The sequence below is a fragment of the Musca domestica genome, unplaced genomic scaffold (genome assembly GCF_030504385.1).
Source record: "Musca domestica strain aabys unplaced genomic scaffold, Musca_domestica.polishedcontigs.V.1.1 18, whole genome shotgun sequence".
NCBI classification, from domain to species: Eukaryota; Metazoa; Arthropoda; class Insecta; order Diptera; family Muscidae; genus Musca; species Musca domestica.
The window spans coordinates 4701101-4845279 of NW_026712238.1; the positions used below are offsets into that span (position 1 = coordinate 4701101).

General features: G+C 36.3%; 9 protein-coding genes across 9 annotated transcripts; 7 read left to right on the forward strand and 2 right to left on the reverse strand.

The window, feature by feature from the left end:
• Positions 1-25833: 25833 nt before the first annotated feature.
• Positions 25834-26420, reverse strand: LOC101893766 (histone H1.C6/H1.C9-like). The gene is made up of 2 exons (XM_005186746.2): positions 26411-26420; positions 25834-26282 (listed from the first exon to the last, which is right to left on the reverse strand). Exons 1-2 carry the CDS (start codon positions 26418-26420, stop codon positions 25834-25836), a joined length of 459 nt encoding a protein of 152 aa, XP_005186803.2.
• Positions 26421-26534: 114 nt separating this feature from the next.
• On the forward strand, positions 26535-31434 carry LOC131801836 (uncharacterized). Its single transcript, XM_059120819.1, has 2 exons — positions 26535-26544; positions 30920-31434. Exons 1-2 carry the CDS (start codon positions 26535-26537, stop codon positions 31432-31434), a joined length of 525 nt encoding a protein of 174 aa, XP_058976802.1.
• A 3108-nt stretch (positions 31435-34542) lies between these two features.
• On the forward strand, positions 34543-35280 carry LOC131801876 (uncharacterized). The gene has a single exon (XM_059120985.1). It carries the CDS (start codon positions 34579-34581, stop codon positions 35203-35205), a length of 627 nt encoding a protein of 208 aa, XP_058976968.1. The 5' UTR covers positions 34543-34578; the 3' UTR covers positions 35206-35280.
• A 4041-nt stretch (positions 35281-39321) lies between these two features.
• LOC101893597 (uncharacterized) lies at positions 39322-39996 on the forward strand. Its single transcript, XM_020037930.2, has one exon. It carries the CDS (start codon positions 39350-39352, stop codon positions 39959-39961), a length of 612 nt encoding a protein of 203 aa, XP_019893489.2. The 5' UTR covers positions 39322-39349; the 3' UTR covers positions 39962-39996.
• An 8985-nt stretch (positions 39997-48981) lies between these two features.
• LOC131801837 (uncharacterized) lies at positions 48982-73008 on the forward strand. The gene is made up of 3 exons (XM_059120821.1): positions 48982-49516; positions 65520-66061; positions 72949-73008. The coding sequence occupies exons 1-3, from the start codon at positions 48982-48984 to the stop codon at positions 73006-73008; spliced, it is 1137 nt and encodes a 378-aa protein (XP_058976804.1).
• LOC131801838 (basic proline-rich protein-like) lies at positions 73005-73558 on the forward strand. The gene is made up of 2 exons (XM_059120822.1): positions 73005-73403; positions 73436-73558. The coding sequence occupies exons 1-2, from the start codon at positions 73005-73007 to the stop codon at positions 73556-73558; spliced, it is 522 nt and encodes a 173-aa protein (XP_058976805.1).
• Positions 73559-76867: 3309 nt separating this feature from the next.
• LOC105262029 (salivary glue protein Sgs-3-like) lies at positions 76868-79146 on the reverse strand. Its single transcript, XM_011295554.1, has 2 exons — positions 78709-79146; positions 76868-76936 (listed from the first exon to the last, which is right to left on the reverse strand). The coding sequence occupies exons 1-2, from the start codon at positions 79144-79146 to the stop codon at positions 76868-76870; spliced, it is 507 nt and encodes a 168-aa protein (XP_011293856.1).
• An 8439-nt stretch (positions 79147-87585) lies between these two features.
• Positions 87586-101572, forward strand: LOC101893264 (serine protease gd). The gene is made up of 5 exons (XM_005186743.4): positions 87586-87940; positions 93819-93969; positions 94537-94825; positions 97322-98032; positions 100574-101572. Exons 1-5 carry the CDS (start codon positions 87728-87730, stop codon positions 101103-101105), a joined length of 1896 nt encoding a protein of 631 aa, XP_005186800.1. The 5' UTR covers positions 87586-87727; the 3' UTR covers positions 101106-101572.
• Positions 101573-116489: 14917 nt separating this feature from the next.
• On the forward strand, positions 116490-117418 carry LOC131801884 (proteoglycan 4-like). The gene has a single exon (XM_059120990.1). It carries the CDS (start codon positions 116528-116530, stop codon positions 117353-117355), a length of 828 nt encoding a protein of 275 aa, XP_058976973.1. The 5' UTR covers positions 116490-116527; the 3' UTR covers positions 117356-117418.
• The last annotated feature ends 26761 nt before the right edge of the window (positions 117419-144179 follow it).

Below are 144179 nucleotides of genomic sequence, written 5' to 3' on the forward strand. Positions count from 1 at the left end.
CGCACTTCTGACTATTTCATTGAAGAATATAGTCAAATGTCTGTATCTCATATAGATGCGTTTCAAAAACCAATAATAAATGTTAATCTTTTGCCACTTCTGAGAGATTATAGGTCTTTGGGAAATATTGGTTCCAGATCTAGAGCAAATTAGTTTAAGTTGCTATTATTCAAAAATTAGAGAACGAAACCTGATGGTTTTCCTTTATTATTATTTACAATATCTTGTGGAATTCTTTCGAGTATCTCGCCTATATAATCTGTATCGTTTATTATAGTGTTGTAGGGTATTCAACGGTCGGCCCCGCTCGACTGTAGCCTTTGCTTACTTGTTTTTTTCTAAGTTTCGCATTTGAATTTTGTAATGGATTATGACAAATGTTACCTATGCAGGTCCATGTCATCGCATTGACCCTAATATAACAGCAACATTCGGCCTTTCTAAGATTTTAACAGAATTTTTAACGGATTTTATTGTTTTTGAGAATTGCCAAATTCGATCCAAATGGCGGAGGGTGTTCAAAGTTCGGCCCGGTCGAACTTACAGCTTTTTTACTTGTTTTAATTTATTTTTTTAAATTAATTTCCAAAAGGTATAAATCGACTTAAGCTATTCTAATTGAAATCCACAGACCATTGTGCCTTCATATATAGTAAGGACATAACTAATGCTATTTGGTCTAATAACAATGTAATTAGTAACATTTCCATAAACACGTACAACCCATGTTGAGTGTGTACGATGATAATGCAGATAGTTAGACACCACCCCCCACAGGGAGGGGCAGACTGTCAGACAAATAAATATATGTATGTACATAAAATGTATCACACACACACACCATGAGACATACCAAACATTCATGCAGACAATCATGTTAAGTACACATCATCATACATCATTGCGTCGGCATAAAATCGATTTCATATCATAAATACCCCGGCCTCTCCTACCTCAAATACATATAACAATTGAATACCCATCCATCGATCCATCTATCCACACAATGCTACATGTTGCATTTATAGAAATACACACTTCAATGTAAAATGTATTCATGCAAACGCATCACTCGCCTGAAAAACATTCAATTAGAATACCCGCAATTAATTAAAATCATATAATTTTAGAAAATGCACAGCATCAGCAAAGCTCTCCCGGTGGTTTATAGGTAACGACGGCTTCTGTGGGCTGATGGCAATTATGGTTGGGGGAGAGGAGGGTCAGAGTCGGACGCATGAACTCACTATTGACAGGGTCAAACAGAAGAACCGACCACATAACAGAGCTGAGAAATATCAGACATCATAAAATTCTAGTCATAGCAACAGAAGAAGAATGCCAAGTGTTGCAACGAAAGCTTAGTTGGCGACACAACGCCAGCTAGAAGAGCGAATAAGAAACTTATTAAAGAGGTTCTCACACAGACTCCAAGTTTCTGATGGAAAACAAATGAAATAATAAAGAAATACAAAAAAATGTTGGTAAAAAAATCGAGCACAGTGTGTAGAGGTGGAAAAGGATAGAAAGAAAAGAAGAAAGTGTCCGCTACTTTGACAGCGGAAAGATCAGTCTTTAAATTGACGAAAATTTGGGATGCATTTCCTTTGGCTTATGTTTAGAATTTGTTTTTATATCCTACAACACTATGTAATGGGGGTTCTATATGTTTGATTAAGCCAAAAATCATGTAACCTTTATATGAATGTTCCTATCTCGCCGAGCTGAATCGATCAAGCTATGTCCATGTTAATTTGTAATAAAGCTACAGGTCGCAATTATGGTCCGATACTCACGAAATTGAAAATGGCGGTGGTGTTGCAAAATATTTAGGGGTTGAAGTGGACCAGAAAATTCAACTGATTTTGCAGTTGCTCTATACATTAAGAACTCAAGCGCCGGCCATGGTGATGGTATGGACCGGTTGCTCTCCGCTCGTATTAGTCAACCGTGGTATCAGAATAAATGCATTGGGCATGCAAACATTTAGCACCTTCGTACTTCGCACAGCACGCCCCAATCAAGAATGGTAACAAAATAAGGTTTCTCGCATCATTTCCAGCACACAATGGCCACCAAAATCTTCGGACACCAATCCGTTGGACTATTGTGTCAAGCAAGCGCTTCGCCGAAAATACGCCAAAATACCGCAGGGCAACATTCGGGCATCGTGTGACGGTTTCATTGGCCGTTCGAAGGGCATAATTCGTGCCAAAGTTGACCAATTCGAGCAAATCTAAACTTATTTCCGTCATTTTTGCTTTCATTCAATAGAATTAAAAAAAAAATTAAAAATTATGGCGTTTGACATTTTTGCTGTTTTTTTATCTCACCCTGTATATAACCTCAACTTGAGCTGTGTCAATCTAGTTTGATCGGACGTTCGTCCGTATCTCCGTATCTGTATCCGTATCTGTATCTAGTTCCGTGGACTCCGGTCGTTTGTATGAAAACTCTGCGTATGAGTGATGTGAAAATTTTGTAATCACTCATACGTTAAGAACCTGGTGTACTAAATTATGAACTAGATCGAAACAACTCTGGGTGTCGCTATTCGGTTTATTTTTTATATTAATTAAAACGGATTGATATTCTAAGTTAAGTTCTACTCTTTTCATTATTTCATTTTACTTTGATAAGCACGGTGGTTGGGGAATTAAAATGATCAGCCCGAACTTAAAGTATTTTTATACCCTACACCACACTACCACTAGTAAGGGGATTATGTCTTTGTGCATTTATTTGTAACAGGGAGAAGAAAACGAGATAGACCTGTAGTTAGTTTTGATGATCTTCATAGAACCACTTTCTGAGTCGGTTTATGCATGTCAGTCCGTCTTTCCTTCCATTTGTCCATGTATTCTTGTGAACAAAATACAGATTTAGATATAGCTGCCATATATCTTCAACCGATTTCGGGTTTATTGTGCACCAAATGGCCAATAAAAGTCCTAATGACCTGAATTTTGCGACATCAGTCTATAAGCAAATACATCAAATTTGGTGAAACTCGGTTCAGATATAGCTATAGCCCCAATATGTATGTTTCATCAGATTTGGTGGTTAAGTCCCTCACATGCGTAATATGCGCTCCACAAGAATGATATTTGTTACTGGACATCAGATACTGCTCGAGCATACTTCTGTCAAATTTTATGGATATCGGTTCAAATTAGGATATAGCTCCCATATATATCTTTATACGATATCAAGTTTATTGTGTACCAAATGACTTATATCAACCCAAATGGATTGAATTTTGCCAATTACGACTGAATTCATCCTAGAAATCAGTACTTAAAATTTGGTGTAATTCGGTTTAGATATAGCTATAGGTCCCATGTAAATGTTTTATCCCATTTGGGATTCAAAGTGTCTCACACGCGTAATATACATTCCAAAACAATGATCTTTGGTACCAGATACAGCACTCAAATAAGTGAATCAAAATTTTGTCAAGATCTGTTTAAAAGCATTTTTTTGTCATTTGGTGGAACTCGGATCCGAAATATTTTTTAATACAACCCTTTCCAAAATGATATTATGCACCCTATATTAATTTTATTTGGTGAAACCCGATTCAGAATTGGAAATACCTCCCATATGTTAGTTCCCTCTGAAACCAAATTATAACTGCTCTAAAGCCGTGATACGCATTCAAAGAAGTTTCATAGTTGGTATTTTCTACTTCACAAAAATTCTCAATATATTTTTTTTTGTTGGGAGCTCTATTACATATGCAAAGCGTTTTTTTTTTTTTTCTTTTGAGAAATGTATTCATTTCAGAACTTGTTCATTATTTCTGAGTTCTAAAAAAACAAATTCCTTTCACTGTGCAGTTAATAAAATTCTAAAAGTGTGACATTTCTTCGTTTTATTGCAGCTGCAACTTCACAAAACACCTTTCTCTCTAAACGAGCAAAACTAAAATGCGGATGTTGGATAAAAAAAAATTGCATAAATTTCTTATTTTCCATGTCGTTTGCCGCCAAGCAATTACTGTCAACCGTAGGTTTGTTTACTTAATTATTAAATAAGTTCTGTGATAGCGTCTAAGTTAAATGGTTTAATTTGTAGACAAATTAAAATAGTACTGCATACGAAGGCATTCCGTTCATCTCAACGAAGATGTTTCGTCTCACAAGCAGTTTGTACAACTATTGAAAAGAATATTTCCAAAGAAAGAAAAAAATGCGATAGAAGAGAAAATTATAATGAACAAAGAAAAATAAAAAAAAGAATATTTCTCACGGACATCCTGATCAAACCCCTTGCATTTTTTAAGTAATGTTTTCAAGGCTTCTTAAGAAAAGTTGAGGAGATTTAAAACAAATTGTCAATTGACCAAAAGTCGTGGAATTCTTATGAATTTATTTCAATAAATTTTTGAATAAAAATCTGGAATTATTTAGAATTTTTTTCAGGGATCTGCTGATCAAAAATCGTGGACTTTTAAAGAAAATGTTGTAAAAGCCTCTTGAGAAAAGTCGAGGATATTTTAAGGACGATAAAAATTATGAGCGATATCTTAACTTAAACATGTTGATTTCTCAAGACATTTTTTGGCCATATTTTCAAGGACCTCCCACCCGAAAATCGTGAATTTTTATTAAATTTTTTTTCAAGGACCACAAACACAAAAATCGTGGAATTAAAAAAATATATCAAGACCTTTTGATAAAAGTTGAGAACATTTAAAAAACATTTCTTCAAGAACCTGAAGAAATTTTCGATTTTTAAGAAAATTCGTCAAAGGACTTTTTTTCTTTCTGGCCAAAAATTAAAGGCTTACTAAATATATTTTTTTGTAGGACCTTATGACAAAAAATTGTGTGTTATTTAGAAAATTGGAAGGATGGGCATGGACAAATCAATTTAGAAGTTAACACTGATCAAGAATGTATACTACATACTGGGCCTAAAATTATTCTTCAATGAGTTACAAAGGAAATTACAAAATTAATCATCCCTCCACAATATACATGGTGGAGGGTGAAAGAGCCCAAAAACATCGCTTGGGTGACTTGTTTGAGGGTTAAATTTGTCGATCAAAATAATCATTGTATTGTTATCAATAATATTGCCGAAGACGTTAAATGTCCGAATCGCAAGGTATCTTTATTCGAATAGGGCAAACAATTTGGAAGATGGTTTAATAACATTCCGATATACAGGGTGAGATAAAAAACTGCAACAAAGTCAAACGCCATAATTTTTACATTTTTTTAAATTTTATTCAATGAAAGCAAAAAATGTCGGAAATAGCATCAAATTTGAGAATAAGTTTACATTTGTTCGAATTGTTCACCTCTGGCATGAATTATGGCCTTCAACCGGCCAATGAAACCGTCACACACTGTCAGAATGTTGCTCTGCGGTATTTTCGCTCATTCCCGGCGAAGCGCTTGCTTGAGGTGATCGACTATTTGGTATTTTTTTTAGTACCAACCTTGCTTTCCAAAATACTCCAGACACAATAGTCCAACGGATTGGTATGCGGAGATTTAGGTGGCCATTGTGCGCTGGAAATGAATCGAGGTACCTCATTTTGTAACAATTCTTGGGTGCAGCGTGCTGAGTGCGATAGTGCTAAGTCCTGCTGAAATGTCCAACGTCTACGTCCACAATGTTTGCGTGGCCAAGGCTTTAATACACCCTCCAAATTATTTTCGCTTTTATTTCAAACTGCTGGACAACGAATTTTTTCTCATCGGAGAAAACCAAATTCGGCAGTTTACAACTTTCGGCCAAGCGAAGCAACTCTTTAGCTCTTTTGGGTCTAGTATTTTATTTATGTTGGGGTGTAAGTTTTTGCATTTTTTAGAATTTCAATGGCTTTAACCTGAGACCATTTTTCAATACTTGCCAAATTTAATATTCCAATACGCTCAGCTCACGAGCCATTTTTCGGCCTCTGCGACGCGGATTTCGATCACGTCGCTGCTTTATTGCTGTTTTCTTCCGCCCACTTCCTTGACGTCGAGCTAGGTCACCAGTATCACGGTAACGAGCGATAGTACGAGACACAAACGATTTATTCACATTTAAATGCTGGAGTGCTCTAACGATTGCAACTTGTGGTTTTCCAGCCAAATATAAAGAAATCACACTATCACGCTTGAATTTCATCACGAATAACTTCTTTTTCTGGAAAACTCTCACCAAAATGCTTTGTACGGTTGGAAAGAATATAATAAGCTGTCACTGGAATAATTTTAACAGCTGTTGGACGAGTGGCTTAGAAATGACAGCAGTCTGAAGTTGGTTGCAGTTTTTTCATCTCAACCTGTATTGTTCCTCGATATCGTGAAGCTCCCATATTACCTCACTATATTTAGTATTTCCACCATTTAATGACACATTTTCCAACCAATTTGTTCCATATTCGGTATTTAAAGTTCATTATCGGGTCTACTTATGGTACCTGAACATTGTCTATATATTTCCACTATTCCTTACAGTCCCTCGGCATATTTGGCATTTTAACAAATGAAGCCACATTTTCTAACAGATTAGTTTCACATTCTGAGTGTATAATTTTGTAATATAATTTACCGCTGGTGATGGAAAATTACCTGCATTAGTCCAAATTTTCTATAGACCTAATAAAGAGGTCCTTCCCGATTTTCGGTATTCTTATGTTTTTGCCCACATTTTTCATGAAACTCTTTAATTTTGATATTTTAGATTCGCAAAGATAACGATAATAGTGGTAAAAAATGTACATGTTTTAGGTTTTGCGCCCATATATCCCGTATGCACCCACTTTATCGTATTTTGAAAACTTAACCTGCAGTCTCCAACCAATCTCACTGCTATTTACAGTTTATAAAGGAGAACAAGTTGGAATATAGGATCTAGATATTTTTATTTATAATTATTTTCTTTACCCACGGTGGAGGGTATTGAAAGTTCTATAAAAGTTTCCACCGACTAAAACCACCAGCACTTCATCAACAATTAATGGCGTATACATCATTGTGGCAATCTAACTTCATACCTTCGAACGAAAATATTTTAAAATGCAAAACGAAGAGACACACTTAAACCCACAGATTATATGTTAAAGACCCATATGCTGGATTGAGTTTATAACAACAATTTCCAAACAACAACAACAACCGTATGATGATGGTGGCTAAATAATACAAATTCACAAAAAGTTATGCAAAATACACACAACAACAACAACGACAGCGACGTGAAATAACTCTTATGTTTTTTAGGAAGAATAACTTGTCCTTGAAACTGGGTTATCTATCCACATTACCCGCATACAAGCGCAGTTTAGTTGTCTCGTTTAGTAGTGTCACTTGGTTTACACCTACCTCTGCTAACGTCTCCAATTCCCATTAAAATGCAAATGATTTAAGTCTGTTGTCATCTGTGTAAATGTGTCTACAGTTTATTTTCCATTCATTTTTTCTAAAATGTTTTTGTCGGATCTACTAAAAAGGCTAAAATAAAATGAAAATAAAATGCAAACATCCAACAACACCAAGGGCAACTGTATTTCAATCCCTTAAACCTGAGTGACAGTTGATTTTATTTTTGCACAAGGCAATATAGACGTCTGTAAATAAGCGAGTGAGTGTGTGTGTGAGCGCCTATAGACGACCTCTTCGCAGCGAGTGATATGTGTTGTTCTTATGACAATGGCTTTGTTCTTTGGTTTCCGCTTCCTGTGAGAATGTACCATGACATTCACAGGAATTTTGCCTTCACATACTGATAGGCTATGTCTGTCGACATTCCAACACAAATATCTTGGTATTTATATGTAAATTGTCAGACGTTTCCTAGGGAGAAATACAGTTCTCAATAAAATCTCAAACGACAAAATAATATAATTGAAAAAAATGTAATAAAGCGTTTTTTGTTGGTAGACCAATGAATTAACGCAGCATACGTTTCAAATTTAGAAATAATTTATTTCTAGATAAAAAAAGTATTCATCTCCTTTAAGATTTTTTATACCCTACGCCACATAGTGGTAAGGCTGCAACATGGAGAAGGAAGAGAGATAGAATCATAGTTGCTTTTGAGTATCTTCATAGAATCACTTTCTGAGTCGATTTATGTATGTCAGTCAGTCTGTCCATCCATCCATCCATATTCTTTTGTGAACAAAATGCAGGTCGCATATATTATCCGATTTCCGAACAATATTTGTTTGGTCCAAGGACCAATCCTATTGAAATTGGGGAGAATCGGTTAAAATTAATATATACAGGGTGAGATAAAAAAAACTGCAACAAAGTCAAACGCCATAATTTTTAAATTTTATTGAATGAAAGTAAAACATTTCGGAAATAGCATCATATTTAAGAACAAGTTTAGATTTGTTGGAATTGGCCACCTTTGGCACGAATTATAGTCTTCAAACGGCAAATGCTTTTCAAAATACTCCAGGCACAATAGTCCAACAGATTAGTATCCGGAGATTTTGGTGGCCATTGTGGGCTGGAAATCAAGCGAGGAACCTCAGTTTGTAACCATTCTTGGGTGGCGCGTGCTAAGTGCGAGCCCTGTTGGAATGTCCAAGGTCTGCGGCCAAAATATTTGCGTGCCCAATGGTTTAATACACCCTCCAGAATATTTTCGCTATAATATTCGGCATTTATTCTGATGCCACGGTCGATAAATACGAGAGGAGAGCGACCATCGGCAGTACACAACTTTCGGCCAAGCGAAGCAACTCTTTAGCTCTTTTTAGTCTAATTTCTTTCTGTTGCGGTGTAAGTTCTTGCACTTTTTGGAGTTTCAATGGCTTTAGCCCGAGCTCACTTTTTAATATTTGCTGCATGGAATATTGCGATATGGCAGGTCAAGTTCGAATATTGGCTATATTGGTCCACGATATCGTACGGTCCCCATGTCTCGGTACCTTCCAGTATTCGGTATTCGGATTTTAGCACATATTTCAATGGAATTGTCAGAAATTCTACACAAAGAGGCCCTTCCGAGTACTTTACCCCCTGGAAAAGGATTGACTGTATCATATCGTATATCCCCCATATACCATGCACCTCCCGATATTCGTTATTTTGATGATTGTAGCTACAACCCTATGTGTTGGGGGTATTGTAAGCTTGGGGGCCAAAAATTATGTATCACCTCGGCAGTTAGCATGGAGCTAGAGCTTAGGGCTGGACAAAAACCTTCCAATTTTGATGGTGATCGGGCAATATTTAGTGGGTGAAATATACCATAACATTTGTGTTAAATAAAAGTAAAATTTTCCATTAAACCGCTAATATTTTTAATCCCGACGGAATCACAAATAGACGAAGAGGTCAATTCTGACCGTTAAATAATTGCCGATAGTAAATATATCGGATATATATAGCGAAATATATACAATTTATATATACAAAGGAAGGGGATGTTAGCTAGAATGGTTATATCTCAAGAATGGCTGGACCGATTTTGACAAATTTTGTCAATTCAGAATGCCCTCTTGGCATAGAAGAATAAAATCTAAAAAAAAAATAAAACCTTAAAACACAGGTTGCTGTTATTACATAAAGGTTGCAATTATCGTCCGATCCTCACGAAAATTTTGCATAAGTGTAGGGTTAGAACTATTGTTTCCGAAGATGTTCGCAATATATTTAGGGGTTGAAATGGACCAACAACTAACAATGTTCTAGCCGTTATAAAGGTCACAAATAGAAATCAAAGGACACGTAAAATCTCGCATGAAGTTAGAGTTTAGGACTCTGGGTAGAATGGACCAGTACTTTGGCATGAAAAAAGAAATACCAACAGTTCCCTTCTACTGATACGCTGAAAATCACTTACAGGCGAAATTCAAATGCAGATTTCGTTGACGAATATAGCCAAATATCGTAGACAAGCAACTCATATAGATGAGTCAAAATTGAGAGATATAGAGGGGCCTCTTGCTTTTGGAGATGATCGGTTCAAATGAATTAAGGGTTCAAATGAACCAAAAACGGAAAAACAAATTCCTGAAACTAATTGTAATGAATGACATAATTTAGAAAACTGAATCTTGCAAAATGGATTTGGACATAAGAAGGCTTCTAACATATTGTAGTGTTGTAGGGTATCACATGGTCGGCCCCGCACGACTATAGCCTTTGCGTACTTGTTTTTTATATAATCCTTATCGAAGTCATATCATGCACTATACAGCAAGGTTATTTGTTTCATATTTGGTATGATCTACTTAACATAAATTCCCAATTTATTTTTATGCCCTCCACCTTTGAAAGGAGGGTATAATACATTTTTTGTAACATCCATCATTTTGTTTGTAACATCCCTAAATGTTCCATCCATCTGTCTGTCCATCTGTTTAAATCACGATACAGACCACATTATTTGACCTGGGCGCCAAAATTTAAGAGAACAATTTGTATTGTGTCTAGGATGAGATATATTGAAATTGAGATATGTCGGTCACTGATTTTTATAAAAATTGGAATTTGTTGTTCATAGTGGGTTCTAGCTCCTGTGGTGAAACATAGAATATTTATGTCTACGTTTTCCTATAGCGCTAGCGCAGATAAAACGATACCCACCGATATTCGCTATTTTGATAATCCTAGTCTCATTTATCCACGAAATTTTAAAATATATGATAGATGACAATCCTATAACTATAAAATTGTCTATATAGGTTCCGTTTTATTATGCTCCTCATACAACGACCTCACCTACTTTACTACTTTTTGAAAAGTTTGGATATTTGAATGATGTTCGCCACATTTTTTCGCAGATTTGTCTAAAAATTGGGTCATAATGGGTTCTTGTTCATATGGCGAAACATTGTATGTATATGTTCACGTTTTGGTACAGCCCCCTGGAAATAGTGTCCCCCGATATTCGGTGTCTTGATTTTTGCCACATTATTTAAGGGATATGTCCAGAAACAGGTAATTGTAGTTCGTAATTGGTAATGAATTTTAGCTCGTGTGACGAAACATTGTAAGTATAGGTCCACGTCTTGGTAAAGCTCCTACATTTTTGCCAAATTTTTTCACGGATTTGTCTAAAATCCACCGATATTCGGTATTTTGATAGTCCCAGTCACATTTACCCACGAAATTGTTTCAACACGTTTAAATTCAGATACTTTTATATAAAAGTGCTTTGGAAATAATGATTGCTTAATTCAAGGGTGGAAGGGTAAAAAAGTTAGGCTCGTCAGAAAATTGTGTATTTTTTACTTTTAAATTATAAATATACTACGGGTAATATAAATGTCTGAGTAGAATTTCAAAGCGATATAATGCTTCCCTGAATTAATCTCCATTTTTGACCTATGCGATGAGAGTAGCATTTTAATGTCTCTATAAAATTTCGATGGCGATTTTGTTTCTTTCTAAAGGTTAGATGTGGCAATGTTTGAGGAGAATCAAAAATATGTGCAACAAATTTATCCTTAATTGTCTTCATATCATATAGGACCTACACACAAACAAAGACATATTCCATAATTCCGATTCATAATTTAATATTTTCAAATTGTGCGTTTATTTGACATCATATAAATAATTCATAAATATTTTATACGAAAATCCCATATGGATCGCAAAGTCTAAACGATAATTATGTGCTGCAACATTTACATTGGGTTTCAATGCGTGGCAGGTGTTTCAAAAATCAATTGGAAACTTGGCAATGGTTTGAATTCTCGCAAAAATTAAATGGTGCTCATTTTTATGGCTTTCATAATTTGTATGATTTTGTTTAAAAAAAATGAATATTAAATTTAGTACCATTTCACAAATATTGAAACTAGTTTATTAGAACATAGGTCATAAAATATTATTTCTAGTTTATTTTGGTAAATAAACGTCCAAATTAAATGCCTTTTTTAGTAATTTATTTATTTTTTTTTTTCAAATTCATTTCAACCCAGTTCACTGTGAGTCATTCAATAATTTGTTCATTCAGTCCACATCAGTGTAATGCACGTTTGCATTCAGTCAACCATGACATAAATTGCTTGTGTATTGAAGGTACACAGGCCCGGGTAAACATACACACGCACACCCAAACACACAGCTTTTTTGCTGCCTAAACAACTCCCACATGAGCCTGTTGTGTACAAAATAGGCTTATTTACTGCGGAATGCCAACAACGAATGCTAACACCAAAACAACAATAAGCTAAAAATCGAAAGTGGCTGGAATAAGCATCTGCCATTTTCCACATACGCTCACATACACACACACTCACACCATAGCAACGCTCTGGCATTTGTTAAACATTACCAATGCACCTTTGAGGTGGGCCGACTCGATATTTTTTCGAAAATTCAAAACAGGACACATTGAGGCTTTAAGAACATTAGAGAATGTGAGTGAGTGTGTAGGAACACACCAACATAAATATGTATGTATATTTGTATAGCTATGTATGTATGTACCTATAGACTGCATAAAGCAGCATCAAGTTTTAAATTCCTCTACCAACCAACCATCCGCACACACACACTAACACAAATACAAATGCACACACATTGTTGGTTGTTGTTTACCTCAACTTTCAGTCTAATTTACATTTCATTTCTGGATCCTGTGACACATCATGTCTTAAATCTGCACATATTCAAATTGGCCGTTGTGAATTCGAAATGTAGTAAAGCAAAATTGCTTTTGTTTTCGGAAACGGTGAAGTTGGCTTTAATTGCGAGTTAATTCAGGCACCGATACTTTGGGTAATTTAAGAGAAGTGGATCTTGTTTTGAATGAAAATAAAAACTTAAATCGCAAAAAATGCAAAATAGGAAAATCGGGAAAAGAAGATAATCTCAATATAATAAAGACTGGTATAAAGAAATCGCCTTAAGGCTATGAGGAATGGGTTAAATTCTTATTATGTGGGTTGAACTTGGCTACCACAATAGTTAAGGAATAGAAAATCTATAAAGGGTGAGATGAAAAAACTGCAATCAACTTCAGACTGCTGCTATTTCTAAGCCACTGGTCCGACAGCTGTTAAAATTATTCCAGTGACAGCTCATTATATTGTTTATAAGCGTACAAAAGCATTTTGGTGAGAATTTTCCAGAAAAGAAGTTATTCGTGATTGAATTCGTTTTATTTAACTGGAAAACCACAAGTAGCAATAGTTAGAGCACTCCAGCATTAAAATGTGAATTAATTTTTGGTGTCTCGGTAGCGTAGCCCGACGTTAAAGAAGTGGGCGGAAGAAAACAACAACATCAGCAGAAAGCATGGTTCGAAAAGTAAAGAAGCGACTCGATCGAAACCCATGTCGCAGTGCCCGAAAAATGGCTCGTGAGCTGAACATATCGCAATATTCCATTCGGCAAATATTGAAAAATGAGCTCGGGGTAAAGCCATTGAAATTCAAAAACCAGTAAGGAAAGCTCAAAAGTCGGGCGGGGCCGACTATGCCACTATGCATATTAAGTACAGCTCTCGTAAAATAACGGTTTATATTGGGCATTTCTAAGCTCTATGAGATATATTTTACAAAATATGATTATGGTAGAGTGCATATTCCGAAAGATGGAGACTTAAACGCCAAATCGGATGAAACATATATATGGGAGCAAATATGCTAAATTCGGTTGAAGTTCGAAAATCTATTTGGACTCATATTAGCCATTTGGTGCACAAAAACCTAAAATCGGACGAAGATATGTAGGGAAGCTATATCCAAATCTGATCCGATCTTGATAAAATTTGAATCATGTATTGCTAGGCTGAATCTAATATCTGGTACCAAATATAATTTTTATGTGGTGAATATTGCGAATGTGAGGGACTTAAACACTAAAATCGGATGAAATATATATATGGGAGCTATAGCTATATCTGAAGCGATTTTCACCAATTTTTAAGTATTAACTACTTGAATGAAAGGGCTGAAATTAGCCATTTGGTGCACAAGAAACCTAAAATCAGATGAAGATATATATGGGAGCTATATCCAAATCTAAACCGGTCTTGACACAATTCGATCTATGAATTGCTAGCTGTATCTGATATCTGGTGCTCAATATCAGTCTTGTGGAGTGAATATAACGAATGTAAGGGACTTAAACACCAAAATCGGATGAAACATATATATAGGAGTTATAGCTAACCAAATTTGGAGCACATGCTTGTAGGCTGAATTCGGTCGGATGCAGTAAAATTAACACCATTAGCCATTTGGTGCACAAGAAACCTAAAATCGGATGAAAATATGTGTGGGAGCTATATCTAAATTTAGACGGATTTTCACCAATTTCAATAGGGTTCGTCCTTGAGCCAAACAAATGTTATTTAGAAAATTTCATCTCAATGGAATAATAAATGCGACCTGTTTACAAAAAAAAAAAAAAAAAAAAAAAAAAAAAAAAAAAAAAAAAAAACATGGAAATCGACTCAAAATGTGATTCTATGCTGATCATCAAAAGAAACTATGGGTCTATCTCGTTTCCTTCTTACCACTATGTTTTGTAGGGTCTAAAGAGCAAGAGAACAGAAAGATAATAGATTCAGAAGAGGTAAAGAATTGTTTCGCTTGGTCGAAAGTGGTGAACTGCCAAATTTGGTTCTCTCCGATGAGAAAACATTCATTGTCCAGCAGTTTGTAAACAAACAAAATGATCGTCTTTTCTTGCCAAAGAGGTCAGCTGAAAATGTTCACCTTCGATTGGCCACCAGAACTCAAGCGCTTGCCATGGTGATGGTGTGGGCCGCCATAACAGCCGATGGTTGCCCTCCGCTAGTATTAATCGACCGTGGCATCAGAATAAATACCGAATATTATCGCTAAAATATTCTGTCGGGTGTATTAAAGCCTTAGGCACGCAAACTTCTTGCCCGCTGACTTTGAACATTCCAGCAGGAAAAAGCACCATTGCACTCACCACGCGCCACCCAATTATGGTTACAAAATGAGGTTCCTCGCTTCATTTCCTGCGCACAATGGCCACTAAAATCACCGGATACCAATCCGTTGGACTATTGTTTCTGGAGTATTTTGGAAAGAAAGGTTGGCACTAAAAATATACCAAAATATACCAAAGTAAAATATACCAAAGTATAAGCAAGCGCTTCGCCGGGAATGGACCAAAATGCCGCAGAGCAACATTCGGGCAGCGTGTGACGGTTTCATTGGCCGTTTGAAGAACATAATTCGTGCCAAAGGTGACCAATTCGAACAAATCTAACCGTATTCTAAAATTTGATGCTATTTCCGAAGTTTTTTGTTTTAATTCAGAAAAAGCAGACTATGTTCCAGTTTTTTAATCTCACCCTGTATTAAGTATTAAGTATGGAACAACCTGAATAGGTTGCCAATCGGCTGGTTCCGGCTGTATCATATTTGGCTGCCATATCAAATTAGGATTTTTTTCTATTTTAAGTTTTGAAGGAGTTTCTAGTTTACATTAAATTTAAATTTCATGAAATTGCCATTAAATAATCCATTTTTTATTAATCCGAAACATAAATTTTTTTGTAAGATTATTTTATTAAAACTTCTCATAAATCTAAGCCTATGCGAAAATGGGAATTAAATGTCACTTTATATTAATTCACCTGTATATATACGTCAAAAAAAGCTTCCCCACCTTGGCCACCTGATTAAATATTCCGTGTGCGTTGTAATCATTTAAATCCCTGCACTGCGATATTTAAATATGTCAGTAATGTTGTGTTTATCAACAATAATCAACAGTAAAATACTTTCACTTCCGGTAAACACCAATACATACACACATTGCTACAACGCCACACAGTACATATCCGCTTAATACTCTGACACACACACACATACACACTTTGAACATCGAGCAAAATCACAGGCCGTAACAATCATTGACGCCTTGCGGGGCGGTACTGTCAACGTTGAAACGACGCCGCAGAAAAGTGAAAAAATAAGCGTTTGCATCGGCTAAATTGCTCACGTAAGGAGGCGTTCCGTGACTGCCAAGTATGCATCAGTCACACACAAACATAGGCACAAGGTTTAATGCTCGCCTCAACAATGAATTCAGTTCATCAAATGTGTTGAGCTTTGTTATCCGCCACACAAGATGTGTTAGTTGAACAAACAGACAGTTGTGAGGATATTTTTGTCCCGATACCGAGTAGCTAAAACAGTATCAAAAGATGTTTGAGGGTGTGTGTGCCTTTGTATTCGACGCATTCCACGAATGAGAATTAATTACTTGAATTCATCATCAATTTCATGCTCGACATATGCGTGCGATGAATTGTCAATGCTGTTGTGATGAGTTTGTTTCGAACTTCAATTGTGTTACAAATCTAGGAAATGTTACCATTTGTTGTCTCTGTTTTATGATGAAGTGGCAAAAGTTTGTTCTGAAAAATGTGAAAGAATTTCCATCTATTTTCTCCTTTTTAATGTTGAAAATGTGCTGCTGTTGTTGCTCAAAAGTCAAGTATTAATTTTCTATTCATTCTCTGGAAATATATTGACACATTTATCTTCGTTGCTCCCGTTTTTAATATGGCTATTTAAATGGCATAATTTGTAACTGTGGCAACAGGTGAAGAAAAAATTCAGAGGCACGAAAAAATCAAGATAAAGATTACGAATGTATCATTCAAAGTCTTACAAAATCCAGAGGGTTTTCTCCAAGAAGAATTATAATGCAGTATCAAGAAAATATACGAGTTTTCGGGAAATGTAACATTTATATCTACAGGGTGAGATAAAAAAACTGCAACAAAGTCACACTCCATAATTTTTACATTTTTTTTATACCCCCACCATACTATAGAGGGTATATTAACTTTGTCATTCCGTTTGTAACTCCTCGAAATACTCATGTCAGACCCTACAAAGTATAAATATTCTTGTTCAGCGTAAAATTCTAAGTCGATTTAGCTGTGTCCGCCTCTCTGTTGTAATCACGCTATCTTTCGAACGAATTGAGATAGAAGGCTAAAATTTTGCACACATGTTTATTTTTCCAGTAGGTAGGTAAGGTTCGTAAATGGGCCATGTAGGTCCACATTTGCATATAGCCCTCATAAAACGATATCTCCCGATATTCGGTATTTTAATGATTTTAGCGACATTATTCACCGGGATTGTTTCAAATTTGGTATTTAAGGTTCGAAATTGATGCTACAGCCTAAGACAGAAATTTGTCTGTGCAGGTCCACGTCTTCGTTTAGCCCCTCTATATTCAGTACTTTGTTGATTTTAGCGACATTATAAACCGGAATTGTTTCAAGTTTGGTATTAGAAGACTTTAATAGATACTACAACCTACAGCACGAAATTTCGTATACAAGTCCACGTCTTCGTATAGCCCCCATATAACGACACCCCCAATATTCTGTATTTTGATGATTTTAATGTCATTATTCACCGAGATTATTTCAAATTACGTATTTTTAACTTGTTAATTTTATTAAATGAAAACTTTGCGGTATTTTGGTCCATTCCCGGCGAAGCGTTTGCTTGAGGTGATCGACACAGTGGTATTTTTTTGTGCCAACCTTGCTTTCCAAAATACTCCAGACACAGCAGTACAACGCATTTGTATCCGAAGATTTTGGTGGTCATTATGCGCTGGAAATTAAGCGGGGAACCTCATTTTGTAACCATTCTTGGGTGGCGCGTGCTGAGTGCGATGGTGCTAAGTCCTGTTGGAATGTCCAAGATCTGCTGCCAAAATGTTTGCGTGTCCAAGACTTTAATACCCCCTCCAGAATATTTACGCGATAATATTCGGTATTAATTCTGATGCCACGGTCGATGATTACGAGCGGAAAGCGATCACCGGCTGTTATTACGGTCCACACGATCACCATGGCCGGTGCTTGAGTTCTGGTGGCCAACCGAAGGTGCACATTTTCAGCTGGCCTCTATGGCAAGTAAACACGATCATTTTGTTTGATTACAAACTGCTGGACAACGAATGTTTTCTCATCGGAGAAAGCCATATTCGGCAGTTCACCACTTTTGGGCCAAGCAAAGCAGCTCTTTTGAGTCTATTTTTTTCCGTTACCGTGTAAGTTCTTACACTTTTTGGAATTTCAATGGCTTTACCCCGAGCTCATTTTTCAATATTTGCCGAATGGAATAGTGCGATATATTTAGCTCACGAGCCATTTTTCGGCCACTGCGACGCGGGTTTCGATAAAGTCGCTTCTTTACTTTTCCTTTCCATTTCTGCTGATGTTGCTGTTTTCTTCTTTCTAAAGAAATCACACTATAACGCTTGAATTCCATCACGAATAACTTTTTTCTGGAAAATTCTCACCAAAATGCTTTTGTACGCTTGTAAACAATCTAATAAGCTGTCACTGGAATAATTGTAACAGCTGTCGGACGAGTGCCTTAGAAATGAGAGCTCTTTGAAGTTGGTTGCGACGAACTTCAGACGAAGCGGCTGAAGCAGAGTCTTGAAATTTTGCACGGGGCTCGATCTTAGTGCGTAGGCTAGTTTTTGGGAGTTCTATATAGTACCAAAAAATTTAACACTTTGTAATGGGCGAACGGAATGAGTTTTTTAAATTTGGAGACTGACTGATGGAGTGCAGGAAAGGTTTACCAAAGAGCTTTTGGTAGTTCGAACTTTAAGGTTACGAAAGGTTCTGAATTGGTAGTAAACTTATAAAACGGTACTATTTGGTATTAAGTGAATGGATAGAGCCAAGAACTTGAAATTTGATATGAGAATCAAGGTTAAAAAGCAAGTTTGATATATAAAAGTGGTTTGGGAAATGTGTACTAAATGTTCGAACTGTACTAAATAGTACTATGTTGGAACCAATTTGATTGAGAGTGAATGGATGAAGCTGAAATTTTGAAACTTTGTATTGGAGTCTCCGTTGTTGGTTGGTTTGTGCAATTTGGTATTGGTTGCTTGAAATCTGAAATATGATATTGGGTCGCTGTTTATGTGTCGCCTGAACATATGCAGGTGGTTTCGGGTATGTGCACTATAATTGTCCGAAAAGTACTGAATCGTACACGAATAAAACTGAAATGTCGAAAGATAATGCTTAATGGAATCTGAGGTTGAGATTTGGCGTAGATGTGGAAATGGCAATGGTTGTACTAAATGGTACTTAATTTGGTATTGGGTAAGGGAATGCAGCTGAAATACTGAATTTTAATATAGATGTCACTGTTGGTTTAAGATTTGGCGGTGGTTCGGAAATCGTCTTTTATTTATACGAAACGCACTAAGTGGTACTAAATTGGGAATTAGGTGAAGGGATAAAGCGGAGATCCCGTAATTTGATAGTCAGACCGCTGTTGAAATCTGAAATTGAGATAAGGAGGTGGTTTTGGAAATGTGTTCTACAATTGTACGAAAAGTGCTAAATAGTACTAAATATAATTGTTCGAAATGTACTAAATGGTACTCATTTTGCATCACTATTGGTGTCTGGAGAGATGTATATTGTTTTGGATATTCGCACTAAATGGTACTAAAATTGCCGTTGAGTGAATGAATAGAGCTGGAATTTGATATTGAGATCACTCTTGGTTTTTATGATGTTTATATAGAGACGGTGACATGGCTTACGAATATTCTTAAAAAAATAAAAGATTTTGAAAAAGAAAAAAAACTTGAATAATATATAAAACCTTGAAATTCAGAAATTTTATTAGGACAAAAATGAAGGTTTGATTAAAAAATATTACCAAACTGAACAAATTTTACAGTTTGAGTACTAAAAAGTCCCAACAAGAACTGTTGTAGTGAATCTCACATTTTAAGGTGGACTTTTCGCTGATGAAAAGCGGACACTTGCTAGCGATTTATGTTTCATTTACCAAGCTTATATTTGGTAACTACAATACAATCGTATTAATGTTCAAAACTATATTTGAAAAAAATGTCTGTAGCACATTGAAATCACGCCTTTATACCTATTTCAATTCAATGGTGTTTATCTTCACTTTCACAGTAACAATTTTCTAAACAAATATTCTCTCAATCGCACAACCTATTGACAAACATCAGTCAAACAAATACATATACATATTTTATTTTCCAGCAATTTTAAATATTTATTTTATTTTTGCACCGGATTTTTTACTACGGAATTGTATTTAGCCAACGGAAATCCTTTTTCCTACCACATCGACATCGGTAGCAGTAGCATCAGTCATCCAGTGTAATAGTTCCCGTTGAACAGGCATACCAACCAATATTTTTTGTCAGACCAATCTCGACAGTAATGGTCAGGTTGAATTGTTAGTGGTGTTAGCGTTGGTGTTGATACCGGATGCATGGTTGTACAACTATGCAGGCAGAACGAACACGATGATTGCATGGCATCTATTTGTTTGTAAATTTACCATTCAAAAAGGGGAAATGACAACAAGATTTTGTTTATAGATTTTATAGTTTTACATACATATATATTTAGATTCATAAAATTGTGCAGTATTGAATTTTGAGATAAATTTCATGCAAAAGCAATTTTTGATTTTGAAAGTAGTTTTGAAAGTAAACCGAAAGTGAATCTTCAATCACTTCTAGAATTATTAGTTTGAGTTATGTAAAACAAATGTGACCATACATGGATTACATATCCTGGAATTATTTTACAAAAGACTAAACTGTTTTCCTCAATGTGTATAAAACATAAAAAGTTTTTATACCCTACAACACCAGGTGTTGGGGGTATTATAAGTTTTGATTGGGCCAAAAATAGTGGTTTCCCACATAGGAAAGCGTATATTGATCTTCCTATCTCACCGAGCTGAGTCAATCTAGCTATGTATGTCCGTCCGTCCGTATGTCCATGTTAATTTGAAATCACTCTACATGTAGCAATTATGGCCCGATCCTCACAAAATTGAAAATGGAGGTGGGGTTAGGGTCAGAAAAGAACCCTATTGTTTTTGGAGATGAAAGAAATGGACCAAAAAACAGAAAAATTTCCTGATTTTGCAGTTGCTCTTTAAGCCACAATTATGAACCAATCGACGCGGAAATTTACATGGAGTTTGAGTTTTCGACCGGGCAGAAGCTTACCAATTTGAGCGGCCATCGGAAAAATTTAGCGGGTAGAATAGACCCTAACTTTTATGTAAAGAATTAAGAAAATTTCCACTACACCGCGAATATTTTTAATCCCAGCCAAATCACAAATAGACGAAAAGGTCAATTCTGAGCAGTGAAGTGATGCTGATACCCAAGAAATCGGAAATAGGAAAACGTGAAATAGGTACAATATATATAAAAAAAAAAACAAGTAAAAAAGCTGTAAGTTCGGCCGGGTCGAACTTTGGTACAAATTTGGCAATTTTCAAAAAAATAAAATCCGTTAAAAATTCTGTTGAAATCTTAAAAATACCGAATGTAGCCGTATACTAGGGTCTGTACGACGACGTGGACCTGCATAGGCAACTTTTGTCGCAAGCTATTACAATATTCAAATGCGAAACTTGAAAAAAAAATCTGTTTATAATGTAGCTAAAATCATCAAAATTCCGGATATAGGGAGGAACCATGGGAGTTGTAAAACGTGAACTTGCACAGACAATTTTTGTCGTAGGATGTAGTATCCATTACGAACTTCAAATACCAAATTTGAAACAATTCCGTTAAATAATGTCGCTAAAATCATCAGAATACCGAATATCGGGGGGTGCCGTTATATGGGGGCTATTCGAATAAGTGGACCTACATGGCCCATTTTCAAAGTCTTGCAGACATAGTACACATTTGAGTAAAATTTTATCAACCTACTTCATTTCGTTCGGAAGCTAGAGTGATTTCCACAAACGGACAGACGGACGGACATTGATAAATCGACATAAAATTTTATGCTGATCAAGAATATATATACTTTGTAGGGTCTAAAAAGTATATTTCGAGGTGTTACAAACGGAATGACAAACTTAATATACCCTCCATACTATGGTGGAGGGTATAATAAAAGAATAGATCTTATTTATTCTGCTTATGAGTCAAGAACCAATAGGCCGATTTTCGCAATTCCCATCAATTCTAAATGGTATGTTGTCAGAAACGGATAAAATATAAGAAATTCGCGGAAAAATATTGCAATAAAAAAGAAAATATCTTATGTTCCATTTTTTTCAATTTTTTTCATATTTTTTATCGCATGCGATTATTTCAATTTGACTTATAATGTTGAATTGTACTTTTTTTTAAATTTTTATCTGCCGCAACACTACGTTTTGAGGATATTATATGCATGTCGCAATTATCGTCCGAAATTTTTCATAGGAGTAGGGTTAGGGTCAGTATTAAAGCCTATCAGTATTAAAGCCTATCTTAAGATGTACATTTAGAAGTTCAAATGGACCAAAAAATTTGTTTTTTTTTTATTTTGTAGTCGTTCTAAAGACCACAATTGAAAACTAATCGACATGGAATTTCACATCAGAAAAGAGTTAAGGACAGAAGCATTATTTTTGACATTATTTCAAAAACGGAATCTTCCAAAATGGATTTGGCCATAAGGGAACTTCGATCCAATTGTAGTGTTGTGGGGTATCACTTGGTCGGCCTTTAATGACTATTGCCTTTGCTTACTTATTTCTTGTATAAAATTACCAGCTGGGCAGACTGATGCGGTCCTCATAAAAATTGAAAAAAAAAACAAAAATTATCATTTAATTTCAACCTTTATCAGCGCCATTTATTATCTGCAAAATGTAAATGTACAATCAATTGTCTCATGAATTGGCAACACCTTTTAGCCATATTTTCATAACATCCCCAAAATATGCTTTATGTACATACATGTGTATGTATACCATGCCTAAAATACTGTATATCTTGTACATTTTGTCTCATTCCTTCACGGAAGAGAAGAAGTTCAAAAGTTCTTTCATTGTTTAAAAAAGATTAATTGATTTTCCATGACTGATGGGAACGGAGGATATTATCACTTTTGGGTGTGCAAAGAAAAACGTTTGTCTAAGTGAATAAATGGTTTTTCGAAGACATCAAACCGTTTTAAATTTATGTAAAATTGAATTTTTGATACTTCACCCCATATTTAAAATAGCTGCAATCTCTTTTTAGAAGTTTTAAGTTAGAGCGGTATAAAAAAATAAAAATAAAAAACATATAAATACAATTTGATGAAAGAATATCCGGGAATCATTTCGCATTCTATAGGAGTTATGATTATTAAAAATTTATATAAAGTGGTCCACATACAGGGTGAGATAAAATACTAAAACAAATCAAACGCCATTATTTTTACATTTTTTTCTAAATGTCGTAAATAGCATAAAATTCTACAATAAGTATAGATTTGTTCGAATTGGTCACCTGTGGCACGAATTATGGCCTACAAACGGCCAATGAAACCGTCACACGCTGTCGGAATGTTGCTCTGCCCATTCTCGGCAAAACGCGAGGAACCTCATTTTGTAAGCATTATTGGGTGGCGCGTGCTGAATGCAATGGAGCTTAGTCTTGTTGACATATCCAAGGTCTGCGGCCAAAATGTTTTCATGCCTAAGGCTATATAATATATATAATACACCCTCCAGAATATTCTCGCGATAATATTGGGAATTTATTCTGATGCCACAGTCGACTAATACGTGCGGAGAGCGACCTTCGGCTATTATGTCGACCCACACCATCACCAACATCGGCGCCTGAGTTCTGGTGGCCAACCGAAGGTGCACATTTTCAGCTGACCTCTTTGGCAAGTAAACACGATCATTTTGTTTGTTTCCAAACTGATGGACAACGAATGTTTTCTCATCAGAGCGGAGAAAACCAAATTCGGCAGTCCACCAAGTTCGGCCAAGCGAAACAACTCTTTAGGTCTTTTGAGTCTATTTTCTTTTCTGTAGCGTGGTAAGTTCTTGCACTTTATGGAATTTCAATGGTCATTCGCGATTCATTTTTCTATATTCGGAATATTGCGATATGTTCAGCTCAAAATCCATTTTTCGGCCACTGAGACGCGGGTTTCGATCAAGTCATTTTTCGAACCATTTCTGCTGATGTTGTTGTTTTTCCAGGCAAAGATAACGGAATCACACTATCACGAATAACTTTTTTTCTGGAAAATTCTTATCAAAATGATTGTAAACAATATAATGAGCTATCACTGGAAAAATTTTAAACAGCTGTAGGACGAATGACTTGAAATGATAGCAGTCTGAAGTTGGTTGCAGTTTTTTCATCTCACCCTGTACAAGAGGAGGTGTGTGTTTTTATCATATTTTTTCAATCGATTCGAATGAAAATTAACATTCGTGTTAAAAATTTTCGACATTGAACATGGTTTTGATATTTCTCCCATAGTACTTTATTCCCGATTTGAGCGATTGGCAAATTTTTTTTGGGAATTGAATTCTGAATACAAATAATACCTCCCATATAAAGGTACGTCCACATTTGCTCTATTTTAAATATTAAATTAACATTTTGATACACGAGTAGGGTCCACCGGCACAGAGCCTAACATCCTTTAACATAATCCAATAACTAGTAAAGAAAGTCTAAAAGACAGGCGGGCCGACTTTGTGATACCCTACACCCCTTTTCATATTTAGTAGAGCTTTATGTAACAAAAAAAAGTATAACAAAACGAATGAAAAATATTTATGGGAGCTATAGCTATATCTGAACCGATTTTCCAAATTTGGCATACTTGTTTCTAGGCTCAATTTGGTCGTGCTAAAATCTATCCCATTTGGGCCAATAATACCCGTTTGGTGCACAATAAAAGGCGAATCGGACGAAGGTATATTTGGGAGCTATATCCAAATCTGAATCGATCTCGATTATATCTGGCAAAGGTATTCCTGAGTTGTATTTGATATATTACCCCAAGTATTGTTGTTACAGAGAACATATTACGGCTACGGAGGATAAAAATATGAAATTGAATGAATAACATACATGGCAGCTATAGCTATATCTGAACTGAGTTCGATCAAATATGGCTTACTTATTTCCAGGCTTAATTTGGCTTGTGTGTGTAAAATTCCACATTATTTGGGCTGATATAAGTTTTGACCGATCATCTCCAATTTCAATAGAGTTCGTCCTTGCGTCAAACAAATGACCTGTGGAAAATATCATCAAATTTGGTACTTGAAACTCGTAATGGATACTACAGCCTATGATAGAAAATTGTCTGTGCTGGTATGTGCCCCTTATAATGGTACCTCCCCCTTATAATGGTACCTCCCGATATTCGGTATTTTGATGATTTTAGCGTCATTATTATTTGAAGTCCGAAATAGATACTACAGCCTAAGATAGAAGATTGTCTGTGCAGGTCCACGTCTTCGTGTAGCCCTCATATAACGGTACCACCCGATATTCGGTATTTTACTGATTTTAGCGACATTATTTGCCGGAATTGTTTCAAATTTGGTATTTGAAGTTCGTAATGGATACTACAGCCTAGGACAGCAAATTGTTAGTGCAGGTCCACGTCTTCGTATAGCCCTCATATAACTGTACCTCCCGATATTCGGAATTTTTGATGATTTTAGCTAAATTATTACGGATTTTTTTAAGTTTCGCATTTGCATATTTTAATGGCTTATGATAAAATTTACCTATGCAGGTCCATGTCATCGTATAGACCCTAATATAACAGCTACATTCGGTATTTTTAAGATTTTAACATAATTTTCGACGGATTTTATTGTTTTTGAGAATTGCCAAATTCGTTCCAAATGGTGGAGGGTATTCAAAGATCGGCCCGTCCGAACTTACAGCCATTTTACTGCTTATTATGGCTTATAGAACTCATCACCAATGTAAAAAAATCATTTTCAGTTTATTTTTTAATCAGAATAACAATATAATATATAACAAAACAAAAATAAATCCCTTACAACTAATCCTACTTCTACCAACTAACTAATATCTTAACTTACTTAGTTCTAATAACCAGATGTACAATATTCGATTGTTTGACCGGAGCACCGTTTGTATGAGCCACTTGCTTACTTATTGCTCTAATTACATTCGATTTCTTTGCCGGAGCTTTCTTATTTGCCGCAGGTTTTCTGTTAGCTTGCTTCCTATTTGGTTGCCTCTTAATCGCTGGTTTTTTATAAACAAATTTTTTGTTCGCCGGTTTCTTTTTCACCAACTGTTTTCTAGCCGGCTTCTTTGTTGTAGATCTAGCTGGTGCAGCAGTTGTGGTCGAAACTGATAGTTGCGGTGGAGAAGTTTGATCCGGGAGTTGTGGTGCAGCAGATTCATCGGGATTTGCAACGTCTGATTGAGTATCGGTAGGAGGTGTGTCTCCTGGAATTGCATCTGTTGGAGGTTTGTCTTCGGCTGGTTTTTGAGCAGTGGCCGTATCCTCTGCTAAAACTCCAACAAAGAAAAATACAAGTATTAAATATTTTGCAAACTTCATTTTGAAATGAAACCTATTAATTGTTCTCCATATTTATATAAATATTTTAAAATGAGAAAATATTTTTGAACTGTTTACTAACCAAAAATCATTTTGTTTATTCGCAATTTCTGACCTTATATTTTGTTTTATTAAAACGTTTATGTTTTTATGAGTTGAAGGTCGTTTTTAGATGGGTTATTTTCCGTTGATAAGTGAAAGCGGAAATGTTTCCAGGTATAATTTTGAGAAGCTAAAAGCAAAATATCAATGGGTTAGCAAGCATTCTTCACAGATGGCCTTGTCAATTACTTGCTTGATGTATTGATAAAATAAATATCAAATCATCCAAAATCAAGGTTGAATTTTGTAAAATCTACAGGCAGAAGCAAAAAAAAGAGAAGGATCTATAATTGAAAATATGGGTAATATTTTAGCTATTATCTTTTTGGAAACGCTGGTTTAAACAGCTAACGCACGATCCTAGTTTTGTTTCACATTAGTTTGTGGTCTCCGCCCAATGCCGTTGAAACAAATGTGACTAATACTTCAAATGGGGCTGTACTTCTTTACGGGGATGGATGTGTTGATTATGGCCTGCAACTCACGAAATTTAGCATGGATATGAGGCTAGGGGCAGAATAGAAGCCAATTGTTTTTGAAGATGATCGCATAATATTTAGGGGTTGAAATGAACAAAAAATTTAAGCATTTGCTGACTTTGCAGATGCTCTATAGGTCGCAATTATAAACCGATGGACGTGGAATTTAGCACGAGGCCAGAATTTAGAGCTGGTTAGGAGCCTAATATATATATATATTTTTTTTTTTTTTTTGGTCATTAGGCTATATCTATGGGGTAAAATTGACCATAACTTTTATATAAACAAGTAAAAACCAGTAAAGAAAGTCTTAAAGTCGGGCGGGGCCGACTTTATGATACCCTACACCACTTTGCTAATTTAGTAGAGCTCTGCATAACAATTAAAAGTTTTTATGGGGGAATTCAATCATACATGCTATGATTATAGTTATAATTTAAAGTTCAAAGGACTAAATATGCATATTACTGCTGTGGGTAACAAATATAACAAGTCGGATGAACAATATATATGGGAGATATAGCCATATCTGAACCGATCTTCACTAAATTTGACATACTAGCTTCTAGGTTTAATTCTGCCGTAAGTGCCAAATTCCATCCCATTTGGACAAATATTAGATATTTGGTGCTCAATAAAAGGTAAATCGGACGAAGTTATATATGGGAGCTGTATTCAAATCTGAACCGATCTCGATAAAATTTAGCAAACGTATTTCTGAGCTGTATTTGCTACATTTCCGCAAATATTGTTGTTACAAAGTGCATATTACGGCTGCGGGGGAGTAAAATAACAAATCGGATGAACAATATATATGGGAGCTATAGCTATATCTGAACCGATTTCGATCAAATTTGGCACACTTATTTTCAGGACTAATTTGGTTGTATGTGCAAAGTTCCATACTATTCGGGCTGATATTACACGTTTGGTGCACAATAAAAGGCAAATCGGATAAGAGATATATCTAAATTTTGACCGATTGTCTCCATTTTCAATAGGGTTCGTCCTTGGGCCAAACAAATGATCTGTGCAAAATTTAATCTAGATAGGATAAATGCGAACTATACTTTGTTTACAAAAATACATGGACAGACGTACGGACGGACAGACAGACGGACAGACAGACGGACGGACATGCATAAATCGACTCAGAATGTGATTCTATGCAGATCATCAAAAGGAACTATGGGTCTATCTCGTTTCCTTTTGCCTGTTACAAACAAATCCACAAAGACATAATACCCTGACCACCTTGTGGTGTAGGGTATAAAAATTAAGTTCGACCAGGCCAAACTTTTAATACCCTCCACATTGGGGTAAAGCAAACATTAGAACCCATTATGACTCACAAATACCAAAATCATCAAAATACAGAATATCGGGAAGTACGGCTATATGGGGCTATAAAAATCGTGGACCTATACCTGCAGTGTTTCGCCAAAGGAGCAAGAACCCATTATGACCTACAAATACCAATTTTCAGACAAATTCGTGAAAAAAAATATGGAAAAAATCATCAAAATACCGAATATCGGCAGGTAGCGTTATATGGGGACTATACCAAAACGTAGACCGATATATCTTATTTTCAATACCAATCATCCTAGACACAATGCAAATTGTTTTGGTTAATTTTGGCGCTCAAAGTCAAATAAAGTAAGCTGTGTCGAAATTTCAACAGACAGACAGACGGACATCGTTAAATCGAAATAGAATTTTATGCTGATTATTAATATATATACTTTATGTGGTCTACGACGAATATTTAAGGATGTTACAAACGGAATGACAAAGTTAATATGCCCTCCTTTCCAAGGTGGAGGGTATAAAAATATGAAAATTTCCACTTAATCGTGAATATTTTTAATCCTGGCGAAATCACAAATATCACGAAAATATCATTGTTACAGACCGTTACATTGATGCTCATATCCGAGATGTCGCATATATAGCAAAATATATACATTCTCATACATCAACGACGGGGATGTTAGTCAGACCGCTTATAACTCAAGAACGGCTGGACGGATTTTGACAATTCCCTCAAATTCGAAATAGCCTTTTGCAAGAAAAGGATAAAATCAAAGAAAATCGCGTGAAAATATTCCAATAAAGAAGCGAATATATATTTTTTTATTTTATGTTATATTTATTATCGCAAGAGATTTTTTCATATTTGACCTACAATAATGAATTTTAGGTTTGGTAATATCTTTTCATCTTGCAACACTTGGTTATGGGAGTATTATATTTAAGTCGCAATTATCATCCGATTTTCAAGAAATTTGGCATGGGGATAGAGTTAGGGTCGGAATTAAAGCCTATTGTTTTTCAAGCTGTATAGTTAGGGGTTCAAATGGACGAACAAATTAATCTTTCCTAATTTTGCAGAGGTTGGACAGGTAACAATTAAAAACTAATCGACACAGAATTTTGCCTGTGGTCAAGGTTTGGGACAGCGCAGAAGTGTTGTATTTTGGACGACCCTTGAATTATATTTAGCGGTTAAAATGGACCACAACTTTTGTGTGATTTTTATAGCCTCCACCATAGTATGGAGGGTATATTAAGTTTGTCATTCTGTTTTGTAACTCCTCGAAAAATACATTTTAGACCCCACAATATATATATATTTTATATATATATATATATATATATATATATATATATATATATATATGATCAGCATAAAATTCTATGTCGACTATATGTGTATTATATCTTCAGGACTTTTGGTATTACAAATGGGTCATGTAGGTCCACGTCTTCGTATAGCCCCCATATAACCTCCCGATATTCGGTATTTTGATGATTTTAGAGACAATATTCACCGGAATAGTTTCAAATTTGAAGCTCGTAATGGATACTACAGCCTAAGACAGAAAATGGGCCAAGTAGGTCCACGTCTTCGTATATCCCCCATGTAACGATACCTCCCAATATTCGGTATTTTGATGATTTTAGCGAAAATATTCATCGGAATTCTTTCAGATTTGGTATTTGAAGTTCGTAGTGGATACTGCAGCCTAAGACACAAAATGGGCCATGTAGGTCGACGTCTTCGTATAGCCGCCGTATAAGGGTACATCCCGATATTCGGTATTTTGATTACGTTAGCTACATTATTCACCGATTTTTTTTCTAAGTTTCACATTTGAATAATGTAATGGATTATGACAAAAATTACCTATGCAGGTCCATGTCGTCGTCGTTTCTAAGATTTTAGCAGAATTTTTAACGGATTTTATTGTTTTTGAGAATTGCCAAATTCGTTCCAAATGTATAATAGATATAGTGAGTAGTGAAAATTTTCAAGTTGACTTGATAGTACTCAAAATCCCAAAAGAGTTTGGAGTTCTTAGGCTAAACGGCGTAAATGTTATTATATAGTCTTTACCATAGACAAGGGGACCTCTATATTTTGAGATATATTTCGCAACATTTAGGATAGAGCTTTGAAATTTTGTGAAGAATGTACCAAAATTATTGGACCGATATTATCCATCTACAAACTCGACCTAAATTTGATAATAATATTACGAGCCAGACCGAGAAATAGACGGAAGGACACCGTTAGATCGACTGCAAATGTGCTGACAAGTACTTTGTCCAAAGAGACTTGGGTTCTTAAACCGCTACTTTTTTGAGCATGCTAATGGTAATATAAAATTTAAAACTAGTAATGATAATAACGGTAATCATCATCACATATTTTTTTTTGCAATTGTGTCATTGTAAACTTCTTTGCTGGCCTAACTTACTAACGTCAATGTTATTTTTTATATTGCCAGCTGTATTAGCATAAGGCTTAAATCTTGTTTTCTATTGTATTTCTATTGTATTGTACGAGAAATGACCTTATAACATGAATGTCGTTGACACGCAAAAATCATATAAATACCGAATCAAGCTGTATTCAACTATTCAGAAAATCGAAAAGATTTCATTCATTCACAACAAAATGAAATTATTTAAATTTTTATTGTTTGCCATTCTGTTGGTTGTAGTCCTGGCTGCTGATACACCACCAGCAGATACACCTCCTGCTGATACGCCTCCTGCAGATACACCTCCTGCTGATACTCCTCCCGCTGATACACCTCCTGCCGATACTCCTCCAGCTGATACACCTCCAGCTGATACTCCCCCAGCTGATACTCCTCCAGCTGATACTTCCCCAGCTGATAATCCTCCTGCAGACACACCACCCGCTGACACTCCTCCAGCCGATACTCCTCCAGCAGAGACTACAACAACCGCCCCAGTCAGAGCAACAACTAAAAAACCCACAACTGCAACCCGGAGGCCTGCAACTAAGAAACCAGTTGCCAAAAAGCCTGCAGCTAAAAAACCTGTCAATAGAAAGCCAGCAAATAAAAGGCCAGCCCAGAAGAAACCCGCCAATAAGAGAAGACCACAGGCCAAGAATGTTAATAGGATTCGAAACAGAAATGTACAAGTTGCCAAAACCAATGGCCCTGTTAAACAAACTAGCATCTTAAGATTAGTTATCCATACTTAAAATGATAATTTTTAATAAATAAAATATAAATTTCGTAAAAATATTCAAAATTTATTCATTGGAAGTACCCTACACCAGTAGGCATATTTAGTAGAGCTCCCGTAAGAAAATAATTTCTATTGGGACCAACCAACCATTAACTCTATTTGAATGAGTATCATGGCATAATTTGGTTTCAAGGGGAACTAATATATGGGAGGCATGTCCATTTCCTAATCGATTTTCACAAAATTTGACGGAGGAATTTTTACCTTTCACACCAAATTGCATTGCTATAGAGTGCATGATACCGATAAGGAAATTCGGCAAAATGCTTCATTCGTGCGGGAAATACCCGATTGTTCGGCCCGAAAATTCGGATACAAAATTCTGGTTTCATTTGGCTATACAAAACTTATATGTAATGCGTATCATTAGAAAGCTTGCGGATATACCTACCTACAAATGATCGTACGATGGGTTTTTATAACCTACACCACATAGTGGCAAGTCTATTACATCTTTGTGCATTTGTTTGTAACATGTAAGATGGAGAAGGAAGCGAGATAGACCCATAGTTACTTTTGAGGATCTCCATAGAATCACTTTCTGAGTTGATTTATGCATGTCAGTCCGTCTGTCCATGTGTTCTTGTGAACAAAATGCAGGTCGCATTTATTATCCGATTGAGATGACATTTTGCACAAATCATTTGTTTGGCTCAAGGACCAACCCTATTGAAATTGGAGATAATCGGTAAAAATTTAGATATAGCTTACATATATATGATATTTGGTTCCAAAAATCACATACAGCCCAGAAATCTCTCTGCCAAATTTCATTAAGATCGGATCAGATTTGGTTATAGCTCCCAAATATCTTCAACCAATATCGGGTTTATTGTGCAAATTTCATCCCATTTGGGCAAATAATAGACGTTTGGTGCACAATTAAAGGCAAATCGGACGAAGATATATATGTAAGCTATATCTAAATTTGTTTTTGAGGTGTGTATATTGCGCATGTGAGGGACTTTAACACCAACTCGGATGAAGCAAATATATGGGAGCTATAGCTATATCTGAACCGATTTTCACCAAAATCTTATACGCTTAATTCGGTCGGATGTGCCAAAATTCAGGTCACTTGTATTGATATTGGCCATTTGGTGCGCAATAAACCCGAAATCGGTTGAAAATATATATGAGAGCTATATCCAAATCTGAACCGATCTCGATAAAATTTAGCAAAGGTATTAATGAGCTCTATAAGATATCTGGTACCAAATCTCAATGTTGTCCAATGCATATTACGAATGTAAGGCACTTAAAGACCAAATCGAATGAAACATATGTAAGGTAGCTATAGTTATATCTGAACCGATTTTTTACAAATTTGATGTACTTTCTTCTAGATTGAATTCGGTCGGATGTACCAAAATTCAGGCCATTTAAAATTATATTAGCTATTTGGTGCACAATTAACCTGCAATCGGTTGAAAGTATATATGGGAGCTATATCTAAATTTGAACCGATTCTCACCAATTTCAATAGGGTTCGGCCTTGGACCAAACAAATATTGTTTGGAAAATGTCACATCAGTCGGACGGACGGACACACGGACTGACATGCATAAATCGACTCAGAACGTGATTTTATGAAGATCCTCAAAAACCGTATAAAAACCGGAGTTTTTTCGGGTCAAATAACCGGGTATTACCTTCTTATTTTTCCGTCATCAGATTTAAAAAGGTAAGCAATGGCTATAGCCGGAGCCGACCATGTGATACCCTACAACACTACAATATGTTCAAAGTCCCCTTTTGTCCAAATCCATTTTGGAAGATTTTGTTTTTAAAATAATGTCAAAGAGCCCAGTCCAGATGTTACCCTTAGGTTTTTGACCCGGGGAATTTGGCCAATATTCGGTTGGCCACCAGAACTCAAGCGCCGGCCATGGTGATGGTGTGTTCCGCCATAACAGCCGATGGTCGCTCTCCGCTCGTATTAATCGACCGGGCATCAGAATAAATGCCGAATAGTATCGCGAAAATATTCTGGAGGGTATATTAAAGCCTTGGGCAGGCAAACATTTTGGCCGCAGACCTTGGATCTTCCAGCAGGACTCAGCACCATCGCACTCAACACGCGCCACCCCAAAATGATTGCAAAATTAGGTTCCTCGCTTCATTTCCTGCTCACAATGGCCACCAAGATATCCGGATACCAATTTGGACTATTGTTTCTGGAGCATTTTGAAAAGCCAGGTTGGCACTAAAAAATACCAAAAAGTCAATCACCTCAAGCAAGCGCTTCGCCGGGAATGGGCCAAAATACCGCAGAGCAACATTCGGCCAGCGTGTGACGGTTTCATTGGCCGTTTGAATGCCATAATTCGTGTCAAAGGTGACCTATTCGAACAAATCTAAATTTATTCTAAAATTTGATGCTATTTCCGACATTTTTGCTTTCATTCAATAAAATTTAAAAAAAGTAAAAATTATGGTGTTTGACTTTGTTGCAGTTTTTTTATCTCACCCTATATATGTGGAAACCACTCAAAATATCTCTAATACAATAGTACAGAATAGAGATACAAATCATCAAAATGGAACATTGTTGGCGATTTGTTTGGGACACTATAATTATTTTGTTGTTGCAAAATAGTTAGGCTTAACCCCATGATAATTTTGTTATAAAAACAACATTTGTTTATAAGCAAAGAAATATGGTATTGTTTAACCGAGGGTAAAGCAGGTAATATCATGTTTTCAGACAGAGCCACCAATCCTCACCAAGTTTTCCCCTGGTTTTAGTCTGTCCAAAGTTTAAAAATTTAAAAATAATGTTTTATATTTAATCTTAGCACCTTCTGAAAATACGAGTTTGCAATAATAGCTTGAATATTTATATCTACACAAGGTCTTCTTTAGTAGTTCATCTGCACCTGTATTGATATAACAGATATATGTTGTTTTCAAACATTCTTATTTATTTATATTCATTTTTTCTATACGACGAAGACAATAATGAAAGTATAAAAACTTACTATTTTCTTGAAATTCTATTCAGAGATGACCTTATAATATTTTTGCCGCTGATACTCTAAAATCATATAAATATCGAAGAAACCGAAAAGAATTCAAGCATTCACTCACAAACAAGATGAAATTGTTTAAATTTCTGTTGCTTGCCATTCTGCTGGTTGCAGTTCTGGCTACGACTCCAGAGGAGACTCAACCAGAAGATACTCCACCAGAAGAGACCCCACCGGAAGATACTCCACCAGAAGAGACCCCACCAGAAGAAACTCCACCAGAAGAGACTCCTCCGGCTGATACACCACCCGCTGATACTCCTCCGGCTGATACTCCACCGGCTGATACTCCTCCGGCTGATACTCCCCCGGCAGATACTCCTACCGACGATACCCCACCAGCTGACACTCCTCCCGCTGATACCCCACCAGCAGAGAGTACAACTGCCGCCCCAGCCGGTGGAGCAACCACTAAGAAACCTGCAACTGCCAACAAAAAACCTGCAGCTAAGAAACCCGCTGGTAAAAAGAAAGCCGCAAAAAAGAATAAGAAGAAGAAGAATAAGAATAAGAATAAGAATAAGAATAAGAAGAAGAAGCCAAAAAAGAATAAGAAGGGAAAAAAGAAGGGTGCCAATAAAAAGAGACCTAAGGCCAAGAATTCGAATAGATTTAGAAACAGTAATATGCAAGTGGCCAGGTCCAGAGGACCTGTAAATCAAAGTAACAACGTAAGGCTTGTTATTCAAAATTAAATGATTTAAAATCATTTCCAATAAATCGACAAAAAAAAACGATTATTTGAAAAATCGTTTCAGAGTTAAATTTTATTAATTGGTCTTTTTTACTATGGGGCGATATTCAATCGATCTTGAAATTTTGCATAAGGTTCAAGGTTGGTGGGTTGGGATAAGATAAGCCAGGATTTGTGGAAACTCGGACCTTTACCTTTAGTTATTTTGTGAATAAAAATTAAATTTGGGAAGTAGTGTTTATATAAGTAGTTGTTTTTGGAAATTTGTACTAAGTGTGACAACTGTACTAAATGGTACGTAATTTTTATACCCTCCACCTTGGAAAGGAAGGTATATTAACTTTGTCATTTCGTTTGTAAAATCCTTACATATTCGTTAATAGTCAATTGAACGTCTGTCCGTCTGCCTGTATGTTGAAATCACGATACAGCCCACATTATTTGACGAAGAGTGCCAAAATTTAGCAGAGCAATTTGTATTGTGTCTAGGATGGTTGGTATTGAAAATGAGATATATCGGTCCACGTTTTGGTATAGCCCCATATAACGGTACCTCCTGATATTCGGTATTTTGATTATTTATGCCACATTTTTTCACGGATTAGGTCATAATAGGTCCTAGTTCGTGTGGCGAAACATTGTATGTATAGGTCCACGTTTTGGTATGGTCCCCATATAACGGTACCTCCCGATATTCGGTATTTTGATGATTTTTGACACATTTTTTCACGAATTTACCTGAAAATTGGTAGTTGTAGGTCAAAATGGGTCCCAGTTCGTGTGGCGAGACATTGTATGTATAGGTCCACGCTTTGGTATAGCCCCCATATAAAGGTACCTCCCGATATTCGGCATTTTGATGTTTTTTGCCACATTTCTTCGCGGATTTGTCTAGAAATTGGTATTTGTTGGTCTTAATGGGTTCTAGCTCTTTTGGCGAAACACTGTATGTATAGGTCCGCGTTTTTGTATAGCCTCATATAGCCGTATTGCCCGATATTCGGAATTTTGATGATTTTTGGCACATTTTCCCATGAATATGTCTAAAAATTGGTATATGTGGGTCAAAATGGGCTCTAATGTTTCCTTTTCCGGGCCTAAGTTTGTTTTTTACTTGTTTATTTTAGTTGTGCTTAAACGTGTTTTATCTCGAATTTTAAAATATTGGTATTGGAGTTTCTGCTGGTGGGCAGGGTTAAGATAGGGTTTTGGAATGCGTTCAGCAAGCATAAGAAATGTACTAAATGGTACTAAATTGGGTTTGCTTGAAAATATACTGTTTGAAATCTGAAATTTTGGCATTAGGATCACTGTTAGTGTGTAGGATTGAGATTTCGGGGTGGTTTTGGAAATACATACTAAATGGTACTAAATTTGGGATTTGGAAAAGGGATTGAGTTGGAAGTGTAAAATTTGACGTTAGGATCATCTTTTGTGGGTTTGGTGATACATAACGGGGAATTTGAAAGTACGTACTAAATCGAAATAATAGTTTGGTACTAACTTTAATATTTGTAGAAGGAATAGATTTTGAAATCTTGAGTTTGGAATGAGAAATTTCGATATTGTGTAGGATAAAAAAAAAACTAAAACAAGTAAGCAAAGGCTATAGTCGTGCGGGGCCGACCATGTTATACCCTACAATACTACAATATGTGAGAAGCCCCCTCATGTCCAAATCCATTTTGGAAGATTTCGCTTTTGAAATTATGTCACGGAGCACTGCCCAGATATTACCCTTAGCATTTTGACCAGGGACATTTTCCCAATATTTATGCACTCCGTCGTGCTGTTAGTTTTTGTGGTCCATTTTACGGCTAAATATAATCCAATGGTCATCCAAAATGCTAGAATTCTTCACTGTGCTTAATTATCTTTTTAGACGTGTCGATTGGCTTCAATTGTGTGATCAGGAATTTTTTTCTGTTTTTGATTCATTTGAACCCCTAAATATTTTGCTATCATCTCCAAAAGCAATTTGGCTATATTCGTCAACGAAATCAGCATAAAAAAGCCAGAAGTTCGCCTTTTATATATTTCGGATAGCGCCTGTAAGTAATGTTGGTATTTTTTACACAAAAGTAGTAGTCCATTCTACCCGCTGTCTTGAATTCTAGCTTCATGCAAGATTTCGTGTCCTTTGGTTTCTATTTGTGACCTTTATAACGGATGCAAAATCAGGAACATTTTGAGTTGCTGGTCCATTTCAACCCCTAAATATATTGCGGACATCTTTGAAAACAATAGACTTAGCCCTTCGGAGCCTAACCCTACCTTTGTCAAAAATTTCGTGAGGATCGAACGATAATTGCAATCTGTATATAAACAATAACCCCAACCTGTGTTATAAAGTGCAAAAATAAACAAAATATACACTTCAATATTATAAGTCAAATTGAAAAAATCGCATGCGATAAAAAATATGAAAAAATAAAAAAATGTCACAAAATCAATATTAACATCATTATTGGGATCTTTTTATGCGATTTTTTTTCGATTTTATACTTTTATGCCAAAAGGGGCATTCCAAATTTACAAAATTTGTCAAATTCGCTCCAGTCATTCTGGAGATATAAGCATTCTAGCTAACATCCCTTTCTTTGTATATATACATTGTATATATTTCTCTATATATATCCGATATTTTTACTATCGGCATCTACGTAACGGTCAGAATTGGCCTGTTCGTCTATTTGTTATTTCGCCGCATTAAAAATATTCGCGGTTCAATAGAAAATTTGACGTTTATTTATCACAAATGCTATGGGCTATTTCAACCACTAAATATTACCCGATGACCATCGAAATTGGTAGGCTTCTGCCCAGCCCAAAGCTCTAACCCCATGCTCTAACTTTCGCTTCGATTGGTCTATAATTGTGACCTGTAGAGCAACTGCAAAATCAGGAAATTTTTCAGTTTTTGGTCCATTTCAACCCCTAAGTATTATGCGATCATCTCCAAAAGAAATAGGGTTCAATTCTGACCGATTCGCGATGATCGGTTCATAATTGCGACCTGTAGATTGATTACAAATTAACATGGACAGACGGACAGACGGACGGACATACATAGCTAGATCGACTCAGCTCGGCGAGATAGGAAGATTCATATATACTTTCCTATGTGGGAAATCAATATTTCGTGGTGTTACATAATTTTTGGCTCAATCAAACTTATAATATCCCCCACACAAAGTGTTGTAGGGTATAAAAATTTTTGGGCGGATCGAAAATGGTAATATGCTGGTAATTTGAAATGTTGATAAAGACTTGAGGTTGGAAAATGGTACTGATATTGCACTACACTTGTGGTGTGGCCCCGATACCAACATTCCAAATTTCCAGCTACCTCCGTTCACCTGCACCTACATCTAATATATACTATGGAAGGTATATTAAGTTTGTCGCTCCATGTGTAATTACCTGAAATACGCATTCTAGAGCCCACAAATTATTTACAGGGTGAGATAAAAAAATTGCAACAAAGTCAAACGGCATAATTATGATTTCTTTTTTTAATTTTATTGAATGAAATCTGAAAATGTCGGAAATAGCATCAAATTTTAGAATAAGTTTAAATTTCTTCGAATTGGTAACCTTTGGCACGAATTATTAGCGAGGACCCTCATTTTCTAACCGTGCTGAGTGCAATGGTGATGAGTCCTGTTGGAATATCCAAGGTCTGCGGCCAAAATGTTTGCATGCCCAATGCTTTAATACGCATTTTTTCGAATATTTTCACAATAACGCGATAAAAAGTTTTTCTAAATAAATATTAATTTTTAAATAATTCTAGAATTTACCTCAATGCCAGCAAAAGCATGATATAAATGTTCTATAAGAAACATAATAGCATGTGAGGTGGAAAAACACCGGAAATCTAAACTCATAGCGATATCTTCCAACTGCTAATTGCACTAACAAACTGTCATTGATATATTGTCGATTCCCATCTGTATTGATTCACCAGTTGGTTATTGTTTCCGTTCTTATTTTTCCATAGAAATAAACAATAGAAAAACCGAGCCAAATATTTGTTCTTTCACTTTTAAAAGGGAAATGGCCTTAACATTTTTCTATCGCCGACAGTTTAAAATCATATAAATACCGTGAAAATCGAATAGAAATCATTCACTCGCAACAAAATGAAATTATTTCAATTAATTTTGTTCGCTATTCTGCTGGTTGCAGTTCTAGCTGCTGATACTCCACCGGCTGATACGCCTCCGGCTGATACTCCCCCGGCTGATACTCCTCCAGCTGATACCCCTCCTGCTGATACTCCTCCGGCCGATACCCCACCAGCTGATACACCTCCTGCTGATACACCTCCTGCTGATACACCTCCTGCCGACACCCCTCCAGCTGATACTCCCCCAGCTGACACTCCACCCGCTGATACTCCTCCCGCTGATACCCCACCAGCTGACACTCCCCCCGCTGGTACACCACCAGCAGAGACCACAACTGCCGCCCCAGCCCCAGGAGGAGCTACCACTAAGAAACCTGCTACTACTACCAAAAAGCCTGTAGCTAAGAAACCAGCTGGCAAAAAACCAGCTGGCAAAAAACCAGCCGCCAAGAGACCTGCCAAGAAGAAGCCAGCTAAGAAAAGGCCTGCCAATAAGAAACCTGCAAATAAAAGGAGACCTAAGGCCAAGAATTCGAATAGACTCAGAAACCGAAATATGCAAGTCGCCATGTCCAAGGGACCCGTCAAACAAAATAACAATGTGAAATTTGTTATCCAAAATTAAAATAAATAAATATTGAATAAATTGCAGAACATTAATTGTGCAAAAATGTTCGACGTTTATTATTAATATTAGATTTTCAAGTAAACAAGTAAAATTGTAACCTTTAGTTTTGCCGACAGATTTATACCCTTAGCCATTGTTCGATCATTTAAACATATTTTGACGTCTGTTATGATTATTTGAACTGTTGACCCTCTGTGGAGTGGGTTCTGAAGAAATTGCACCTAAGTAAATACGATATAAATATGGGGTAACTTGGAAAGAGGTTGGTAACTTCCTTCACTTTACATGACATATGTGATCATTTTTTAGGAAATGTGAACATGTGCCTGAGGTACCGGGTACAGTCGACCGAAGCATTCCATTTTCATACTTCATCTGTTTGATGCTTATTTCGCTTTTTGAGCGTTTTGTTTTTCAGAATTTTGAACCCTATGTGGAGTATGTAGCAAAAGAAATAGTCCGATTGCTATCATCGTTTTAACAGATCTGTTATTGATATAAATATTGAGATCTATCAAGTCTGGAATGGAATTGGATGCTAATTTCACTTTGTGGGGAGGTAGCAGAAGGAGTGGACGGATATATCCCATCTTCACAACAGATCTTGTGTCAGTCGAAATAATGGGATGTGTGAAATATAAAGAGAACCTGATGCTTATTTCGCGTTTTATAATCTTCATAGATATTCAAAATTTTGACCCTTTGTAGGGCAGGTACAGATCCTGTGTTGATGGAAACATTCCGATTTGGCAAGTGTAAATGCAATCGAATGTTAATTTCCCGTTTTATGAGCTTAATGTATACTCAACATTTCGGCTTTTTGTGGGGGAGGTACCAGAAGGAATGTACCAATATATTCCATCTTAATACCAGATCTTGAGATTATAAAAACATTGGGATGTGTGAAATTTAAAGACAATCGGATTCTTACTTCACATTTTATAAGAGTTATAACTATTAACAAGTAAAAAAGCAGTACGTTTAGCCGGGCCGAACTTTGAATACCCTCCACCACTTGGAACAAATAAAAAAATTTCCAAAAATATAAATCCATTAAAAATTCTGTTAAAATATCTAATATCGGAAGGTGCCGATATATGGGGGGGATATACGATATTGTGGACCTATATAGACAATTACCTTTCAGGGGGTAAAGTGCTCACAAATAACCTCTTGTGTACAATTTCAGACAATTCCGTTGAAAAATGTAACTAAAATCATCAAAATACCAAATATCGGGGGTACCGTTATATGGGGGGCTAACGATATCGTAGACCTATACAGATAATTCTCTTCCAAGGGATAAAGTACTCACAATGAACTCTTCATGTGGAATTTCAGACAATTTCATTGAAAAATGTGGCTGAAATCATCAAAATACCGAATATCGGGAATACTGTTATATGGGGGCTATAGGATATGGTGGATCTATAAAGACAACTCTCTTTCAGGGGATAAAGTACTCACAAAGAACTCCTTGTGCAGAATTTCAGACAATTCCGTTGAAAAATGTGTCTAAAATCATCAAAATACCGAATATCGGAGGGTACCGCTCTATCGAGGCTATACGATATCGTGGACCTATATAGACAATTCTCTTTCAAGGGATAAAATACTCATGAGGAACTTCTTGTGTGGATTTTCAGACCATTCCATTAGAAAATGTGGCTAAAATCATCAAAATACCGAATATCGCAGAGTACCCTTATATGGGGGCTTTACGATATCGTGGACCAATATAGACAATTCTCTTCGAGGTATAAAGTACCCTCTAGGGCCTTCTTGTGTGGAATTTCAGACAATTCCATTGAAAAATGTGGCTAACATCATCAAAATACCGAATATCGAGGGGTACCGTTATATGGGAGCTTTACGATATCGTGGACCGATATAGCCCATCTTCGAACTTGACCTGCCTACAGGCAAAAGAGATTTTTGTGCAATATTTTAGCTTCCTATCTTAATTCGTTTAGACTGTAGCGCGATTACAACAGACGGACGGACAGACGGACGGACAGGGCTAACTCGTCTTAGAATTTAACGCTGATCAAGAATATATATACTTTGTTGGGTCTAAAATGATTATTTCGATGAGTTACAAACGGAATGACGAACTTAACCATACTATGTATGGTGGAAGGTATAAAAATTTTGACCCTTTGTGCGAGAGGAACTTGATGGAGAGCACTGATATTATCAATTTTTGCACCTGACTGAGAGGTAAATATTAGGATTTGCAAAGTTTGAGAAAATCGGGGGAGGTATTTGATGGAGTGGACCGACCTAGAACTCACGCAAATATTAGGATTTGCAATGTTGGAGCAAAAACTATATTTTTCGAAAATTTCAAAATTTTGTGAGGGAGGTACAGAAACACTAGACCTTGGGTTATTAAAAATATTGGGATGTGTGAAATTTGAAAACAATCGGACTCTTACATCACATTTTATAAGAGTTCTAATTTTTCAAAAATGTTGACCCTTTGACCTCGACGTAGTGAACCGATATTGTCGATTTTCGCACCTAAACTAGGACTGACGCAAATATTAGCATTTGCAAAGTTGGGGCAAAATTGGATTAAGGTTTCTCTTTCTGTGCAGCAAATATATATTTTTTGAAAATCTCGATCTTTTATGGGGGAGGCACAAGAAGAAGTAGACCAATATTGCCCATCTCCGAACTCGATCTAAATTTGACAAAAATATTACAATATACCAAGTTTGGACCAAATCGGATACTCCCTTCTAGAGTTATCGTACGCACCAGCCAGCCAGACAGACGAATGGACGGACATCGCTAGATCGCCTCCAAATTTCCCGGATTTATTTATTTATTTATCTATGCAGCAAATATATATATTTTTTGAAAATCTCGATCTTTTATGGGGGAGGCACAAGAAGAAGTAGACCAATATTGCCCATCTCCGAACTCGATCTAAATTTGACAAAAATATTACAATATACCAAGTTTGGACCAAATCGGATACTCCCTTCTAGAGTATACGCACCAGCCAGCCAGACAGACGAATGGACGGACATCGCTAGATCGCCTCCAAATGTCCCGGATTTAGTCCAAAGAGACCTAGGGTCTAAAACCGTTTTTTCGAGTAGGCACGTTTTAACCGTATCAAATGATATATACCCTCTCCAGACAGATGGCTGAGGGTATAAAAAATCAATATTGAGCATTTCTTTAAATATGCCGTTGAGCGAAAATTCAGTGCGTTCGCATAGTATTGACTAATTAAAAAAGTACTCCTATCAGGTCAACCCATTTGTTGGTATAGTCCTTATGGAAATGTAAACACCCACTCCAATTTTTTGCTAATTTTTGCCCGGAATTTTAAAATATTATTAATTATTATTTTTTATGTAAGAGACCCACTAAAAGCCAAGGGAACTTATAAGAATCGCTGGCACCTTTCGAAACCATAGTACTCCCTGCCTTAGTTCCTGGTAAACATTATCATTTTTTACCACTGATAAAAAATTAATTATTAAAAATTAAAATTAATTTGAAATACAATTTCGATTTCGATTTCGATTTTTAATTAAAACCTGTTAAACATATAAACTAGCATTGGCAAAGTATTTAGCTTGCCTCCGCATTTGCCTAGATTATTTGGTTAAAATGTGACGTAAGAAAGTTGTTAAAACATTCTGTTTTCAAACTGTGTTTCTATTGTTAAATTATTTTGTCAATATAAAATTGAAAAAGAAATTATTTAAATTCATACATATGTTGTTTTGTTAAATTGGAAATATTTATACGACCAAAAAAGCCATATCTAACATTGATATTAAGAAAAAAAGACTAATTGTTTACAAATAAGCTTAAAAACTTTTCATTTGACACACGCCATGGTCGTTTTGAACTTTGAACATATTATGATTTTCCAACCGTTTATAAACTTCACAATTTGTTTTAATTGTCGCAATGCCTCCCTTGGAAAAAGAACAGCTTGTTTTAAAATTCCAACTATAAGTATTTCTGTCCACTTGTCTAAAAGACAAGAGGATAGAGCTATCTTCAAACTTGAAAAAGGTATCATAATAACGCTAGACGACAGCGCTAGATCGGCAATTTGAAAAGTATAAGTAGGCTTGCCGACTGCATATGTTTTAACCCAAGGTCTATTTACAAGGTCACATAATAAGGCCTTCCTTTTCAGGCCAAAATATACATGTACAACATTGAAATGTAAAGAGAAGACTAAGACTTAAATTCGCCTCCAGTGTGACTTTATTAAATAAGCCTCGGTTTAAACACAGCTTTTATTTTATACCCTACACCATAAGGTGGTTAACATTCTGAGTCGATTTATGCATGTCCGTCCGTCCGTCTGTCTGTCTGTCCGTCCATCCGTCTGTCCATGTATTTTTGTAAACAAAGTACAGGTCGTATTTACTACCCGATCCAGATGAAGTTTTGCACAAATTGTTTGTTTGGCCCAAGGATGAACCCTATTGAAATTGGAGATAATCGGTCAAAATTTAGATATATCTCCTTTCTTTTCATACCCTCCACCATACATAGTATGGAGGGTATATTAAGTTTGTCATTCCGTTTGTAACTCATCGAAATAATCATTTTATCATCATTTTATCATCAACCTAACAAAGTATATATATTCTTGATCAGCCAAAAATTCTAAGACGATTTAGCCCTGTCCGTCCGTCTGTCCGTCTGTTGTAATCACGCTACAGTCTAAACGAATTAAGATAGGAAGCTAAAATTTTGCACAGATCCCTCTTTTGTCTACAGGCAGGTCAATTTCGAAGATGGGCTATATCGGTCCACGATATCGTATAGCCCCCATATAGCGGTACCCCCCGATATTCGGTATTTTGATGATTTTAGCCACATTTTCTAATGGAATGAATCTGTAAATCCACACAAGAAGTTCCTTGAGGGTACTTTATTCCTTGGAAGAGAATTATCTATATAGGTCCACGATATCGTATAGCCTCCATATGACGGTACCCCCGATATTCGGTATTTTGATGATTTTAGCCACATTTTTCAACGGAATTGTCTGATAATCCACACAAGGAGCCACTTTATCCCTTGGAAGAGAATTATCTATATATGTCCACGATATCGTACGGTCTCCATATAACTGTACCCCCCGATATTCCTTATTTTTTTACCAACATTTTTCAACGGAATTGTCTGAAAATCCACACAAAAAGGTACCTTGTGGGTATTTTATACCTCGGAAGAGAATTATCTATATAGGTCCACGATATCGTATAGCCCCCATATAACGGTACCCCCGATATTCGGTATATTGGTGATTTCAGCCACTTTTTTCATTGGAATTGACTGAAATTCCACACGAGGAGTTCTTTGTGAGCACTTTAAAGGTAATTGTCTATATACATATAATATCGTATATCCCCTCATATATCGACACCTTCCGATATTAGATATTTTAAAGATTTTAACAGAATTTTTAATGGATTTTATTTTTCGAAAATTTTCTAATTCGTTCCAAATGGTGGTATTCAAAGTTCGGCCCGGACGAACTTACTGCTTTTTTACTTGTTACTGCTTTTTTACTTGTTCAGCCCAAATAGTAAGAAAATAAGTATTCCAAATTTTAATAGAAATCGGTTCAGATATAGCTATGTCTCCCATATATATCTTTGTCCGATTTGCCTTTAATTGTACACCAAATGTGTAATATTAGCCCACATGTGATGAAATTCGGCACTTACGACCAAACTGGATCTAGAAACAAGTATGTTACATTTGGTGAGAATCGGTTCAGATATAGCCATAGCTCCCATATATATTGTTCATCCGATTTGTTGAATTTGTCCTGCCCAGACGTTTTATCCACTTGGTAGTAGCTAAACTCGGGGAAATATATACAGCTCAGAAATAACATTGGCCAAATTTTATCGAGATCGGTACATATTTGGATATATCTCACATATATATCATTATCCGATTTCTAGTTAATTGTGCACCATATGGGTAATGTAAGCCCGAATTGAGGAAGATAAATAAGTTCCTTTAAGACTTTCTTTACTGCTTTTTATTTTTATACCCTACAACACTTTGTGTTGGGGGTTTTATAAGTTTGATTGGTTTCCCACATGGGAAAGTATATATATATGGATCTTCCTATCTCGCCGAGCTGAGTCGATCTAGCTATGTATGTCCGTCCGTCCGTCTGTCCATGTTAATTTGTAATCTCTCTACAGGTCGCAGTTATGGCCCGATCCTCACGAAATTTTGAATGGAGGTGGGGCTACGGCCAGAATAGAAGTCTATTGATTTTCGATGATCGCATAATATTTAGGGGTTGAAATGGACCAAAAACTTCCTGATTTTGCAGGTCGCAATTATAGACCACTCGAAGCGGAAGCCTTCCAATTTTGATGCTCATCGGGTAATATTTAGTGGGTGAAATAGACCACAACATTTGTGTTAAATGAAAGTCAAACTTTCCATTAAACCTCGAAAATTTTGAATCCCGGCGAAATCACAAATAGACGAAGAGGTGAATTCCGACCGTTACGTAGATGCCGATAGTAAATATATCGGATATATATAGCAAAATATATACAATGTATATATACAAAAGAAGAGGATGTTAGCTAGAATGCTTATTTCTCAGGAATGGCTGCACCGATTTTGACAAATTTTGTCAATTCAGAATGCACTCCAGGCATAAAAGTATAAAATCTAAAATATCGCATAAAAAGATGCCACTAATGATGTTGGTATAGATTTGGTAGTATTTTGCGACATTGTTTTATTTTTTTTTTTATTTTTTATCGCACGCGATTTTTCCATTTGACTTATAATATTGAAGTGTATATTTTGTAATATTTTTTCCACCTTACAACACAGGTTGGGGTTACTATATACAGATTGCAAATATCGTACGATCCTCACGAAAAATTCAAAAATAGAAGCCAAAAGACACGAAATCTCACATGAAGTTAGAATTAAGGGCAACGGGTAGAATGGGCCACTGAAAATTTGTGAAAAAATACAATGATTGCCACTCTAACGGAACGCTGAAAATAATTTACAGGTGAAATCCAAAATACACCATAGGCGAACTTCTGTTTTTTTATTCTGATTTCATTGACGAATTTAGCCATATATCGTAGTCAAGCAACTCATATAATTGAGTCTAAATTTAGAGATACAGCGGGGCCTCTTGCTTTCGAGAATGGTCGCAAAACACAGAAAAACTCTCCTGATCACACAATTCAAACCAATCGACACGGAATCAGAGGAGAGTTAAGGGCAGGGAAGAAGTCAAGCATTTTAGATGACCATTGGATTATATTTAGCTGTAAAACGGACCACAACAACTAACAGCACGACGGAGTGCCTAAATTTTGGGCTAATGGGCCTGTGGGGTATCGTATGGTCGGCCCCGCACGTCCATAGCCTTTGCTCACTTTTTCTTTTTTATACCCTCCACCAAACATAGAATGGAAGGTATATGAAGTTCGTTATTCCGTTTGTAACTCATCGAAATAATCATTTTAGACCCAACAAAATATATATATTCTATTAAGCCATGTCCGTCCGTCTGTTGTAATCACGCTACAGTATAAACGAATTAAGATAGGAAGCTAAAATATTGCACAGATGCTCCTTTTGTCCGCAGGCAGGTCAAGTTCAAAGATGGGCTATATCGGTCCACGATATCGTGTAGCCCCCATATAACGGTACCCCCCGATATTCGGTATTTTGATGATTTTAGCCACATTTTCTAATGGAATGAACTTGAAAATCCACACAAGAAGTTCCTTGTAGGTACTTTATTCCTTGAAAGATAATTATCTACATAGGTCCACGATATCGTATGGCCCCCATATATCTGTACCCCCCGATATTCGTTATTTTGATGATTTTACCAACATTTTTCAACGGAATTGTCTGAAAATCCACACAAGGAGTACCTTGTGGGTATTTTATACCTCGGAAGAGAATTATCTATATAGTTCAACGATATCTTATAGCCCCCATATAATGGTACCACCGATATTCCGTATATTGGTGATTTCAGCCACTTTTTTAATGGAATTGACTGAAATTCCACACGAAGAGTTCTTTGTGAGCACTTTAACCTCTGAAAGGTAATTGTCTACATACACATAATATCGTATATCCCCCATATATCGGCACCTTCCGATATTAGATATTTTAAAGATTTTAACAGAATTTTTAATGGATTTTATTTTTTCAGAATTTTCTAATTCGTTCCTCATGGTGGAGGGTATTCAAAGTTCGGCCCAGACGAACTTACTGTTTTTTACATGTTCGAATTTGATTTTTATTCTGCACCAAAAGTATAATATCAGCCCAAATAGTAAGAAAATAAGTATGCCAAATTTTAATAGAAATCGGTTCAGATATAGCTATATCTCCCATATATATCTTTGTCCGATTTGCCTTTAATTGTACACCAAATATGTAATATTAGCCCACATATTTTGGGCGCATGTTCCTGCTAAGGGTAATATCTGGGCAGTGTTCCGTGACAAAATTTCAAAAGCGAAATCTTCCAAAATGGGTTTGGACAAAAAGGGCTTCTAACGTATTGTAGTGTTGTAGGGTATCCTATGATCGGCCCCGCACGTCCATAGCCTTTGCTCACTTGTATTTTTTTGAAAAGGCACCAAAAATGTCGCTTTGGTGAGTCGCTTGAGGCTTGTCGCGTGTGCTTGAGGCTTCATATACTGTGTGCATTCTGTATAATATTTATTTAATTAAAAATATTTTACGATGCCTCTCCCGTTTCGAACTTGCCATTGAGTTCTCGGCCTAAAAAGTAATGTTTGTTGTTGTCTTTCACAGCTGTATTAACTCAAAATAAAGTTGTCATTTTTTTATGTTGTTAATTTTTTATATTTTGGGATATTGGCAAACGGAATTGAATCTATAGTTAATATAAATATTTGTTTTTTTTTTTCATTCGGCATATAGGCATTACCGAATCGTATAAATATCGTTGAAATCGAAGAGACTTTATCACAACAAATATGAAGTTACTCAAGTACTTGTTGTTTGCGATTCTGTTGGTTTCCCTTATACCGCGGGATATCCTAGCAGTTGATACGTCCCCTGACGATACGCCTCCTGACGGTACGCCACCAGCTGATACTCCCCCTGCTGATACGCCTCCTGCTGATACGCCTCCTGCTGATACGCCTCCTGCTGATACTCCTCCAGCTGATACCCCTCCTGCCGATACTCCTCCTGCCGATACTCCTCCTGCTGATACTCCTCCAGCTGATACCCCTCCTGCCGATACCCCTCCTGCCGATACTCCACCCGCTGATACTCCTCCAGCTGACACTCCACCCGCTGGTACTCCACCCGCTGAAACTACCACAGCAGCTCCCGGTGGTGCAACTACTAAGAAACCCGCTACTACTACAAGGAGGCCCGCTGCCAATAAGAAGCCTGCCAATAAGAGACCGGCTAATAAAAAACCAGCCAATAAAAAACCAGCCAATAAAAGACCAGCCAATAAGAAGCCTGCTAATAAGAAACCTGTTAGAAAACCTAAGCCGGGCAGGAATGTCAATAGGATCAGAAACAGGAATAGGCAAATTGCTAAGTCTAGGAAAGGTCCTATCCAACAAAATAACAGAATGAATGTTGTTATTAGGAACTAAGGAACGTTAGTTCTTAAAAAATATACAGAGTGGTTGTAAGGCATTTCCCAAATCCATCTTACTAAAAATATTGAATAAATATTTGAAATTTGAATAACAGCAACTTAAACTAATTTGCTCATTTCCAATTTATTGGTAGATGTTGCACGTAAATGGTCTTCCTAGATCTAGAACCAATATTTCCCAAAGACCTATAACCTCTCAGAAGTGGCAAAAGATTAACATTTATTATTGGTTTTTGACTGAAACGAATCTATATGAGATACAGACATTTGACTATATTCTTCAACGAAATCAGCGTTAACGAAATAGTCGGAAGTGCGTCTTTCCTGTATTTGTGAATTCTCCAAAAAGTCACTGGAATGGACATTTTCATATTTTGTCTATAAAAGTTGGCAAACTCCTTCACACATTGAATATTTTTGGATGGCTATCCGAAACTGCTTGGCTTTTGCAATGTGCGGTAACCCCCATTCAAATGTGCGTGAGGATCGGGCGATAATTACGACCTGCCGACAATTTTGCAGTTTCAACCCCTAAATATATGGCGATCATCTCCAAAAAGAGTAGGCTTCTATTTCGTAAGGATCGCGCCATAAATGAGATCTGTATATGATATCCTCATATCCTAACTACTTAGTTTTAATAGCTGTAGAAATATTACGAAATGTTTAATTCAAAATGAAAATATACCAAAAATATGACAAAATTGAAAAAATATGAGAAAATTTTAAAAAATCAATATTTTCATCTTTAGAGAAATATTTTTATGCGATTTTTGTAGACGTTTTTTCTTTCCTGCCAAGAGACTATTCTGAATTAATGAGAACTGTCGAAATCAGTTCAGACGTTCTCCACACATAAGAGATCTTTCAAGCATATCTTCTTTGATAGACATATATATCGCACATATTTTGCTATATATCCGATTTGTTTGATAATAACATCAATGTAAAGGTCAGAAGTAACCTTGTGATGGCTTTGTGATTTCGCCAGGATTTAAAATATTCACGGTTTAATGAAAAATTTTGATTTTTTTCAATACAAAAGATATGGTCTATTTTACCCGCTAAATATTATCCGATGACCACCCAAATTAGTAGGCTTCTTCCCCGCCCTAAACTCTATCTACACGCGAAATTTCGCGTCAAAAGCAATAGGGTTCTATTCTGGTCCAAACCCCACCTACATTCTAAATTTCGTGAAGATCGGGCCATAATTGCGACCTGTAGAGTGATTACAAATTAACATGGACAGACGGACGGACATACATAGCTAGATCGACTCAGCTCCGCAAGCTAGGAAGATCCATATATACTTTCCTATGTGGGAAACCAATATTTCGAGGTGTTACATAATTTTTGGTCCAATCAAACTTATAATACCCACAACACATAGTGTTGTAGGGTATAAATATTGGTATGGGCAATGTAACAAGAAAATCGAACATTTATATCCAATTTATGGAAAATCATAAATTCCATATTCATCTCAGGTTTCTGGCAAAGAGAGATACATATAGGTATAGCAAGTTCTAAAGAATCGCTGACTTGTTTTGCAAGTTATGACAGATACATGTATGTAAAATTGTGACCATTTATGAGTGAGGTACAAGAAGAGGTTCTCATATATATATCATCTGTACAACAGACATTGGATTAGCAAAAATGTTTACATGTGTGACATTTGAAGAGAGTTGGACCTATGTGGTGCAGGTAGCAAAATAAATGCTCCGATCTCTATCATCTGTATAACAGATCTTGTGTTGATGGAAATAGTGAGGTGTACCAAGTGTGGAATGGAATCGGATGTTAATTTCACTTTTTATGAGCTTCGTGGATATTCAAAATTTTAAGCCTTTGTGGGGGAGGTACCAGAAGTAGTGGAACGATATATCACATCCTCACAACAGATCTTTTGTTAGTGGAAATAATGAGATATGTGAAATACAAAGAGAACCGGGTGCTTATTTCGGATTTTATAAACGTTTTGGTTATTAAAACTTTGACCCTTTGTGGGGGAGGTACCAGAGGAAATGATCCGATTTCTATCGTTCTTATAACAGGTCCTGTGTTGTTAGAAATATTCAGATATGACAAGTCTAAATTGAATCGGATATTAATTTCGCGTTTTATGAGCTTAATGGATATTCAAAATTTTGACCTTTTGTGGGGGCGGGGTTACCAGATGGAGTGGACCGATATCTTCCATCTTAACACCAGACTTTGGGTTAATAAAAATATTACGATGTGTGAATTTTGAAGATAATCGGAATCTTATATCACTTTTATAAGAGTTGTAATTATTCAAAATTTTTAACCTTTGTATGGGAGGTACTTGATGAAGTGGACCAATATTGTCGATTTTCACACTTGACCCAGCACTGTCGCAAATGTTAGGTTTTGCAAAGTTGGAGCAGAATCGGAATATTGCTCCTCTTTCTGTGCAGAAAAAATATGTTTTTGTTTTTTGAAAATTTAGAGCTTTTTTGGGGGAGGTACTAGAAGTAGTGAACCGATGTATTCCATCTTGGCACCAGACCTTAGGTTACCATTAAATTGTAACAATTAAATTAACATAAATGTTGGGATGTGTGAAACTTGAAGACAATCGGACTCTTACCTCACATTTTATAAGAGTTGTAATTATTCAAATTTTTGACCCTTTGTGCTGGAGGTACTTGATTGAGTGGACCAATATTGTCGATTATCACACCTGACCTAGCACTGTCGCAAATGTTAGGATTTGCAAAGTTGGAGCAACATTGGATTATCGTTTCTCTTTCTGTGCAGAAAATATATTTTTTGAAAATGTCAACCTTTTGTGGGGGAGGTACCAGAAGTAGTGGGCCGATATTGTCCATCTCCGAACTCGGTCTAAGCTTGACAATAATATTACGATGTACCAACTTTGGACCAAATCGGATACTCCTTTCAAGAGCTATCGTGCGCACCTTTTTTGACTTTGTATATATCATGGTGAGAGATATCAAAAATTTGGCCCGTTCGAACCTACTACTTTTTTAATTGTTTTAATTTAAATATATTATTTATAAATATGTATATATTCAGAAATGGATATCGCTTATATGCTAGTACGACTGCTACTCTGCAATATCCATTCTAATGTTTCCATATTTTCTCATAGGAATAAATATAGTTTATCCCTCGACCATTCCGTTCTGGAGTAATGCTATATAAACTAATCACCATATTTCCACCTTTTCAAATACACATGTTAATAGTTATACCCTACAACACTATGTGTTGGGGGTACTATAAGTTTGATTAGGCCAAAAACTATGTAACACCTCGAAATATTGGTTTCCCACATAGGAAAGTATATATGGATCTTCCTATCTTGCCGAGCTGAGTCGATCTAGCTATGTATGTGCATCCGTCCGTCTGTTCGTCCGTCCATGTTAATTTGTAATCACTCTACAGGTCGCACTTATGGTCTGATCTTCACGAAATTTAGAATGGGAGGAGATATAGCCAGAATAGAAACATTTTGAGGATGATCGCATAATATTTTGGGTGTTGAAATGGACCAAAAACTGAAAAAACCCTGATTTTGCAGTTGCTCTACAGGTCGCAATTATAGACTAATCGACGCGGAAGTTAGCATGGGGCTAGAGCTTAGGGCTGGGCAAAAATCCAGCAATTTTGAGGATCATCGGTTAATATTCAGTGGGAGAAATAGACACTAACCTTTGTGTTAAATAAAAGTCAAAGTTTCCATTAAAACGCGAATATTTTTAATACCGGCGAAATCACAAATAGACGAACAGGACAATCCTGACCGTTACATAGATGCAGATAATAAATATATCGGATATATATATAGCGAAATATATACAATGTGTACACACAAAGGCAGGGGATGTTAGCTAGAATGCTTATATCTCAAAAATGCCTAAACCGATTTTGACAAATTTTGTCAATTCAGAATGCCCTCTTATCATAAAAGAATAAAATCTAAAAAAGTCGCATAAAAAGATGCCAATAATGATGTTAATATAGATTTTGTAGTATTTTGTGACATTTCTTTATTTTCTCATATTTCTTATCGCATGCGATTTTTTCAAGTTAACTTATAATATTGAAGTGTACATTTTGTAATATTTTTTCACCCTACAACACAGATTGGGGTTATTATATACATATTGCAACTATCGTCCGATCCTCACAAAAATTTTCACAAGGGTAGGTTTAGGCTCAAAAGCGCTAGGCCGGTTGTTTCCAAAGATGTCCGCAATATATTTAGGGTTTGAAATGGACCAACAACTAAAAATGTTCCTGATTTTGCAGCCGTTAAAAAGGTCACAAATATAAATCAACGGACACGAAATCTCGCATGAAGTTACAGTTTTGGGACAGCGGGTTGAATGTACCACTATTTTGGTATGAAAAACACCACCATATTTGAAATAAACAAAAGGCGAACTTCTGGCTTTTTTATGCTGCTTTTGTTGACGAATATAGCCAAATACCGTAAACAAGCAAGACATATAGCTGAGTCTAAATCTAGAGATACAGAGGGGCCTTTTGCATTTGGAGATGATCGCAAAATATTTAGGGGTTCAAATGATCCTAAAACAGAAAAAAAATTTCCTAATCACACAATTGAAGCCAATCGACACGCCTGAGAATTGAGTTAAGGACAGGGAAGAATTCTAGCCTTTTGGATGATAATTGGATTATATTAATGGATCACAACAACTAACAGCCCGACGGAGTGCGTACATATTAAGCAAATGTCCCTAGTCAAAATGCTGAGGGTAATATTTGGGCAGTGCTCCGTGACATAATTTCAAAAGCGAAAACTTTCATCTTTGGACATAAAGGGGCTTCTAACATATTGAAGTATTGTAGGGTATCACATGGTCGACCCCGCTCGACTATAGCCTTTCCTTACTTGTTTTTTTTTTTATAAAATATATTATTTATAGTGACTTAGTGCTCAAAAATGTTCTGTGACTAATTTTGCGATTTTTTATTTTTTATTTTTTTTTTTTTTTTGATATTTTATTTAAATGACATGCTTGTTGATGTTTGCGGGCTTATATGGATTGTTTGGCTAGACACTTAGCAAACAAATTAATAATTAATTTGTGATCTGATGTTTGATTGAACATTGTTTGAATGTATAAATATTATGATATTATGAGTAAATTCCAGACAAATATTTGATATAACTGGAGGACAATATTTGTCTCCGGAAGTACACTTTGACGCACGTTCCTTAAATATGGGTTTGTACAGGAAGGAAATATGTACTTTGTCTCGACGATAAACGAACATATTTATTTATTTAAAGATTCACATAAAAAGATCTGATTTTAGTAGAAATATTGGAGTGGACCGATATTGTCTATTTTCACATCTAAAAATATTGGGATTTTCAAAGTTTGGACAAAATCGAATGATGCTTTCTCTTTTTATGAGAAGAATTAGTTTCTTTGAAAATTTTGACTTTGGCCAGAAGATGTTGCCCATCTTCGAACTCGATTTAAGTTTTACAATAACAATTCCATGTATCAAGCTTAGACCAAATTGGATGGATGGAGGGGTGTGCGTCCCCCTAGATCGATTCCAAATGTACTAATTTCGTGATGATTTCGTCCAAAGAGACCTAGGGTGTGAAATCTTTTTTTCTATGAGACACATTTTGCTCGTATCAAATGATATATGTATACCCTATCTAGCCATATGGCTGAGGGTATACAAAATGGGTTTTTGGCCGGGAAAATGGAATTTTAAGTTTTATACATTCATAAATACGGACTAACCTTTTAAACATATTTCTTGCTTTTTATGTGAATCTTTAAATAAATAAATACATTCGTTTATCGTCGAGACAAAGTAAATATTGCCTTCCTCTACAAAACCCATATTTAAAGAACGTACGTCAAAGTGTACTTCCGGAGACAAATATTGTCCTCCAATTATATCAAATATTTGTCTGTAATTTACTCATAATATCATAATATTTATACATTCAAACATGTTCATTCAAACATTATATCACAAATTAATTATGAATATGTTTGCCAAGTGTCTAGCTAAACAATTCATATAAGCCCGCAAACATCAGTCATTTAAATAAAAGATAAAAAAAAGTTAGCAAAATTAATCACAGAAAAATTTCGAGCACTAAGTCACCATAAATAATAAATTTTATAAAAAAAAATTAAGCAAAGCCTATAGTTGTGCGTGGCCGACCATGTGATACCCTACAACACTACAATATGTTAGAATCTCCTTTATGTCCAAATACATTTTGAAAGCTTTCACTTTTGAAATTATGTCACGGTGCACTACGCAGATATTACCCTTAGCATTTTTACTAGGGACATGTGCCCAATGTTGTGCTTCATAAAACTCCAAAAGTTCGCCTTTTCTTTATTTCAAATATCGCCTGTAAGTAATGATGGTTTTTTTTCACACAAAAGTTGTGGTCCATTCAACCCGCTATCCCAAAACTCTAACTTCATGACAGATTTTGTGTCCCTTGATTTCTATTTGTGACTTTTTTAACGGCTGCAATATCAGGAACATTTTTAGTTGTTGGTCCATTGCAACGCCTAAATATATATATATATATATATATATATATATATATATATATATATATATATATATATATATATATATATATATAATCAAATTGGAAATATCCCATTCGATAAAATATATGAAAAACAAGTAACCAAAGGCTATAGTCGTGCGGGGCCGACCATGTGATACCCTACCACTACAATATGTGAGAAGCCCCCTTATGTCCAAATCCATTTTGGAAGATTTCGCTTTTGAAATTATGTCACGAAACACTGCCCAGATATTACCCTTAGCATTTGGACTAGGGACATTTGCCCAATATTTACGCACTCCGTCGTGCTGTTAGTCGTTGTGCTTCATTTTACAGCTAAATATAATCTAATGGTCATCCAAAATGCTAGAACTTTTCCCTGTCATTAACTCTCTTCTCAGGCGTGTCGATTGGCTTCAATTGTGTGATCAGGATTTTTTTCTGTGTTTGGGTCATATTTTGCGATCATCTCCAAAAACAAGAGGCCCCTCTGTGTCTCTAAATTTAGACTCATCTATATGATTTGCTTGTCTACGATAATTGACTATATACGTCAACGAAATCAGCATTAAAAATCCAGAAATTCGCCTTTTATGTATTTTGGATATTACCTGTAAGTTATTTTCAATGTTTCGGTAGAATGGAAATGTTGGTATTTCTTCCCACAAAAGTAGTGGTCCATTCTACCCGCTTTCTTAAACTCTAACTTCATGCGAGAGTTCGTGTCCTTTACTTTATATTTTTGACCTTTGTAATGGCTACAAAATCAGGAAATATTTTGTTGTTGGTCCATTTCAACCTCTAAATATATTATGGATATCTTAGAAAATAATAGGTATATCCCTTGTGAGCCTAACCCTTCCCTTGCGAAAATTTTCGTGATGATCGGACGATAATATCAATCTGTTTACAATAATCCCAACCTGTGTTGAAAGGTGGAAAATATAACAAAACATACACTTCTATATTAAAAGCCATATTGAAAAAATTGCATGCGATAAAATATATGAAAAAATAAAAAAATCTCACAAAATACTACAAAATCTCTATTAAAATCATTATTGGCATCTTTTTATGCGATTTGTTTATATTTTGTATTTTATTCTAAGGGTATTTGTATTTTATTCTAAGAGGGTATTCTAAATTGACAAAATTTGTAAAACTCGGTCCAGCCATTCTTGAGATATAAGCATTCTAGCTAACATCCCCTTCCTTCGTATATAAACATTGTGTACATTCTGCTATATATATCCAATATATTTACTATCCGCATCTACGTAACGGTCAGAATTTACCTGTTTGTCTATTTGTGAATTCGCCGGGATTAAAAATATTCTCGGTTTAATGAAATTTTGACTTTTCTTTAACACAAATGTTATGGTATGTTTCACCCTCTAAATATTAGCCGAAGACCATAAAAATTGGAAGGCTTCTGCCCAGTCCTAAGCTCCAGGCACATGCTAACTTTCGCGTCGATTGGTCTATAATTGCGACCTGTAGAGCAAGTGCAAAATCAGGAAATTTTCCAGTTTTTGGTCCATTTCAACCCCTAAATATTATGCGATCATAAATCCAAATTTGAAGCTGCTTTTTCACGGGTAACTGAATGGTCGAGATATAAACTATATCTAGTTCGAAGAGAAAATATAAAAACATTAGAAAGGATATTGCAGAGTAGTAGTCGTACTAGAATATAAGCGATATCCATTTCTGAATATAAATAATATATTTAAATTAAAACAAGGTCGGGCCGAACTTTTAATACCTTCCACCTTAGGGTAATGGAAACACTAGAACCAATTATGACCCACAAATACCAATTTTTAGGCATTTTCGTGGGAAAATGTGGCAAAAAACATCAAAATACCGAATATCGGGATTTACCGTTATATGTGGACCATACCAAAACGTGGACCTACACATGTAAAGCTTCGCCACCGGAGCTAGAACCCATTATGACCAACGAATACCAATTTTTAGACAAATCCATGAAAAATGTGGCAAAAATCATCAAAATACCGAATATGGGCAGGTACAGTTATATGGGGGCTATACCAAAGCGAGGACTTATACATACAATGTTTCGCCGCACGAACTAGGACCCATTATGGCCTACAAATACCAATTTTCAGATAAATCCGTGAAAAAGTGTGGCAAAAATCAGCAAAACACCGAATATCGGGAGCTACCGTTATATGGGGACTATACCGAAACTTGGACCGATATATGTCATTTTCAATACCAACCATTCGAGACACAAAGCAAATTATTCTGTTAAATTATGACGCTCTACGTCAAATAAGGTGGCATGTATCGTGATTTCAACAGACAGAGAGACAGACAGACGGACATCGTTAAATCGGCTTAGAATTTTATGCTGATTATGAATATATATACATTATGGGGTCTACGACGAATATTTAGGGATGTTACAAACGGAATGACAAAGTTAATATAACCTCCCTTCCAAGGTGCAGGGTGAAAAAGTAAGCAAAGGCTATAGTAGTGCGGGACCGACCATGTGATAGCCTACAAAACTGCAATACGTTGTAACCCCCCTTAAGTCCAAATTTATTTAGGAAGATTTTGTCTTTGAAGTAATATAATATACCCCGGCCCAGATGTTACTCTTACCCATTTTTATGCACTCCGTCGTGTTGTTAGGTTTTCAATACAATTTCACACGAAAGTTGTGGTCCATTTTACACCTAAATATAATCCAATGGTCATCCAAAATGCTAGACTTCATCCCTGTCCTTAACTCTCTTTTCATGAAAAAACTGCGTGTCGATTGGTATACAATTGTGACCTGTAAAACGATTTTTTTGTTCATTTCAATCCCTAAATGTACATCTTGGAAAACAATAGGCTTTAATTCTGCCACTAACCCTAGGCCACGCAAAATTTCGTGAGGATCGGAAGAAATTCCGACCTGTATATAATACCCTCAACACATAGTTTTGCGTAGTGTAGAAAAAATTTAGAAAATGTACAATTCGAAATTGTAAGTCAAATTGAAAAAATCGCATGCGATAAATTAAAAAAAAAATAAATAAAAATAAATATTGTCATATTTTTAGGCGTTTTCTTAGATTTTATTCTTCTCTTTCAAGAAACCATTCCAAATTGATGATAATTATGAAAATCAGTCCAGCGGTTCTTGACTTATAGGCAGAATAACTAAAATATATTTCTTTGACACATATAGTGTACCTATTTTGCTATACATCCCATATCTTGACTATCAGCATCAAAGTAATGGTCAGAAGTAATCCTTTAATGTATTTTGCCAGGATTAAAAATATTTGCGGTTTAGTGGAAATTTTCATATTTTTTGAGTTTAAAGTTATACTTTTTTATCCGCTAAACATTGTTCGATGAACAAATTGGTAGGTTTCTACCCAGCCCTAAACTCTAAGCCCCTGCAAAATTCCACGTCGAACGGTTTATAATTGTGGCCTGTAGAGCAACAGCAAAATCAGAAAATTTGTCTATTTTGGTCAATTTTAACCCTTAAATATTTTGTGATCATCTCCAAAAACAACATTCTGACCGTAACCCCACCTTCATTTTCTATATCGTGAGGATTAGACCATAACTGTGACCTTTAGCGTGATTACAAATTAACATGGTCAGATGGACGGACGTACATAGCTGGATCGACTCAGCTCGGCGGGATAGGAAAATCCGTATGTAATTTCCTATGTCGGGGATCAATACTACTTTGGCCTCCACTACTTAGTGTTGTATAGGGGGTCAAAGGAACCCTCTACAGTTTGAGATACATTTCTCAATATTTAGAATAGAACTATGAAATTTGAAATAAGTCTTTGAATTACATCTAGAATCATTGGTTCAGTAAATTGGTCATACCGGTTCACTTTTGGATTTGTCCCCTTGTAAGGATACATTCAATTGCAAGTGTATTATGTTTGTCATTCCGTTTGTAGCACCTCGAAATATCTAAAATCCCCACAAAGTATATATATTCTTGATCAGAATAAAATTCTATGTCGATTAAGCGATGTCCGTCCGTCTGTCCGTCTATCCGTCTGTGGAAATCACTCTAGCTTCCGAACGAATTGAAGTAGATTGATAAAATCTTATTCAAATGTATACAATGTCTGCAGGACTTTTGGTATTGAAAACGGTCAACGTTTTGGTATAGCCCCCATATAACGGTACCTCCCGATATTCGATATTTTATTGATTTTTGCGACTATATTCATCGGAATTGTTTCAAATTTAGTATTTGAGGTTCGTATTGTATAATACATCCTACGACAGAAAATTGTCTGTGCAGATTTATGTCTTTGTATAGCCCCCATATAAGAGTATCTCCCGATATTCGGTATTTTGATTATTTAAGAGATATTATTCACCGGAATTGTTTCGAATTTGGTATTTGAAGTTCGTAATGAATACTACAGCTTATGACAGAAAATTGTCTGTACAGGTCTACGTCTTCGTATAGCCCCCATATAATGGTACCTCCCGATATTCGGTATTTCGATTTCTTTAGCGACATTATTCACCGGAATTGTTTCAAATTTGGTATTTGAAGTTCGTAATGAATACTACAGCCTAAAGCAGAAAATTATCTGTTCTGGCCCACGCCTTTGTATGGTCCCCATATAACGGATCTTCCGATATTCGGTATTTTCATGATTTTAGCGATATTGTTTCAAATTTGGTGATTTTGATGATTTTTGCGACAATATTCATCGGAATTGTTTCAAATTTGGTATTTGAAAACTGAAATGAATACTACAGCCTATGACAGAAAATAGTCTGTGCAGGTCCACGTCTTCGTATAGCCCCCATATAACGGTGCCCCCCGATATTCGGTATTTTGATGATTTTAGCCATATTATTCACCGGAATTGTTTCAAATTTGGTATTTGAAGGTCGTAATGCATACTACAGCCTATGACAGGAAATTGTCTGTACAGGTCCACGTCTTCGTATAGCCCCCATATAACGGTACCTCGGTATTTTGATGATTTTAGCTACATTATTTACGGAGTTCTTTTTTTTCTAAGTATCGCATTTGAATATTGTAATGGCTTAAGACAAAAGTTACCTATGCAGGTCCATGTCGTCGTATAGACCCTAAGGTAACAGCTACATTCGGTATTTTTAAGATTTTGACAGAATTTTTAAGGGATTTTATTTTTATTTATTTATTTTATTATTATTATTATTTATTTATTTATTATTTTTTTTTTTTTGAAGTTTGCCAAATTCGTTCCAAATGGTGGCGGATATTCAAAGTTCGGCCCGGCCGAACATACAGCGTTTTTACTTGTTTTTTTACATTTTATGCACTCCGTCAAAAGACTTATCATTTGTATACCTTTCACCATACTACAGAAAGTATATTAATCTTGTCATTCCGAAATACTCATTTCAGGCCCAACAAAGTGTTTATATTCTGGATCAGCGTAAGTCGATTTAGCGATGTCCTACTGTTTGTTGTAATCTCTATCCTTTGAACGAATTAAGATGGAAGGCTTAACGTTTACACACATACCAGAAGGCATGTTAAGTTCGTAAATGGGTCATGTCGGTCGAAGTATTCGTATAATATGATAGTAATAATATGATTATTTTGGTGATTTCAGTGACTTTATTCACCGAAATTGTTTTAAATTTCGTATTTGAAGATAGTAAAGGGTACCACATCATACGACAAAAACCGGGTCTCGTCTTCACATAGCCCCCATATAACGGCTTTCGTTTAAGCGGTATTTCTCGCTGAAATTATTTGAAAGTTTTTCAGGTTCCTTCCAAATGGTGGAGGATATTAAAAGTTCAGCCGGGTGAACTTAGGTGATTTTTTGTTGTTCCTTTTATAACCTTCCTTAGATATTCTGCGATTGTAACAATGAAAGGTGTCTTCAGCTTGATAGATATGTGGCAAGTAAGTTCGACACAAAATGTTTTGCAAGTCGAACGCTTAAAACATTCTCCATTACTTGTTTACTTTTGGTATAAATTTGTATTTGCAAACCATAGTATATACGTCAACAACATGATTAGGTGCACAAAAAAAATAAATAGTACAACGGAATATTCCACAGAAATTCAAAAATATTCCACAGAAATTCAAAAAAAGCAAAAAAAAAGTGTGTGGAGGCAAAAATGTGAAATAAAAACTTCTATATAGAAAACAAATGACAAATGAAACAACTTTTAAAGAATAGAAAAATGTTCCCCTCGTAAATTTTCATAGAACAAGACTACAGTGTCTGCATTTTGTCTGTAGACTCAACAATTAATGTTACTGAACTTTTCGAAATTCGGAAATTATTGACAATCCGAAGCACACACATTTTTAAGAACCGACTGGTTAATACCCCGGATGCTATGAAAATCCAAGAGCTTGAGCTAAACTAATATAAATAAATGGGGAACGGTTAAATGAATTCTGTACGAAAATGTGGAACTAAATTCATACTTTTTTGTATAAATACTACGAAAAAAAACAGTGAAGAAAGTCCTAAAGTTGGGCGGGGCCGACTATATGACACCCTACACCACTTTGCTAATTTAGTACAACTCCACATAACAATTAAATGTTTTTATGGGAGAATTCAATCATACACGCTATGATTATAATTATAATTTAAAGTTCAAGAGACTAAATATGCCGAAGCATTTGTATCTTTTAAATTCGGACTTGTATTCCCCACTTGGTGCACAATAAATTTGAAATATATGGGAGCTATATCCAAATCGGAACCGATCTCGATAAAATTTGGCAAAGATATTTTTGAGCTGTATTTGATATATTTCTCTGAATATCATTGTTACGGAGTGCATATTACGGCTGTGAGTAATAAAATACAACAAATCGGTTGAAGAATATATATGGGAGCTATAGCTATATATGAACCGATCTTCACCAAATTTGGCATACTAGCTTCTAGACTCAATTCGGTTGCATGTGCCAAATTCCATCCTATTTGGGCAAATATTAGACGTTTGGTGTAAATGTAAATCGGATAAATATATATATTGGAGCTATATCCAAATCGGAACCGATCTCGATAAAATTTGGCAAATATATTTCTGAGCTGTATTTGATGTATTTCCCCAAATATTGTTGTTACGGAGTGCATATTACGGCTGCGGAGGACAAATATAACAAATCGGATGAACAATATATATGGGAGCTATAGCTATATCTGAACCGATCAAATTTGGCATACTTATTTTCAGGCCTAATTTGGTTGTATGTGCAAAATTTCATACTATTCGGGCTGATATTACACGTTTGGTGCACAATAAATGGCAAATCGGACGAAGATATATATGGGAGCTGTACCTAAATTTTTACCGATTATCTCCAATTTCAATAGGGTTCGTCCTTGGACCAAACAAATGTTGTTTGGAAAATTTCTTCTCAATCGGATAATAAATGCGACCTGTATTTTGTTCACAAGAATACATGGACGCAGCCAATGAAACCATCACACGCTGCCCGAATATTGCTTTGCGGTACTTTGACCCGACACTGTGATCGACATTTTGGTATTTTTTAGTGCCAACCTTTAATTCCAAAATTCTCCAGACACAATAGTGCAACGGATTAGTATCCGGAGATTTTGGTGGCCATTGGTGGAAACGAAGCGAGGAACCTCATTTTGTAATCATTCTTGGGTGGCGTGTTCTGACTGCTATGGTGCTTATTACTGTTGGAATGTCCAAGGCTTTAATACACCCTCCAGAATATTTTCGCGTTCAAATTCGGCAATTATTCTGATGCCACGATAGATTAATACGAGCGGAGAGCGACCATCGGCTGTTATGGCGGCCATGGCCGGCGCTTGAGTTTTGGTGGCCAACCGAAGGTGCACATTTTCAGCTGACCTCTTTGACAAGTAAACACGATTGTTTACAAACTGCAGCACAACGAATATTTCTCATCGGAAAAACCCAAATTCGGCAGTTCACCACATTCGGCCAAGCGAAGCAACTCTGTAGCTTATTTGAGTCTATTTTCTTTCTGTTGGGCTCGGGATTTACCCCGAGCTCATTGTTCAATATTTGCCGAATCGAATACTGCGATATGTTCAGCTCACGAGCCATTTTTCAGCCACTGCGACGCGGGTTTCGATAAAGTCACTTTTTTTACTTTTCCAACCATTTCGGCTGATATTGCTGTTTTCTTCCGTCCACTTCCTTGACATCGGGTTACGCTCCAGTATCACGGTAACGAGCGATGGTACGAGACACAAAAGATTTATTCACATTTATATGCTGGAATGCTCTAATGATAGCCGCTTGTGGTTTTCCATTAAAATATAAAGAAATCACGCTAGAATTCCATTGCGAATAACTTTTCTTTTTCAATTGTCCTCTAAAATAAGTTTTTATATTATTTTCATGCATCAATTCGTTAAAAAGCCAAGGAAAATATTTTTAAGTTACGTTGGCAAAATTTTTTCGAGATGTATGTGAAACAGAGTTGTGTAGCCCCATATAACGCAGATGTAAATGTGTTCTATAACCCATGACAAAAAATTGCGTATGCAGGTCCTCGTCTTCGTATAGCCCCCATATAACGGGTTTTGACGAAATTTTCTTAACGTTTTGCAAGTTTCTTCCAGGAAGGAACTTTTTATAGTTCGGCCCGGTCAAAGTTGGCACTTGCTTTATTACTTGTTATCAAGTCACTACATTCCGTAAGATGCAAAATGTAACATTTCAAAACAAAATGGGGAAAAGGTGAGAACTTGTTCCCTCTACTTAGATTACTTTGATGTAATGTAAACCTTCAAATAACACTGATACTCCTAAGGGGTTGTTATGTACATGGAAATATTTTTTTGTGGAGAAAAGTTACTTGAGCTCCTTTATTTATTGAATCACATTTTTTAGACCATCATCTTGAGCCATGTAACACAGTGGCAGTAAAATCTAAGCAAGACCAGAACCGAAAACCGCATAAAGAATAAATAAATATATTTTATGATAGCTTTCCCGTTTTGAAGTTACCTTTGCATTTTTCGGCCTAAAAAGTAGTGTTTGTTGTTATTCACAGCTGTATAAGTCCAAAGTAAAGTGTTCTTTTTTTTGTCTTCTTAATTTGTTTATAATTTGGGTTATGGCAAACTATAGCTGAGCCTATAGTTAATATAAATATTTGTTATTTTTCATTCGAAACATTTGACATATAGGCATTACCGAATCGTATAAATATCGTTGAAATCAAAGAGACTGTATCACAACAAACATGAAGTTACTCAAGTACTTGTTTTTTGCGATTCTGTTGGTTTCTTTTATACCGCGGGATATCCTAGCAGCTGATACGCCTCCTGGCGATACACCTCCTGATGATACACCTCCTGGTGATACACCTCCTGGTGATACACCTCCTGGCGATACACCTCCTGGCGATACACCTCCTGGCGATACACCTCCTGGCGATACACCTCCTGGTGATACACCTCCTGGCGATACACCTCCTGGCGATACACCGCCTGCTGATACGCCTCCTGCTGGTACTCCTCCAGCTGATACCCCTCCTGCTGATACTCCTCCTGCCGATACTCCTCCAGCTGACACTCCCCCCGCTGGCACTCCACCCGCTGGCACTCCACCCGCTGGCACTCCCCCCGCTGAAACTACCACAGCAGCTCCCGGTGGTGCAACTACTAAGAAACCCGCTACTACTACAAGGAGGCCCGCTACTACTACAAGGAGGCCCGCTACTACTACAAGGAGGCCCGCTGCCAATAAGAAGCCTGCCAATAAGAGACCGGCTAATAAAAAACCAGCCAATAAGAAGCCTGCTAATAAGAAACCTGTTAGAAAACCTAAGAGGGCCAGGAATGCCAACAGGGTCAGAAACAGGAATAGGCAAGTTGCTATATCTAAGAAAGGTCCTGTCCAACAAAATAATAGAATGAATGTTGTTATAAGGAACTAACAAGAAAATCGAATTTTTAAAAATGGTAGTAGTTGGTGGTGATTTGTAAGACATCGACTAAATCCGAGTTGCTAAAAAAATATTGAATACACATTTGAATATATCAAAAATGTATATGGTGTTATTTAAAATAACTAGAAAACAATAGCTTGCAGTTGGGACAAATGTTTTAATTTGAAGGAGCACAATCTCAAAAATTGATACCAAGTTCATCTTTTGTCTCCTAGGGAACCAAGACGCCTAATTATTGAAAAATCTGGGTAATGCAATCAAATATTTTCTATTCTCTACAACTTGGAATATTCCAAATGAATGTGATGACATTTGGTCAATAGAACGAATTCCTAGAAAGGACTTCTATGACATAATTTCAAAGATAAAAAATGTTCCAAAATGAAAATAGCCATTAGGGGGTTTCCAACATATTGTAGTGTTGTAGGGTATCTCATAGTCGGCTATAGCCTTTGCTTACTTACTAACAATTGATTATCCAATCCGATTTGGCTTACACTTTGTGAATACTAATATGCAATATGGACAATATCGGTCCATTCCATTAAGTACTTCCCCCACAAATGGACAAAATTTTTAGTAAATATAACTCTTTTAAAATGTTTTATAAGACCCCGATTGTCTTCCAATTACACACATCACAATATTTTTTATAACCCAAGGTCTGGTGTGAAATATTGCATATCCATAAAACTCATAAAAAAAATCTGATTCCATTCAGACTTGGTACATCTCAATATTTCCATAAACACAAGATCTGTTATAAAGATAGTAGAGATCGGAACATTCCTACTAGTACATCTCACACAAAGGGTTTTGAATAACAAAAACTATTATAAAATACGAAATAAGCATCCGGTTCTCCTGATATTTCATACATACCATTATTACTACTAACAAAATATTTGTTATGAAAAAGATAGAGATCGGAACATTTCTTCTGTTACCTCCCACACAAAGGGTCAAAATGTTAAATGAAAAAAAAAAAAACATTATAAAACCCGAAATAAGCATCCGGTTCTCTTAATATTTCACACATCCCATTATTTCTACTAACAAAAGATCTGTTATGAAGATGGTAGAGATCGGACCGTTCCTTGTGCTACCTCCCCCATAAAGGTCAAAATTTGGAATATCCATAAAGTTCATAAATCGCAAAATTACATCCGATTTCATTCAGCCTTGGTATATCTCAATATGTCCATCAACACAAGATCTGTTATACGCTTCAAGGTTTTGAAAAACAAAACATCTTCACAACAGATCGTGTGTTAGTAAACATTTTTGTATGAGCGAAATTTTAAGAGAGTTTGATGCTTGTTTCCCTTTCTTTTTATACCCTGCGCCATAGTATGGAGGGTATATTAAGTTTGTCATTCCGTTTGTAACACCTCGAAATGTACATTTTAGACCCCACAAAGCATGTATATTCTTGATCAGCATAAAATTCTATGTCGATTTAGCGATGTCCGTCCGTATGTCCGTCTGTTTTAATCACACTACAGTCTAAACGAATTAAGATAGGAAGCTACCATTTTGCACAGATCCGTCTTTTGTCTGCAGGCAGGTCAAGTTCGAAGATGGGCTATATCGGTCCACGATATCGTATAGCCCCCACATAACGGTACCCCCGATATTCGGTATTTTGATGATTTTTCCCACATTTTTCAACGGAATTATCTGAAAATCCACACAAGGTGTACCTTGTGGATACTTTATACCTCGGAGGAGAATAATCTGCATAGGTCCACCATATCGTATAGCACCCATATAACGGTATCCCCCAATATTCGTTATTTTGATGATTTTACCCACAAATTTTCAACGGAATTGTCTAAAAATCCACACAAGGAGAACCTTGTGGGTACTTTATGTCTCAGAAGAGAATTATCTATATAGGAGAGTATATTAACTTCGTCATTCCGAAATACTCATTTCAGACCCAACAAAGTGTTTATATTCTTGATCAGCGTATGTCGATTTAGCGATGTCCTTCTGTCAGTTGTAATTACTATATCCTTTGAACGAATTAAGATAGAAGCCTAAACGTTTACAAATATACCTGAAGCCATGTTAAGTTCGTAAATGGGTCATGTCGGTCGAAGTATTCGTATAGTAGTAATAATATGATTATTTTGATGATTTTAGTGACTTCATTCACCGAAATTGTTTCAAATTTCGTATTTAAAGTACGTAATGCGTACTACAGCATATGACAAAAAACTGCATTTGCAGGTCTCGTCTTCGCATAGCCCCCATATAACGGTTTTCGTTTAAACGGTATTTCTCGCCGAAATTATTTTAAAGTTTTTCAGGTTCCCTCCAAATGGTGGAGGGTATTACAAGTTCGGCCGGGTGAACTTAGGTGAATTTTTTTGTTCCTTTTATACCATTCCTTAGGTATTCTGCGATTGTAACAATGAAAGGTGTCTTCAGCTTGATAGATATGTGGCAAGTAAATTCGAAACAAAATGTTTTGCAAGTCGAAAGTTTCTCTATTACTTGTTTACTTTGGTATAAATTTGTATTTGCAAACCATAGTATATACGTCAACAAAATGATTAGGTGCACAAAAAAAATAAATAGTACAACGGAATATTCCACCGAAATTCAAAAATAAAAAAGCAAAAAAAATGTGTGGAAGCAAAAATGTGAAATAAAAATGTCAATAGAGAAAACAAATGTGAAATGAAACAACTTTTAAAGAATAGAAAAATTTTCCTCTCTAATTTTCATAGAACAAGACCACAGTTTCTACATTTTGTCTGTCAAGAAATAATGTTACTGAACTTTTCGAAATTCGGAAATTATTGACAATCCGAAGCACACACATTTTTAAGAACCGACTGGTTAATACCCCGTAAACTATGAAAATCCAAGAGTTTGAGCTAAACTAATATAAACAAGTAAAAAAGCTGTAAGTTCGGCCGGGCCGAACTTTTAATACCCTCCACCATTTGGTACAAATTTGGCAATTTCCAAAAAAAAACCGTTAAAAATTCTGTTAAAATCTTAAAAATACCGAATGCTTATACAAAATTTTGCAAATTTTGTCATAAATTATTACAATATTTAAATGCGAAACTTGAAGAAAAATCTGTTTATAATGTAGCTAAAATCGTCACAATACCGAAACTAAATTGATACTTTTTTGTAAAAACACTTTTAGCATACTACGAATTAAGAAAGACCGTGTGATACCCTACAACACTACAATATGTTAGAAGCCACCTTATTTCCAAATCCATTTTGGAAGTTTTCGCTTTTGAAATTATGTCACGGTGCACTGCCCAGATATTACCCTTAGCATTTTGACCAGGGACATTTGCCCAATATTTACGCACTCCGTCGTGCTGTTAGTTGTTGTGTGTCCATTTTACGGATAAATATAATCCAATAGTTATCCAAAATGATAAGATTCCTCCCTCTCCTTAACTCTCTTCTCAGGGGTGTCGATTGGCTTCAATTGTGTGATCAGGAAAATTTTTTTACACGCTGTCCTAAACTCTAACTTCATGTGAGAGTTCGTGTCTGGTTTCTAATTGTGACCCTTAAAACGACTGAAAAATCAGGAACATTTTTAGTTGTTGGTCCATTTCAATCCCTAACTATATTGCAGACATCTTTGAAAACTAAACTGTCACAAAATACTGCAAAATCTATATTAACATCATTATTGGCATATTTTTATACGATTTTTTTTTAGATTTTATTCTTTTATGCCAAGAGGGCATTCTGAATTGCCAAAATTTGTCAAAATCGGTTCAGCCATTCTTGAGATATAAGCAATCTAGCTAACATCCCCTTCCTTTTCTGTATACTTTTCGCTATAAAATATTCTCGGTTTAATGGGAAATGTAACTTTTATTTAACACAAATGTTATGGTCTATTTCACCCACTAAATATTACCTGATGACCATAAAAATTGGAAAGGCTTCTGCCCAGCCCTAAGCACCAGCCCATGCTAACTTCGATTGGTTTATAATTGTGAACTGTAGAGCAACTGCAAAATCATGAAAATTTTCAGTTTTTGGTCCATTTCAACCCCTAAATATTATGCGATCATCAATAGGCTTCTATTCTGGCCCTAACCCCACCTACATTTCGTGAAGATCGAGCAATAATTAGACTGTAGAGTGATTACAAATTAATATGGACAGACGGACGGACGGACATACATAACTAGATCGACTCAGGTCGGCGAGATAGGAAGATCCATATACACTTTCCTATGTGCGAAACCAATATTTCGAGGTGTTACATAATTTTTGGCCCAATCAAACTTATAATACCCCCAACACATAGTGTTGTATGTATAAAATGGCAGCTTTTTATACCTCCACCATTTTCAAAAAAAAACTTGTAAAATGGAAAAATTATAATAAATACCGAATATTGGCAGGTACCATTATATAGGGACTATGCTAATACGTAGATCTGTACAGATAATTTTCTTTTTCGAACTTCATATACCAAATTTCAAACAATTCCGGAGAAAAGTTAAACACAAATCATCAAAATACCGAATATATGAAGGTACAGTTATATCGGATCTGTACCAAAATGTTGGCATTTATGGACAATTCTCTTCAAAGATGTTTCTTATTTACTGAGAACTCTGAGAAGTTCGGTTTAAAATTGTGACAAAAACAAAAAAACCTGACCATTTTGTAGCAACAAAGAAAAACTTAAAAACTTAAATACCAAAGGTCCTGCAGACGAGCAAAATTTTTATCAACTTACTTAATTTCGTTCGGAAGCTAATGTGATTTTCAAAGTCAGACGGACGGACGGCCAACGACGGCTGATCAAGAATATGTATTCTTTCTGTGCTCTAAAGTGTACATTTCGAGGTGTTACAAACATAATATACCCTCCATATTTTGGTGGAGGGTATAAAAATACCAAAAATTGGCGAAATACGATGAAAGATGGAAAACCAGGATTTCTATTTTCAAATTTTAGTAGTTTAAGTAAAAGCTACCACTCAAATGCTCAAAAAATCGTATGACTTCAATAGTCCAGCGGATTGGTATCCCGACGTTTTGGTGGCCATTGTGCGCAGGAAATGAAGCGATGAACCTCATTTTGTATCCATTCTTGGGTGGCGCGTGCTGAGTGCGATGGTGCTTAGTCCTGTTGGAATGTCCAAGATCTGCGGCCAAAATGTTTGTGTGCCCAAGGCTTTAATATACCATCCAGAATATTTTCGCGATAATATTCGGCATTTATTCTGATGCAACGGTCGATTAATACGAGCGGAGAGCGACCATCGCCTGTTATGGCGGCCCACACCATCACCATGACCGGCGCTTTTCTGCTGACCTCTTTGGCAAGTAAACACGATCGACCAAGCGAAGCAACTCTTTAGCTCTTTTGAGTCTACTTTCTTTCTGTTGCGGTGTAAGTATTTGCACTTTTTGGAATCTCAATGGTTTTACCCCAAACTCATTTTTCAACATTTGCCGAATGGAATATTGCGAAATGTTCAGCTCACGAGCCATTTTTCGGCCACTGCGACGCGGATTTCGATCAAGTCGCTTCTTTACTTTTCGAACCATTTCTGTTGATGTTGCTGTTTTCTTCCGTCCACTTCCTTGACGTCGGCTATGAGATACAAAAGATTTATTCACATTTAAATGCTGGATTGCTCTGACGATAGCCACTTGTGGTTTTCCAGCCAATTATAAAGAAATCACACTATCACGCATGAATTCAATCGTGAATAATTTTTTTTCTGGAAAATTCTCACCAAAATGCTTTTGTACGCTTGTAAACAATATAATGAGCTGTCACTGAACTGGAATTTAACAGCTGTCGGACGAGTGGCTTGGTAATGACAACAGCCTGAAGTTGGTTGCAGTTCGTTCATCTCAACCTGTATTGTAGTGTTGTAGGGTATTACATGGTCGGCCCCGCAGGACTATAGCCTTTGCATGCTGGTTTTCTTTTTCAATTGTCCTCTAAAATAAGTTTTTATATTATTTTCATGCATCAATTCGTTAAAAAGCCAAGGAAAATATTTTTAAGTTACGTTGGCAAAATTTTTTCGAGATGTATGTGAAACAGAGTTGTGTAGCCCCATATAACGAAGATGTAAATGTGTTCTATAACCCATGACAAAAAATTGCGTATGCAGGTCCTCGTCTTCGTATAGCCCCCATATAACGGGTTTTGACGAAATTTTCTTAACATTTTGCAAGTTTCTTAGAAATTGTGAAGGAACTTTTGATAGTTCGGCCCGGTCAAACTTGGCACTTGTTTTATTACTTGTTATCAAGTCACTACATACCAAAGATGCAAAATGTAACATTTCAAAACAAAATGGGGAAAAGGTGAGAACTTGTTCCCTCTACTTAGATTACTTTGATGTAATGTAAACCTTCAAATAACACTGATACTCCTAAGGGGTTGTTATGTACATGGAAATATTTTTTTGTGGAGAAAAGTTACTTGAGCTCCTTTATTTATTGAATCACATTTTTTAGACCATCATCTTGAGCCATGTAACACAGTGGCAGTAAAATCTAAGCAAGACCAGAACCGAAAACCGCATAAAGAATAAATAAATATATTTTATGATAGCTTTCCCGTTTTGAAGTTACCTTTGCATTTTTCGGCCTAAAAAGTAGTGTTTGTTGTTATTCTCAGCTGTATAAGTCCAAAGTAAAGTGTTCTTTTTTTTGTCTTCTTAATTTGTTTATAATTTGGGTTATGGCAAACTATAGCTGAGCCTATAGTTAATATAAATATTTGTTATTTTTCATTCGAAACATTTGACATATAGGCATTACCGAATCGTATAAATATCGTTGAAATCAAAGAGACTGTATCACAACAAACATGAAGTTACTCAAGTACTTGTTTTTTGCGATTCTGTTGGTTTCTTTTATACCGCGGGATATCCTAGCAGCTGATACGCCTCCTGGCGATACACTTCCTGATGATACACCTCCTGGTGATACACCTCCTGGCGATACACCTCCTGGCGATACACCTCCTGGCGATACACCTCCTGGCGATACACCTCCTGGCGATACACCTCCTGGTGATACACCTCCTGGCGATACACCTCCTGCTGATACGCCTCCTGCTGGTACTCCTCCAGCTGATACCCCTCCTGCTGATACTCCTCCTGCCGATACTCCTCCAGCTGACACTCCCCCCGCTGGCACTCCACCCGCTGGCACTCCACCCGCTGGCACTCCCCCCGCTGAAACTACCACAGCAGCTCCCGGTGGTGCAACTACTAAGAAACCCGCTACTACTACAAGGAGGCCCGCTACTACTACAAGGAGGCCCGCTACTACTACAAGGAGGCCCGCTACTACTACAAGGAGGCCCGCTACTACTACAAGGAGGCCCGCTACTACTACAAGGAGGCCCGCTGCCAATAAGAGACCGGCTAATAAAAAACCAGCCAATAAAAAACCAGCCAATAAAAGACCAGCCAATAAGAAGCCTGCTAATAAGAAACCTGTTAGAAAACCTAAGAGGGCCAGGAATGCCAACAGGGTCAGAAACAGGAATAGGCAAGTTGCTAAGTCTAGGAAAGGTCCTGTCCAACAAAATAATAGAATGAATGTTGTTATAAGGAACTAACAAGAAAATCGAATTTTTAAAAATGGTAGTAGTTGGTGGTGATTTGTAAGACATCGACTAAATCCGAGTTGCTAAAAAAATATTGAATACACATTTGAATATATCAAAAATGTATATGGTGTTATTTAAAATAACTAGAAAACAATAGCTTGCAGTTGGGACAAATGTTTTAATTTGAAGGAGCACAATCTCAAAAATTGATACCAAGTTCATCTTTTGTCTCCTAGGGAACCAAGACGCCTAATTATTGAAAAATCTGGGTAATGCAATCAAATATTTTCTATTCTCTACAACTTGGAATATTCCAAATGAATGTGATGACATTTGGTCAATAGAACGAATTCCTAGAAAGGACTTCTATGACATAATTTCAAAGATAAAAAATGTTCCAAAATGAAAATAGCCATTAGGGGGTTTCCAACATATTGTAGTGTTGTAGGGTATCTCATAGTCGGCTATAGCCTTTGCTTACTTACTAACAATTGATTATCCAATCCGATTTTGCTCCAACTTTGTGAATACTAATATGCAATATGGACAATATCGGTCCACCCCATTAAGTACTTCCCCCACAAATGGACAAAACATTTAGTAAATATAACTCTTTTAAAATGTTTTATTAGTCCCCGATTGTCTTCCAATTACACACATCACAATATTTTTAATAACCCAAGGTCTGGTGTGAATATGGTCCACTCCTTTTGCTGCTTCCCCCACAAGAGTTCAAAATATTGAATATCCACAAAACTCATAAAAAAACATCTGATTTCATTCAGACTTGGTACATCTCAATATTTCCATAAACACAAGATATGTTATAAAGATAGTAGAGATCGGAACATTCCTACTAGTACATCTCACACAAAGGGTTTTAAATAACAAAAACTATTATAAAATACGAAATAAGCATCCGGTTCTCTTGATATTTCATACATACCATTATTACTACTAACAAAATATTTGTAATGAAAAAGATAGAGATCGGAACATTTCTTCTGTTACCTCCCACACAAAGGGTCAAAATGTTAAATGAAAAAAAAAAAAACATTATAAAACCCGAAATAAGCATCCGGTTCTCTTAATATTTCACACATCCCATTATTTCTACTAACAAAAGATCTGTTATGAAGATGGTAGAGATCGGACCGTTCCTTGTGCTACCTCCCCCATAAAGGTCAAAATTTGGAATATCCATAAAGTTCATAAATCGCAAAATTACATCCGATTTCATTCAGCCTTGGTATATCTCAATATGTCCATCAACACAAGATCTGTTATACGCTTCAAGGTTTTGAAAAACAAAACATCTTCACAACAGATCGTGTGTTAGTAAACATTTTTGTATGAGCGAAATTTTAAGAGAGTTTGATGCTTGTTTCCCTTTCTTTTTATACCCTCCGCCATAGTATGGACGCCACAAAGCATGTATATTCTTGATCAGCATAAAATTCTATGTCGATTTAGCGATGTCCGTCCGTATGTCCGTCTGTTTTAATCACACTACAGTCTAAACGAATTAAGATAGGAAGCTAACATTTTGCACAGATCCCTCTTTTGTCTGCAGGCAGATCAAGTTCGAAGTTGGGCTATATCGGTCCACGATATCGTATAGCCCCCATATAAGGGTACCCCCGATATTCGGTATTTTGATGATTTTGCCCACATTTTTCAACGAAATTATCTGAAAATCCACACAAGGTGTACCTTGTGGGTACTTTATACCTCGGAGGAAAATAATCTACATAGTTCCACGATATCGTATAGCACCCATATAACGGTATCCCCCGATATTCGTTATTTTGATGATTTTACCCACAATTTTTCAACGGAGTTGTCTTTATGCCTCGGAAGAGAATTATCTATATAGGTCCACGATATCGTATAGCCCCCATATAACGGTACCCTCCGATATTCGGTATTTCGATGATTTTAGACACATTTTTCAACGGAATTGTCTGAAATGCTACACGAGGGGTTTTTTGAGTACTTTACCCCCTGAAAGAGAGTATAGGTCCACGATATCGTATGTCCCCCATATAACGGTACCCCCATTTTGATGATTTTAGCCATATTTTCCTATGGTATTGTCTGAAAATACACACAAGGAGTTCTTTGTGAGCACTTTAACCCCTGAAAGGTAATTGTCTTTATAGGTCCACAATATCGTATATCCCCCCATATACAGGTTTGCCCATATTCGACGGACCCATCGATTGTTATGCGACTTGTGTGCGGTGGAGCGCCGTCTTGTTGAAACCAGAACTGCCTCATACGCGGTATATCATTAAGCGATGTGACAACTCTGTCAAAAGTTATGGCGTTGCCAGATGGGTCCGTCGAATATGGGCAACCCTGTATCGGCACCTTCCGATATTAGATATTTTAAAGATTTTAACATATATATTTTAACCGATATATCCCACCTTCATAGCAGGTAGTGTGGTGGTTGCTTATTTTCGATAATACAATCATCTTGGTTATTCAAACTTTGACCCTTTGTGAGGGAGGTATCTTTATAACGGATCTTGTATCGATAGAAATATTGTGATTATGGAGTTTAACGATATTGTCAATTTTCTCACCTGGACAGATAAATAGCACTGATGCAAATATTAGGATTTTCAGAGTTGGAACAAAATCGGAGTTTCCTTTCTCTTTCTGTGCCCTAAAATATTTGTTTTTTTTTTTTTCTTGAAAATTTTTTCCTTGGGGAGGTTTTGGAAGTAGTGGGTCAATATTGCCCATCTCCGAACTCGATCTAAGTTTGATAATAATATTACGATATACCAAGTTTGTACTTTTTGGTGTGAATCTTTGAATAAATAAATGTCTTTATTTGTATATTGGCAGAAAAATATTTACTTCCTGTACAAACCTATATTTAAGAGTCTACTTCCGGAGGCAAATATTGTCCCCCAAATTATATCAAATATTTGTCTGGAATTTACTCATAATGTCATAATGTTTATACATCATATAATGTTTATATATACATATTTATACATCGTGTTCATTCAATTAATATATCACAAATAAATTATTAATATGTTTGCGAAGTGTCTAGCCAAACAATTCATATAAGCCCGTAAACATCAACAAACATGCTATTTAAGTAAAATATCAGAGAATATTGCAAAATTAGTCATATAAAAGTTAGAAGCACTGAGTAAAATCTGCAAGAATGAAAAATAGTAATTATGGAAATGGAATCTACTTCTTTACACGCATTGGATATATTGCAGTAAAACATAAATTGGACATGCAGATCAGCAGTCTTAGTAGAACATAAGCGATATTCATTTGGGAATATTAATGATATATTTAAATTAAACTGAATATATATGGGATCTATAGAGTGAGATGAAAAATCTGCAACCAACTTCAGACTGCTGTCATTTCTAAGAAACCGTCCGACAGCTGTTAACAATATTCCAGTGGCAATTCATTATATTGTTTACAAGCGTACAAAAGCATTTTGGTGAGAATTTTCCAGAAAAAAGTTATTCGTGATAGAATTCAAGCGTTGTTGTGTGATTTCTTAATATTTGGCTGGAAAGCCACAAGTGGCTATCGTTAAAACACTCCAGCATTTAAATGTGAATAAATTTTTTGTGTCTCGTACCATCGCTCGTTACCGTGATATTGGTAGCGTAGCCCGACGTCAAGGAAGTGAACGAAAGAAAACAGCAACACATCAGCAGAAATGGTTAGAAAAATAATGAAGCGACCTGATCGAAACTCGAGTCGCAGTGACCAAAAAATGCCTCGTGAGCTGAAAATATCGCAATATTCCATTCGGCAAATATTGAAAATGAGATCGGGGTAAAGCCAAGAATGTTCCAAGAAGTCTCAATCTGTCTTACCTTAATCTGATAACATGTGCCAAATTCTATCCTATTAGGACACACAGTAAAAGGCAAATCTGGCGAAGATATATATGGAAGCTATATCTAAATTTCGACCGATTATCTTCAATTTCAATAGGGTTCGTTCTTGGATCAAACAAATGTATTGGGGCAAAATTTATCTTGATCTAGCGCTAATTGGGACCTCTTCTTTGTTTACAAAAATACATGGACAGGCGAATGGAGGGACAGACGGACGAACATGCATAAATCGACTTAGAATGTGATTCTATGCAGATCATCAAAATGAACTGTGGATCTAACTCACTTCCTTCTCTATGTTGCAAACAAATGTACCAGAACATAATACCCTTACCGCAGTGTGGTGTAGGGTAAAAAAATACCTCATTATATCAGACCTACTTCCCAAACCTGACCTGAGAATATACATCTATACCTTCACATAAGGGTACCAAATTTTGCGATTTTTTTTTTACTTAAATTACACCTACTTTTCGAATTTCCCTTGTAATCTTTCAACTATGTTCCTTTTTTAAAATCCCAAATGTAATACCATTTAGTACCTTTTTTAGTCGATTTTTTCAAAATATGAATATCACTAACAAAAAGTGATCCTAATACCAAATTACAGATTTCAAACTCTATCTCTTCCTCATATGCCAAGTTTAGTACCATTTAATAATTTTCGTACCTTTTTAGTATATATTCACATCTCAGTCATTCACACTAAGTAATTTTTAATTTTTTTTCTGTAATTTTTTTTTTCAATTTCCAGCTTCATCCCGTCACCCAAACCCAAATTGCACTCCATCTTTTACCATTTAGTACCCCACAAGCGGGCCTCATTCCCAATTTCAGAATTCTAGAATTGTTATTGTTTTGCCCACATTTTCCAAGTATTAGGCATTTTAGACAACTTGGAGTTGGATGGGTATGTAAGAACATACCACCACCAACTATTCTGTTTGTATTTTTTTTTAATTAAACTTCCCTTAGTTCCTAATAACAACATTCATTCTATTATTTTGTTGGATAGGTCCTTTCTTAGACCTAGCAACTTGCCTATTCCTGTTTCTGACCCTGTTGGCATTCCTCTTAGGTTTTTTATTAACAGGTTTCTTATTAGCAGGCTTCTTATTGACTGGCCTTTTATTGGCTGGTTTCTTATTAGCCGGTCTCTTATTGGCAGGCTTGGCAGCGGGCCTCCTTGTAGTAGTAGCGGGTTTCTTAGTGGTAGCACCACCGGGAGCTGCGGTGGTAGTTTCAGCGGGTGGAGTGCCAGCGGGGGAAGTGCCTGCGGGAGGAGTATCAGCTGGTGGAGTATCAGCGGGAGGAGTATCGGCAGGAGGGGTATCGGCAGGAGGAGTATCAGTAGGAGGGGTATCGGCTGGAGGGGTATCAGCTGGAGGTGTATCACCAGGAGGTGTATCGCCAGGAGGCGTATCAGCTGCTAGGATATCCCGCGGTATAATGGAAACCAACAGAATCGCAAATAACAGGTACTTGAGTAACTTCATTTTTGTTGTGATAAAATCTCTTCGACGTCAACGATATTTATATTAACTATAGATTCAACTATAGTTTGCCACAACCCAAATTATAAACAAATTAAGAAGACAAAAAACAGAACACTTTACTTTGGACTAATACAGCTGTAAATAACAACAACAAACAATACTTTTTAGGCCGAAAAAAGCAAAGGCATCTTTAAAACGGAAAAGCTATCATAAAATATATTCAAAATGATATAAATTAAAAAAAAATGATATATCTTATATATATGGTAATACCATACTATATATAAGAGTTGGTGAATATCGCTCCAAATATAGCTATAGCTCCCATATACAGGGCGAAATAAAAAACTGCAACAAAGTCAAACGCCATAATCTTTTAATTTTTTTTAATTGTATTGAATGAAAGCAAAAATATAAGAAATAATGTTTGCATGCCTAATGTTTTAATACATACTCTAGAATATTTTTCGCGATAATATTCGGCATTTATTCTGATGCCACGTTCGATTAATATGAGCGGAGAGCGACCATCGGCTGTTATAGCGGCCCACACCATCACCATTGAATTCCATCACGAATAAGTTTTTTTTCGGACGATTGGCTTAGAAATGGGAGCAGCCTAAATAAGAAAGCTAGGTTGGCACTAAAGAAACCAAAGTGCGGATCACCTCAAGCAAGCCCTTCGCCGGGAATAGGTCGAAATACATAACCAATAAGTAAAAAAGCTGTAAGTTCGGCCAGGCCGAATACCCTCCACCATTTGGAACGAATTTGGCAATTCTCAAAAACAATAAAATCCGTTAAAAATTCTGTTAGAATCTTAAAAATGCCGAATGTAGCGTTTATATTAGGGTCTATACGGCGACATGGACCTCCATAGGTAACATTTGTCATAAGCCATTACAATATTCAATGCGAAACTTAAAAAAAACGTGGACCGGCACTGATAATTTTATATTTTAGTCTGTAGAAAATTTGTACATTTGAAACAATTCCGGTGAATAATGTCGCTAAAATCATGAAAATACCGACTATCGGGAGGTACCGTTATATGGGGGCTATACGAAGACGTGGACCTGCACAGAGGATCTACTGTCATAGGCTGTAGCATCCATTACGAACTTCAAATACCAAATTTGAAACAATTCCGGTGAATAATACCGCTTAAATCATAAAAATACCGAATATCGGGAGGTACCGTTATATGGGGGCTATACGAAGACGTGGACCTGCTCAGACAATCTCCTGTCGTAGGCTGTAGCATCCATTACGAACTTCAAATATCAAATTTGAAACAATTCCGGTGAATAATGTCGCTAAAATCATCAAAATACCGAATATCGGGAGGCAACATTATATATGGGGGCTATACCAAAACGTGGACCTACATAGCCCAATACCAAAAGTCCTGCATACATAACATACATTTGAGTAAAATTTTATCAATCTACTTCATTTCGTTCGGAAGCTAGAGTGATTTCCACAGACAATAAATGCAATAAATATCTACAGGGTTGCCCATATTCGACGGACCCATGTTTTTTTTTTTAATCAAAGAAAAAAAATCAAATTTGGCGGTTGGCAATGTTAATCATTTAATTTGTTCCAAGTAGATTTGTTTACATCAATTTTTGAATATGATATCTCTCAAATGGCCGCCTCTGGCGTTGATGACTTATTGTGCCCTTTTTGCTGCATTTTCCATCGTTTTTGCCAACATTTCGGCCGGAATAGCGGCTATTTCTTCACGAATGTTGTCCTTGAGCTCTTCTACGGTCCTTGGCTTGTTAACGTAAACCTTTGACTTCAAATATCCCCACAAGAAGAATTCAAACGGCCCGGAAACAAATTCTTCATAAAATCGATTGTTATGCGACTTGTGAGCGGTGGCGCCGTCTTGTTGAAACCAGAACTGCCTCATACGCTTTCGACGAATAATTGGCATCACAAAATTGGTCACCATGTCGCGATAACGCTCCTGATTGATGGTAACAGCATGACCATTTTCATTTTGGAATAAAAACGGCCCAATGACCGTTTTCGCACTAAAGCCCGACCAAACTGTGACTTTTTCGTCATGAAGAGGCACTTCTTGAATCTCCTGAGGATTTTCACTGGCGTAAAAACGGCAATTTTTCTTATTTACGGTCCCATTCAATGTGAAATGGGCTTCATCGGACATGAAAATTTTGATCCAAAATTGCTCGTCATCTTCGGTCATTTCGATGACTCTTTGGGCCCATTCCAATCGACGAGGCTTGTCCGCAGGCTACATTCTTCTCTGTCAAAAGTTATGGCGTTGCCAGATGGGTCCGTCGAATATAGGCAACCCTGTATCATTGTTGGTCTGGCTTACTTCACCTATATTCTCTATATAAATGTTTGTTACTTGTAGGTCTACTAAATATATTAAGTGGTGCGATTTTATTTTTATTGCTTTCTAAATGTCAGAAAAACAGATAACATTAAATAAAACCGCTTCTTAAAAAAAACAACAAATCTTCCGGGTTTTTTGAATAAGAAACATTTATCTCTTATATTTATCTATCATTATTTTATAATATTTGAAACAAACACTTATTTCAAATTAAGCAAATCTGAATCTTAATTTTTAGAGTAAAAGTTTTTTTACCTATCCTCAAAAATTAAAACCAGCAATGGTGGGCATTACTTTTTTAACGCCCTAAGATAGGCTTCACTCCCAAAATATTAACATATCAACATTTATCACTGAAACTTAGATGGCGTTCCCAAAACATATGTTAAATTATTTATGTTTGTATACCCTCCATCAGATGTTATGCTGCCAGAAATTAAAATTTGAGAAAAATCGGTGTCTCTTTAAATCACATTTACCACGTATGAATTTCTTGTTAGCATTTATCATGACAACTCTTTGTACAGTTGTTGTCTTCACATATTATTTTCTCCCAGCTAGTGGCTATGAAATGTTGAGTGTATAACAAACTTCTTTTGAAATACTGTTGAAATGCATTAAAACGCAAACACACACACAAGTGTAAATCCAAGAAAGAAAACAAAACAAGAATTAAAAGTAACAACGAACTAAACATGGAACGGAATTTACCACACATAAAAATAGAACTTATTTCGTGCATGAGTCCTTATGTTGTTGATGATGATCATCATATTTTTGAAACCCATTACCCGAAGAAGGAAAAACTTATGGATTAATTTTGGCTGGGGCTTTTTTTAATGAAATTTGTCAGCCAACCAAAAAAGCAGCAGCCAGTCAGACAACCAGCAACTCTGTCAGTCAGCGCTCAACCAAACCAAAAACCAATACGCATTTTCTGGAGCCACCAACTAGGAGTACAATTCCGGCAAAAAAAGAAAAGTAAAAGCATAAATCACAACAACAGGTTACAACTTGTTGCATGCAACACATTGAACTGTCGACCATCAACCCCAATGCAACAGCTGTGGTTGTCATCTCTCACAACGAATTCGCCGCAAACTGGAAGTGGTGGGGAAATGCCAATGAGCAGCACATGCGCCATAACTCTCCCCCTCACCCGCCAGACTGGATGTGAGCACAATTTCAAAAATGAAACAATTGTTGTTTATTTACTTAGGATTTCGAATAATGTTGGCTCATGAGGGCCATATGTGTATTTTGTGAGTGACAGCGAACGGCGGGTACTTGGTCCGGGTATTATGGGTAAACAAGCCATTGTGGTGTAATCATCGTCGATAAGCGGTGGTCTTTTTCGGTAGTCAGGGCGTAATGCTGTTGCCGTGAATACGTCTGCTGTAAATGTTTTATGATCGTGTATTGCTATCGGAATTATTAATTTTTTGTATCTCCATTCACTAAATTGTGTTATGATTTGATTGTGATAAGATATTCCTTGTCGTAGTCAATATTTATACCCTACAACACTTTGTGTTGGGGGTACTATAACTTTGATTGGGCCAAAAATTATGTAACACCACGAAATATTGATTTCCCACATAGGAAAGTATATATGAATCTTCCTAGCTCGCCGAGCTGAGTCGATCTAGCTACGTATGTCCGTCCGTCCGTATGTCCATGTTAATTTGTAATCACTCTACAGGTCGCAATTATGGCCCGATCCTCACGAAATGGAGCTGGGGTTTACATCAGAATAGAACCCTATTTCTTTTGGAGATGATCGCATGGTATTTAGGGGTTGAAATGGACCAAAAACTGAAAAATTACCTGATTTTGCAGTTGCTCTACAAGTCGCAATTATAGACCAATCTAAGCGGAAGTTATCATGTGGCTAGAGCTTAGGAATGGGCCGCAGCCTTCCAATTTTGATGGCCATCGGGTAATCTTTAGTGGTTGAAATAGACCATAGCATTTGTGATAAATAAACATCAAATTTTCCATTAAACCGCGAATATTTTTAATGCCGGCGCAATCACAAATAGGCGAACAGGTCAATTCTGACCGTTACGTAGATGCCGATAGTAAAAATATCGGATAATATAGCGAAATATATACAATGTATATATACAAAGGAAGGGGGGTATTAGCTAGAATGCTTATATCTCCAGAATGGCTGGAATGATTTTGACAAATTTTGTCAATTCAGAATTCCCTCTTAACATAAAAGTATAAAATCTAAGAAAATCGCATAAAAATATGCCATAATGATGTTAATAGAAATTTTGTAGTATTTGTGACATTTTTTTTTATTTTTTCATATTTTTTATCGCATGCTATTTTTTCAATATGACTTATAATATTTTGTAATATTTTTCACCTTAAAACACAGGCTGGGGATTTTATATAAGTATTGCAAATATCGTCCGATCCTCACAAAAATTTTCACAATGGTAGGTTTGGGCTCAGAAGGGTTAGGCCTACTGTTTTCAAAGATGTCCGCAATATATTAGGGGTTGAAATGGACTAAGAACTAAAAATTTTAATGATTTTGCAGCCGTTATAAAGGTCACAAATAGAAACCAAAGAACACGAAATCTCACATGAAGTTAGAGTTTAGGACAGCGGGTACGATGGACCACTAATTTTGAAGTATCAGCATTACTTACAGGCGATATCCTAAATACACAAAAGGCGAACTTCTGGTTTTTTATGCTGTTTTCGTTGACGAATATAGCCAAATATCGTAGACAAGCAAATCATATAGATGAGTCTAAATTTGGAAATACAGAGGGGCTTCTTGCTTTTGGATATGATTGCAAAATATTTAGGGGTTCAAATTAACCAAAAACAGAAATGTTTTTCCGATCACACAATTGAAGCCAATCGACACGCCTGTGAAGAGAGTAAAGGTTTTGGTTGTCCATTGGATTATATTTAGCTGTAAAATGGACTACAACAATTAACAGCTCGACGGAGTCCATAAATATTCGACAAATGTCACTTGTCAAAATCCTAATTTCAAAAGCGAAATCTTCCAATATGGATTTGGACATAAGGGGGCTTCTAACATATTGTAGGGTATAACATAGTCGGTCCCGCACGACTATAGCCTTTGCTTACTTGTTTTTCTCTAATAATTAACTACTTGATGACTATTTGTGATAGAGTTGGGTGGTAATATTTCGATAAAAAAATATGTATATGTAATATACAGAAGAATTATTTTTAGACGTTTTTCTTTTTTTCAAAATTATACAGAAGAATTATTTTTAGACGGTTCATCCGACATTTGATAAGTCAAAACATTATGAAGCAGAAAGGAAGGGACAAACATCGCTCAGTGGGTTGAAATCCTCAAAAACGAAGATTAATTCGGGGAAGCATTTTATCGTTTTGAAATTTTACTCAGACATTCATATTACCCCCAGTATGTTTGGCATTAGAAGTAGAACAGTTCACGTTTTGGTATGTTCCCAATATAGCGTTAATTCCTGATTTTCGGTATTTTGAATGTTTTGACCACAATCTTAAACAAAATCATGTGTATCTTGACACTTGGAGTTCTGAGTAGATATAATCTTTTGATGCTAAAACAAAAATACTGTTCCTCCAAATTTTCGGTACTTTGAACGTGGACCCATAGGTTCCGCCACGGGAGCTAGAACCCATTACTAACTACAAATATCAATTTTTAGACAAATCTGTGAAAAAATATGACAAAAATCATCGAAATACCGAATATTGGGAGGTACCGTTATATGGGGCTATATAACATATACATACAATACACCTATACACACAATTTTTCGCCACACGAGCTAGAACATATTATGACTTACAAATACCAATTTTTAAACAAATCCGTGAAAAAATGTGGCAAAAATCATCAAAATACCGAAAATTGGGAGGTATCGTTATATCGGGACTGTACCAAAACTTGGACCGATATATCTCATTTTCAACACCAACTAACCTAGACCCAATACAAATTGTTCAACCAAATCTTGAAGCTCTACGTCAAAATGTGGGCTGTATCGTGATTTCAACAGACAGATGGGCATCCTAAATCGGCTTGGAATTGTATACTGATTATGAATATATGTACATCATGGGGTTTACGACGACCATATATGGGCGAAATTACAAAGTTAATATACCTTCCACGGTGGAGGGTATATAAAGAACAAGTAAAAAAGCTGTAAGTTCGGCTGGGTCACCATTTGGAACGAATTTGGCAATTTTCAAAGAAATAAAACCCGTTAAAAATTCTTTTAAAATCTTAAAAATACCGAATGTAGCCATTAGGGTCTATACGACGACGTTGACCTGCATAGGCAACTTTTGTCAGAAAGCATTACTATATTCAAATGAGAAACTTGAAAAAAATCGGTGAATAATGTCAATAATGTAATCGTCAAAATACCGAATATAAGGAGGTACCATTATATGGGGGTATATGAAGACGTGAATTTTCTGACATAGGCTGTAGTATCCATTACGAATTTCAAAAACCAAATTTGAAACAATTCCGGTGAATAATGTCGCTAAAATCAACAAAATACCGAATATCGGGTGCCGTTATATGGGGATTATACGACGACGTGGACTTGCACGGACAATTTTCTCTCATAGGTTGTAATATTCATTACGAACTTCAAATAACAAATTTGAAATATTTCCGAAGAATAATGTTAAGCGACATTATTCACCGAAAATATTAAAAAACCGACAATAGGGAGGTACCATTATATACTAAAACGTGGACCTATATGTCCCACGACTTCGTATAGGTCCCATACAGTGGTTTCTATTTGGGCGTTATGTTTTGACGGTTTATTTATTTATTTTTTTTTTGAAAATTTTCAAGTTCCTTCCACATGGTGGAGGCCGACTTTTAAGCCCAACATATCAGCTTTTTATACCCCACACCACATAGTGGTAAGGGTATTATGCCTTTGTGCATTTGTTTGTAACAAAGAGAAGGTAGCGAGATAGACCCATACTTATTTTTCTTCATAATATCACGATATCACTTCCAAATTCAAATATATTCAAATTTAAATTGAAATATAGCTCCCATGTATGTCTTCAACCGATTTCGGGTCAATTGTGCACCAAATGGTCAATATCAGTCCCAATGACCTGAATTTTGGCACATCCAACCGAAAAATTTAGAAGTATATACATGAAATTTGGAGAAAATCGGTTTAGATATATTTATAGCTCTTATATATATGTTTCATCCTATAAGGGGTTTTAAGTCCCTCACATTCCTAATATGCACTCCACATGAATGACATTTGATTCCAGATATTAGATACAGCTCAGAAATAAGTGCGTAAAATTTTGTCAATATCGGTTCAGATTTGGATATAGCTCGCATATATATGTTTATCCAATTTAAGTTTATTGTGCACCAAATGGCTACCATCAGCCCAAATGGACTGAATTTTAGCACTTCCAAACGGAATTTAGTCTAGAAGCAATTACATGAACATTGTTGAAAATCGGTTCAGATATAGCTATAGCTCCCATATATATGTTTCATCCAATTTGGTGTTAAAGTCCCTCGCATGCGCAATATGCACTCCACAACAATTATATTTGATACCGGACATCAGCTAACAAAGCTTTTTTTATAAGAAAAAATAAAATGATTTAGGATTTCAGTATTTTTAAGGACGTTCTGATTTTTTTACTATTTTAGCAATATTTTACTGCAGCTGAGGACCTAATTTGGTATGTAGGCTTTTTCAGAAGCAACAGAATTTAGGAGACATTTGAAGTGAACTCACTGCTAATTGCATACAATTGAGAAAATTAAATCACTATTGAGACATTAAATCGCTATTGAGACAATTTAAATCTCTGAAACATAAATAAAACAGTGGCAACGCCATAAAATATGTCTTATGCTCTATTTATAAACGATTGGAGAGAGGAGTATCAAAATTATGTTTGCACTCATCTTCATTCTCTCACTCTCACTACCTTTGCTGCACAATTGCAATTATCACTCAAATCTATATCTCATTTATTGTAGAACGCTTTTGCTTGCCGACTGCAAGAACAAGGAACAATAGAAGAAAGAATTAACTAAAAGTCAACAAATTATCTGTCATACTATGAGTAAACAAATAATCGGGAGAAAGGAATAAAAACATTAAAGTTGAAAAGCTGGGCTGTGATAATTGAAAAGTGATAATGCATTTACACATCACAACGATTTTGTTTATCATTTTCGAACATATCAATAAAATCTTTACCCAGGGCATTCCAATTAGTCCCTGTCCGAAAATGTTTCAATATCGTTTCGATGGTGCCCAATGGTTTGGCATCTTGTCGGTGCGAAATCCAGATTTTGGACAAGCTTTACATTTGCGGGTCATCCTATCGATGAGGGGCAAACCGACAACGGTAAGGTCGTAATAGAATTTGATTTATTTAGTTAAGAATTTCAAAGAGTGGATTACGTTGGTGTATTTCAAGTAGACTGAATTGAGTTTGTCATGTCTTGATCGGTAAGGATTAAGTTCCTCTCAAGGTCACTATAACGACAAAAAACGTATATTTAGGCTTATATGAAAAAAAGACTTTCAATTTGGTGCAAAGATATGGCTGAAGCGGAATTTAAAATAAATTTTTCAGGTCGCAGGAGAAAGTGGTGTTTTGAAATATGAAATACTAATCTATATACATGTATACATGTAGAATGGTGAGTGACTGACAGACAGATTCATCAACGCCAAGGAGAAACGGCTAAAGCTAGAATCTTGAAATTTTGATTGTACGTAAATGCTGACGTTTTGGGGTGAGAAAAGGCTGAGTTTTTGGAAATTCGAGCCATAAGTGTACTAAAAGTACTAAAAATGTACTAACAATTGAATCCATTGTATTGTTCAAACGGATAGAGCTAAAATTGGGAATACTTTTTGAATTCATTTAAATGAAAAACAATTCCCCAATTTTGGTCGAACTACGCACATTACGATATTTCTACCAACGCTAGGTCCAGAGTGAATGCAATAAATCCCAATGTTGGTCCACTCCTTCCCTTACCTGTCAAAAATGTGTTATAAATTCACTATTTTCTCCATCCTTCCTAAATTTTTATTTTGCTGTAAATCTTGGTATCGCTACACCTCTGCTCCCCATATAACCAGCTTCAAATTTTCAAAACAATAAAAATAACAAAAAAAAACAATAAAAACAATAAATTTTTGGGTGAGACGCCAGAAGGGGCTTATATATCATCTTGACAAGAGATTTTGCGTTAGGAAAAATCTTTGGATGTCCGAAACCTGAAAAGTCTTGGATGCTTATATCGTGTTTTATGAGCATTTTGTTTTTCAAAATTTTGAACCCTTTGTAGAGGAAGTACCAGAAGGAGTGCGGTGATATAGCCCATTTTCACAGCTGCCCGATCTTTTTATAACATATCTTGTGGTGATAAAAATATTGAGATGTGTCAATTCTGAATGGAATCTGATGCTAATTTCGAGTTTTATGAGCTTAATGGATATTCAAAATTTTGAGCTTTTTTGGGGGATGTACCATAAGAAATGGACCAATACATCCCATCCTCACAACAGATCTTGTTTTAGTAAAAATAATAGGATGTGTGAAATATAAAGAGAACTTGATGCTTATTTTGGATTTTGTAAAGGTTTTGGTTATTCAAAAATTTGACCCTTTGTGGGGGAGGTACCAGAAGGAATGGTCCGATCTCTACCGTTTTTATAACAGATCCTGTGTTGATGTGCCAAGTCTGAATGTTATCGAATGTTAATTTCGTATTTTATGAGCTTAATGGATATTCACAATTTCTACCTTTTGTGGGGGAGGTACCAGAAAGAGTAGTCCGATATATTCCATCCTATCACCTGATACTGGTTTTAAAAAAATGTTGACAAATGAAGACAACTGGAGTCTAACATCACATTTTGGAAGAGTTATAATCATTTAAAATTTTGACCCTTTGTGGGGGAGTTACTTGATGGAGTGAACCGATATTGTCTATTTTAGCTCCTGACTTAGCACTGATGCAAATATTAGGATTCGGAGCAAAATCGGTTTATCCTTTCCCTTTCTGTGCAGTAAATTATTATACCCTACAACACTATGTGTTGGTGGTGGGGCTAGGGTCAGAATAGAACCCTATTTCTTTGGGAGATGATCGCATAATATTTAGGGGTTGAAATGGATCAAAAACTGAAAAAATTCCTGATTTTGCAGTTGCTCTACAGGTCGCAATTATAGACCAATCAAAGCGAAAGTTACCATGGGGCTAGAGCTTAGGGGTGGCTAGAAGTCTTCCAATTTTGATGGTCATGGGGTAATATTTAGTGGGTGAAATAGGCCACAACATTTGTGTCAAATAAAAATCAAATTTTCCATTAAATCACGAATTTTTTTAATTCCTGCGAAATCACAAATAGACGAACTGGTCAATTCAATTCTATATCGGATATATATAGCGAAATATATACAATGTGTATATACAAAGGAAGGGGATGTTAGTTAGAATGCTTGTGTCTCAAGAATGGCTGGACCGATTTTGACAAATTTTGTCAATTCGGAATGCCCTCTTGACATAAAAGTATAAAATCTAAAAAAATCGCAGAAAAATATGCCAATAATGATGTTAATATAGATTTTGTAGTATTTTGTGACATTTTTATCATTTATTCAGATTTTTTATCGCATGCGATTTTTTCAATTTGACTTATAATATTTTTTAATATTTTGTTCTTGCAAAATGGTCAGTCTTTATCCCTTTATTGTTGTTTTTATAAAAACAACGTTTATTTATTAGTGGAGAACGATGGTAATATTTACCAGGGGGTAAGGCAGGGAATACCTAGGTTTCGGAACATTACCATCGTTCTGGTAAACATTATCTTCGTTCTCCACTAATAAATAAACGTTGTTTTTATAAAAACAACAATAAAGGGATAAAGCCTGACCATTTTGCAAAAACAAAATACTACGGTAACAGGAACAATCAAGCCAACACTGTTCTATTTTTTACTTTTTTTTCAGCTTACAACACAGGTTGGGATTATTAAATAAGGATTGCAAATATCGTCCGATCCTCACGAAAATTTTCACAAGCGTAGGGTTGGGCTCAGAAGGGCTAGGTCTATTGTTTTCAAACATGTCCGCAATATATTAAGGGTTGAAATGGACCAACAACTTAAAATTTTCCTGATTTTGCAGCCGTTATAAAGGTCACAAGTAGAAACCAGATGACACGAAATCTCGCATAAAGTTAGAGTTCAGGACAGCGGGTACAATGGACCACTAATTTTGTGTGAAAAAATTTCAGCATTACTTAAAGGCGATATCCGAAATACGCAAAAGACGAACACCTGGCTTTTTTATGCTGATTTCGTTGACGAATATAGCCAAATATCGTAGACAAGCAAATCATATAGATGAGTCTAAATTTGGAGATACAGAGGGGCTTCTTGCTTTTGAAGATGATTTCAAAGTATTTGGGGTTCAAATTAACCAACAACATAAATGTTTTTCTGATCACACAATTGAAGCCAATCGACACGCCTGTGAAGAGAGTTAAGGACAGGGAAGAATTCTATCATTTTGGATGACCATTGGATTATATTTAGCTGTGAAATGGACTACAACAACTAACCGCACGACGGAGTGCATAAATATTGGGCAAATGTCCCTCGTCAAAATCCTAATTTGAAATTCCAATATGGATTTGGAAATAAGAGGGCTTCTAAGATATTGTGGTGTTGTAGGGTATTACATAGTCGGCCCCGCACGACTATAGACTTTGCTTACTTGTTTTCTTATTATTATTATTTTCTTTTCACATTTTATAAGAGTTGGAATTTTTCAAAATTTTAACAATTTGGAGGAGAATGTACTTGACGGCGTGGACCGATATTGTCCATCTTCGCAACTGACCTAGCACTGATGCAAATATTGAGATATGCAAAGTTGGATCGAAATCGAATTATAGTGCAGTGCAGAAAATATACTTTTTGAAAAGTTAGACCTTTTGTGGGGGAGATACCGAAAGGAGTGGACCGATATATTCCATCTTAACACTAGACCTTGGTTTAATAAAAATACTGGGAAGTATGAAATTTGAAGAAAATCGGACTCTCAGAGCACATTTTATAAGAGTTGTAATTACTGAAAATGTTGACCCTTTGTGGGGAGGTAGATGCTTGATTGAGTGGACCGATATAGTCGATTTTAGCTCCTGACTTAGTACTGATGCAAATATTAGGATTTGTACAGTTGGAGCGAAATCGGATTAGAGTTTCACTTTCGGTGCAGAAAATATATCTTTTGAAAATGTGGACCTATTTTGGGGGAGGTATCAGAAGGAGTGAACCGATATTGTCCATTTTAGCACCGATACAAAAATTAGGATCTGCAAATCGGATTATAGCTTCTCCTTCTGTGCAGAAAATAATTTTTTTTGAAAATTTCGACCTATTGTGGAAGAGGTACCAAAAGTTGTGGACCGATATATTCCATCTTAACACCAGACCTTGGTTTAAAACATATTGGGATGTGTGAGATTTAAAGACAATCGGAGTTTACATCACATTTTACAAGAGTTGTAATTATTCAAAATTTTGACAGTGAACAGAACAGTGTTGGCTTGTTTGTTCGGCATACCATAGTATTTTGTTGTTGCAAAATGGTCAGGCTTAATCTCCTTATTGTTGTTTTTATAAAAAACAACGTTTGTTTATTAGTAGAGAACGGTGGTAATGTTTACCAGGGGGCAGGGAATACCTAGGTTTCGGAAAGAGCCACCAATCCTCATCAGCTCCCTTGTTTTTGTCTGGATTTAGAAGATTCTCCAAGAGAATTTTTGTTTTATTTAATTCTTCTGTTCCTCGTCACTTGGGTAAAAAAAAAAGTTTTTTGTCATAGAAGTTATTTTAAAATAACTTCTGGGGAGAATATTTCAGACGAAAAACAAGGGAACTGATGAGGATTGGTGGCTCTTTCCGAAACCTAGGTATTCCCTGCTTTACCCCCTGATAAACATTACCATCGTTCACCACCACCCAAATTAGTAGGCTTCTTCCCAGCCCTAAACTCTAGCTACATGTGAAATTCTGCGTCGATTGGTCTATAATTGCGACCTGTATAGCTACTGCAAAAATTTTTTCAATACTTGGTCCATTTCAACCCCTAAACATTTGGCGATCATCTCCAAAAGAAATAGGCTTCTATTCTGACCCTAACCCCACCTTCGTGCAAAATTTCGTTAGGATCGGGCCATAATTGCGACCTGTAGCGTGATTACAAATTAACATGGACAGACGGACAGACGGACGGACGGACATACATAGCTAGATCGACTCACCTCGGCGAGCTAGGAAGATCCATATATACTTTCCTATATGGGAAACCAATATTTCGAGGTGTTACATAAATTCTGGCCCAATCAAACTTATAATACCCCCAACACATAGTGTTGTAGGGTATAACAATAAAGGGATTAAGCCTGGCCATTTTGCAACAGTGAATTATTTTCTTAGAAATTTTCGACATTTTGTGGGGGAGGTACCAGAAGAAGCGGACCGATATTGCCCATCTCCGAACTCGATCTAAGTTTGACAAAAATATTACGATGTACCATGTTTGGACCAAATCAGATACTCCCTTCGAGAGTTATCGTACGCACCAGCCAGCCAGACAGACGAACGGACATCGCTAGCTCCACTCCAAATGTCCTGAAAAAGATTTGTTCCAAAAAGACCTTGGGTCTAAAGCCGTTTTTTCAATGGCATGCCTTATCAAATGATATAGGGTATATAGCCATATGGCTGAGGGTAAAAAATACAACATATGACAAGCGAAATTAGAGCGTATAGCGCGATATTTCATTTATGTTGAATTCGAATGTAAAAATTTAAAATATTGGTCCACTCCTTTGCCAAGTGTTATATGGCATGGTAAATTGATTTTAATAGCCATCCAAAACAATATTTCTATTTTGGACAATTTAAATAATCTTTTGGTGCTGATGTCTGAGTTCTTTACTATTTTCTTTCTATTTTCTGTTTCATTTTTTTATTCAGGTGTCAAGTGTTTTTATTTGATTCCTTGATTTACCCACTCATGTTGTTGTACTTACGAAAGCATTTCTCCAGTGTAAATAAATCCAATTTTAATTTAATCCTTTTTTATTTGTTCTGTTCTTCCTTTTTCCGGTTTGCTGAACGACCATACACGGCGTGGCCGACCGACCGACCGAATGCTCGAACGGAAACCGAAACCCGATGTCGAACAACAGAATTATTTGGGCGAAATTGAATTGTTGACACGTGGACAATTTTTAAGTGAGGCGCCGGTACTTTACAAAATCAAATTTCCGAAAAATCACTTCCCACCAAAACTGCTGCAAATCACGACGAATAATCACGTTGTTTGTCTTGGGACTGCAGGTAAAGTATTGATGAGCCATTCAAATTGGAAGGCCAAACAAAGTAAATGTCCAGAGACATTTTTTTAAAAATTTAACATTTGCTATTTAATATTGAAGAATAACACAAATTTACCCCTCTTGTTGTTTTTGTTCGTTCATTTTCATTCATTCATTCATTATAACGTTACGTTGTTGTGTGCTGCCTGATGTGATGGACTCCTCTGACATTGTCATGCCTCCTTTGTTCGGGCGGGGGATGTGTCGATTTTCTACATTTATTTTGATGCTGTCTGTCGCTGTATGCCGACGACATGGACGACATTATCTGCCAAACACCACTATGAACATTATCACTGTGTCACAACCATCACCAACATCATCATCGTCGTCGTCGTTGTCGTCATCATCATCTTCGACACAATGCTGATGGTGATGCATCCATCACAATCAACCCAACATATACTACATGTATTTGGCTACATCAACACCATTCAACATGTTGCTCAACGGATGTGTTCTATGTCACATCTATGGATTGGCAAGTGTGAATGTGTGTGTGTGCGAAAAACATTATCTTAAAAAACAGATCACAGTATCTTCGTGACACAAATACAATTGGAACACACAAGGAAGTTCACATTTTTATCCGAGGAACAACAGCAAGCACCTCCCCTACAATCGTCGTCGTCTTCATCATCATCCGTGTTGCCTTCAACTGCATCGTCAGCAGCAGCAACAGCAACAACAACGGTGGGTGGCAGCTCGTCTATTTCAATGCTGCCGATAACAACAGGTCTTAAGGATTCGTCAATGGTGCCACCGACGAATATAGCATTTGGCACCAAACATTTGCCTCTCACTTCCAGCATGGATAAGTAAGTATTACGGCTGGATGCCGTTGTATCACAACTATCACACACACACTAATGCCCAATGTGACATGAGAGACCCGATGAAGACCAGAAGAAAAAGAATCAAATCATTGCTTTGGCCAAGAGATTGAAAAATTGTTTTCATCTTCATTTCTCGTTTTTATACGCTCTACCATAGTATGGAGGGTATATTAAGTTTGTCATACACACAAAGTACATATATTCTTGATAAGCATAAAATTCTATGACGATTTAGCAATGTCCGTCCGTCTATCCGTCTGTGGAAATCACTCTAGCTTCCGAACGAAATGAAGCAGGTCCACGTTTCATATAGATCCAATATAACTAATTCTAAGACGATTTAGCCCTGTCCGTCTGTTGTAATCACGCTACAATCAAAACGAATTAAGGTAGGAGCTAAAATTTTGCACAGGGCTGTCTTTTGTCTGCAGGTCAAGTTCGAAGATGGGCTATATCGGTCCATGATATCGTATAGCCCCCATATAACGGGTTTTCAATGGCATTGCCTGACATTCTACACAAACAATTATTTGTGAGTACTTTATCCCCGGGAAGAGAATTATATATATATAGGTCCGGGATATCGTATAGCCCCCATATAACGGTACCCCCCGATATGCGGTATTTTGATGATTTTAGCGACATTTTTTACCGGAATTGTTTTAAATTTGGTATTTGAAGTTCGTAATAAATACTACAGCCTATGACAGAAAATTGTCTGTGAAGGCCCACGTCTTCGTATAACCCCATATAACGGTACCTTTCGATTTTCGGTATTTTGATGATTTTAGCGACATTATTTAACGGAATTGTTTCAAATTTGGTATTTGACAGAAAATGAGCCATGTGGGTCCACGTCTTCGTATGGATCCCGAAATAACGGCACCTCCCTATATTCGGTATTTTGATGATTTCAACGACAATATTCACCGGAATTGTTTCAAATTTCGTATTAAAAGTTCATAATAGGTACTCGGTATTTTGATGACGGAAACTTCCTATACGAGTCCACGTCTTCGTATAGCCCCATATAACAGTACCCCTCGATATTCGGTATTTTGATTTCAGCGACAATATTCACCGGAATTGCTCCAAATTTTGGTATTTGAAGTTCGCAATGGATACTACAGCCTCAGACAGAAAATTGTCTGAGCAGATCCACGTCTTTGCATAGCCCCCATATAACGGTACCTCCCGATATTCGATACTTTGTTGATTTTAGCGACATTATCTGCCGGAATTATTTCAAATTTGGTATTTGAAGTTCGTGATAAATACTACAGCCTAAGACAGAAAATTGTCTGTGCCGGTCAACGTATTCGTATAGCCCCCATATAACGGTACCTCCCGATATAGGGTATTTTGATGGTTTTAGCTACATTGTTACCGATTTTTTTAGGTTTCGCATTCGAATATTCTAATGGCTTATGACAAAAGTTACCTATAACAGCCACATTCGGTATTTTTAAGATTTTAATAGAATTTTTAACGGATTTTATTGTTTTTGAGAATTGCCAAATTCGTTCCAAATGGTGGAGGGTAATCAAAGTTCGGTTGGGTCGAACTTACTGCTTTTTACACCCTACACCACAAGGTGGTCAGGGTATTATGTCTTTGTGCATTTCTTTGTAACAGACAAAAGGAAACGAGATAGACCCATAGTTCCTTTTGTTGATCTGCATAGAATCACATTCTGAGTCGATTTATGCATGTCCGTCTGTCCGTCCGTCCGTCCGTCTCTCCATGTATTTTTGTAAACAAAATACAGTTCGCATTTATTGCCCTATCCAGATGAAATTTTGGACAAATCATTTGTTTTGCCCAAGGACGAACCCTATTGAAATTGGAGATAATCGGTCAAAATTTAGATATAGCTCCCATTCGTCCGATTTGCATTTTATTGTGCACCAAACGTGTAATATCAGCCCGAATAGTATGGAATTTTGCACATACAACCAAATTATGCCAAATTTGATCGAAATCGGTTCAGATATAGCTATAGCTCCCATATATTGTTCATCCGATTTGTTATTTTTGTCCTCCGCAGCCTTAATATGCACCCTGTAAATACAATATTTGGGGAAATATATCAAATACAGCTCAGAAATACATTTGCCAAATTTTATCGAGATCTGTTCCGATTTGGATGTAGCTCCCATATATATCTTTATCCGATTTCAAATTAATTGTGCACCAAATGGGCAATACAAGTCCGAATTTAAAAGATACAAATGCTTCGGCATATTTAGTCCTTTCTCCATAAAAACTTTTAATTGTTATGTGGAGCTCTACTAAATTAGCAAAGGGATGTAGGGTATCATAAAGTCGGGCCCGCCCGACTTTAAGACTTTCTTTACTGGTTTACGGATTTTTTTTTGAAAATTTCCAAATTCTTTTCAAATGGTGGAGGGTATTCAAATTTCGGTCCGGACCCGAACTTACTGCTTTTTACTTGTTGTTTTTGCATTTGTATTCCAGGAATCCTTTGCGTATTTCCAAGGATATTTGTGGCACTATCGATGACCGTATACGTTTTCAAGTTATGAAAGCTTTGAAGCAAAAATCAGCCAACCCCTCTTCCGATGGCAATGAAGAGACAGCAAGACAAGAACAACAACACCCACAACAGCAGTTTAGTAACCCAATGGATAATATTCGTTCCATATTGTCAACATTATTGTTGCAGCGGAAGGACAATATTGATGAAATCCCAGCGGTTGGCCAAAGGACTGATGAGGCCGACAACGGTGATGATGATGATGGCATCGACTTACCACCTTTGGTTACCACCGATATTGACGGCGAAACGGATTTCTTTGCCGATGATGAATCCATTAGCGACACTGGTTCGCTGACCATCAATGAACTGCCGACAATAACACGCGGTGCTTGGCCCTGGTTGGCTGCCGTCTATGTAAATAATTTAACTTCGTTAGCGTATCAATGTGGTGGTACATTGATCTCAACGCGTATTGTTGTCAGTGCGGCCCATTGCTTTCAGTTGTTTAAGAAACGTTACACCGCCAATGAGGTACTCGTCTTTCTCGGACGTCACAATCTGAAGAATTGGAATGAAGAAGGTTCGGTAGCAGCGCCAGTCGATGATATATTCATACATCCGGACTACAATCAACATTTGAGTTCGTACGATGCCGATATTGCCGTTGTGGTTCTGAAAAATGAAGTTAGGTAAGGATTTAAAGTAAATGTACTTTCTTGGCTAGATTTTAAAAACTTTTGAGATTTTTTATAAAAGTAAAATTTTTAAAGCCAAAAACTAAAACTGATTTTTTAAGAGAGCTAAAAAATCCTTCAAGTATTTATTTGAATTAATAGTACGGTCCATGTAATAGTCTATTCGCTTAGTCCAATTTTGGCATACTATTTCCAACAATTCGGCCGATATCTCAAGGATAAATGCTTCAATATTGACTTCCAATACCTCAATTGAATGCGGGCTCTTCTCATCGAAATAACGATTTTAGACCCTATGTCTCTTTAGACCAAATACGCTTCAGAACATTTTGAATCGAGCTAGGGTGTCCTTTCGTCTGGCTGGCTGGTGCGCACCATAACTCTAGAAGGGAGGATCCGATTTGGTCCAAACTTGGTATATCGTAATATTATTGTCAAACTTATATCGAGTTCGAAGATGGGCAACATCGGTCCACAAAAGGTCAACCTTTTCAAAGAAAATAATAATAAATAATAGAAAGAGAAAGGATCGTTCGATTTTGAGCAAATTTTGCAAATTTCAAGATCAGAATTTCAAGAAAATTGAAAGCAAAAAATCAGAAAGCAAAAAAGAAATCAGAAAGCAAGAAATATTGAATTTTTATAGTCATATTTTTATGCGATTTTCTTAGATTTTATCCTTTTTTTAAATTTTCCGAATTGACGAGAATTTTGAAAATAAGTCCAGGGTTTTTTGACCAATAAGCAGAATAGAAGAAGATCTCTTTCTTTCACATATATATTGTACATATTTTGTTATATATCCGAAGTGACCTTTTAATGCATCTGTGATTTGGCCCGGATAAAAAATATTTTCGGTTCGGTGGAAATTATCGTATTGTTTTAAACAAATGTTATAGTTTATTTTACCCGGTAAATATATTCCGTTGTTCATCCAAATTGGTAGGCTCCTGCCCAGCCCTAAACTCTAAGGTATTTCCGAGCTTTATAAGATATCTGGTACCATATATCATTGTTGTCGAATGCATATTACGAATGTGAGGGACTTATATATATTTTAACCGATTTTTTTAAATTTGATGTACCTGCTTCTAGACTGAATTCGGTCGGATATACCAAAATTCAGGACTTTTTGACAGATATTGGCCTTTTGGTGCACAATTAACCCGAAATGGGAGCTATAGCTATATCTATACCGATTTTCACCAAATTTCATGTACTTGCTTCTAGACTGAATTCGGTCGGATATGCGAATATTCAGGACAATTGGACTGATATTGGCTATTTGGTGCACAATTAACCCGAAATCGGTGGAAGGTATATATGGAAGCTATATCCAAATCTAAACCGATCTTGACAATATTTGAAACACTTATTTCAGGGCTGTACCTGATATCTAGTACCAAATAACATTGTTGTGGAATGCATATAACGCTTGTGAGGGACTTAAACCCCCAAATCGGATGAAACATATTTATGGGAGCTATAGCTATATCTGAACCGATTTTCACCAAATTTGAAGCACATGCTTGTAGACTGAATTCGGTCGGATGTAGCAAAATTCACAGCATTTGGACTGATATTAGCCATTTGGTGCACAAGAAACCTAAAATCGGATGAAGATATATACGGGAGCTATATTTAAATTTGGACCGATTTTCACTAATTTCAATAGGGTTCGTCCTTGAACCAAAAAAATGCTATTTAGAACAGTTCATCTCAAACGAATAATAAATGCGACCTGCAATTTGTTTACAAAAATACATTGATAGACGGACAAACAGACGGACGGACATGCATATGCGACTCAAAACGTGATTCTATGTTGATCACCAAAAGGAACTATGGATCTATCTCGTTTCCTTCTCCATGTTACAAACAAATGCACAAAGACATAATACTCTTATCACTATGTGGTGTAGGGTATCTGTAGAGCAACAGCAAAATCATGAGATTTTTGTGTTTATGATCCATTTCTACTCCTAAATATTTTGCGATCATCTCCAAAAACAAAAGGCTTCTATTGTGACCCTAACCTCACCTCCATTTTCGTTTTTGTTAGGATCGGGCCATAATTGCTACCTGGTGCGTGATTGCAAATTAACATGGACAGACGGACGGATGGAGAGACATAACTTGATCGACTCAGCTCGGCTGGTTAGGAGGATCCACATATAGTTTTCCTATGTCGGGGATCAATATTTCGAGGTGTTACATAATTGTTGGCCCAACGAAACCCATAATACCTCTTCCACATAGTGTTGTAGGGTAAGGTAGGGTTTTTCGATAGAAAAAATCATCAGCGATTAACTGAGTTTTTTCAATAGAGTATAATCCGATGTGGTTTTTTATAGAATAAAATCTGGCCTCAGTGAATTAAATTTTTTCTCTATAGAATAAAATCTGGCCCAAGTGTCTGAAGATTTTTTCTTGTCTCAGGAAACAGGAATTGTATTTAAGTATGCGCCTTAAATAATGCGGCTTAATTTGTTATTATCAATTTCGTAATTTAATTTATTCGCTCCTCTCTTTTAGATACAATACATTCATTCGTCCGGCTTGCATGTGGACTGGATCCACATCGATCGAATTTATTGAAGGTGAGCCTGGAATTGTTGTCGGTTGGGGATTGGGTGGCTTTAATACCACCAAACAAATGTCCACCACCAGTACCGTGCCTAAGATAATCAGCACTCCCGTTGTATCGAATAACGTTTGTTTTGCTGCTAATCCCAAATATAAGAGTCTTACCTCGAATCGAACATTTTGTGCTGGCATTATGTACGATCAATTGCTCTACACAAAATCGCTGGCATCCAAACCTTTGGTCTTCAACAAACAACTGCATCAGGGTCCATGTACAGGTGATTCCGGTGCTGGTCTAATGATTTTTCGCAACAATCGATGGGTTCTGCGAGGAACCGTGTCGGGGTCGTTGCCCATGTTCGAGATGCAAACGAAAAGAACAAAGTCACGTACCGCCACAAGAAGTTGCAGCATTAATCAGTACGTGGTCTATACGGATGTGGCGAAATTTCTCGATTGGATATTTGCTTTTGTGCTTTGATCGGCGAATCTAATGAAGCGGAGTAGACTAATTGGACGTTATTGCATTGGAAAATGAATATCTGAAGTGACTCCATTTTATGTCGCTGGAGAGGAAGAGCATCGCTCTGTTTGTTTGTGGACATGAATGAAGTGTTATTCGTGCGTTTGTATGTGCGTTCTATTTAAGAGGTTTTTTTTTGTTCGTTTCGTTTGTGTTGCTTTGCTGTGCAAAAAACACAGACCTCGTTTTAATAGAGTATTTATTTATTTTTACCTTAAGTTGTAAATATTTGGCAAATGTTCTGTATATTTTAGAATAAGAAATAGAAGATAAAAAGAGATAAAGATTACTACCAATAATTATTAGTTCCTTTGGTATTTGTCATCTGTGATAGTTTTAAATATTTTTTTTAATTAATCAAATCAGAGATTATGTGAAATTTCATTCGAATTAAATAAACGAATATGAAGGAGACAAAAAATAAACGTTGCTTATATATTTATACTGGAGTGAATGGGGGTTCTTTGATACTGGACGACAAATTATCAGTTCATGTTTTATTATTTTCTTTAATTTTTAAATAATAAAAATTTACGTTCCCCTTAAGATGGATAAAAAAGCATTAAGGTCGGTCGAACCGAACTTTCAATACCCCCTACCAAGAGCTAAAAATTAAAATTACCTGGATAAAATATTTGAACGTATTTCACTATAAACTGCAAATATCATCAGAAAAGTTAAACACCTTAAAAAGTAGGTGTCGGTTTTGACGACAGATTTATACCCTGAGCTACTGTTCATTTATTAAAATCTATTTTGACTTGCATTATGAATATTCAAACTGTGGACCCTTAATGAGGGAGAGTCCAAAGGAGTGGACCAATGTTGTCCATTTCGTATCTGGCCTAATTCTGATATAAATGTACCAGATTTGAGCTATATCGACTACTTCATTCACATTCTCATGAAAAATTTAATAATTATTGGAAAATAAAAAATTTGTGCGTAAGTTACCAGATATAGTGTATTATTCCACTTCATCGAAAACTGAGAAAAAAACAAGTAAGCAAAGGCTATAGACGTACGGTGCCGACCATGTGTGTCTATTTCATAACTATCAACATTGGAACGCTCCTGTCCAGCCCTAAGCTCTAGGCCCATGCAATCTTCCGCGTCGATTTGTCTATAATTGCGACCTGTATAGTGGATACAAATTTACATGGACGGACGGACAGACAGACATACATAGCTAGATCTACTCAGCTCGACGAGATTGGAAGATCCATATATACTTTCCTATGTGGCAAATCAATATTTCGAAGTGTTACATAATTATTGGCCCAATCAAACTTATAATACCCCCAACACAGACGTTGTAGGGTATAAATATTGGGGTGAACATCATACATTTATTTTCAAGTTTATGCGAATAATTCCTTAAAATGTAAACCTTTTGTTCCCACATTTCCCATATATAAATTTTGACATTTTTGGTGGAGGTACCAGAAGGAGTTAACCTATTTAAGCCATCTCCGAACTCTATCGAAGTTTGAAAATAATCTTACGATGTACCAAGTTTGAATGAAATCCATTCGAGAGTTATCATTCGCACCAGCCAGACGGATAGACAGACGGACGGACACCCCTACATCGACTCCAAATGTCCTGAAACAGGTTTGTTTCATTATTTCGATAAGGCACGTTTTGGCCGTATCAAATGGTATATACACTCTGTAGCCATATGACTGAGAATATATAAACATTTGAAACAGTTCCGTGAAAAATATTTGACTAGACTTCCATAATAAATCTAATAATAATGAATAATAAACCTAGAATTTGTTAAGGAGACTTTTTGTTATGCGATAGTTCCAAATTAATTAAACTGTGGAAAATAGTGGCATCTCTGTTAATCGATTTTCCCCTCTCTTCATCTCTTTTTATATCACAGTCATCGATGTCTATTCATGCAGTTACAAACAAAACTTTTCTCTCTTGCGAAGGTCTACCGTTTCTAATATAGGGGACACTACTCTCATAAAAATTCTGACTCTATTTATGGACACCACCGATCACAATTGAATACCAAAAGAATTTTGATTTTATCTAACACTGTTCGATCAACTTATTTTTTATTTATTTTTTTTAATAAATTTTTAGGTTTAAATTAAGTAACTATTTACAAAGGTTGTTAAAACACGTGTTTTCCTTTTATATTGTTATTTTAATAGCTTGTCTAAACAACAGAACAAATAAACAAGAATCAAAACAAAAACCAAAAATGTTGATACAGCGGTGCGGTGTATTTGTTTCAGTTGAGACAACAAAAAATGTGTGCATGGAACACTTGTTTAGATCAGTGGCATGCAAAAATAGAGTGATAAAAATAATAAAAAAAACTTTATCTCCTGTTTTTATATATTTTTTTGTCATTCTAAGGGAGAAAAAAAAAAACAAAAGATTTCAGCGGGGTGTTGCCGACCATATTACAACCTACACCAGTATGTATACTGAGTAGAACGATTGTAATAAATTAGAGCTATATTTTTATCTAAATCGATTTCCACAAATTTTAAAGGAGATTTTTTTTTCTGTTGTATATGACCTCTTGCAATAAATATCATTTAGTATTGAGTGCATATTATGATTTGAGAAGGATTTAATATAAAATCGTATAAGAGATACATACGTATGGGCGTTAAAGCTATATATATATATATATATATATGAACCGATGGCCTCGATTTTGTAGACAAATGGCTGACCATTCTGTTTTACCACCCCCCTCAAGTGCTTAGGTATTTAGTGTCTGAGTTTGCTTATTTTTTTGTCAATAAAATTGCCTGTTTGATACCTTGTGTATGGGGACACACATTTTCCAGGTATGATGTGACGGCGGGGGATCCAGCTACCAATTAATTAGATTTTCTAAGCGATTTATGATTGATTGCACATATGGAAATTTCTTCTACTACAAGGAGCGGTTTTGATATATAAAATTGTGCTTAATGACGATTATGGATAGTAAAAGAACCTTTTTTAAAAACAAAAAAAGCTGTATGTTCGGACGGGCCGAACTTTGAATACCCTCCACTATTTGGAGCAAACTTGGCAATTAACAAAAAAAAAGTAAAATCTTAAAAGTAGCGAATTTAGCAGTTATATTAGGATCTATACGTCGACGTGCACCTGCATATGCAACCTTTGTCATAAGCCATTACAATATGCGAAACTTGAAAAAAATCTATGTATAATGTAGCTAAAATCATCAAAATGCAGAATATAGGAAGGTACCATTATATGGTGTGTATACCAAAACGTGGATCTGAAAAATTTTCTGTCATAGGCTGTAGTATCCATTACAATTTCAAATACCAAATTTGAAACAATTCCGGAGACTAAAGTCGCTAAAATCATCAAAGTATCCAATATCGGGATGTACCGTTCTATGAGGGCTATAAAAGACGTGGACCTGCTCAGACAATTTTCTGTCAGAGGCTGTAGTATGCATTACGAACTTCAAATGCGAAATCTGAAACAATTACGGTAAATAATGTCGCTAACATCATCAAAATACCGAATATCAGGGGGTATCGTTATATGGGGGCTATACGAAGACGTGGACCTGCACAGACAATTTTCTGTCATAGGCTATAGTATCCATTACGAACATCGGTAAAATCATCAAAATACTGAATATAGTTGTATGGGGGCTATATGCAGACGTGGACCTACATGGCCCATTTTATGTTTTAGGCTGTATTTATTACAAACTTCAAATACCAAATTTGAAGCAATTCCGGGAATAATGTCGCTTTAATTACCAAAACACAAAAAATAAGGAAGGTTATATGGGGGTTATATCAAAACGTGGACTTACATGGCCCATTTTCAATAGCAAACATCCTGCAGACATAATATACAGGGTGAGATAAAAAAACTGCAACAAAGTCAATCGCCATAATTTTACATTTTATTGAATTTTTTGCTTTCATTCAATAACATTTTAAAACAAATAAGCAAAGCCTATAGTCGTGCGGGGCCGACCATGTGATACCCTACAACACTACAATATGTGAGAAGCCCCCTCATGTCCAAATCCATTTTGGAAGATTTCGCTTTTGAAATTATGTCACGGAGCACTGCCCAGATATTACCCTTGGCATTTTGACCAGGGACATTTTCCCGATATTTATGCACTCCGTCGTGCTGTTAGTTGTGGTCCATTTTACGGCTAAATATAATCCAATGGTCGTCCAAAATGCTAGAATTCTTCACTCTGCTTAACTATCTTCTCAGGCATGTCGATTGGCTTCAATTGTGTGATCAGGATTTTTTCTGTTTTTGGTTCATCTGAATCCCTAAATATTTTGCGATCATCTCCAAAAGCAATTTGACTGTATTCGTCAACGAAATCAGCATAAAAAAGCTAGAAGTTCGCTTATTGTGTTTTTCGAATATCACATGTAAGTAATGTTGGTATTTTTTCACAAAAAAAGTAGTGGTCCATTCTACCCGCTGTCTTAAATTCTAACTTCATGCAAGATTTCGTGTCCTTTGGCTTCTATTTGTGACCTTTATAACGGCTGCAAAATCAGGAATATTTTGAGATGCTGGTCCATTTCAACCCCTAAATATATTGCTGACATCTTTGAAGCCCTTCTGAGCCTAACCCTACCTTTATCAAAAATTTCGTGAGGATCGAACGATAATTGCAATCTGTATATAAAGAATAACCCCAACCTGTGTTGTAAAGTGCAAAAATATTACAAAATATATACTTCAATATTATAAGTAAAATTGAAAAAATCGCATGCGATAAAAAATATGAAAAAATAAAAATATGTCACAAAATACTACAAAATCTATAGTAACACCATTTTTGGCACATTTTAATGTGATTTTTTTATATTTTATTCTCTTATGACAAAAGGGCATTCTGAATTGACAAAGTTTGTCAAAATCGGTCCAGCCATTCTTAAGATATATGCATTCTAGCTAACATCCCCTTCCATTGTATATTCACATTGTATATATTTCACGATATATATCAGATATATTTACTATCGGGATTTATATAGCTGTCAGAATTGAGCAGTTGGTCTATTTGTGATTTCGCCGAGATTAAAAATATTCGCGGTTTAATGAAAATTTTATTTAACACAAATGTTATGGTCTATACCCAGCAAATACTACCCGATGATCCAAATTGGAAGGCTACTGCCCTGCCCTAAGCTCTAGCCCCATGCTAACTTCGGCGTTGATTGGTCTATAATTGCGACCTGTAGAGCAACTGCAAAACCAGGATTTTTTCAGTTTTTGGTCCATTTTAACCCCTAAATATTATGCGATCATCTCCAAAAGCACTAGGGTTCTATTCTGTCTGTAGCCCCACCTCCATTCTAAATTTCGTGAAGATTGGGCCATTATTGCGACCTGTAGAGTGATTACAAATTAACATGGACAGACGGACAGACGGACGGACTGACATACATAGCTAGATCAACTCAACTCGGCGAGATAGGAAGATCCATATATACTTTCCTATGTGGGAAATCAATATTTCGAGGTGTTACATAATTTTTGGCCCAATCAAACTTATAATACCCCCAACACATAGTGTTGTAGGGTATAAAAACAGACGCATACATTTCAAACAAAGCAATGGGGCTTAAATCATGATCCAAAATGAACTATGTCAGCAAAAACTTTTTGTAAGATTATCTTCTACGATAGACTTTATTTACGTGGTGAGATAAAAAACTGCAACAAAGTCAAACGCAATAATTTTTATATTTTATTGAATGAAAGCAAAAAATGTCGGAAATAGCATCAAATTTTAGCATAAGTTAAGACTTGTTCGAATTGGTCACCTTTGGTACGAATTATGGTCTTTAAACAGCCAATAAATCCGTCACGTATTTTGGCCCATTCCCGGCGTAGCGCTTGGAAGTGATCGACATTTTGGTATTTTTTAGTGCCTACCTTGATTTCCAAAATACTCCAGACACAAAAGTCCAACGGATTGTTATCTGGAGATTTTGGTGGCCATTGTGAGCTGGAAATGAAGCGAGGAACCTCATTTTGTAACCGTACTGTTAGAATGCCCAAGGTCTGCGGCCAAAATGTTTGCGTGCCCAAGGCTTTAATACACCCTCCAGAATATTTTCGCGATAATATTCGACATTTATTCTGATGTCGCGGTCGATTAATGCGAGCGGATAGCGACCATCGGCTGTTATGGCGGCCCACACCACCACCATGGCCGACACTTGAGTTCTGGTGGCCAACCGAAGGTGCACATTTTCAGCTGACCTCTTTGGCAAGTAAGCGCGATCATTTTGTTTATTTACAAACTGCTGGCCAACGAATGTTTTCTCATCGGAGAAAACCAAATTCGGCAGTTCACCACTTTCGACCAAGTGAAGAAACTCTTAAGCTCTCTTGAGTCAATTTTCTTTCTGTTGCGGTGTAAGTTCTTGCACTTTTTGGAATTTCAATGGTTTTACCCTGAGTTCATTTTTCAATATTTGCCGAATGGAATATTGCGACATGTTCAGGTCACGAGTCATATTTCGGCCGCTGCAACGCGGATTTCGATCATGTCTCTTTTTATACCCTACACCACATAGTGGTAAGGGTATTATGTCCTTGTGCATTTGTTTGTAACATGGAGAAGGAAACGAGATAGACCCATAGTTTCTTTTGGTGATCAGCATGGAATCAAATTTTGAGCTGATTTATACATGTCTGTCCGTCCGTGTATTTTTGTCTGTCCATGTATTTTTGTAAACAAAATGCAAGTCGCATTTATTATTCGATTGACATGAAATTTTCTAAATAACATTTGTTTGGCTCAAGAACGAACCCTGTTGAAATTGGTGAAAATCGGTCCATATTTAGATATAGCTCCCATAAATATCATCATCCGATTTAAGGTTCCTTGTGCACCAAATGGCTAATATCACTCCAAATGTTGTTAATTTTGCTACATTTCAGCCTACAAGTATGTGGTCAAATTTGGTGAAAATCGGTTCAGGTATAGCTATAGCTCACATATATATGTTTCATCCGATTAGATTAGACTCAGCATAGCAATACATGATTCAAATTTTATCAAGATCAGATCAGATTTGGATATAGCTTTCCTGTATGTCTTCGTCCGATTTTGGTTTGATTATGCACCAAATGGCTAATATGAGTCCAAATGAATTTTCGTACTTCAACCGAATTTAGCGTAGAAGCAAGAATTTCAATTTTGCTTCCATATATATATGTTTCATCCAATTTGGCGTTTAAGTCATCAACCTTTGGAATATGCACTTTACCATAATTATATTTTGTACTTTTGGTTTTCCAGCCACATATAAAGAAATCACACTATCACGCTTGAATTCCAACACGAATAACTTTTTTTCTGGAAAATTCTCACCCAAATGCGTTTGTACGCTTGTAAACAATATAATGAGCTCTCACTGGAATAAATTTAACAGCTGTCGGACGAGTGGCTTAGAAATGACAGCAGTCTGATGTTGGGTGCAGTTTTTTCATCCTACCCTGCATATACCTTTAAAGAGATATTTTTCTTTCATGATTATTATAATTTTCAGCTAGAGAGTTTATATGGCAAGCATAATTCCGCAAATTCTTCCTTAAACATTTTTAATATACTCGTCTAATCTTTTATCACCAAAATAAATTTTCAACCCTCAACCTTTTTGGACATTTTTTTAATTTTGCCTTTGAACTGTTCTGTACGCTTTCCAATACCTATCGAAACATATAATTTTTATTAAATCAATAAATTAGTCCATGCGTATATTATAACATAAGTCAAATTCTTATTTATACATACATAAATTAACTCAATGTCATTTTTCCGGAACTTGGCATTGATACATATTTAATTATGCGACAAAAAAACGCTTAATTTATTTGTCATTAGGTTTCTTCCATCGAGCAAATCAAATGATAATTAAATAGACAATTTAAATAATTGCAATATTTATTAATTTCGTCATATTCAAATGTGTGTTAGTTTTTGTACCACCCCTGGCAGCTTGTAGTTTATTAGGCCATTGATGATATAAATAGAGCGATAGTGCCGGTAATTAAATCATAAGTAGGAAATTATTCCCGAAAGTCTGTATTCTAATTAAAATGAGGAATGGAACTGCACATCCACATATTGATTGTTATTTTGTTTTGTTCGGCTGTGGCCATTGTGGCCGATAACGACAATGTCGAATCTGAAAACGACACCAATTTAGCAAGGAAGAACACAGAACCCGAAACAGTTGGAACCGCTCCCACTGGTACAGGAGACATATCCGTTTCGGTAGACCCAGTGTCGAAGTCTAATAAAAAAGCTGTTCGGAAAAATTCCAAAAATGTGAGAATTGGAAATAGAATAAATAATAAGGGGAAGAGAAAACGACAAGGACGGGGAAAGAAGTCGAAAAAACAAAAAAATAAAAGAAATGCCAGGACAAAAAGGAATAACAATACGAGAAAGAACAAAAAACGCAAAGCAAAGAAAGTGAAAAATCAAAATCGAAAAACTGGATAAATGAATGGAAATATATGATGAAATGTCATTAGCAAAATTGAAGAGCGGTTTTTTTTATTTAGCAGATGTTTTGTATTCCCCAGCAGTAAGGAAAAGTCAAAAGTCGTGCGGTGCCAACAATATGATACCCTACACCGCAGTGCATATTTAGTGAGCTCCCGTATCAAAAGAATTTATTTGAAGTAGATCATACCATCTATCAACCTTTAGCTTTAGAGCAGTTGTAAATTGGTTTCAGAGGGAACTAATATGTCGGAGGCATATCCAAATCTGAATTGATTTTAACCAAATTTGACGGAAAATTTTTTATCTTTTTTACCAAATAACATCACTTCAAGAAAGATTATATTAAAAAAAAAAAAAACAAGTAAAAAACATTAAGTTCGGCCGGGCCGAGCTTTTACTACCCTCCACCTTAGGGTAAAGGAATCATTTTTATATAGGAGTATCCGAATTAAAGCGTGCTCCACTTTAAACTACAAATAGCAGTAAGAACTTTTGCATAATGCAGTTAAACTTATCAAAAAACCATATCAAATCTTCGAAAATACCAAAATTGATACAATTTCATAGGTAAAGGTGACTTGAATTATCAAAATACCGAATATCGGTGAATATCGGTTTATGTGCGCTTATTTATGTGGACATAAATATTCAATGTTTCGCCACCGAGCAAGAATCCTTTATGACTCACAAATACCAATTTTTAGACAAATCCGTGAAAAAATGTGGCAAAGATCATCAAAATACCGAATATCGGGAGGCACCATTATATAGGGGCTATACCAAAACGTGAACTTATACTTACAATGTTTCGCCACATGAGCAAGAACCCATTATGACCTACAAATTCCAATTTTTATACAAATCCACGAAAACATTTGGAAACCAGTAAAGAAAGTCTTTAAGTCGGGCGGGGCCGACTTTATGATACCCTACACCACTTTGCTAATTTAGTAGAGCTTCACACAACAATTAAAAGTTTTTATGGGAGAATTCAATCATACACGCTATAATTATAACTATATTTTAAAGTTCAAAGGACTAAATATGCGAAGCATTTGTATCTTTTAAATTCGGACTTGTATTGCCCATTTGGTGTACAATTAATTTTAAATCGGATAAAAATATATATGGGAGCTATATCCAAATCGGAACCGATCTCGATAAAATTTGGCAAAGATATTTCTGAGCTGTATTTCATATATTTCCCTGAATATCGTTGTTACGGAGTGCATACTACGGCTGTGGGTAACAAGTATGACAAATCGGATGAACAGTATATATGGGAGCTATAGCTATATTTGAACCGATCTTCACCAAATGTGACATGCTAGCTTCTAGACTTAATTCGGTCGTAAGTGTTAAATTTCATCCAATTTGGGCAAATATTAGACGTTTGGTGCACAATTAAAGGTAAATCGGACGAAGTTATATATGGGAGCTGTATCCAAAGCTGAACCGATCTCGATAAAATTTTGCAAATGTATTTCTGAGCTGTATTTGATATATTTCCCCAAATATTGTTGTTACAGAGTGCATATTACGGCTGCGGAGGACAAAAATAACAAATCGGATGAACAATATATATAGAAGCTATAGCTATATCTGAACCGATTGCGATCAAATTTGGCATACTTATTTTCAGGTCCAATCTGATCGTACGCGAAAAAATCCATACTATTCGGACTGATATTACACGTTTGGTGCACAATAAAAGGCAAATCGGACCAATATATATATATATGGGAGCTATATCTCAATTTTGACCGATTACCTCCAATTTCAATAGGGTTCGTCCTTGGGCCAAACAAATGATTTGTCCAAAATTTCATCTGGATAGAGCAATAAATGCGAACTGTACTTTGTTTACAAAAACACATGGACAGACGGACGGACATGCATAAATCGACTCAGAATGTGATTCTATGCAGATCATCAAAAGGAAATATGGGTCTATCTCGTTTCCTTTTGCCTGTTACAAACAAATGCACAAAGACATGATACCCTGACCACCTTGTTGTGTAGGGTATGAAAATCGAAAATATACCGAATATTGGGAGGTTCCGTTATATGGGGGCTATACCGATATGTCTCATTTTCAATACCAACCATCTTAGGCGGAATACAAATTGTTCTGCTAAATTTTGACGCTCTACGTCAAGTAATGTGGGCTGTATCGTTATTTCAACAGACAGACCGACAGACAGACAGGCGGACATCGTTAAATCGACTTAGAATTTTATGCTGATCAGGGATGCTACAAACGGAATGACAAAGTTAATATACCTCCTTTCCAAGGTGGAGGGTATAAATATATGTATTGCAGCCGTGTTCCACCAAAAAGACTTCGAATAAAATTTGGCAAATGTATTTTAGAGCTCTATAAGATATCATATATGTGTTGCTGTGAGGTCGACCGCATGTATGGGACTTAAAACCTCAAATCGGATGAAACATATTGTAGGGGCTATAGCTATATATGAACCGATTTTCAAATTCCAATTTTAATTTAATTACTTCTAGAGTGAATTCTGTCGGATGTGCCAAAATTACGGCAACTTGGACTGATATTGGCCATTTGGTACACAATTAACCCGAAATCGTTTGAAGATATATATGAGAGCTATATCCAAATCTGAACCGATCTTGATAAAATTTAGCAGCGGTACTTCTGGGCTGTATCTGATATCTGGTGATACGTTTGTGACGGACTTAAAACTCCAAATCATTCGAAACATATATATGGGAGCTATAGATATATCTGAACCGATTTTCATTTGGTGTACTTGCTGTTAGAGTGAATTCTGTTGTATATGCCAAAATTCAGATCATGTAGACTTATATTGCAAATTGGTGCACAATTAACCCGAAACCGGTTGAAGATACATGGCCTGGTAGTATATATAGCTGATGATATAAAAAAGGTGCCTTATATTTTAATTTTTCCGCCGAATATACGAAAATACGACAGCTCTAATTTTAATAACTGGACAAAACTTATATTTAAACTTATTTCTATACTTTTTAACAGAAATATGTTTTTAATTCGGCTTCAACATTATCAAAAAAAAAAAACACAAGGGCTATAGCCGTTCGGGACCGATCTACATATGGTAGAACTCCCCTTATGTTAAAATCCATCTTGGAAGATTTCGTTTTTAAATTATACCATAAAGCACTGCCCAGATATTACCCTTAGCTTTCCGAACAGGTACATTTGCCCAATATTTACGCACACTGTCGTGCTGTTGGTTACAGCTAAATATAATCCAATGGTCATCCAAAATGCTAGACTTCTTCCCTGTCCTTAATTCTCCTCTCGTGCAAAATTCCGTGACGATTGGTTTCAATTGTGTGATCAGGAAAATTGTTGGTTTTCATTTGGACCCCAAAATATTTTGCGATCATTTCCAAATGCAAGAGGCCCCTCTGTATCTCCAAATTTAGACTCATGATATGATTTGCTTGTCTACGATATTTGGCTCTATTCGTCAACGAAATCAGCATAAAACAGTAAAAAGTTCGCCTTTTGTGTATTTCGGATATCGCCTGTAAGATGTTTTTATTTGGTATTTTTTCACACAAAAGTAGTGGTCTATTTTACTCGCTGTCCTAAACTCTAACTACATGCGAGATTTCGTGTCCTTTGGTTTCTATTTGTGACCTTTAAAACGGCTGCAAAACGGCTGAACAATCATTTTAAGTTCTTGGTCCATTTCAACCCCTAAATATATTGCGGACATTTTTGAAAACCCTTGAAAAACCGATATATGCAATATGTGTGTGTAGTAGGGTAAAAAATACAAAATATACACTTAAACATTATAAGTCAAATTGAAAAAATTGCATGCGATAAAAATATGAAAAAATAAAAAAATGTCACAAAATACTACAAAATCTATATTAACATCATTATTGGCATCTTTTTGTGCGATGTTGTTAGATTTTATCCTTTTATGCCAAGAGGGCATTCTGAATTGACAAAATTTGTCAAAATCGGTCCAGCCATTCTTGAGATAAAGGCACTCCAGCTAACATCCCTTTCCTTTGTATTTACACATTCTATATATTTCGCTTTATATATCCGATATATTTACAATCGGCATCTACGTAACGGTCAGAATTTACCTTTTCGTCTAATTTTGATTTCGCCGGGATTAAGAATATTCGCGGTTTAAAGGAATATTTGACTTTTATTTAACACAAATGTTATTGTCTATTTCACCCACTAAATATTACCCGATGACCATCCAAATTACAAGGCTTTTGCCCAGCCCTAAGGTGTAGCCACATGCTAACTTCCGCATTGATTGGTCTATAATTGCGACCTGTAGAGCAACTTCAAAATCAGGAAATTGTTCAGTTTTTGGTCCATTTCAACCCCTACATATTATGCGATCATCTCCAAAATCACCATCTTCTAAACTTCGTGAAGATCGGGCCATAATTTCGACCTGTAGAGTGATTACAAATTAACATGGACAGACGGACGGACGAACATACATAGCGGCTCACCTCGGCGAGATAGGAAGTTCCATATATACTTTCCTATGTTGTAAACCAATAATTTGAGGTTTTACATATTTTTTGGCCCAATCGAACTTATAATACCCCCAACACAGGGTGTTGTAGGGTGTAAAAACAACTTTGTTATTATAACAAATTAGAAAATTTTTGAATATAACAAAATTAGTGTATATTTGTTGAGATACAAAAGTTATTTCAAAATATTTGCTCACTGCCTGACGCACGATTTACTATTTACTACACTAAATCTTAAATCAATTAATAAACCAGATCTGCAAACAAATGGATTTTTTAGCGGCTGTAAGCCAGCAAGGAAAAATAAATAATCAGACGGAGGCGATAATACGGTACCCTACACCACAAAGATTTTTTCCATGAACAAATTGTTTTACCATTACAAAAATACATAGAGTCAGACTCAGACTCCCTATATAACTGTACCTCTAGATATTAAGTATTTTCATAATTTTCCCGACATTATCCACCGGAATTGTGTCAGATTTCGTTTTGTAAGTTCAAAATGGGCGCTAGAGCCTGTGTCCGAAAATTGTCTATGTACGTCCCTGTCTTCGTATAGCCCCCATATAATGGCACCTCCCTATAAATCGGTATTTTGACGATTTGTGTGGAATTTGCAGTTTCTATTGGGCAAATGACTTTACCCCGAACTCTTTTTTCAATATTTGCCGAAGGAAATATTGTGATATTTTCAGCTCACGAGCCATTTTCGGCCACTGCGACTTGGGTTTCAATCAAGTCGCTTCTTTACTTTTCGAACCATTTCTGCTGATGTTGCTGTTTTCTTCCGTCCACTTCTTTAACGTCTGGCTACGCTACCAATATCACGGTAACGAGCGATGGTACGATACACAAAAGATTTATTTACATTTAAATGCTGGAGTACTCTAACGATAGCCATTTGTGGTTTTCCAGCCAAATATAAAGAAATCACACTATCACGCTTGAATTCCATCACGAATAACTTTTTTTCTGGAAAATTCTCACCAAAATGCTTTTGTACGCTTGTAAACAATATAATGAGCTGTCACTGGAATAATTTTAACAACTGTCGGACGAGTGGCTTAGAAATGACAGCAGTCTGAAATTGGTTGCACTTTTTCATCTCACCGGGTATATGGATCTTCCTATCTCTCCGCACAGACTCGATCTATCTATGTATATCGTCCGCCTGTTCATGTTAATTTCATCCTTCGATCCTCACGAAATTGAAAATAAAGGTGGAGTTAGGGTCAGAATAGAAGCCTGTTTTATGATTGCACCTTAATATTGTGCGATCATCTAGTAAAACAGGTTGAAATGCACCAAAAACAGAAACATTCCTTGATTTTGCTGTTGCTCTACAGGCCACAATTATAAACCAATCGACCCGGAATTTTTCATGAGAGGAGAGTTAAGGCCAGGGAAGGAGTCTAGCATTTTGGATGACCATTGGTTTACATATAGCTGTAAAACGGACCACAACTTCCGTGTGAAATTGTTTCAAGTACCTAACAAGACGACCGGTAAAAAATCCAAGGGCAACATCTGAGCAGGGCTGTATGACATCGTTTTAGAAACAAAATCTTCCAAAATGGATTTTGACATAAGGGGGCTTTCAACATATTGCAGTGATGCGGGCTTGTGGTACCCTAGAGTAAGGTTTCTGTAGATTTAAAATGAATGACTCCCTCAAGATAAAGGAACGGTTCGTTCTCCAATTTTCTATGTTTAGGGGCTATAAATAATGTATTAACTTTAATCTCAAAGGTTGGAGGTTGTCACATTCCCTTTTTCGCAAAATGTTCATTGATTTGCAAAAGGGTTATCTTAATTTTATATATATATATATATATATATATATATATATATATATATATATATATATATATATATACATATATGTATATTTACTCAAAAAATAAGCATCGGTCTATCATTGAGGTCTATCTCAGGTTTTCTTCTCCAACTTAGTTTTTAGCTACATGTTGTGATATGTTAACTTTTTTTTCTATATCATGTATAGGAAGGCGCCTTAAATCCATGTTCCCAGTCTCGTATATAGGCTCACATAAGATTTCAAATCCAGATGTTGGATGTTTATTTGCATGTAGTAAATATGGGAATTCAGCGTATTGCTGAATAAATATTTGTATTTTTCAAATTCATTTCAAAAATAGAGCTAAGTTTGTAACATTTTGTGGCGGAAGTTGAATTTTGTTGTCATAGAGATTTTATAGCAAGAAAAATAGTATAAATACTGATATTATTTCTTGGTTTTGATATCAGTCACATCTTTGGTTTCATCCAACCTAGAAGGCTTTGAAAAACTTTAGCTGCCAACATGAAATTACTAACTATCGCCTGCCTTGCCATCTTAATGGTGGTTGTTGCTGGACAGGGTACGGCAACTGCGGCAACTGCGGCAACTTCGGCAACTACGGGAGCTGGTACGGGAACTGGTACGGGAACTGGTACAGCTGAACATCCTCCAACAAGCCCTGGTCCTGCTGACCCTCCACCAGCAGATCCATCCCCGGCTGATCCATCACCTGCTGATTCATCCCCGGCTGTTCCATCACCAGCTGATCCATCTCCAGCTGATCCAACCCCTGCTGGTCCAACTCCATCTGATCCCACCCCCGCTGGTCCAACTCCTTCTGATCCTTCTCCAGCACCTACTGATGGTAGTCCAACACCAGTAACAACACCAAAACCCGTGTCAACTACTAAGAAGCCCACCGCAACAACAAAGAAACCAGCCACCACCAAAAGACCCGCAACCACCAAGAGGCCCGCAACCACCAAAAGACCCGCTACTACCAAGAAACCAGCAGTAAACAAAAAACCCGCAGGCAACAAAAAACCTGTTGCCAACAAAAAACCCGCAGGCAACAAGAAACCTGTTGCCAACAAAAAACCCGCAGGCAACAAGAAACCTGTTGCCAACAAGAAACCAGGAAACAAAAAGAAACCCGGAAATAAAAAGAATAAGAAGCCCGCCAAGAATAATAAGAAGAAGGGAAACAAGAAACAAAAGAACAAGAAAAAGAAGAACAAGAGGCCTGCCAAAAAGGGTAACAAGAAGAACAACAAAAATCAAAAGAAGAAGAATCAGAAGAAGAACCAAAAGAAGAAGAATGCTAAAAAGCAAGCTAATAGAAGCGGTTAAATTACCGATAATCTGAAATGGCAATAAGAAAATATTGATTTCTATAAGATTTAATATTTTTTCTGACCCCGGAGATTGTCAAGATAAATGCAAAAACTTTACATGTTTAGAATTAAAAGTATAATAAACAGTTCAAACAAAAATTAATACTATTTTGTTATTATTTTGTATGGAATTGATTTTGGAAACCATCACATATATAGAAAATCCGTACTGTAGAAGTTCTGAGAAAAAATAACGTATTTTTACTATTTTCTCTCAAAAATTGTTTCAATGCTTCCATGTGTAAGCCCTAGAAACCAAGAACAAAATTTATTAGAATTCCAGTCTTATCCTTGCACCCAACACCAAATTTAGTAGTAAGTATATCCAAAACAATCTATATCTCTCCATGACACTAAGAGTGATCCAAAATTAGTACCACTAGTATTTTTCGAAGAACTGTGGCACGCATTTTCAGAACCAGCACCAGATCCCAACACCAGACACCAACCGAGATATCAATAGCAAATTTCGTTTTTCCCGTTATATATATTCACTCAATGCCATATTTATTAACATTTATAATAATACATAATTGTAGTACTCAATAGATCAATTTAATACTTTTCGATCAACTATAGTACGCAAGTCCAAACCCACCTCCAAACCTCAACCTCAGACACCGACCTAGACCTTCATATCAAATGTAATGATTTCAGCTTCATTCCTTCACCTAAAACTAAATTTTGTACATCTCGTAAAATTATAGTAGACATCATAAAAATATAGTAGACAGAGAAATTTGAGGATTTCAGCCCTATACCTCTACCCAATACCAAATTTAGTACCTTTTAGTACTTTTCGTTTAAATATAGGACATATTTCCAAACCACTGCCAAGCTCAAATACAGATACCCCCAGTAATATAAATATCAAATTACAGAATTTTTTCTCTATTCAATCGCCCAATGTCAAATATGGCACCATTCAGTACTTTTCGTACAATTATGGTACACATTTTCAAAAACATTTCCATGTGTCTAGGCTTCACACGAACAGCGACCCTAATACAAATTTCCGATTTCAAGTACAATCAGTTCACCCAATACCATATTATATCAAATACAGGGTCAGACGAAAAAACTGCATCCAATTTCAAACTGCTGTCGTTTCTAAGCCACTCATCCGACAGCTGTTAAAATTATTCCAGTGACAGCTCATTATATTGTTTACAAGCGTACAAGAGCATTTTGGTGAGAATTTTCCAGAAAAAAAGTTATTAGTGGTGGAATTCAAGTGTGAGATCTTTATATTTGGCTGGAAAACCACAATTTTGCACACATGTACATGTCTCCAGTACGCAGATTGAGTTCGTAAATGGGCCATATAGGTCCACGTTCTCATATAGGGTATTTTGATGATTTTAGCGACATTATTCACTTGAATAGTTTCAAATTTGGCTTTTGAAGTTCGAAATGGATACTACAGCCTAAGGCAGAAAATTGTTTGAGCAGGTCCACGTCTTCGTATAGCCCCCATATAACGGTACCTCTCAATATTCGGTATTTTGATGATTTTTGCGTTATTATTCACTAGAATTGTTTAAAATTACGTATTTAGAGTTCGTTATGGGAACTACAGTTTGTGATAGAAAATTGTCTATGCAGGTCCAGATCTTCGTATAGGCCCCTAACATCAGTATCTCCCTACATTCGGAATTTCGACGATTTTAGGTAAAATACCCACCGAAATTGTTCAAGATGTGTATTTGAAGTTCGTAATGGATGCTACAGCCTGTGACAGAAAATTGTCTGTGCTAGTCCGGGTCTTCGCACAGCTCCCAAATAACGGTACCTCCTATATACGATATTTTGATGATTTTAGGTACATTATTCACCGTTTGCTTCAAGTTTCTAATTTAAATGTGGTAATGGCTTATGACAAACAATGCCTATGTAGGTCCACGTCGTATAGACCCCAATATAACGGCAGTATTTCTAAAATTTTAACATAATTTTTGAAAGATTTTATTTTTTGAAAATTTCGAAATTCGTTCCAAATGGTGGAGGGTATTCAAAGTTCGACCTGGCTGAACTTACTGCTTTTCAACTTGTTATTGAATTTAATAAAATTAAAAAAAAATTTAAAAATTATGGCTTTTGACTTCGTTGCAGTTTTTTATCTCACCCTGTTTAGTACTATGAAGTACTATTCGCGCCCTTGTAGTATAAATTTTCAAAACCACCTCTTCATCACAAGCCTCGAATAGGGACCCCAATAGAAAATTTTAAATTTCCAGTTCTAATTTTCCGCACACATCGTTACATTTCCAAAATACCCTATTAAACAAAACTTCCAATCTCGCATCTCATTCCAAATGTTATGTTTTTAGCTCCTTTAACAAGGTACCAAATGATACCGTAATTGAAGTTTAGTAGCATTTTAGAGCTTTTCGTAACCCTGAACTTAAAATTTCCAAAAACCCTTTTGTATATGCATCTCTATTTAGGCTACTTTCAAAACGCCGATTGATGCGATTTCTACCTTCTGCTCAATTTTTCTTGTAACTATTGAATAAAATTAATTTTGTCGCACAGTGTTATTTTTAGCGTAACAGCAAATAAGTGTTTATTATTTGGCAAAAAGCATTAGTTAGCAAAGGCCATTGTTAAGCGCTGCGGATCATGTAATACCCTATACCATTACCTTCAAATTTTGTGGTCGTTTTCTGACATTCTTATCCTCCTCCCACCGAACAATCTTCATAGATTTGAGCAATAGTATTATTTTCTAGAATTTTCTTCACAGGTCTCTGAGGCCACTGCTGTAGAGTATTTGGCCTCCGAGGCCACCGCTATAGAGAATATTTCATGTATTTCATTCTGGAAATATTGCCATGTAGTCATGCAAAAAGGTTATCGTCATTTTTCTAAGATATACCACTGATCCTCCATGATATACAACTACATGAAATTTGCAGATATTTTTTTCAACAATAGAAGCACATTGACCTAAGAAATTTATTATTTTTCTAAGCATCGGATAGCACTGTTGTCTAATTCGGGTTTTGCCTACCAACTTTAGATTGTATCTAGTTGGGGTAACATATTAATATCAAATATTAAATTTATTCTCCCATATTTGGTACAGGAGGGCGCTATAAAAAAAGGCTCAACATGTTGACTGAAAATTCCCAGTTTCTCATATAGGCTCGCATAAGATTTCAAATACAGATGTTGGGTGTTTATTTGCATGTAGTAAATAGAGGAATTCAGCGTAATGTACTGAATAAATATTTATATTTTTCAAATTCGATTCAAAATTTAGCTAAGTTTGTAACAAATTGTGGCGAGAATTAATTTTCGTTTTCATAAAAAGATATATTTTATGGTAAGGAAAACAGTATAAATACTGATATTATCCATTGGTTTTGATATCAGTCACATCTGTGGTTTCATCCAACCTAGAAGGCTTTGAGAAACCTAAGCTTCGAAAATGAAATTATTAACTATCGCCTGCTTGGCCATCTTAATGGTGGTTGTGGCTGGACAGGATGCGGGGACTGGTACAGCTGAACCTCCCCCAACAGGTTCAGGTCCTGCTGACCCTCCACCAGCAGATCCATCTCCAGCTGATCCATCACCAGCTGATCCATCTCCAGCTGATCCAACTCCAGCTGATCCAACCCCTGCTGGTCCAACTCCATCTGATCCAACGCCCGCTGGTCCGACTCCTTCTGATCCTTCTCCAGCACCTAATGATGATAGTCCAACGCCTGTAACAACACCAAAACCCGTGTCAACTACTAAGAAGCCCACCTTAACAACAAAGAGACCAGCAACCACAAAGAGACCAGCGACCACCAAGAGGCCCGCAACTACCAGAAGACCCGTAACAACCAGGAGACCCGCAACAACCAGGAGACCCGCAACAACCAGAAGACCCGCAACTACCAAAAAACCTGCAGTCAACAAAAAACCTGCAGGCAACAAAAAACCTGTTGCCAACAAAAAACCCGGAAACAAAAAGAAACCTGGAAATAAAAAGAATAAGAAGCCCGCCAAGAAAAATAAGAAGAAGGGAAACAAGAAACAAAAGAACAAGAAAAAGAAGAACAAGCGGCCTGCCAAAAAGGGTAACAAGAAGAACAACAAAAATCAAAAGAAGAAGAATCAGAAGAAAAAACAAAAGAAGAATCAAAAGAAGAAGAACACCAAAAAGCAAGCTAACAGAAGTGGTTAAATTGTCGGTAATCTGAAAAGGTATTGAAAAATATTGAAAAGAATAAGTACTGAAAATATTGACTTTCATAGATTTTAATCTTTTGGCTATTTCTGATTGTAGACGATTGTCATGATGAATGGAAATAAAATAAATTGTTCAACTAGAAATTAATTTTTTTGTTATTATTATTTAATATGGAAGAATTTTCAATGTTCTCTTGATATTAATGCATAGAAACTCTTTAACAGGCCTTGCATCTATCGAAATTCTGTAAGAAATCACACATCTTTTGCCGACCGGTGAAACATCTTCTACTGAGAGAAGGTCCTCGTAGTAGTAGATATGTATATAATATAGATGTGAAATGAACTCTTTACATAGATAACCTACAAAAAATTGAGGACATTCGTGCAAACAGAATTCCGAGGCCAAAAAATCTGAAAATGAATTCCATCTATATAGGTCTTCTATATATAGAAGAACTGTTAAAAGCTTACTATGGATATATGAAATGTCTTCTGCATGAAAAACCTGTATGAAGTATTTTCTATATAGTTTGCCCATGAAAAATCTTCAGTATGTAGGTGGCACGTATAGAACCTGTGACCTGAGTGGGAGCTATAGCTATATCGGAACCGATTTTCACCAAAATTGGAAGCACTTGCTTTTAGGCTGAATTCCATCGGAAGTTATGCAAAAAAAATAAAATCAGAAACTCCTATCCAAATCTGAACGGATCTTGACAAAATTTTAAAAACTTATCATCTGATATCTGTTACCAAAAATTATTATTGTGGAGTGTATATTACGCTTGGGAGAGACTTTAACCCCCAAATCGGATGAAACATATATATGGGAGCTATAGCTATATCTGAAATGATTTTCTTAATGTACCTGCTTCCAGACAGAATTTGGTCGGATGTGCCAAAATTCAGGTCATTTGGACTGACATTGGTCATTTGGTGCACAATTAACCCGGAATCGGTTGAAGATGTGTATAGGAGCAATATCAAAATTTGAAACGATTTTCACCAATTTCAATAGGGGTTGTCCTTGGGCCAAACAAATACAGGGTTGCCCATATTCGACGGACCCATCTGGCAACGCCATAACTTTTGACAGAGATGTCACATCGCTTAATGACATACCGCGTTTGAAGCGTCAGTCCAAGCAGATTTTTACCATGAACCAATACACGCCACGCGATCGCTCTGAAATAGTTGAAATTTACATTCAACAGAAGAAGTCAATTGTGAAAAAAAAAATGTGAGAAGTGCGCCTTCTAAGAACACCATTAAGCGTTTATACGAAAAATTTTCGACTGGTTAGGCTCTTTCTAATCCGAAGAGGCCATATAAAAGTCGACCAAGGCGATCGGCCGAGAATATCGCTGCCGTACGAGCCAGTGTTGAGAGGTCCCCAAGAACATCCCAAAAACGCCGTTCTCAGCAGTTGGTCATGGCTCGGTCCACTTTACAACGGATTATTCGCATAGATTTGCATTTGTTCCCGTACAAAATTCAATTGACGCAAAGAATGTTGCCTGCGGACAAGCCTCGTCGACTGGAATAGGCCCAAAGAGTCATCGAAATGGCCGGAGATGACGAGCAATTTTGGAACAAAATTATCATGTCCGATGAAGCCCATTTCACATTGAATGGGACCGTAAATAAGCAAAATTTGCCGTTTTTACGCCAGTGAAAATCCTCAGGAGATTCAAAAAGTGCCTCTTCATGACGAAAAAGTCACAGTTTGGTGCGGCGTTAGTGCGAAAACGGTCATTGGACCGTTTTTCTTCCAAAATGAAAATGGCCATACTGTTACCATCAATCAGGAGCGTTATCGCGACATGATGACCAATTTTGTGATGCCAATTATTCGTCGAAAGCGTATGAGGCAGTTCTGGTTTCAACAAGACGGCGCTCCACCGCACACAAGTCGCATAACAATCGATTTTCTGAAGAATTTGTTTCCGGACCGTTTGATGTCGAAAAGTAGTGATTTGGACTGGCCACCGCGTTCGCCCGATTTGACTCCGCCTTACTTCTTCTTGTGGGGATATTTGAAGTCAAAGGTTTACGTTAACAAGCCAAGGACCGTAGAAGAGCTCAAGGACAACATTCGTGAAGAAATAACCGCTATTCCGGCCGAAATGTTGGCAAAAACGATGGAAAATGCAGCAAAAAGGGCACAATACGTCATTAATGCAAGAGGCGGCCATTTAAGAGATATCAGATTCAAAAATTGATGTAAACAAATCTACTTGGAACAAATTAAATGATTAACATTGCCAACCGCCAAATTTTTATTTTTTTCTTTGATTTTTTAAAAAATAAACATGGGTCCGTCGAATATGGGCAATCCTGTGTTGCTTTCATCTCAATCGGCTAATTAATGCGACCTGCATTTTGTTCACAAATATACATGGACAGACGGACGGACTGACTGACTGACATGCATAAATCGATTCAGAGAGTGATTCTATGAAGATAGAGTCAAATCGAATTAAGATATGAAGCTAAGATTTTGCATAGATCAGTCTTATGTCTGCAGGCAGGTCAAGTTCGAAGATGGGCTAGATGGAATGTTGTATAGGCCCCATATAACCCCCGATATTCTTAGTACTTTACCCCCGTGGCATAGAATTGTCCATACTACTGTACCGCCGATATTCGCTATTTGAATGAATTTAGCAATTTTTTACCGGAATTGTTTCAAATTTCGAATTTGAAGTTCTTAATGGGTACTACAGCCTATTATAAAAATTTGTGTCTTCGTATAACCTATAACGAAGCTCGTAATAGGTACGACAACCTATGACGGATAATTGTCCATGTCGATCACGTCCTCATTAGCCCACATATAACGTCACCACATGTAAGGTCCACGATATCGTATCTCCCCCATATATGTATGTATTTCCCGACATTCATTATTCTGATGATTTAAGCCACATTTTTTAATAGAATTGTCCGATCCACGCAAGGAGTTTATTCTGACTACGAGTATTTTATCCTCTGGAAGAGAATTGTCCATATAGGTCCACGCTCTCGTGTAGTCCGCATACAACTGTACCCTTGTACTGTACTTCAAAATGGTGGAGGGTATTAAAAGTTCTGTCCCGCGGAACTTAGTTACATTTTTACTTGTTTAAATGTTCAAAAGTAATGTAATATAAGGTAGAATAAGGTATAAAATATTGTTTAAGGTTAATTATATTTTATTTCGAAAGGTGTAAATTTTTTATATTGATCATAATAATTAAATTGGGATAAGCTGAATTATTTTTAATTGTTATAATCAGTATTTCGTAAACTTAATGCATTTCAACAACTTTCACTATAAGTTCCGATTGCTAGTAATTTAACCTCTTCTGTTGGCTTGCTTTTTGGCGTTCTTCTTCTTTTGGTTCTTTCTCTTATTATTTTTGTTGTTCTTCTTGTTACCCTTTTTGGCTGGTTTCTTGTTTTTCTGTTGCTTGTTCTTATGTTTTTTATTTCCTTTCTTCTAATTTTTATTTCCGGGTTTCTTTTTGTTTCCGGGTTTTTTGTTGGCAACAGGTTTCTTGTTGCCTGCAGGTTTTTTGTTGACTGCAGGTTTCTTGGTAGTAGCGGGTCTTTTGGTGGTTGCGATAGGTTTCTTGGTGGTTGCTGTGGGCTTTTTGGTGGTTGCGGTGGGTTTCTTGGTGGTTGCGGTGGGCTTCTTTGTTGTGACGGTGGGTTTCTTGGTAGTAGACACAGGTTTTGGTGTGCTTACAGGCGATGGATTACCACCAGTAGGTGCTGGGGTAGGGTCGCTCGGAGAGGGAGCAGCAGGTGATGGACCAGCGGGGGTGGGATCAGCAGGCGATGGGCCAGCGGGGGTGGGATCAGCTGGAGATGGCCCAGCGGGGGTGGGATTAGCTGGAGATGGAACAGCGGGGGTTGGATCAGCTGGAGATGGACCAGCGGGGGTGGGATCAGCTGGAGATGGACCAGCGGGGGTGGGATCAGCTGGAGATGGACCAGCGGGGGTGGGATCAGCTGGAGGAGGATCAGCACCTTGTCCAGCCACAACCACCATTAAGATGGCAAAGCAGGCGATAGGTAGAAATTTCATTTTAACAGCTTAAGTTTTTTAAAACCTTTGAGTTTATATAACACCAAAGATGCGACTGATGATAAAATCATCGAATATTATCGTTATTTATACAATTTGGCTTGCAATAAAGAGGGGTTTTTTGTTTTGGAAAAGGAAATTCAACTTCCGCTAAGATATATTACAACCTAAGCTCTATTTTTGAAACAAATTTGAGAAATGCAAATATTTATTTAGTACATTACGTAGATATTTACTACACACAAAATAAACAACCAATGTCTGGATTATAAATGTTCTCGGGCTTCTAACTAAGAATGTATACTTCGAACCGAACTGTTGTATAGACAATTTAACTGACCATTAAAGTGATATTGATATCCAAGAAAACGGATATATATTTCAAAATAGGTACAATGTATATATGTAAAAGAAATAGATGATATTTATTCTGTTTATAAGGCAATCACTGCTGGTCCGATTTTCACAATTCCCATCAATTCTGAATGGTCACTTGCTGGAAAATGATAAAATCTAAAAATATACCAATGAAAAGTGAATATCTTTTGTTCCATTTTTGTCATATTTTCTATCGCATGCGATTTTTTCAATTTGACTTACAACTTTTAATTGTAAATTTTCTAAATTTTTACACCCCGAAACACTACGTTTTGAGCGTATTATATAAACGTCATAATTATCGTCCGATCCTCACGAAAATTTGCATATGGGTTGGATTAGGGTCAGAATTAAAGCCTATTGTTGTTAAGATGTACATTTAGGGGTTCAAAAGGACTAAACAAATTACATTTTTCTAATTTTGTAGTCACTCTATAGGCCACAATTGAAAATCAATTTCGGAATTTCGAATCAGAAGAGAGTTAAATACAGGGAAGAAGTCTAGCATATTGGATGACCATTGAATTATATTTAGCTGTAAAATGGACCACAACCTTCGTGTGAAATTGTTTTGAATACCTAACAATACGACGGAGTGCGTGAATATTGTCCAAATTCCCCGGGTCGAAAAACCTAAAGGTAACATCTGAGCTGAGCTCTTCGACATTATTTCAGAAACAAAATCTTCCAAAATGGATTTGAATATATTGTAGTGTTGTAGGGTATAACATGGTCGGCCCCGCACGGTCGAACGAATTGAATGCATAAATGAATAGTTTACTAGTAGGCAGGTTAAGTTCGTAAATGGGCTAAGTTTGTTCACGTTTTCGTATAACCCTCATATAACGGTACTCCCCGATTTTCGGTATTTTGACAATTTTAACGACATTATTTACCGGAATTATTTAAAATTTCGTATTTGAAGTTCGTAGTGGGTACTACAGCCTATGACAAATTTTTTTGTATGCAGGTCCAAGTCCTTGTATAGCACCCATTTAACGGTACCTCCCGACATTATTCACAATTTTAACATTATTCACCGTAATTGCAACAAGTTTCGTATTTGAAGTTCGTAATGGGCACTACAGCCTATGACAAAAAATTTCGTATACAGGTCCACGTCTTCGTGTAGTCCCCATATAACGGTTTCCATTTAAGTGGTAGTGTTCGGATTTTTTATTTATTTATTTATTTATTTTTTTTTTAAATTCGGCACTTCCGAACTTGCCTTCTTTTTTACTAAATATATGGCATTTCTCGATTAATTGGAAGAAAATTATATTTCCCTTTACTTTCGATTGTTGAAACTGACCGCTTATCAAAAAAAAAAAAAGAAGTAGCAACAAAACGCGCGTTGATGGGTCTGCAATGCATTGCTTGTTTGTAAACAACTACCAACAAAACGCACGTCTTTGGATCGGTAATGCGTTACTGCCTCGAAAACAACCAGCAACAAAACGCAAGTCTTTGGAACTGTGATGCGCAAACGTCTAGCACATTGCAGGGACTGCAAATGCAGGGCTAACTTGTAAACAATTAGCAGCAATGCGCCTAGTTATGCGGCCAGAGAAATTCGGTAAGTTGTTGACACAGGATTATAAAAGGAAAATAGAAAATTGCAGGGGGGACAGTCGATTGAAAATCACCAGGCCAACAGGAGCCTAAATCACGGAAGAAGAAGCAGCCAATTGTGTAACTTCAGGTGAGTAAAGTGAAACAAAAGCTCTTGGAAGCACGACCGCCGAAACAAAATCTCTTGGAAGCACAACCGCCGAAGCGAATAAAGTCCAGGACAACGAGATACCTGAGTGAGTTTGTAAAGCCACCAGAAAGAGGAAAGGGCGAGTTGACAAAAGCCTCTCAAGAACACCTGGGTCAAGTCCAGTGAGTTGCCGAATCCACTGTAATAAGAAGAGGGGAAGCCGCTGGGAGTCCACTTATCTCGGAGCTGGACGAAAATCCGAGATCCTTCCAAAGACTCCGTGCAATATCCTGATTATAAATATATTAACCGAAGGACAATAAACCGGGGTGATTCCATATTAATGGAGAGACTCGTATTTTCCTTACTCCAGTCGCTGAGAGAAATAAATTTCTGTGACGAACTCTGGCCACCGCGAGCTAATCTCAGCAAACGGAGGAATCCGAGTCATTACACAGGTCACCTATATACAAATGACTTTTCGAAGGGCTTCTTTACAAAGAAGGCCTTTTACTCTCAGGTCTTATATACAACAGCCATTTTCCAGGCCTTTTATGTGCAGAACAATCTTACAGTCTTACAGAAAATCTTTCTTCTAGGTTCTATGAGTGCCTCGTTTTTCACGGGCACACTATATAGCAAATACTTTATACAGGCTTTTTTTTATTAAAAAAAACCCTGGACAACAAAATGCCATTTCATATATTTAAAGCAAACTTTAAAAGTTCGTTTAACAGACCTTCTATAGCATATTATATGTATTTGTAGCATTTTCAGATCTTATGGGCATAGAATGCTGTTTGCAAAGAGGTAATTTGATATCTTTATTATATATATACAACTACTATATAGACTTTCTCTCAATGAAGGATATTTCACCGGTCTCCAAACATATGTGATGTTTAGAGAATTGTTATAAATGAATGGTCTGCGAAAGAGTTTCAATGCATTGATATCGTGTAAAATGTTGTTGTCATTTAAAACCCCGAGAGGAGTCTCCGAAATAATCACAATACAAGTAAGCAAAATCTATAGCCGAGCGGGGCCGACCATGTTATACCCTACAACACTACACTATGTTCGAAGTCACCTTATATACAAATCCATTTTGGAAGATTTTTCTTGAAATAATGTCGAAGAGTCCAGCTCAGATGTTACCTTTAGGTTTTTGACCCGGATATAAGCACTCCGTCGTATTGTTAGGTATTCAAAACAATTTCACACAAAAGTTGTGGTTCATTTTACAGCTAAATATAATCCAATGGTCATCAAAAATTCTAGACTTCTTTACTGTATTTAACTCTCTTCTGATGCGAAATTCCGTATCGATTGGTTTTCAATTGTGGCCTATAAAGTGACTACAAAATTAGAAAAATGTAATTTGTTTGGTCCTTTTGAACCCCTAAATGTACATCTTAATAACAATAGGCTTTAATTCTGACCCTAATCCTACCCATATGCAAATTTTCGTGAGGATCGGACGATAATTATGACGTTTATAAAATATGCTCAAAACTTAGTGTTTCGGGGTGTAAAAATGTAGAAAATTTACAATTAAAAGTTGTAAGTCAAATTGAAAAAATCGCATGCGATAGAAAATATGACAAAAATGGAACAAAAGATATTCACTTTTCATTGGTATATTTTTAGATTTTATCATTTTCCAGCAAGTGACCATTCAGAATTGATGGGAATTGTGAAAATCGGACCAGCAGTGATTGCCTTATAAACAGAATAAATATCATCTATTTCTTTTACATATATACATTGTACCTATTTTGAAATATATATCCGTTTTCTTGGATATCAATATCACTTTAATGGTCAGTTAAATTGTCTATACAACAGTTCGGTTCGAAGTATACATTCTTAGTTAGAAGCCCGAGAACATTTATAATCCAGACATTGGTTGTTTATTTTGTGTGTAGTAAATATCTACGTAATGTACTAAATAAATATTTGCATTTCTCAAATTTGTTTCAAAAATAGAGCTTAGGTTGTAATATATCTTAGCGGAAGTTGAATTTCCTTTTCCAAAACAAAAAACCCCTCTTTATTGCAAGCCAAATTGTATAAATAACGATAATATTCGATGATTTTATCATCAGTCGCATCTTTGGTGTTATATAAACTCAAAGGTTTTAAAAAACTTAAGCTGTTAAAATGAAATTTCTAACTATCGCCTGCTTTGCCATCTTAATGGTGGTTGTGGCTGGACAAGGTGCTGATCCCACCCCCGCTGGTCCATCTCCAGCTGATCAAACCCCCGCTGGTCCATCTCCAGCTGATCCCACCCCCGCTGGTCCATCTCCAGCTGATCCCACCCCCGCTGGTCCATCTCCAGCTGACCCCACCCCCGCTGGCCCATCTCCAGCTGATCCCACCCCCGCTGGCCCATCTCCTGCTGACCCCACCCCCGCTGGTCCATCACCCGCTGGTCCATCACCCGCTGGTCCATCACCTGCTGGTCCATCACCTGCTGGTCCCTCTCCGAGCGACCCTACCCCAGCACCTACTGGTGGTAATCCATCGGCTGTAACCACACCAAAACCTGTGTCTACTACCAAGAAACCCACCGTCACAACAAAGAAGCCCACTGCAACCACCAAGAAACCCACCGCAACCACCAAGAAGCCCACTGCAACCACCGAAAGACCCGCAACTACCAAGAAACCTGCAGTCAACAAAAAACCCGTAGCCAACAAGAAACCTGTTGCCAACAAAAAACCCGGGAATAAAAAGAATAAGAAACCCGCAAAGAAAAACAAGAAGAAAGGAAATAAGAAACAAAAGAATAAGAAACAGAAAAACAAGAAACCAGCCAAAAAAGGTAATAAGAAGAACAACAACAACAATAATAAGAAGAAGAACGCCAAAAAGCAAGCTAACAGAAGAAGCTAAATTACGATTATTTTGAAAGGACAGTGGTAGTTAACGAGATACTGATTATTACAATTAGAAATAGTTCAGCTTTTCCCATTTTAATTGTCACGATAAAAATTATAAATGTACACCTTTCGAAATAAAATATAATAAACATTAAGAAATATATACAAAAGATTTTATACTTTACTAGCTGGGCCAGACCGCGTTGCCGGTCCGTAGATTTAGTCTTTAATGTATAGTTTTTACAGCATAATAATTCACAAATCTGGCTCAATTTTCTGTATGACTCGATTAAATAGAAATAAATACGTCTTTCAAAAAACCTGATCTTATTTGTCAGTAAGAGGTTTTAGTTTGAGAGTGGAAAATCTAAATAATATAGAATATATTTTAAAAATTATACATTAACTGATTATAATATGACCGTTTAAGATGGTTCTCTACCCTCCATATAGCCCATTAACACATTTTAAGTCAAATCAATTCGAAAATATAATCAAAACCCTCGAAATAGGTAAAATCAGGAGGTACTTTTATATGAGCCCTCTTCCGAAACATTGATATTGAAAAATTTCCGCGAAGAGGTCTTCTACCAGAAGCTAGATGCCAAATAAGGGCAATATCAATTGAAAAATGTGACCAAGACCCCGGTAATAGCTAAAATCACCGGACACCTTTACATAAGAGTTATAATGAAGCATGATCCCATACTTATAATTGTTTGAAAGAATTTGTTTTTCGTTCAAGAATCTAAAACTAACCAACATTTGAGGATTTTGAAAGGGGCTATATCATTTGAGAGGGGCTATATCACAATGTAGACCAACCTAATACATATTTTGTACAAATGATTCCAACCCCTAGGACCGTATCAAATTTAAGACTTTATAGTAACATTTGCGGAGTATAGGGAAAATATTTGCGGCCCATTGTGTATGGTTAAGCTATATAAAATGGACTCTAAAAAAGTTAGATCCGGAAACCCCTCTTTTGGGATTTTTACTTGCCAACCGAAAAATTTCCAAACCCTAAGATTGTCTGCGGCGCAGTGTAATTACAGACGATAGCGCATAGTGCCCGTATAACGTTACCTATGATTTATGGTTACTTTTAAGGTTTCGGAAGAATTTTTCGAGTATATGAATCCTTTTCTTATTATATTTTCAATTCACTCCACTATTTTGTATAGTCCGCATATTACAGTACCTCTTCATATTCGGTATTTCACTGATTGAAGTCCCAGTGAATTTTGCATTTTGAGTTCTCATTGGATTGATTATTTCCATATCTAATCAAAATTGAAAATTTGGGTATGGCAACCATATAACAGCATGTATAGAATATGTGCAAACTTTCTCGATTTTTTCGGTTTTTTCCAATAAGAATTTTCAATTCCATAAGAAATTCTGAAACATTTCTACACAAAATTCCACATCACAATAGAACATTCATCTCTTTCAGTTCCGCGATTTTTCTCAAAATTTTCTTTAATAACAACGTTTTTACTGTAATTACAAATAACCAAAAGAAAATTTGAGTCAAATCGGCCCAGCCGTTCAAAACTGATGTGTTACTATACTTTTCAAATTTTTTACATATAAATTTAAAGAAGTAGGTGTGGCCAGTTCATCTGACCCCAAACAGATACTTAGAGGAGGGGAGGGGGGGTCGATTCCAGATTACGTCGTATACAAACTGTGGAACAGATATCTTCATGATTTTAGCAAATATTAGGATTTTAGATAAATCGAAAAAATGGGCGCAAAATTGGGCGTGGCCAATTTTTCTTCGCATAAAAATCTAAATCGAGGTAGGACGAACATTTAAAAAAATATCTTACCAACGAATAACAATTGGTTTATATATAGATTAAAAAGTAGGCGTGGTCAGTTCCTCAGCCCCCAAATAAATACTTAGGATTGGAGGGAAGTCAACAGTATGTCGTGTAATAATTTTAAAACCGATATCTTCATTATTTGGCAAATATAAGGATTTTAGATAAATCGAAATAGTGGGCGTAAAAGTAGGCGTGGTAAATATTTTGTTATTTAAAAACCTAACTCGGGATATGACGAACGTTTGTACAAAAAATTATGCAAATCGGTTCAGCCGTTCTCAACTGATTCCATTACCAACGAACAACAATTGATTTATATACAGGGTTGCCCATATTCGACGGATCCATCTGGCAACGCCATAACTTTTGACGGAGATGTCACATCGCTTAATGACATACCGCGTTTGAAGCGTCAGTCCAAGCAGATTTTTACCATGAACCAATACACGCCACTCGAAATAGTTGAAATTAAACTCAACGTGCTTTTGAAACATTAAAAAATGTGAGAAGTGCGCCTTCTAAGAACACCATTAAGCTTTTATACGAAAAATTTTCGACTGGTAAGGCTCTTTCTAATCCAAAGAGGCCATATAAAAGTCGACCAAGGCGATCGGCAGAGAATATCGCTGCCGTACGAGCCAGTGTTGAGAGGTCCCCAAGAACATCCCAAAAACGCTGTTCTCAGCAGTTGGGCATGGCTCGGTCTACTTTACAACGGATTATTCGCATTGATTTGCATTTGTTACCGTACAAAATTCAATTGACCCAAAGAATGTTGCCTGCGGACAAGCCTCGTCGATTGGAATGGGCCCATGGTCCCGTCGAATATGGGCAACCCTGTATATATAGATTTTGACTTCTATTATGATTATTCAAATAGTTGACCCTCCATGGAATAGGTTCCGAACGAATGGGCCAATATTGTCCATTTTGTATCGGACCTACATAAATATGATATAAATATTGCGACGTGCCGGGTTTGGACTATATTGGTTAATACCTTCACTTAATAGGAGATATCTGATAATTTTTAGAAAATGTTAAAAAGTGTGTGAGGTACCAGATATAGTCGCCTGAAGCATTCCATTTTCACACTTAATTTTCATACGGGTAAGGTACCAGAAGGAAAGGTGCAATTTCTACCATCTTTATAACAGATCTTGTGTTGATAGAAATATTGATATGTGCCAAGTCCAAATGGAATCGGATGTTAATTTCGCGTTTTATGAGAATCATGGATATTCAAAATTTGACGCTTTGTGAGGGAGGTACCAGAAGGAGTGGACCGATATATGCCATGTTCACAGCAGATCTTTAGTAAGTAGAAATAATGGGATGTCTGCTTATTGCAGATTTTACTATCGTTCTACTTATTCAAAACTTTGAACCTATGTGGGAGAGGTACCAGAATCAAAGGTTCGATCTCTACCATTGAGATATGCCAAGTCTGAATGGAATCGGATGTTAATTTCGCGTTTTATGAACCTCATGGATATTGAAAATGTTGACCCTTTTGTGGGGGAGATACCAGAAGCGGTCCTCTCCATTCCTCCATTTCACGCCAGACCTTGGGCTACTTAAAATATTGTGATGGGTTTAATTTGAAGATATTCGGACTCTTACCTAACATTTTATATGAGTTATAATAATTCAAAACTTTAACTCTTTGGGGGGAGGCACCTGAAGAAGTGGACCGATATTATGCATTTTCCCACCTGACATAGCATTGATAGAAATGTTGGGATTTGCAATGTAGGATCATTCTTTCTCTTTCTGTGCAGTATTTTTTTTTTTTAATTTCCACCTTTTGTTTGGTGGTAGCAGAATGAGTGGACTGTTATTGCCCATCTAGGAACTCGATCTAAGTTTGATAATAATATTACGATGCACTCCCATCGACAGACAGACGGGCGAAAGGATGGACGGACATCGCTAGAACATCATGCTGATTATTATTTCGAGGAGGTACGAACGGAATGACAAAGTTGATGTACCCCCCCCCCCCCCCCCTTGAATGGTGGATGGTATAAACATTTAAAACGTCCTCTGTGTAAAGGAGGCCTGTGAAGAGTCTACTGTATATAGAACGCCAAAAAATCTATTTTGTAACAAAAAGGCCTATGAAATGTCTTAAGTATATAGAAGACCTATAAAAGTTGGGAAAGGAAGTAGAATAAAGTATAAAATCTTTTGTATATATTTTTTAATATTTATTACAATTTATTTCGAAAGATGTACATTTATTATTTTATCGCGGCAACTAAAATGGGAAAAGCTGAACTATTTTTAATTTCGTAAACTGTCCCACTGTCCTTTCAAAATAATCGTAATTTAGCCTCTTCTGTTAGCTTGCTTTTTGGCGTTCTTCTTCTTTTGGTTCCTCTTCTTATTGTTGTTGTTGTTCTTCTTGTTACCTTTTTTGGCTGGTTTCTTGTTTTTCTGTTGCTTGTTCTTTTGTTTCTTATTTCCTTTCTTCTTATTTTTCTTTGCGGGTTTCTTATTCTTTTTATTTCCGGGTCTCTTGTTGTTATTATTTCCGGGCTTTTTGTTGGCAACAGGTTTCTTATTGCCTGCGGGTTTTTTGTTAACAGCAGGTTTCTTGGTAGTTGCTGGTCTTTTGGTGGTTGCGGTGGGTTTCTTGGTAGTTGACACAGGTTTTGGTGTGGTTACAGGCGATGAATTACCACCAGTAGGTGCTGGGGTAGAGGCGCTCGGAGAGGGACCAGCAGGTGATTGACCAGCGGGGGTGGGACCAGCTGGAGTTGGACCAGCTGGAGTTGGACCAGCTGGAGTTGGACCAGCTGGAGTTGGACCAGCTGGAGTTGGACCAGCTGGAGTTGGACCAGCGGGGGTGGGACTAGCTGGAGTTGGACCAGCGGGGGCGGGACTAGCTGGTGATGGCCCAGCGGGGGTGTGGTCAGCTGGAGATGGACCAGCAGGGGTTGGATCAGCTGGAGATGGACCAGCGGGGGCGGGATCTGCTGGAGATGGACCAGCGGGGGCTGGATCCGCTGGAGATGGACCAGCGGGGGCAGGATCCGCTGGAGATGGACCAGCGGGGGCGGGATCAGCTGGAGATGGACCAGCGGGGGTGGGATCGGCACCTTGTCCAGCCACAACCACCATTAAGATGGCAAAGCAGGCGATAGTTAGAAATTTCATTTTAGCAGCTTAAGTTTTTTAAAACCTTTAAGTTTATATAAAACCAAAGATGCGACTGATAACAAAACCAAGGAATATTAACGTTATTTATACAATTTTGCTTGCAATAAAGCGGTGTTTTTCTTTTTTTGAAAAGGAAATTCAACTTCCGCCAAAAAATATATTACAAACTTAGCATTATAACATAACTAATTTGAGAAATAAAAATAAATATTTATTTAGTTTATTACGTAGAGCTCAATATTTACTACATACATATAAACGAGCAATGTCTGCATTAAAAATATTCTCGAGCCTATAACAAAGAATGCATACTTCGAACCGAACTGTTGTACAGGAAATAGATAATTGTAGAACTTCACAAAATAAATAAAAAATTTTATGGGGAATTTATGAGAATTAATTTATGCCAACTATCATTATAGTTATAATTTAAAGTCCATAGGAACTAATATATGCGAGGAATATTGTCCTCTAAATTTATTGCTAATAAATTTGCCGAGGTATTTGTGCGTTTTCAATTCGGGCTTGTATTTGGTGTAGAATTAACTTGAAATCGGATAAAGATATTTGTGAAAGATATATCCAAATCTGAACCGATCTCGATAAAATTTGGCAAAGGTATTTCTGAGCTGTATTTGATATATTTCCCCAAATATTGTTGTTACAGAGTGCATATTACGGCTGTGAAGGACAGAAATAACAAACCGGAGGAATAATATATGTGGGAGCTACATCTGAACTGATTTCGATAAAATTTTATTTTTAAGCCTAATCTGGTCGTATATGAAAAATTCCATAATATTTGATACTGATATTACACGTTTGGTGCACAATAAAAAAAAATTGGGTCGAAGATATATATTGGAGCTATATCTAAATTTTGACCGATTCGTCCTTGGGTCAAAGAAATTACTTGTTCAAAATTTCATCTAGATCGAGCAATAAAAGCGACCTGTACTTTGTTTACAAAAATGCATGGACAGACGGACGAACATACATAGCTATATCGACTCAGAATGTGATTCTATGCAGGTCTGTCTGTCTATCCATATGAAATTCTAATCACGGTCACAGTTATGGCCCAATCATCACGAAATTGAAAATGGAGGTAGGGTTAGGGTCAGATTAGAAGCCTATTGTTTTTGGAGATAATCGATAATATTTAGCGGTTAAAATTAACAAAAAACACAACAATTTCCTGATAGCTCTACAGTTCGCAAATATAAACCAATCGACGCGGAATTTAGTATGCAGTTAGAGTTTAGGGCTGGCTAGGAACCTACCAATTTGGAATTGGGACAATATTTAGCGGGTAAAATAAAGTATAACTTTTATATAAAAAAAAATACGAAAATTTCCACTTAACAGCGAATATTTTCAATCCCGGCCAAATCACAAAAACATTAAAATGTTAATTCTGTCCATACAGTTATTGGATATACAGAGTGAGATAAAAAAACGCCATAATTTTTAATTTTTTTTCTTTAATTTTATTGAATGAAAGCAAAAATTGTCGCAAATCGCATCAAATGTTGAATTATGTTTAGATTTGTTCGAATTTCTCACCTTTGGCACAAATTATGGCCTTCAAACGGCCAATGAAACAGTCACACGCTGACCGAATGTTGATCTGCGGTATTTTGGCCCATTCCCGGAGAAGCGCTTGCTTGAAGTGATCGACACTTTGGTATTTGTTAGTTCCAACCTTGCTTTCCAAAACACTCCAGACACAATAGTCCAACGGATTTGGTGGCCATTGTGCGTTGGAAATGAAGCGAGAAACCTCATTTTGTAACCATTCTTGGGTGGCGCGTGCTGAGTGCGATGGTGCTGAGTCCTGTTGGAATGTCCAAGGTCTGTGGCCAAAATGTTTGCGTGTACAAGGCTTTAATACACCCTCCAGAATATTTTCGCGATGATATTCGGTATTTATTCTGACGCCACGGTCGATTTATACGAGCGGAGAGCGACCATCGGCTGTTATGGCGTCACACCCCATCACAATGGCCGGCGCTTGAGTTCTGGTGTCCACCCGAAGGTGCACATTTGTTTATTATATTTTATTTCGAAAAGTGTAACATTTTTATATTTATGATGATAATTAAGTGCTATTGGCATAAGGAGAACTGTTTAAATTTTTTTGTGATTACTACTTCCTGAACATATTTATTTTAATAGTTCGCAATCTCTTTTAAGGTTACATGTAATTTAGCCTCTTTTGTTCGCTTGCTTTTTGGCGTTCTTCTTATTATTATTTTTGTTGTTCTTCTTGTCACCCTTTTTGGCAGGCTTCTTGTTTTTCTGTTTCTTGTTCTTTTGTTTTTCATTTCCTTTCTTCTTATTTTTCTTTGCGGGTTTCTTATTCTTTTTATTTCCAGGCTTTTTGTTGGCAACAGGCTTTTTGGTATTTGCGGTTTTTTTTTTTTTTTTTGTTGCTGCTGGTATCTTAGTGGCTGCAGTGGGCTTCTCGGTGGTTGTGGTGGGCTTCTTGGTGGTTGCGGCAGGCTTCTTAGTAGTTGGCACAGCTTTTGGAGTGGTTACAGGTGATGGATCTGCTGGCGTTGTATCGGCCAGCGATGGATCAGCTGGTGGAGGTTCAGCTGCACCAGTGCCTTGTCCAGCCACTATCGCAATTAAGATAGCAAAACAAACGACAGTTAGACATTTAATTTTTGCAGTTTAAGTTTTTCAAAGTCTTCAGGTTTGAAAACAAAGAAGTGATTGGTAACAAAACCTGGTGTTAATATTAGTACTTATTCTGATTCGCTTGTATTTTATAACAATCTTATGAAAATACAAGTAAGCAAAGCCTATAGTCGTGCGGGGCCGACCATGTGATACCCTACAACACTACAATATGTTCGAAGTCCCCTTATATCCAAAACCATTTTGGAAGATTTCGTTTTTGAAATAATGTCAAAGAGCCCCGCCCAGTGGTTACCTTTAGTTTTTTGGCCCGGAGAATTTTGCAAAATTTGTGAAAGTTGTGGTACATTTTACATCTAAATGTAATCCAATGGTCATCCAAAATGCTAGACTTCTTCCCTGTCCTTAACTCTTTTCCGATGCGAAATTTCGTGTCGATTAGTTTCAATTGTGGCTTATAGAGCGACTACGAAATTAGAAAAAAATATTTTTTAAGTCCATTTGCACCTCTAAATGTACATCTTAAGAACAATAGGCTTTAATTCTAACCCTACCCCCATGCCAAATTTCGTGAAGATCGGACGATAATTGCGACATGCATATAATACCCTCAAAACGTAGTGTTGAAGGGTGTAAACATTTAGAAAATGTACAATTCAAAATTGTAAGTCAAATTGAAAAAATCGCATGCGATAAAAAATATGACAAGAATTGAAAAAAAAATGGAACAAAAAATATTCACTTCTTTATTGGTATATTTTTCCGCGATTTTTTTAGATTTTCCGCTTTTCTGGCAAAAGACCATTCCGAATTGATGGGAATTGTGAAAATCGGCCCAGCGGTTCTTGATTTATAAGCAGAATAAATAAGATCAATTCTTTTAAATATATATTGTATCTATTTTGCTATATATCCGATTTCTTTGCTATTAGCAACACTGTAATGGTCAGAAGTGATCTTTTAATGTATTTGGGATTTGGCTGGGGTTGAAAATATTCGCGGTTTAGTGGAAATTTTCCTATCTTCTTACATAAAAGTTAGGGTCTATTTTACCCGCTAATTATTGTCCGATGTCCGCCCAAATTGGTAGGTTTCTGCACACTCCTAAACTCTATCTCCATATAAATTGTCGTCGATTGGTTCATAATTGTGACCTATAGAGCAACTGCAAAATCAGGAAATTTTTCTGTTTTTGGTCCATTTCAACCCCTAAATATCGTGTGATCATCTCCAGAAACAATAAGGTTCTATTCTGACCATAACCACACCACCATTTTCAATTTCGTGAGGATCGGTTCATAATTGCGACCTGTAGCTTGATTACAAATTAACATGGACAGACGGACAGACGGACGGACGGACATACATAGCTAGATCGACTCAGCTCGTCGAGTTAGGAAGATCCATATATACTTTCCTATGTGGGAAACCAATATTTCGAGGTGTTACATAATTTTTGGCCCAATCAAACTTATAATACCCCCAACACATAGTGTTGTAGGGTATAATAAATGTAACTTCCGCTACAGAATGTTACAAAGTTGGTTTTATTTTTAAACACACATTTGAGAAACATAAATATTTATTTAGTACATTACGTAGAGCTCAATATTTACGGAATACAAATAAACAGCCAATGTCTGGATTTTAAATTATCTCGGGCCTATAGACGAGACTGTAACTTTGAACAAAGTTTTTGAACAGGCAATAATTATTTTTTGTACATTTCTGAAAAAACACTATTGCTTATATTGGGTTGGGGTAGGTAGAATCATTGACAGCATGAGAGAAATAAATTATTTACCGTGAATAGTCCCTCAGAAACTATGTTGTAATCAATTTCAAAATTTTGTGGAAAATGTTAGATAGCTGAAAGTGTCCTCTGTCTCTCAATGTGAAAATGCATAGACATTCCTAAGTTTTCTTTAGACAATTTATGTTACGTAAACCTTACTATACGTTAATGACATGTACTGCCCGTAAAACTATGCCGTCCGAAAACGGCGTTGTCATGAGGTACGCACACCCCCTCGAAATCTTAAATTTTTACATTTTTTTAACATTTTCATTTTCAAGAACTATAAAATGGTGGTTTGCATACATAGTGGAGAGAACACAAATCAATCTGTGAACACCTTCTGATACAATCATCAACACCTGTCAATATTAATTTTTAAGGTATCAGCCATATTTTGCAGCCAAGGTGTCTGTAATTTAATACATTGAAATTTCGACTTCTTGTAAAATACTAGAAGAGACCCATGTTGTAAAATGTCGCAATCATTTCCCGAACTTCACGAAATTTGGCATGGAAGTTGGTCAGAATTGAAGCCTATTGCTTTTGGAGATGATCGCAAAATAGTTGCGGGTTGAAATGGACCAAAAACTAAAGGCCACAATTATACACCAATCCACTCGGAATTTAGCATGGCGCTAGAATTTAGGGCTGGGCAGAAGCTTTTCAATTTGGATGGTCACCCATTAATATTTTGGGTAAAAGAGACCATAATTTTTATGTTGAAGAAATACGAACATTTCCACTAAACCGCTAATATATTTTTTTAATCCCGGCGAAATCACATTGAAAATATTAGCGGGCTTTTTGAAAAGGCCACTTCTGACTATAAGAGACCATAATTTTTAAGGTAAAGAAATATGAATATTTCCACTAAACACACTAATGTTTTTTTTAGTCCCGGCGAAATCACATTGAAAATATTAGCGAGCTTTTCGAAAAGGCCACTTCTGACCGTTACATTGGTGCTGATATCCAAAATATAGCATATATAGCAAATTATATACAATCTAATATATCAAAGAAGCGGTCTTGTAACTAAAACCCGCTGGATGGCTTTTGCAATTCTCGCCAATTCAGAATAACCTTTTGGCAGAAAGGAATAAAATCCAAGAGACCCAATAAAAATATGCCAATAAAAATAGGAGAAATTGTTTTATAATATTTTGAGGTATTTTTTTTTATTTTTTATCGCATGAGATTTTTTTCAAGTTGACTCACAATTTTGAATTTTACATTTTAAATATTTTTTTAACTTACAAAACTATGCATTAGGGGTATTATATTAAGGTTGTAATTATCACCGATTTTTACGATATTTTGCTTGGAAAGATGTTCGAAAAATATTTAGGGGTTTAGCAAATAATAGCCAATTGACATGGGATTTTTTACAAGGTTGGAGTTTAGGGCAGCGGTGTAACCTAGCATTTTGGATAGTCATCAGATAATATTTAGCTGGTAAAATTGACGATAATTTTATGTGGGAAAAAACTTCAAAATTACCAAACCACAGGCTGAAATGGAAAAAACTGCAACCAAATTCAGACTGCTGTCATTGGATGAAGAAAACAGTGGACTGATGAAAACAGTAACATCAGCAGAAATGGTTTGAAAAGTAAAGAAGCGACTTGATCGAAACCCGCGTCGCAGTGGCCGAAAAATAGCTCGTGAACTGAACATATCGCAATATTCCATTCAGCAAATATTGAAAAATAAGTCCGATAAAGCCATTGAAATTGCAAAAAAGTGCAAGAACTTACACCGCAACAGAAAGAAAATAGACTCAAAAGAGCTAAAGAGTTGCTTCGCTTGGCCGAAAGTGGTGAACTGCGGAATTTGGTTTTTTTCCGCTCCGATGAGAAAACGTTCGTTGTCCAGCAGTTTGTAAACAAACAAAATGATCCTGTTTACTTGCCAAAGAGGTCAGCTGACCGTATTAATCGACCGTGGCATCAGAACAAATGCCGAATATTATCGGGAAAATATTCTGGAGGGTGTATTAAAGCCTTGGGCACGCAAACATTTTGGCCGCAGACCTTAGGCATTCCAACAGGGCTCAGCACCATCGCATTCAGCACGCACCACCCAAGAATGGTTACAAAATTAGGTTTCTCGCTTCATTACCAGCGCACAATAGCCCCCAAAATATCCGGATACCTATCTGTTGGACTATTATGTCTGGAATATTTTGAAAAGCAAGGTTGGCACTAAAAAATACCAAAGTGTCAATCAGCTCAAGCAAGCACTTTGCCGGGAACGGGCCAAAATACCGCAGAGCAACATTCGGGCAGCGTATGACGGTTTTATTGCCCGTTCGAAGGCCATAATACGTGCCAAAGGTAACCAATTCGAACAAATCTAAACTTATTGTAAAATTTGAAGCTATTTCCGACATTTAATATAATTAAAAAAAATATGTAAAGATTATGGCGTTTGACTTTGTTGCATATATATTTTTGTTTAATTTTTTTATTGCATGCGATTTTATGTTATATATTTATGTATAAAAAGATTTTATGTATAAAAAGAGAATTGAGATAATGTGGCCCTAAAAATAAAAACAAAAAAAATTAAAGGAGAAAAATTAAAAAATAGCAAAGGCTATAGAGGGCGCAACTATTTACCAGAACTGTGCCAGAAAGAGTAGTCCCTGGGGGAGGTATTTCATGGAGTGAGCCGATATTGTCCTTTTTCGCACCTTATATAACAATGAAAAAAATATTAAGGTTTGAAAGTTTGTACAAGCAAAGAGATATCGTGCGCACCAGCCGGCCAGACAGATCGACTCCAAATGTCCTGAAAAAGATTTGGTCCAAAAAGACCTAGGGCCTAAAAACGTTATTATAACGAGGCACACTTTGGCCGTATCAAATGATATATACCCTATGTAGTCATATGACTGAAGGTATAATAATGTCACCGAAGTTACGAGGTCATGCGAGTGTTAACGCGTATTGAAACAATATTTGAAAATTTAGATTCCTCCATTTTATTTCCTGTATCTCCGATATTTGGCTATATTTGCCAACGAAGTCAGCATCAGTGTAAAGGTATTTTTTCACACAAAATTCTGGTTAATTTCACTAAATATTATTTGATGACAATCTATATTTCTAGGCTTCAGCGCTTTACCTCATAAACCTTTAACCTCATAAAAAATTCCATGTAGTTGAGCATTGCAGGGCGGAAAATTCAGATACAGCTCACAAATACGTCTTCCAAATTCGATGGATATCATTTCAGATTTGGACATAACTTCCACATATATCTTCATTAAATTTCATGGTAATATTGGATGGATTTTTTCTATATAAAGCCATAATACGCTCACTCAAAACCGGTTCATAGTTGATATGATCTACTTCACATAAATTCCCAATATAAATTTTTATCTATTAGCTCAATTATATATGCATTAAATATGTTTGCTAAATATTATGTGTTTAGTTGTATGGATGAAATAGTTTTTTTTGCCAAATGTGACTTAACAAATATTTGAATAGTTCAAGTTATTTGATTGCAAAATAAATTGAAGGTCACTTAAAATCGAGAATATATGGAAAAACGCTATAAAAACAGCTACCATCCAAAGGTTTAATTATTAACCATCTCTTTAATTTTAAAACAGCATTTGTAGTAACTTCACTTGCAAATGAAGTGCCTGACCATCTTCGGCTTTGTTATCTTATTCTTCTATGTGATCGGATCAGAGGCCATAGTTGATGATCAATTTCCAACTGACACAACTCCCACGGAGCCCACAGCCGCGGAACCAGCTTCAGCTGATGCATCTACAGCGACAGGACCCGGCAGTCTTTCTGACATATCCAACGCCAAACCAGTGAGAAGACCAATCGCACTATCCTTGAGACCGATAGCTAACAAAAAACGTGGAAATAGAAAAACAGTGAAGAAATATACGAAAAAGCGAATAAACAGAAGGCAGAAAAATAGGAAAGCTGCCAAGAGAGGTTACAACAAATCGAAGAAGAACAAAAGTTATAGAAAAAACAATAAGAAGAAGAACGCAAGGAAATATACAAATAAACGAGGTTAAAACCAAAAGCTAAACAGCTTTTATTTACAAGTAATATTAAATATAAGTACAAAT

Coding starts and splice junctions, on each gene's coding strand:
- LOC131801876 (XM_059120985.1), top strand. CDS start 34,579: ATGAAATTGTTTAAATTTCTGTTGCTTGCCATTCTGCTGGTTGCAGTT.
- LOC101893597 (XM_020037930.2), top strand. CDS start 39,350: ATGAAATTATTTCAATTAATTTTGTTCGCTATTCTGCTGGTTGCAGTT.
- LOC131801837 (XM_059120821.1), top strand. CDS start 48,982: ATGAAGTTACTCAAGTACTTGTTGTTTGCGATTCTGTTGGTTTCCCTT. Junction 49,517..65,519: donor TGTTAGAAAACCTAAGCCGG/GCAGGAATGTCA, acceptor GGGATATCCTAG/CAGCTGATACGCCTCCTGGC. Junction 66,062..72,948: donor GGGCCAGGAATGCCAACAGG/GTCAGAAACAGG, acceptor TTTGACATATAG/GCATTACCGAATCGTATAAA.
- LOC131801838 (XM_059120822.1), top strand. CDS start 73,005: ATGAAGTTACTCAAGTACTTGTTTTTTGCGATTCTGTTGGTTTCTTTT. Junction 73,404..73,435: donor CCACAGCAGCTCCCGGTGGT/GCAACTACTAAG, acceptor TACTACTACAAG/GAGGCCCGCTACTACTACAA.
- LOC105262029 (XM_011295554.1), bottom strand. CDS start 79,146: ATGAAGTTACTCAAGTACCTGTTATTTGCGATTCTGTTGGTTTCCATT. Junction 76,937..78,708: donor CTAAGAGGAATGCCAACAGG/GTCAGAAACAGG, acceptor TCATTCTTGCAG/ATTTTACTCAGTGCTTCTAA.
- LOC101893264 (XM_005186743.4), top strand. CDS start 87,728: ATGCATTTACACATCACAACGATTTTGTTTATCATTTTCGAACATATC. Junction 87,941..93,818: donor TGAGGGGCAAACCGACAACG/GTAAGGTCGTAA, acceptor GTCGAACAACAG/AATTATTTGGGCGAAATTGA. Junction 94,826..97,321: donor CTCACTTCCAGCATGGATAA/GTAAGTATTACG, acceptor TTTGTATTCCAG/GAATCCTTTGCGTATTTCCA.
- LOC131801884 (XM_059120990.1), top strand. CDS start 116,528: ATGAAATTACTAACTATCGCCTGCCTTGCCATCTTAATGGTGGTTGTT.